The following is a 138,560-nucleotide window of genomic DNA, read 5'->3' as shown; positions in this document are numbered from 1 at the left end:
GCAATCAATGTTCATAAACTCTGCAGGACAGAGAAATAATTCTGAGCTGGGATCTCCTCTTGGAGATACCTAAGGGTCCAGTAATCTGGTTATTAAGGCACTTCCATTCAGGTGTTGGCAGACATGACTTCAGTCCCCACTTCCCAGTTAGTATCTTTAATGTTAATTTTCTCCCAAGGTCCATAAGAAAGACCTTGGCAGCAGGCTATAATATACCTTGTGTGTGAATCTTCTCTTGCTCACTGTTCCACTTTATATAATAAATTCTTCAGAACAGAGATGTGCATAAGAAGCAGTATGTGGGTTAGAAAATGGATCCCTCCTCCTAGTCAGGATCCTCTTAAGAGGGAAAACAGATCCCACTCTCCTCAGGAGAGAAACAACTATCTCTTGAGTTGTAAATTACACTTACCCCTGTTCTTGGCCAGACTGACTAGCAGGATTAATGCACTTGAGTGCATTGCTTAGATAACCTAGGTTTCCAATCAGGATCTGAAGCAATCAGATGCCTAAAAATCAAACACTTTTGCAAACTTCATTCAAACTAATTTGGTGAACTTTGAGGCTCAAATGTAGAAGAAATCAGACTGAGCATTTTTCTTCTGTGAGACATTTTAATAGCTCTTCTTACTTCATGATGGTCTAGGATGTCCAGTCTTTGGCCATAGTCTGGGTGTGACTTTCAGGGTATAGTTGGAGTTTAAATCTTACTTTTTTCTTCTGCTTAATGCAGGACAGGATTTTGCCAAAATTACTATTGCATAAAATACTGTTTTGTACTGTGAGTTTATTCTATCCAACCTTGTTTTCCCTAAAATCATATCAATTATATTTAGCTTACCTGTTTCCACTAGCTAAACATTCTTTGGTATTTCACGGGAATGAAAATTGTTCCAAAGTTCCATGAACTTTCCCTAAACTACAGTAATCTATTTGGTAGAAAGAACTGAAGATAAATCAAGCCTCCATATTGTTTTACAGAGGGTAACTTTTTTTCTTTCATTTCCTTCAATATTCCCATTCTAGTCCTCACTGTCCTGTACCTTCTTCTTCTGTTATTAGACAGGATGCTACAATCTCTTAGAATCTCTTCAAATCATAAAATCATGGGAAAAAAATTGGCTGGGAGGGGCTTCATCTGGTCTAACCCCCGACTCAAAGCAGAGCCAACTCTTGACCAACTTCAAAATGAAATCTGACTGCTCTTGCTGCAACCCCCAATCTTTCCATTATTCTGATATATACTGATTTCAACTCTATTGCTTCTATAAATGCCTATGGAGAAAGGAGACGTAATTGTTTTGGAATTAACCTAGACACAGTATAAGCACAGAGCTTGAGTGTTTCATTTTGTTCTTTGCATTAGTGTGTAGGTGGTAAGTTCTGCTGTGCGCCTATGAACAAAGAATCACGTACAACCACAGCACTGCAGGGCTCTGTAATTTCCAAACCCTAAATTACAATGTAGGTAAGTGCATCCAGAAGTAATGTAGGACAAAATACACTACAGAGATCTTGAAATTAATCCCCAATTCAAATATTACAAAACAAGAAAGTTCACAAAAAAGGTTACACTGAAAGGAAAATCAAACTATATCAAGATAGGGCAATGGAGCTCTGGCACTCGCTGGTGACACCAGGCAGAAATCAAGGGAGTGGCAGATAAAGACATTTTAGGGCTTGTGATCTCAGATTAAATTTCATGTAATAGCATGAAATGCTTCTGCTTGTCTGTTACATCACTCAAAGGAGAAGATAAAGAATGCAGACAGTTCTCAAAGAATAGCAGCAGTGCTGACCCATTGTGTTTTTTACTGGGATCAGATGCTTGTAATCGAATTAGACTAGTAGCTAGATCAGTATCTACTTTTTCCCCTTAGAAATGTCATTAAATGGAGCTGTGCATCCACCTGAAGATGCAGTGATGTGCTCCTCTTGTATTCCTCTTGCACGCAGAGGCCTTTTTCCATCCTGAGGCCTCATGCAGTCAGATAGGGTTGTCTGATCAAGGACTGACAGCACCCCACAGGAGGCGGAGCACAAAGAACCTTAAGCAAATTCCCAGCAGACTAAAATGCCCCAGAAGGAAGCAGATATTAGCCCAGGCTATGGTATATTATACACCACAGGATAAACTGGAAAAGACCTGTCTCTGATCAGCCAGCTAATTAATTTGAGTGCAGTGCCATGAGGATGCAATGATACTGCTTCCATTTCTGAGGTTAGTGCAGCCAGATGGGTTATGTGATATCTCAACAGTCTGGAATAGACACACATATAGTCAGTGTATAAGGGACATTAGCCTGATTATCTCCCTCAATAATTTTTTGGTTGCGGCAGTATTAAGTAATTAGGAGTTGTGCTCTGGACAATGTTGCATATTCTCTTAAAGGTGACTTAATCTAGAAAAATCAGATGACAGAGTTAGTTGCTTAGTCATAATGGAACTAAGGAACAGTGCTAGGCTTTCCTTGCTGATCAAACATGCTGCCTTCTGGACACACACATTTGTCTGATTAAGTCTTTCTCTGTCTAGACTGATGGGATCGCCTTTGCATGCACAAACATAGATGTAAGCTCTAGCTCTATCCTGATTCCACATCAAGGTGTGACTTGACTATACATCACCCCTTCTTTTTTCTTCTCTCATGCCTGGGTTTGCAGGAGAATAAGATTTTGAGTCTTGCATTAGCAAGACTCTGCAGCATTCTAAAGAAGGTTCGCTATCTATGTGGTCAGGGGACAAGGACTCTAAGGTCCACTGCAATGTGTATCTTCAATAGAATCACAGAATCATAGAACCACTGCACCAAGCCTGTCTGAATTTAAGAAGCGTTTGGACTGTGCTCTTAGTCACATGGTCTAAAATTTTGGGTAAACCTGTGCGGTGTCAAGAGTTGGACTAGATGATCCTTATGGGTCCCTTCCAACTCTGGATATTCTATGATTCTATAAGCTAAAAACATGCTTTTATTCTTTCCTCGCCTGTACCTATGGAATCATCCTCTCAGTGGTGTAATGTAACACAAAGGACTTTGAGTTTCTGTTACAAGGCTTCAGCTGTTTAAGGTTGAGAAAAAGTTCGATTTTAGTTCTAGTTTGGCTTTCACATGTCATATGCAACACACAGTTTCACCCATCATCTTTTTCTTCTACCTCTTTAATCTTCTTTTGGGGCAGCTCAGAGTTATTCTTTGCCCCAGCTATCGTGGTATTTCTTCATGAGTGTTCTTTGTTTCCCTCCAGTCAAAGATGCAATGGCTGTTTTATTTTAATCTTACTTTCAGGCAAGTCAATCCTGCTTATAATTTATGTCTGGGACCATGTTCTAATTCTTCAACAAATGTATTTTGTTCGGGGGTTCTGCAAGGACTTATCCTATATCAGGACATATATTTCACATGGACTGCTATGCTTGTTCTAGCTGCAATAACCCTTTTTGTTACTGCACTGGTGCACTAGTGGCTAGCTTTGTATCATGCAATTCTCAGTGTAGGCAAGGCTAACATACTTCATTTGTTCAGCCCTATACTTTAGTAGAGGTTCAGCCTCACTTTGAAAAATTTATGAGATTACCCAAATTACCAACCCACACACCTTCAATTACTGCACTTTTTGGAGGAATCTTGCCATGCTCATTAGTATCCTCTGTTGTTTCCTGAGCTGCTATCTTCAGTTTCTCCAGGATGTTACCTTATTAAAGATTTGTGTCTTTCTGTTTGAAATTCAGAGTTTCTCACATACATTCTTTTAATATGTGCCACAAACTGATTATAGCAAACATGCTCCTCTAGTTCTTCAGACACATTTACCATACCCTGGAGCATTGTCCAGAATACTGTTTATAGATCCACTTCATTTGCAGCTCCTGAACCATTTTTGCTGGTAGTTTCCTTGTGACAGGCAATATAGTGCTTCTGGGATTCAGGGTCTGTCTTTCTTATCCCCAGTTAGGATATTTCTACTGCCTAGACAGTGGTGGAACACTTGTTCTCAGTTACAATTGAAAGTTATCAAATCCCAGCTGAATTCTGAGGAGTTCATCTTTCAAGCAATAAAATATTCATGTGTTTCCATTGACACTTTAAAACATATTAAAGAAGCATTTATACTGACCTTCCCATTAGTTAAAGCTTATGTTTACAAAACTCACATTCGGATCATATTTAATCTGATATCTTCTTTTAATACCTTCAAAATGATGGCTTACTTGCATGAAATGAGTATGACAACAGAAAATACCATGTTTTGAAAACGATTATGATAATAATAATTTGATTTGAAAATACTTGAGCGTACGCTTCAGATGGCTGCTCATGTTAAATGAAGTACTTCTCCCTTGAAATAGAGGATATTATTCTTAGAGCGCCACACTCCAAGTAAATATTATATTCTTGGGTAGAACTAGTAGATTTTTGTAGAAATTTCTCATAAAACACAAAAAAGGTTCATCATTGCTGAGCAGAGTTCTTTAGAAGTAATATTTTTTAATAGCAATTCTTCCAAAAATGGCTCAAAACCACATTTGATCTAATTTTATTGTAAAATCCGTGAAGCTTTTCATTAGCAAAAGTTAGAAAAATGTTATGGGTCAATATATATTTTCTTGCTCATGGCTATCTGCTGAAATTGTCATAGCCCATGCTTGAGAGAAGTTAAAGCCAATGTGCTAGGTAAAGGAAGAAAATTTCTCCTTCACAGAGAAATTCCTTGTGTTGCCATGTACAACGGGACAAGACACATGTGCAACTTTGCGATGGAGTATCTTGAGGAGGACAATTGATAAAGGAAGCTCTGGACAATAAAGGAGCTTAGAAAGTTGTTGGAACTCATCATTTTCTTAGATATTCAAGTTGTTGCATGAAAAAGAGGTAGGTTTTTGGTTCACAGAATATTTTCTCTTTCTTAAAGTTGTTTGAATCCTCCTGTGATGGAAGAAATGACACAGTTAGGGAGGACTCACTTTTTTTTCTTTTCTTTTCTTTTTTTTTTTTTTTTTTTTTCCTGGCATATTTAAAATGTAAGAAAATAAGAGCACATTGACTAATTTTGCCAGGAGGAAAAAATTATCAAAACTGGTTCAGAAAGGATACTATATGCCATATCCAAAACCATGTTCCAGAGTCCAAACAGAGGAGAACAGAGAAAGCCAATTGAAAAATTGGAACTCCACTGAGTAAGATTTGCTTACTGCATGCCAGAACTTAGCACCGACCTTTCTAATACCTGGAAACCTATTTTCTTCTTAAGATCTAAGGGCATACTTTCATAACTCAAATGATGATTGCATGTGACATTTCGTTTCCCGCTGGAGACTGTCGAACAAAACAATTCTTGTTCACCTTAGCATTCAGGTTTTCTTTCAGAAGCAGTGCAAGTTTGATGATTTAGGGTGCAGCTAAATCAGCACTTTAACTCAAATCAGGCATGCACTTACAAAGCAAATCTCCTGATCCTATCCCATTACCATGCCTTTGTTCATACAGTGGAGCAACCTGAAACTAGAAATTTACTCTGGGAGACCTCCTAATGTGCCCCAACAACTAACTGGGTATTCAGTCCACAGCACTACAGTAAGTCTGGAGTAGCCCCCTACCAAGACACGTGTGTTAGTTTGCAAACATGGGTTTCATTGTGGGTAAGATCGATTTCCTTGTGGGTATCTATACAAAAAGGATGAAATATTTCTCCTAGGCATTAAGAAAAAAGAACTTAGGGAAACTCTTGTTACAAAAACAATGGCACATAAACAGGACTGTAAATTGTATTCTATTAACGCATCCATTCTGCACAGAAGTGGATAGTATGGACTGAGTGTAGCTCCAGTGAGACTCCAAATTCTAGATATGGGATGATTATGTAGGAGTTTTAAAATATCAGGTTGCTGTAATGTTTTAATGGATCTCTTTCCAATGATTTTGTACCACAGAAAAGCAGAACTGATCCAGTTGCTATGCAGATGGGCTGCACTTCACAAGCTTGAGATAAGACTGCTCGTTAAGAAGAGTGCATTTCATTCCAGAGGCCAGGACATACAAGTGTGTAAATGTTTATCCTTGCTATAGTATGATTGTTTCCTTGGCTCAATAAAATTCATAAGGAAATTAGGTTACTAGTTCAGTTTTACTGATAGTGAAATTAAGGCACAGCGAAGTGAATTGGCTTGCTAAAGGCTAAACAGCCTGCCAAGGTTAAGAATAAAATTTGGCTTCTTAAGTCCACAGTTGCTGTTCTTTCTAAGCCAAACTGCCTTCAACTCGTCCCAACATACAGGCAAAAAATATTGCAGCATTAGGTTTATCCAATAGTGTCAGCAAATATAGCCATGACTACTGAAAAGCTGAATACATAGAAAAGCTGGTGCTGAAAGTCCTACAACCTCGGAGAGAAGATGCATGTAGAAAAAAGAGCTATGCATTGTATACCTATGAATCTTTCCAGACACAGTGGGTGCTGTGCATTGTCTTGTGCCACATAGTTCCCTGCAGGTGTCAGAATGCTCCTGCTATTGAAATATGGTCTATATTTTCAGTCATATTTCTTCTGATGCACAACCAGGATCGTGAGGACATAGCTTGCTTTACAAAGTTTCTCTAACTTCTCCTGTATTTGGGGTTAGCACAGGGCCAGCATTAGCCCAGATTATATTGCAGGAGCTTTGTGAGCAAAATGGATGTATCTACAGTGATAGCTATGAACTTTATTTTTTTTAATTATACCTGCCCCTAAAATCATACAAGGCTAAGATTAATGTGAAACATAGTCATTTAACTGAATATTTTTGTCACAGTGAATTTATGTGTGCTGAGTGCACATCCAAGCATTTTAATACTATGACTTTAAATCAAAGGACTCTTCTGTGGACATGCTGCAGCATCTGAGTTAGTTCTGCTCTGTGTGTCCAAAACGCACTGCATGTCCTCCTGCACAGGACATCTATTCTTCTTTTGTTGGTTTTAGTCTGAAAGGTGATTCTTCCTGAAAGTATTTGCTTTCCTTCAGAAAATGGTGAGAGTGCTGTGCAATTTTTTGTCCAGAGAGGAAGGAAGTAGCTGGAATGTCAGTTTTCTTTAATTCATTTAGCTCTATCCCATGTATTATGGATAAGAAATCATATACAGCTACCTACATAAAGGTCTATATCAAATCACATCCATGAATGTGCCAGTCACAAGTGTACAAGGTGGATTGTTATTAATGACAAAACACAATACTAATAGCAATGAATGATTCCCTTTACTATGTACAGACAAATAGAAAATTGAATCCAATGAAATGGCCGCCTGAATATCTGTCTGAGTCATGCTAAATACTGAGCACTAACGTTATCTTTCTCCAGGAAATTATTAACCACTTTCTTAGTAGGGAGAAAAGAAATGCCTTCCCATTCACAAAGATGACTCAGAAAATGTCTCTGCATGTCATAACACATGTTCATACAACTCCTAACAGGGTTTATAGGTTTCTGCTCGTTCTTTCTCACTGTCTAAATCAACTTATTAGCCTAACAGCAGTTAACTGTAAGAAAATTTCCACTGTTATCATGAACCACACCGCCTTTACCTAGACAAATGTATGTATTTTGTACAATTTGATTTTGCACAACTAAGACAAGAAGAAGCAAGTGAACAACTCTATCATGAAATTTACACATTAATGCATTATGCCCTTAGATGGGCAGCCAAAGAGATGCAAAGAGTCTCTTTTTACTGTAATTTAAACATTTAAGTCATTAATTCACCTTTGTTCATCTGGTTTATAAGCTTTATACTTGCCTCAAACTTATGCTGTCTTTCCCATTTAGGGAAGTGGATTAGAGCTCTTCTGCTTTAAGATACGTTCTGACATACCAATTTTGATGCTGGGTGCAGATGCAGCTGTACACTATCCCTTAGTGTTGTTTTACTATCACCTCTACTATGTCTCTTTCTACTTGTTCCCTCTGCACACATTCTACGTGCTAGGTTAGAATTATGGGACTGACAGTTAACACTTTCATGTCTTGAAGTCTGTGCAATTCTCTACTGTAGCTAAAAGGACAGAGAGGACAGAAGGCATGAGGAGAAAGAAAACCGCGGGGTAAAACAGAAACCAACATTAGAGAAGCCATAATGTTGGGCAAGTTCCAGCCTGGGACACAAGTATAGCTAGGCCACTAGATACCATGGGATAATATTCTGAGGAATGTTTTAGAAACAAATCTGGGAAGCATCATGGTGAGAAAGCGGCATCAGCCAGCTTTCAGTCATACAAGTGTTTTTTGCCATCATAGCTATTCATGCACAGAAAACAATGGAAAGCATTTCTGAAAGATGATCGGTGAAATTATTATCATGGAGGATACAGCAACAGACTGATGTAATGCTAAAGACATTACTGGTAAAAATAGTCCAGTGTGTACCCCCCACAACTGTAGTTTAACCCGTCAGGCAGCTAAGCACCACACAGCCATTTGCTTACTCCCTGCCCCCCCACCCCAGCCCCTCCCAGGTGGGAAGGGGGTGAGAATCAGGAAAAAAAGGTAAAACTCAGGGATTGAGATAAAGATGATGTAGTAGGACAGAAAAGGAATGGAAAAAAAAAATATAATTATGATTAAAACAAACAAACAAAAAACATACAAAACAAATGATGGACAATGCAATTTTCACGACCTGCTGACCAATGCGCAGCCAGCCCCTGAGCAGCAGCATCGCCCTGGCCAATTTCCCCAGTTTTATTGCTCAGCATGGTGCCATATGGTTTGGGACATCTCTCTGAACAGCTGGGGTCAGCTGTCCTGGCTCTGTCCCCTCCTGGCTCCCTGTGCAGCCTCCTCATGGGCAGGGCAGCACCAGAAGCTGAAACGGCCTTGGCTCTGTGAGAGCTCTGCTCTGCAGCAGCTGAAACATCAGTGCATTATCAGCGTTATTCTCATCCTGAATCCAAATCACAGCACCATACCAGCTACTAGGAAGAAAAATAACTCTATCCCAGCTGTAACCAGGATACTCATTCTTGACGAAGTTTTCAAAAAAGTGATTCTTGGTTAATTAAACATGTAATCCTCCAAATAAAACTATGAAAGGTGGAAATACTCTAATAGATGTGTACCTTCCATTTGCACTTTCTTTTTGAACAAGACATTCAGTATAACAACTGCTCTTACATCAATTCACCACTGGAGCAAATATTAATATTCAAGCATGGACTATGAAATTCTATGTGCACCAATTTTCTGATGTGTTTGAATCCTGAAGGGTGAAAAAGAATTGTATATGTTGAGCTAAGGAGATGTCTGTCATGTTCATAAGAAGCATACACTTTTTAATGTACCACTAACTTAGTTTGGGACTTTTCTGGAAATGCTTTTGCCATGTTGGTATATTTAAATGATTTAGTATTTTAAATTATTGAAGGCAGAAAAACGTAGAGCAAGGCATTCTGTTTTAAAAGTTCTGTTTTAAAAGTGGCTAGTGGAGCAGATCCTAGAGAAATAAAATGAAGTTACTCCTTATAAAATATTTTACATGGAAAAAAAAAAAAAAACAACAATACTGGAACCACAGCGAGAGCTTACATATATTATTGAATAATCTTTCTGTATGGCTTTAATCACTAGCTGTGTCACACTAAAGCTAGAAAAGTGGTTGTTGAAGTCATCCCTGTCATGAAACAATACTTCATATGGAATTTTCTAGAATCTCTCATGTTGCAATCTCTAAGATTCAGTTTTCTTTTCTTTTCTAACTGGGATTAGCATGAACTAGAGTCTCAGTTGCTCTTTTTCACTGTATTCAGATGTTAAAGGTAAAAGTCACAGCAAATGCCAGTTTTAGACAGTTCAGAGCTCTGATCTTAGAGCTATCTGTTAATGAATATAAAACTTGTTTTCTTGTACTGATTATGTTATTATGTTATTAACTGTGAAAATACACATATTGTTTGTACTACACCTGCAACTTCCTGTATTTCACGTTGTGTGCAGAATCTTTCAGCCATTATTCTCTCAGAGTAGCTGTAATTTATTGCCAACAACATGATCTCTCATAAAAATTGTTTTGTTTTTAATACTTGTTACTTATTTTGAAATGAATCACGCTATTCTCAGAATTCTCTGAATTCCTAATATTCAGGATTGTCTCTTTACATGTGGGAACACTGACTGCCTGTCCTGGTTTCAGTTAGAACAGAATTAATTTTCTTCCTAGTAGCTGGTGGAATGCTGTGTTTTGGCTTAGGATGAGAAGAGTGCTGATAACACCCCAGTGCTTTAATTGTTGCAGAGCAGTGCTTATACTAAGCCAAGGACATCTCAGCCTTTTGCTCTGTCCTGCCAACGGGCAGGCTGGGGGTGCAGTAAGAGCTGGGAGGGGACAGACCCAGGACAGGTGACCCAAACTAGCCAAAGGGGTATTCCATACCGTCTGACGTCAAAAAAAGAAGTTGGCATCCTGAACTTCATTTTGAACAACTGGGTAATCTACCTTGAACTGGAATAGTTTGTATGAGAAGAGACTTCATCTCAAGTAAAGGAAGGGAAGGGATAAAGAATGGTATGTTGTAATAGATGTTATGCTAATGTGAGCCTATAAAGAAAGGGACAAGAGCAACCCTACATAGCTGTCATTACATGGGAGAAAGGTCATGAAAAAAAGGCATTTAGGATGAATGTTAAGTTACTACAAAAATTAGACAATGCTACTCACTTCCTAAGAGCAAACCTAAACTTCAGACTTGTCAGAAAGAGAGTGTTGGCCTCCTGAAACTTCCTTTGCATTCTTTTTGACCAAAATGTTCCTGTGTGCCACAGCTGCATGTGGCAGAACAAACAGGAAGCAAATGGTGGAATCAAGGAAGCTTCTTCTTGATGTACTATGCCTCAGTTAGAGATATCTGGGAAGGACCATGCAAGAGTAAGATGAGAGGCTTGGTGAAAATAAAAAAGAGCCCCCAAAAAGAATGTACATCCTTTACAAATGATGTAAAAGACTTCCTTCCTGATCAAAGACAACATTCATTGTCAGAATTTACTAAGACATATGAATTATCTCTATCTGCTGCCATAATATTTGCACCAGTGTGAAAGAGAATGCTGAGCAGAAATATGCTGGTACAGACCCACACAAACCACGCAGTCAACAGTGGAGTGCATTCTTGGAAGAAAGAATTGGCTTCACTCTAAAATGCCAAAGTGTGATCCCTGGGTCCTTGACTAGTTTGCAACTCTCAAAGATCACACTTGTACAGACAGGAGTGGTGGTAATTGTGAAGGTGCAATTCCAGCACAAGAGCACAGCTGCAGACGTAAGAGTGGCATGTGGATGTGCTGCACAGCTGTACAAGAACAGGTTGCCTGGAACTGCTGAGAGGATACACAGTTCTCCTACTTCCTCCTGAAAAATAGGGCTTCTCAACTGGAAGGCACTTGCTGTGCTCTTACACTATGCTTACTCTCCGATACGAAGCAGGTTCTAGTCATAATTCCTCCATAGAAAAGCTTCTAGGAAACACACTTATGCAAAGTGGAAAACAACAGCTGTGTTTTCTATTTAAAAGACTAAGTGTTAAATCACCTTCACGCAAACTTGCAGAACAATTTTCAAGGATTTGAGGAAAACAAATAGTCCTTTTGACTTGTTTTCCAGTTTGTAATGCTGAAATATTACCTGTCTGGAGCTGGTATTATTTAACCACAAATGTATTTTATTATTTTAATAATGTTCTTTACATGGTTTAAAGGTTTATAGAATTTGCACCTTTATATTGGAGAAGAGTATTACATGGTTTCAATGCTGATCTTCCTAGAATTAAAATTAGTTTACTCATACAATCTGGGTTATCAGTATCACATCAGTTGTCTAAAAAATATACATTTCAGTTATGAATTTGTTCAGAATGGAACATATGGTACAGTTGTATACATTCTAGCAAGTTATTTTCTTGCTTGTTTGAGAGGGTTTATGCTGATTTTGAGAGAATTATGAAAATTGTACTAATAATGCGAATGAAACTCTTTAATCTCCATGTCAGAGCACCATCTAGAGGCAAATAACACTCTGTATCATTGCACTCAAGATTCAATAAATGGACAATTTGTTTTTGAATTTAATTCAAGAATGCTTAAAAAAAAAAAAAAAAAAAAAAAAAAACACAAAAAAACTTCTGTGGATTAGGGATTATTTTTCTTCTACAGTTGTTATTGGTGTGATACAGAACAAACTGGTGTGAAATCTCCAGCAACTTTTGCAGAGAGTAGAATGGGAGAAATCAATGGTCAAAAATGTATAATAATTTCATGACACCCAGGGCTGAAGAATGATGCAGTCTTTCTGCTAGTCTTTGGAAGCATGGATACCATAGCTCTGTATGCTGAAAACATACGATATTTGCATGCCGTGGTCTGAGACATCTATTAACATTAAGATTTCTTCAAGCAACATCCCATATTGGAGTACACCAGCAATAGCATCCACTTGAGTGCATTTAAATACCATTTCACATGCAGTAAAAGCCATATGCTTCCAGTATGATCATTTGTGAGGCTATACTTTATGTGTTTAATATCTGATAGGGGATTATGGGAGTTGCTAGGTATTACATGTATTGACAGCTGTCTTGCATAGGCAAAGCAGTTGTAACACCACTGAAATTGTAGATTGCTTTCGGCTTAAAGTGAAATGAATTAGAAATAGTGCAAGTAACCTGTGTCCAGAACTTAGTATTTAGGAAGACTATGGATATGTTTATGACTCCATAGACGATTTTGATTTTTCACTGTAAGACATTTTGATTTCTCACTGTGAGGCATCTTAGCTAATCTGCATTTTGTGAAACACAAGATGCTACAATACATATAAGAGTGTGGAAAAATATGTCTATATACTTCTGTTTTATGTGATAGACAATGAGCCTCCTTTCTTCACAAATACCAGATGCATCCATAGGTTTCTGAAATAATTCCAAAGTATGTACTGTTGTCATGGATTTACTATGGGCTTTTAAATATCGTAAAGTATAACTATATCTCTGTCATGAAAAAAAAATTCACATTTGAATTCAGTTTTGCATCCTAGACCTGCTAGGGCTCTGTTTTCACAAAGGTATTCTAGCCTTGGTGGAAATGCATAAAGCTCAAGTATTAAAACACTTGAAAAAAATCCTCATAATAATCCTGATAATCCTCAAAATAGCTGTTAGTTAGTAATATATATATTAAGTATAAATATATACCAGTTTCTGGGGTAATTATTTTTTTCTTCAGAATCCTATTCTAGGTGCTTTCAGAGTTATGTTCAATATACTTCTAAGAAACACTCCCAAATTAACAAACACTTTTAAAAAAATCACATTGTTGTATGAGCATTTGCAATTAACCAATTAGTCTATGCCTATCCAGACCATTTAATCTGACAGGTTTATCCATACCCACTATATTATAAATAGCTCAAGCCTCACTACTATCAGCAAAAACATCTTCAGAGAGGTTGTTGTTTTGGGGCTTTGTTCACCCAGCCTTCACTATGGTCGCTATAATAAGTAGCTAGATTATAAGTAGCCTGAATGTGCCGATCCACACTGCATTTGCATCTTCACCTAGCTGAGCAGACATATCCTAGATAAAGATTTTACAGCATTTCAGTCTGCTTCATTAAATCTGCATAGTCCCATTGACATCTCAGTAATATTTGGTGGCTATGAAGGTTGCTCTGTGCTAGGGTGCTACAGTCCCCTGGCCCTGTAGCCCTTTCAAGATCCACTTCTTGCTCTTCCTGCAGCTCCATTCCCTTCCAGTTTTCTTCATGCTTTTTTTTTTTTTTTTTAACTTTTCCTAATTTGCTTAGGGGTAAATTACTGTAAGACACATAGACAAATTTAAAAGGGACCAGGAAAGGACTTTCTAAAAACTGTGATCATGCTTTTTTGTTTCCTCACATCAGCTAAAGGAAAAACAGAAGGCCTTTTTTCTCCAAGTGAATGTGTTCTTTTCTCCTCCTCCTCTGTCTCTCCCTCCCCTTGCTTAATTTTACCAACCTTGTCAGATCTTGCTCAACCTCCTCCTGGAGAAAGGTGTGTCCTCCTTTCTTGATCATGCATTGTACACCGGGACACAGAGATGACAAACCTCAAACAGCTACTACCTTCAGCTGGTTCACTAGTTGCAGAGGTTGAACAGGACATGAAACAACATTTTAATAAACATTCAGTGAAAAAAAAAAATCCATTCAGACTCCTACTCTCTTCTCTGGGATGTCACTATCTCCTTTCTGTCATCTGTCATCAAGTTTCCCAGGATAGATATAGTCTTAATTTTATTATTAATATACTTTTTACACACTTTACTTTCAGTGCTTCCTTAGTGTTTGCTAACAGGGAACAAAATTTGAATGGTCACGGACTACTTTTTGTTTTATGTTTATGTCTACAAAACATGTGACCTGCACACAGCACCTGCAATGGGTCAAATACATAGCTTATGTTCTGTGCAGCTTGACTGGATTTAGCTTCTTGTTAAATTACACGAGCCCTCTAAAAATGGAAAACACTTATCTGAACATCTTTTCCACAGAGATGTGACTTGTTTGCAATTTCACCTTCAAAGATGAGGCACTAGGAGTCAGCTTTTAAAGTATTGGCTTGCAATAGTCTTCCCTTCTTTGTCAGAGTGAGCACTTCAACTGTCACTGTCAGAGGTACAGAGCTAGGAACAAATGTCATTTGACAAAATGTCACAAAATGAAGTGTGGCCAGCCAACAAGTCTAACATTCCTTCCAAGTCTAACACAAGACAAAGCTTTGAAAGTTGAAGGAGAGAGAAAAATTTTCTGGGATTGGAGTTAAAGCATACTTGAAGGATAATTACACTTCTAATGATAAGACAACTGAAACCACAAATTTCCTAAGGACCAAATGATATACTTGAAGATATCTCCCTGGAGAAATCAACATAAAGGATATACAAGTGAACTTTTATTCTTGTTAAAAATTAGAAACTCTCAAGGAATTTTCTTTCTGTTTTCTGTTGTTGTTTTGTTTGTTTTTTGCACTGGAGGAACTAAGTAGTGAAATTATATTAACATAGGTCAATAGTTCTCAGTTCTTATATGTTGGATCCCCTGATACAGCCAAAGTCCTAAAAAAGTGAAAGGAAAGATATTTTCAAAAGATTCTTAATTACTTGTTTGAAAATATTTAAAGTTCCATTTCCATGAAAACCATCTCATAGCTAAGAATAAGGAACAGCTTAATACATACAGCTTTACAGACACAGTTTATTTTCATAAGAGGCAGATTAGGGTTAGGGTTAGGGTTAGAGATCTTTTGGAGATCACAGAATCACAGAATTTCTAGGTTGGAAGAGACCTCAAGATCATCGAGTCCAACCTCTGACCTAACGCTAACAGTCCCCACTAAACCATATCCCGAGGTTAAGATTGTTTTACTGCATTGGAATAGTGATATAAGTGCCATTGTGTGAATAAAATACTATGGGAATAACTATTACTACATCTATATGTTACCTATAGCTTCTTTATCTCAAATATCTACAATTTTTGTGCATATAGGCCTGACTTCTGTTGGTTTATTCTGGCTAGAAATCTGTCACTCTTTGCTCTGCAACTGATTAGAAATCTCATACGCCAAATTCATGAAGCTCAGTATTTGTAAAGGTGACATCTAGCTAGGAGAAAGAGTGAACAGACAAGCTGGTAACATCCTAAAGCATCCTTTCTAAATCTGTCAACATTCATCTGTCAACATTCATGGCGATCTTATATCGCCAGAAATCAGCTACACCGTAGTCCAGATTCCATCTTTGCACAGCCACAATTACATTAACTTCATCAGAACTACCCCAGGGTTAACTTGGCCCCTTTTCTCTTCGTTAATACAGAAGTGGCCATGGAAGGGTTCGGTCACACTCTGTATTATCTGCTTAGTAAAATTGTTCAGATATTTTTCTTAGGAGGAGACCTTTTGGCTATCTCTTCTTCTCATACACTGAAACACTTGGTTCTCAATAACATGAAAAAAAGCATCCCAATTTTTTTGTTTCAGTAGCAAGAGCAAACTCATTCATTCACTGTTCTCTTGCTGATAATTGGAAGGCCATACTGTTTCTCTACAGAAAACTTCCTCTTTTTCTCCACATGAGAGCAGTGTTGCTAATAGCATACATCATGCACTGTGGCTGCATTCGAATGCCTCAATAGATGTTGCTCCATGCAAAAATGATTTGTGGTCTTTCCCCCTAGGCTTACCAATTTTTAATTCCCCAGCAAGTAAACCCCTATACTTGCTCATAGCACATGGGACACTTGAATCTTTTATTGTGGATGTCATGAAAGCAAACAGTTGTAGAAGAGATGATCCCAAAGCCAAACATCAATTAAAACCTAAGATCCTGAACTTATCCCTATGGTAGGAGCTGGAGGGAGCCTCTTACAAGCCAATGTCCTCCCTAAAACATCACCAGCTCTTCAGGTGCACAATTTACCAATCTTTTTTAAAAATTACATGGGTTTTAGTAAAACCTTACGTACTTTCACTATATAAATAAATTGACATTAGATATCAGTATTTAATACAAAATTAATTTTGCTATGACAAGGACTTCATGCTGTGCATCCCTACCATTATAATGGTAAAAGAGCCACGTTTGTTAATGAATGCATGTTGCCTCTCAAAATGGAAATCTGGGAGCTAGGGAATTTCATTTGTAAGGCAAATTCTCCTTTTTAAGAACACAGACCGAAGTCTAGGGAGTTTAGGAAGTTTCCCCAGTGAGAGCAGTGCTCTCTGAGGAAACTCACATAACAGTGCTTGTGAAATTGTACAAATAAAAAAAGGGAAAGGAGGGAAGGGAAGGGAAGGGAAGGGAAGGGAAGGGAAGGGAAGGGAAGGGAAGGGAAGGGAAGGGAAGGGAAGGGAAGGGAAGGGAAGGGAAGGGAAGGGAAGGGAAGGGAAGGGAAGGGAAGGGAAGGGAAGGGAAGGGAAGGGAAGGGAAGGGAAGGGAAGGGAAGGGAAGGGAAGGGAAGGGAAGGGAAGGGAAGGGAAGGGAAGGGAAGGGAAGGGAAGGGAAGGGAAGGGAAGGGAAGGGAAGGGAAGGGAAGGGAAAAGGAAGATCCTTACAGTTCAGGTGCAAGGGCCACTTAAGAAAATTTGTTCTATTTAATCTACATTGAAGGAAGCCACTGTCACGAACGTCTTGAAAATGTTGTCAGAGCTCTTTTGAGTCAGAAAACATGGATATAGTCTATGTGCACATACTGAGTAAACAGAAAAGGAATTACAATGTACGTCTTCTACTTGTATATGTGATTTAGACAGTACAATAAGTTCAAACACTTCCTCCCTAGTAATATTTTGTACCTTTGGTTTGCTTTTTTCTGGTTCTAAGAAAGCTATCCCAAGAAATCAACTAGCTGCAGAGATGTAATGATAACATGAAACAAAGAAAATGCATGCTAGGCAAAGAATGCGCTTTGTGATACATCCATCTCAGCAGATCCACCCTTGATTACAGATATTCATGACTAATGGCATAGTTTTAATTATACTGGAGTACTTATTGTTGAGATGCAGCAAGTAGATCAGATTTTCAAAAGCTTTTGTATTTGAATGTTTTGCCAGTGCTTGCTGAAACCCCCTAAGAGGTAATAATTTCCTATGAAACTTGCCAAAGCAAACTTCTAGGCAAAGTATTGCATGATAAAGATCCCAAATGAAGTAAAAACACATGGATTAAAAAATAATAATAATTAAATGCACAAGTATTATTTCCTTTCACATAAATATTTTTATAGCATCTGGATATTTTTTTTCATGAGGGGACAAAAAATCATGCTCAAGCGGATGACAGCTCTTGACATGCAGTATTCTTAGGAATACAGGAATTACTGAATCAAGTCATACTCAAGGTCTACATGCATTTTGACTTCTTTATCTATTACTTTATTAACATATTTAAAGAATTCTAAGAAAAATGAGGCAAGACCTGTCAACATGTGCCTTTATACTGCAAATGCCAGTGACACCAACTTGGGGAGTACAGTCAAAAGCTCAAAGGCAGGCTTGCCATTCAGAAGGACCTAACATTCAGTTAGAAGAATGGGTTTACAGGAACCTCATGAAATTCAGCAAGGACAAATGCAAAGTCCTGCACCTGGGATGGACGAATTCCTTGCAATAGTAAAGGCTAAGGACTGACTGGCTAGAGAGCAACACTGCTGAAAAAAGCTCAGAGCTTGAGTGAACAGTGAGCTTAATGAATCAGCAGTAAGTAGGCTGTGGGAGCAACAAAGGCTAACTGCATACTGGGACATATCAACAGCACCTTAGGCAGCAGACTGGGAGAAGTGATTATACCTTATTACTCAGCACACACTGGACTGCATCTGGAATCCTGTGTCCACTTTGTGGGCTTATTGTACAAGAAAGATGACCAAGTTGAGCAAATCCAAAATCCAGTGGAGGACCACCATGATGTTCAGGGGCTTGGAATAGTTACTCTATAAGGAGAAGCTGAGGGAACTGGGCTTGTTCAACCTGGAAAGGCTTATGAGGGCCTTTTCATACCTAAGAGGGGTGCCCAAGACAAGAAAAACAGGCTGCATTGTGAGAGAATGAGACAAAATGGCCACAAAATGAAAAAGGTCAGATTCTGACTGGGTATAAGGCAAAGAAGTTTTCCCTTAAGGGTAATTAAACACTGAAGCAGGCTGCCTAGAGAGCTTCTGGGATCTTTGCTTCTGCAGATTTTCAAGAACCAAATGGATTAACCCTGAGCAACCTGGCCTGAATTCACTGTTGAACCTGCTTTGAGCAGGTGGTTAGACTACAAGGCTCCTAGGAATCAGAATGATTCTGTGAAACAGGAGATAGTCAAAAGCTTCCTTTAAAATTGTTACATTGACAATAGTCTCTTCAGAACATTGGGAAATTTGAAAAGCCCTTTGTGTTCGTTTGTAATCTGTACTCAAAAAAAATAGAAATGCAACTTATTTCCTATGCAATCCAAACTATTGATGTGATACCATCACCTGGTTAGTCTAATGTTATTTACTCTGCAGCCATGAAAGCTGAATGACACGTGTTTCATTGTCACAGCACCAGGGTGTAAGTAAATGCCTGTAACAAAGTACTTAAGATACTTGCGCAGTGAGATAATACAGAGGAGCGTCTTATTGCATAGAGGTGGGATTGACACTAGCAATAACAGCTGTCAGTGTGAGTCTTCCCAAAAATCCAAAAAATGACAATCATTCCATTCAATATTCATATTTTTGCAAAAAAGCTTTTACTTCATGCTTCAAGAGAACAGAGCTATAAATTAAGAAGAGCAATATGCATTCATATTTCTTCATAAACATGGCAGGCAGTGTGCCATATGACTGATCATAAATTAGGAACAAAAGCCCAGGAGAGAAACATAACACAAATGGATAAAACAGTGATGGTTGATGGAAATAAAATAAGGATGTGTAGGTAGTACATACCTAGAATGAAAATCTAATAACACCCAAGAAACTTTAAAAAAAAAACATCTGCAGATTTTGTGTAATACCTCTGTGAAGACGAATACAGGGAAGATGAGATTGCAGCTCCACTGAAGCAGGAAATATGTGCCTCTTGCAGGAGGTAGATCATTTGTGGCAGGGAGCTCGTAAACATTGCATAACAGTGCAGTAATAGACTCACAGCCCTGTACTCTGCATTGCCTTCTGGAATGCAGGACTCCACATACCAAATGAGCTCAGCTTTTGGTCTCTGCAACCATAATGTTATACAGTGTGGAACACTTAACAGAAAGTATCTCCACTTACATACAGTGATGCAGGGGCCTTTCACTGATATTTTCTATCATTCTAGGTAGATTTCAGCTTGGAGTTTTATAGACTTTTTCTTATTTCTTTTAGCTCCTCTGTAAAATAGATGTGCATGTAGTTAACTCCTCCCTCAAAGATAGTTTGAGGATTACAATAAGCAAGAGCACTGTTCTGGCATTAGTGATAAAATAACCATAGAACACTCTCTGCTGGAAGGATACTGTTCCTCTAGGTATATTCTTAATGTGATGAGGTCATATTTGAGCATCTGTGTCTTCAGATCTGCCCATTTCAACCCAATGTTCTTTTAAATTATTAGGCTGTTAGGCCACTGTAGCAATGAGCTCAGCTTGAGAAACTGCTCAGCTTGAGAAACCAGTAACTGGGCACAAAATTGCATGTATTGAGGTATGTGTGGTATTCGGTTTGCAAATCCTTTCAGGACACAAATGAATTGTAAAAGGCCCTTAGAATTGTAGATAGTCAATATTTGGTCCAAGAGCGACACTTCCACTTAAAATACACTAGGTCTCCAGATTTGTACACAATTCCTCCTTTAAATATAGATTTTGGAACTCCAGAATAAGATCTATTTAGTGTAAAGTGCTTCTTAAATACTATTGTTTTCCAGAGGAAGAAACATTTCTCTAGCTTCTGTTGTAATCTTAAGTCCAAGGACAATCTTGCAAGTGTGCATGATTCAGACTATTTCCCTTCCTCATATAACTCAGCCATGTGCACCCAGTCTGGTGTGTACAGAAGTAGGCCTTTTTAGCCCTTGCTGATTTAACTTCAAAATTTGCATTACTGTCTGACATTTCAGATCTGCTCTTCTTTTTAAATGCACTTTAACAAACCTCTGCAGCCAAAGGCCAAACTGTCCGATGCTGAAGATTAGCATTGCTCCTTTGAGTTAGTGTAACTGTGTCAACTGAATAACTGCTCCAGTGAGTATTAAATGTAAGCTAGAGGGATGCACTAATTTTACAGCAGTGCACAAAGAGCCCAGTTTGCAGAGTGAATGAGTATGTTTAGAGAACTGACTTATGTAATTCATCTATTTTGGGCACTAGCTATCCCTGAAGTTCTGAAAAAGGTAACTGGGTTGGGCTATTTATAAAGTCCGTTCCTATAGTTACAGCACAGATGCTAGCATGCAACAAAAACAGTTAGCTCAAGCCATCTCTTCTGTGCGCCTTAGTAAATCTATATTCTCACAAATGTTTATGGATCTCCCAGATACAAACAGATTTTTGTGTCCAGAATACTACTACTACCTTTACACATTAGTTTGTCCTATTTCCTTTCAGCTTCTGACTGTGCCTTTGTACTGTTTTTCAGGTCATTTGTATTAGAGATACCCAGAGACTCCTTTAAAAGGAGTTTCCCAGTATATGCAAGGGGAGACAGGGCATTAATCTTGAGAAAACTAATGAGTCATTGCTTAAATTCTTCTTCTGTCTTAAATATCACAAGGCTGCTAGGGATTATGGCTTAGGATGTGCATAAAAATTCATGTGAAAATGAAGCCCATAACCAACAAGTTCAGTCTTGAGATCATACAGAATTAGAAAAATTACTTTTTGTAAGGAATTGAAGTAATGGTTTGCACTAGTATCGTGTATGTTTGGGCTGCTTCTTACGAATTCTGCTTTTTTAATATATATTTTGCTATATATATTCATTGCTGTCTTTTATTAAGCACTGAAATACAGTCAAGAGAGAATTTTGCAGTGCGTAGTAAGAAGGGGGAAAAGAGTCAAAGGGAAGAAAGTTAACTGGCTAATGGAAGAAAGCCTGTTCCTAACATATGGGTTACCACTGAAAAAATCACATTAGGGACAGGACTGTATTGGGATGGCCATTTTAATATGGACTCTGAAGCATGGAAAAATGAAGTGACTTGCTCAGGCAGGTGATGAAGAGCCACAGATGGAAGTAGTTAATTTTCACCTTCACTTTACTATGCTAAGAAATAGGAAGATTACAATATAAAACAAAAGGTAGTAGAAAATGAGAGCAGAAATATAGAACTGGGTCCTTCACTACTCAGCCTGCTATATTGTTACTTATGCATAATGCGAGCTAAGCAAATTTTCATTTCTTAGTATCCTAGTTCAAAATGCGTAATTAAAATGACAATATGTTGTGCAACAAAGTGTGGATCTGTGCCTTTTACTAAAAGCCTAGAAAACTAGGATAAGGAATGTAAATTTCAGATGGAGGAAGAAAAGCAGCCTAGAAATATGTTTCAGCAGAGGCTAAGCAGAGAACTAAATGTTTTATCAGGAAAATCAAGATAAACTGTGTAGTTTGGTGATAGAGAATAAATATATATGCCAGCAAGCAAGATCCAAGAGACATACTGACTAGTATCATATAATTCATTGAAATTACCACTACATTATAGTAATAACATTCTTCTCTACTGAACATCATAATAGAAAAAGCCAGGCTGTTTATTTATTTATTTTTTTTTATTATCTGGGACAAGTTCTTTAACATACAACTTAAAACATTTTATTTGCCATAATTAGCATCTCAAATACTGAAACACTTTGTATACAATACAACACATTTTTGTCCTTAGTAACAGTTATTAGAAGGTGTTGAGGGATTTTTTGAAACAGCAAAAATCCCATGGCTTGCTGTAGCTGAGCAAACCAAGCTACCAGGGCAACTATGAGAAGTTCCCATGACAGTGTTCCCACATCGCCCAATTGAGGAATTCAGAAAAATATTGTTACCAGTAGCTGGCTTCAAGGACAAGGTCTATGTGACTGCTAATCACAAGGGGGTTGTTTTCTTGCAGGTGGGGTTGTTTTCTTGTAGTTGTTTGTCTGAGTGCTTTTGACCAATAATCTTGTGTGAAACACTGTCCACCCGTTAAGTTCACTATAAAAGTTAGGCTATTCGGGCAATAAAATGGAGCATGATCTGACTCTACTGGTGTCTGTTGTGCTTCCTGCAACAAGAAGGTCTGCATCTTCCTGCATGTTTGCATAGCACCTAACACAGTATTTTCTTTCATAATCCAAACAAAACAATGTTTTTTTGCCAGTTCTCTATTCTCCACGTTTTTAAGCTGTTTATGATGGATTTTTTTCAGAACATTCACTGGACTGAAGGAGAAGTCTGAAATGTTATTTTTCATTTGTAAATTGAATACATCATTCCCATGAGATTTCATCAAGCTCCAGATCACTTGCTTGGATACTATCTGCTCATCTGCAGTGACTGCAAAAAATATGGGAATATGAACTTGAAATGCCTTTTCAGTAGAAAGAATAGGAAAATATGTGGCTACCTGCATAAAAAATGCAGACCTTCATTGCTCCATCCTGGGTCATCCTGAGTTGTCAATGCTGTTTTATGCAGAGCTAGCATATTCAGTTACAACAGTCTTTTTAGGTCAAATCTCTTACTTGTAGGTATCTGCTGTTCCCTAGCTCCCACCTCTAGATTCCAGTGGATACTAGTATGTAATTACTCAGAACTGTTTTAGTAGATGTCTTAATGGATTTGAAAATGTTTTAGAATGTGTGTGTGATACATGTTCAAGAGAGGGTTCCTAAATCTTTAAGCCTTGAGTGAGGTTCTTAAGCCTGGAAAGGGAGGGGAGGGGATTTTAGATTCATCCCTGTCATCAATGCTAGATGCATTTTCTGCGCATTTTCAGGGATTACTTATATTCTCAAAACTCGCCTTGTGTCACTTGTCAGGGATGCCATGTCAATTTCAAGGATAACAAAAAAGAACACAAGGCCCCATTAGAGCAATACTACATTTCATGTCATTAAATGGGAACTCAAGCCTGAATCAAGTACTTACAGCTAGTAATAGGCCAATAAACACTGTGGCCTATATAGGAATGTGTATCTGCATATGCATATACATATACCATCCCATTTGGTATTGACCCCAGAAATCTGATGATCCAACAACACTTTTGAATTCTGTACCAGCTTCTTATCTACTGAAAAAGGTCATGAAGTACACTATGCTTCCTTATAGCAATGTATTCAGCAAGACATTGACAACATGCCTCATTGTCATCAGGGCTAATATTCCACTAAGTAATTACTGACTATAAAATAATTTATCAGAACTTTAACATGTGAAGTAATATCTATAGTTTCATATACAGTTCTATAAACATTTATACCTTTAGTCTACAATTCTCTAAAATTTATTTAGCAATGTGTCAGTACCTATGAGTTGAAATTTAAATAAAGCTTCAAGTTTCAATAAAGCTTCAAGTTAACATTCAAGTTATACAACTGTATTTTTGTTACTGACCATTGAAATGTCTCTGTAGGAAATAAGATGTACCTCATCGTCATGACTTTCCTTAACAGCCATTTTAGCATTCCTCCTGGATGTTCTGGGCTGTTTCTCCAAGTTTCAGATTCTTCTCATGAGAAAGAGATGAGGTAAGCACAGCTCTCCATTTAGGCTTCAAAACAGCCATGTAATGCTATATGAAATTCTATGCAGCCATGACATAGGGTGGCATGCAAAGAGCAAACACTCATACATTCATGATTATGTCATCAAAGCCTGACATGTCCATGATAGGTCAATAGTAATTCGCAATAAACTGGGTATCTCCATTATGTAACTTGGATAAGTTACATTGACAGCACAAATGGGTGTCCATTTAGACATTGCATGTTTCACTTAATCAGTGAAAATTCTAAAAATAATCTGGACACAATTACCATTACAGTGTCTAGATTAAGTCCCTAGGCAACCATGTGTAGTTAAAGTCAGGTGAATGGGACTAGACTCTACCAGCTTTTGTTTTCTTCCTAATCTTTTTCTCAGTGATCTTTGCATTTAATCTGTATTTGTTTCCATAAAACAGAAACAAAGAGCATCAATTTTTTACTTTCCTTACAAAGAAATCAGGGAGATTTGTTAACATTCTGATTTGCAGATGAAAAATGCTATGTAACTGGATAAAGATTATTTCCAAATTTGCATTTATCAGTAGCTGCAAAAAACACATTTTATGAACGTAGTAGACCACCTTTTGATTTTCACTTGTCTGCAGGTTTTTTCATCTAATTGGAAATAGGCATGTGGTTGAAGCTTCATCTAGCTGCAAGAACCCAAAAGGCACCTGAAGATACCCAACATTGCTTAAATAAATTACCAAACATGCTGCTGTGGTATTTGAAAAGCCACAAATCTTGTCAATCAAATGAAGTTCTAAAGAGTTTACTGACTGTCACTTTGGATCTTCATTGTGTCAAGGCAGAACATTCCTTGGACACATTTAGAAAGCTTGTCTCACCAGTTATCCAGTGGGCCACCAATTATCTGTTCCCTTGCTCAATGATCTACTAATATTCTCTTAGTCATAGTTGCAGTTAGAATACATTTTATCTGTCTACCGGAACAACCACAGTGGCAAAAAAATGATTTTGTAAATAACATGGAAAAAAAATAACTTTAACAGTTAAATCTTAAATCTAGGGGATTAGAATCCAGAATTCTTAAGGAATATTAACGCACCAGATTATATAATTGATTTGAGAAAATATTTCTTGGCCACTTAGTATATAATCCTAGAAAGTATTATATTCCACTAATGTACCTCAGGATGTGTTTAGTTTCAAGGTAAAATATTATACTTTTTCCTAACAAAAATGAATAGACTTTACAAAGTAGATTATTCAGTATTCAGTATTTTTGGAATACAGCCATTGTTTACCTAGCTGGCTGTAAAATCCGTCTAATTGCTTTCCACTTGTCTTCAACCTGAGTGTCTGATTACATGCAATGGTACCAATTCAAAGTAAGGTGTCATGCCTCCTGCAAACAAAGAAACACGGTGTTTTTTTTCATGTGCAGTTGATTAAAGTATCTGTACAATCTATAAGGGAAGGTTAAGGAAGGGTAGTTCTTTTATCAAGATACAGACTTGTCAGAGGAATAGGCTGTGGTCATCTTTTCCCTCCCACCCTGTCATTTCAGCCTCTTCAGGTTTTCATCTCTCTCTCTGATAATGCAACAACATACAATTCCTTGCAATCAATTGACAAATTGGTTGCCTTTCTCTGGTAGATACCTGAGATATCTAACAGTTCATAGTTTCTGGACTGCTCTATTCAGTTCTACCCGGTGTTATACATTGGCTCATTCATAGCCTGATAGCCTGCCATTTTCAGAACACGGAAACTCAGGATCCACTGTGGGTTTTCTTGTCATGTTCCAAGAGAAGCAAAAATTGTCTCTTGTCTCATTTGTGTGCTGTACAAATGTATTCTCACTAACATAAGGTAATTTCCTAAAAAAATTGTGATTTTTTTTTCCCACCCATTATTTATACGTACACTTATAAATTCAAAGGATGATGAAATACTTTTTCACAGCAGAGATTTTATTTCTGCATTTGTTCCTTAAGAGTTTATATACCTCTCTATACCACAGTGACTACAAATTCTGGTTTTAAGTCTCCCACGGAACAGCATTTCAGCAGGTGTTAGCCCCGATTTCTCCTCTTCCATTAAGTAGTGCCCAAAAGAGACCTGTTGTTTTTTTATTGTTGTTTTTTTTGTTTGTTTGTTTTGTTTGTTTCACAGGGTTGATTAAGAAAGAGAAAAAAAAAATAAATCAGAACATGAATCTTCATCTTTCTGAAACATTAAAAGAGCTCAACACCATTTTCAGCTGACAGTTACTCAGTGAATACACTGCGTTCAAAGGAAAATGTTCACAATTACAGTATTTTGTAAAAGAATTACATTCATTTGGTCCACTAACTGTCATTCACACATTTGATATGCCATGTTTAGTGAACACAGATGACATGAGATAAGTATTTTTAAATAACCTGATTTCTGGGTATTAGGGATAGTCCAAAACATATTTTTTTCAGTATATACAGATAAAGCAATATTTAACTGTAATGAAAAGTTTATATAGTAACTATCACAGGCTCTATTAGTTAACAAATGTATATATATATTTCAATTTTTAATTCTTTTTATTATTATTTTTGTATCTTCTCTCATTCAAGGAAAATGTTGCAGTTCTAATTTATCTTCTATATTTTTTTCACATGCAACTTCCTTTCAAATGATCAAGTTTAGCAATCTTTGCTTGAGATTTTGGGTACAACAAATTTAGTAACTTTGAATAAAAATGACATTGAATAAGCAATCCTATTTCAGAGTTGCTATAAAGACTACGTTTGCTTCAAATCAGCCAGCTAAAATCACATCTTAAGGGCATCTGCACTAACAGACTCTAAGCTGTCTGAAATCAATGAAGTATTTTCAACTGCAATATACTCTGGTGCTTTATCTGTCTCATTATTTTCAAGGCTCCAGCCTGGGGTCTCTTCCAGATTTACACGTGCATTGTAAAGTATGCAACTTCAATAGAAAGAGTAACATCTGCAGCTCAGGTTTGTTAATACTCATTTTGCAATTGTTCTTAATGGCTCATTGCCCATTTTCACTATCTGTTGCTACCAGTTTATACGAAAGCATGTGTTTTTTTAATGCCATGCCCATGCTATATGTTGAGTCGCTAAAGCCTTCAGGTTAGCATTGTTAGTTGCTGAAGTGGATATAAATCTCCTAAGAAAATATATCATCCTCATAAACCTCTGTATGCTTTCTTATTTGTGTAGGTAGAAGGATATTGACAACTGATTAATACTGGAAGCCGGCTCTATCCTGATCTCTTGAACATGTTTAAGTGGATTATTTCTTTACTTCTCAGATTACTGTTTACTGAGGGAACCATGAACGCTTTTTGGATTTTTTTTGGAGCTTCTGTGTTTCCTTCCTTTCCCCATGACAATACCATCTTCACAATTCAATAGTATAAAATATCTGTTCTGCCTTTTTGTGAAATACTACAGGTATATAGATAGCATAATCTAAATAGTATTCACTGTAAAAGCAATGATAGCTTCCGAATGGTGTGTTAAAGTGTGCAGATGTAAACATATATTTTTTTCCTGATTAAATAGGCTAGAAATCAGAAGAAGCATCTACTGCAGGAAAACTATCATGCAGCCAAAAATAGTTTTTATTCATACATATGGGATAGTATTATTTACACATTTTACTTCTTAGAATGTAGGCAGAGTTCTTTATTTCTTTGCCAATTTTTTTAAAGTACTAATTTATATCACAGCCTCTTCAAATGCCTCCACTTTATCTAACACATTTGAGTGATTCAGGTATATCCATAAGTGTAGATACAATGGGGTTCTAACACTAGATTTTAATGACTTTTCAGTACCATCAGTTTCTCATTAAAAACATGACCTATCATCTCAGGGCTTCTGCTCCTCTTTGGTATATTCTTTTACAAAGAAACCTGGAATCTGACCTAAAGTGTCAGTTACCTATTCTTATAGGTATAACTATTCTTATTTCTCACAACTATTACACTTATTAGCTTTTCAGTAATTTTTATCTTGTATTTGTAGATCACTAACCCACTGCCTGCATTTAACATCACAAAGCTTTCTCTGCAAATCCCTCCAACCAGCTTCAGAGATCACACTGTCTTGGGCACAGATCTATGAGTAAAAGGGGACTTGAATTTAAAAGTCAAACTTCTTCACAGCTACCAAGGATACTTTTTCGCTGAGACCTTTCTTTTCCCTGTAAATGCCAAATTAACAAAAGCATCTGAGGGTGGGTACAAGAGAGTCAGGAGGGTGTGTGTTGAGAGTGACATCAACTGAGACAATAAAAGGGCTTCTAAGTTACTTAGAAGCTCTATTTTAGAGTTACATTTAAGGGTCCACTAACCAATTCAGTAGTCTTTAAATACACTTGACATCAAGAGACAGTCATCTGCCGACATACCCAAACGAGAAATCTGTTTAAGATAGTATCTGGTAAGTATATGTTTTATTTCCAAGTTCTCTAGAAGACTTATCTATTTTATCATTGATTCATTATTCAGCTTTTACTTCAGCTTCTTTTCAAACTTAAAAATAGTATTTTACAGATAAAATGAATGTATGTAAGATCGAGCTGTTTTATTATCTGAACCGTATGTTTGAAATGCAGAAGTCCAACACAGTAAACTAGAAAATTTTAATATTGACTTAGATGAACTGCTAGGACCACATTCATTCTATCAAGTAAGATGCCATGTAGTAAATGCTTTTCTGACCTAGTGTGAAACTGCAGAAAATATTGCAAGAATGGCATTCTGGAGTTTTATATTTTTAATATTTATGTTACCGTCTATCAAATTTCTTAAGCTCTAGAAAAAAAAGAAAAAAAAAGTAAAAGGCTTTTCTGGCTGTCAATACTGAAAATCCAAACTGGAAACTGAAATTTTGTCTGTGTCATACCTGCTTGCTGTAGCATCATCAATAACAAATATTCTTCAAGTACAAACTAAGTGGAAATACTGATGATGATGTACAAAGCAGAGTGGAAATCATACTGGCAAGGCAGGATTTATAATGAAAAAATGTGGGGCTTAATTCTCATTTCTCTATTGTGAGATTATTGTGAGATTCTCTATTAAATGGAGAATGAAATAACTCAGTAGAGATATGACACTATGCAAAATTGTCAAGAAGAGTGTCAGCTTCTTCATTCTAAAGATAATGCAACTAGATGACACAAAAGAAATAGCTAAAAGAACAAAACTTTTTCACTGGCATAGCTATATATAAATATTTCAATAGACTTGGAGCGTATCGAGTATAAATGATAAATAACGGTACTAAAAGGACACAATGCTTTGCAGCCAGTTATTGAAAACATGGGTACCTAGATGAGGATGATGCAGAGCAGCTAAGGCTCACAGAATTTTTTAGACTTGCCTACAAAGTAAGTTGTTCACAAAACTTAGTATAGAACTAAATTCTTCTGTTGCATTCCTTACTCTAACCCATTTCATGAGAAGAATGCTTTTAAAGTCACTTCTCTGATGTCTTTCTTCAACCTTTCTTTTTTAGAACAGTAATTACCTGAAATACAGATTTATACATGTATTAATTACTATCTTTGCAGACAAAATGACTTCTATAATAAGTCTGGCCAAGACTGCAATGGTTTTATCTGCCATATGCTTTTTTACAAACTCTGATGGAAGACCAATGATGTAAGTACATTATTATACACTTCGAATTTTTGCAGGATAATGTTAGCTGTTCTTGAGAAGATGGTTTGTCTGTATATAAGTTTATGTGTATGTCAGGCTTTCTACCCCTGTTTTCGAACCCCTTGGCCCAGCCAGCCACACTGTCTTCTAGATACATCTTTAGAGATCTCATACACAGAGTTCTTAAACATTTTTTGAAAATAGTGGAGGAAGAAAAGTCATGTAAGTGTTTTCTTAGGAAGATCACTGGGGACGGTTAGACCAGATAACCTTGGAGGTCTTTCCCAACCTTAATGCTTCTGTGATTCTGATTACATGTTTGGGGGATCCTAAATAGAAAAACATCTTTCCTATTGTGCAAGAGTCTAGCTGGACCTCACCTGTGGGCACTAACATCAATCAGCATTGAGATACAAATCCACAGGAAACCATGCTTCCTTAACTCTAGTGTTCATAGAAGAGTAATCTGAACAAATCTGAACAAATCCCATAATTTTATTAATCAGTTAACTCTTGCCATGTTAAGCCCTAAGCTCAACTACAACAGATAAAATAAATGGTAAATATACAAACACTATTGTCAGAACCGGACTACTTCCCATTTTTGATGCCTTCTGACTAATATACCTATTGTCATTAACAAATTACTATCCACCTTCCTCCTCTTCTCCAGATGTAATTCTATCTCTGACAAATTAGAAAGGAAGGTTGTACAGCTCTGTATTGATGAACAGTACAAAAGTTTCCAAGCCTGGGTTTTGAGAGAAAATCACGAATTCAAAAAGACTCTGCATCTGTTCCTTTGCTTTCCTTTCTTTCAGGAAAAGATCAGTGAGTGAGATGCAATTAATGCATAACCTTGGAGAGCATCGACACACTGTGGAAAGACAGGACTGGCTTCAGATGAAACTGCAGGATGTGCACAGTGCCCTTGAGGATGCTAGGACCCAGGGGCCTCGAAACAAGGATGATATCGTCCTGGGGGAGATAAGAAGTCGGAGGCTGCTCCCTGAGAATTTGCGGGCACCAGGGCAGAAAAAAAACATCGATCTGGACAAAGCTTATATGGATGTACTCTTTAAAAGAAAGCCATAATGAAAAGACCAAGAGCATTATATCTGTCCAAGTAAGCATGTGTCTGTAGATCACTGATCAAGTAGGGCATTTTATTATTATTTATTCAAACTACAATAATGATTAAAGGCTCCTTTCAAGACTGTAGCCCCACAGAGTTAGGCATTTCACAGCCAAATAAAAAAATGTATTTACAGGCCATCCACGACCATTGCTGCTAATTTCTGGGTATCTTTTAAATAGCTAATATACCTTACAAATTTCCAGGGAAACTAAAAACAAACAAGCAACACCATAAGAAAGCTAAAAATCATTTAAGACCAGTTCTACCACTCTTATACAGAGAGCATTTGTCTGTAATCATTAGGTCTACTTGCCCTGTTAATCAACAGTGCATAAATGCATCTGGCCAAGGGTTAAACTTTAACTTTGTACTTATGAAAATATGTAAACTTAAATCCACATTTATTTTCAGAAGAAGGCCTAAAACCAGATGAAATTGAATTGCATAGCAAAAGCTGCATGATAATAATTTCAGATTAAAGACTGCAAATATGAAAAATAGAAGCAGGAAAGCAAAGCTTAAGTTTAAAGTAGAATGAAATAAAATTAAAACAAGTTCTGTATGAAATAGAAGAATGGAATTTTGCAAAACACAGAAACAAAGGGAAGGTTTGATTAACTTCCCCTTTTTCAAAGGATGACAATCCATAATTAATTGCAGAAACCGTGGGAACAGAGATGGTAGCACATATTTATTCATGTCCCTAACTATATAACTGGGAAGGATTCTACACCAGACAATCACAATTGAAACAAAGATGTTGTAATACTTACGTTTGTCCATCCTTCAGTCTATAAACTATCTATCTATGAATTTCTGCATATTGTGTTTAGGCCTCATGGGTAAATAATGTTTGTTTGTGAGACTACTGGCTCTCATAAGTTAAATTACTTATTTCACATGTACACTTTTATAAAATTGGGATTGCAGTTTGTTGAATCCCTGAAATGAAAATTAGCATGTAGAAATCAACATCTGGTACAAGAATCATTAGATATAATACATGAAAACTCTGAGCAGGATTCAAAAATAATTGGACATAAATACAGATGGGAAAAAAGAAATATTTTTTTAAAAGGCAGCAAATACAAAATTATTTTGAATGGTATATACAAATATGTGCTTAGGAGCTCAACCATTTCTGACTAACAAGAATGTTTTCTCAGCAGGAGTAATGGCAGTTTCCTCCAAACTTGCCATTGCCAGAATTCAAACCTCGATGAATTGCTGCTCTAAACTGCTGCCAAAACATCTGTGTATTCCCATATCACTTCTTTGTTTGATGCCTAGCACACCTTGGGGAGCCTAGTGAAAAACTCACAAATAATTACAAATATAAATGCAATCTGCTGGAGGCTAGAAAGGCACTCATAACTAGTGAACTGTAGTTCATAATCTAGGCTCTATCTTTACATTATGTAGTTCACAATCTAGGCTGTATCTTTAAAGGCCCTGGTGCTGCAAGCAAGCAAGCAGATGACATAGCAGTGCACATCAGTGTGCCCCACACACAGGGAATGACTCCATACCACTTGTCTCTTTGTAGAATTGCCTTAAAATGCACTTTCTATTTATTCTTTTATCTGACATCTGTGCTAATTTAAATAAAATTGCATTTTTGTACCTATGTCACACATATGTATTACAAAATAAAGTGGACCAAAAGCTCTTGGACATTACTTGAAAGCATAACTGACTGAGCTGTCACTATTTAGCATTTTGGGAATGATTATCAAACCATTTTATTTTATCACAGCAATATAAATGCAAAAAAAAAAAAAAAATCTTTCCTTTTATCTTTCCTGCATACAAAATCATCCTGATGGTTAAAAATAAAGGTGTTTACCTACAATGCACAAGTTCATCTTCACCTGGCCTTATGTGTGCAACTTTGGTTATCTCTGTTTCACAGATTAAGGGGACTAGGAAGAAATAGGACCACTAAAGCAGCTACATATGATTATAAATAGTAACAACAGCAGCCAGAATAGAAATAAAAAGAGGCATGATAAATATCTATGGAAGAATTAACAGTACAGAGAAACAAATGGTATTGACCACCTATCTTCCTGAAGGAACAGTAAACCAGAGGCAAAGGATTGAGCTTGCATATGGCCAAATACTAGCTGTTAGCTAGTATGAACCAAAATCGAATCTCCAGACAACATTGCTGGAGGAGACACTTCAGTCATGATTCTCCAGTGTATGCAAGCTCTTTTCCCTGCCTTAGATTTACACCGGGATTTCTATTTGCATCTAAGCACTGAAGCTCACTCGCATTTCACAACAGAATCAGACATGCATGTGACAACCAATGGAGACTTCCTGTGTCTCTTGTTACAGTGAGGTAAGGTTAGAAAAGTAGTAAATCCACATCCTTTCTCATCCATAGTGTGGGAATAGAAATGTTGTCTTTGCAGAGTTACATTGTTTAGAAGGAGGGAATGTGGTACTGAGATATGCTTACAGTGATGAGAAAGTTTAGCAGGCGACCTAGTAAAATGCAGGCAACCAGACTCCTTAGGACAATTAGGTGAAAATCACGGTGTCAAGTCAAGTCAGATAAGTGAAGAAACATTACCACTTCAAGCAGTAAAAATGTCAAAAGAAATTTGAAATTTAACAGGCCGGCAACTGAAGGCCATGCATTGTTTGTGAAGCATCAGATAGATTGTGAACCTGGATTACCCACTCAGTGGGGAAACAGGGGAGGGTCCTGCCATCAAAAGGTATATAAACTGTGTTTTGGAACTAGTAGATGCGCTCTCTCCTGCTTGTGGGGCGCCCGTCATTGCAATCGCGAATAAACTGCTACTTCACTGAGATCCTCGCCTGAGCCTAAGTTATTGGCTACGGAGTGTTTCTCACAATAGGATCAGCCTCCCAAAGATGAGGTCCTACAGTGTCTCTATAAGGCCTTATCCCTTCCTTGAAGAATGCAGTTTCTATGCATCCAAGGCAGAAAACCTTGTTTTCTGGTTTGACAAAGGCCTTTTGCTAAGACCTGTGCCCTCAAACACCTCAAACATCTGTGCAGACGGACATCTACTGTACACACCTCTTTTAGATAAAATTATCAGTAAAAAGAAATATAATTGTGATTCATCATGATTCATCACTGAAACATCAAGCATTAACATCAATATCCATTCTCAGGGGAAATAAAAACAGTGGCACATAAAAAAAAAAAAAGGCATGAAATATTAACAAAGCTAAAATCATGAAAACTCCAATTAAAATCTAGACAAATGGTTAAGATCTGTAGGCAAACCCTGCTGCTGGTGATTTGTTTTTCCCAGCTTCTTCTAACTAATGCTGCTGAAAATATTGCTGTTTTGTATTGCTCAGCTTACTGTTAAATAGTGTGTAACATCTGACTCCTCACCTAGCTAGCACATTCAAATGCTTTTGTGCAGCCTGCATTGGCTGTCATTGTTTTTACCCATGGATTTCTAGAACTGCATGGTTCGCCTCTGCGTAGCTACTGTAAAGAATGGAAAACAGAATTCATTTAATGGTTTCACATCTGCAGCAAAGCTTCTGTCTTTTATGGGGCATTTTTGGTATAGTAATGACAGAAATCCTGGGTCAAAGGGCATTGGCTATCAAGTTCCAGTCTTTGGAATCTGATAGCCAATTTGTCAACTTCTTTCGCTGGCTTGGTAATGTTGAAAAATAAACAACAGCAATACATCTTTAAGTCTGACAATACCCAAACTCAGATTGTCAGGCACATTTCTGCAACACTCCCACCTGAATCACAAATATTACTTTGGCTGGCGTCACTCTGGTAATGACTCACTGCACAATAGCTAAGATGTACATAACTGAGTCCAAAGGAATCTTTGTCACATGTATTTCTTCACATTCAGACATCTCTCATCCTCTTTTACCTTCCCTCTTAAGCTCTTATCTTCTTCTCTCCATTTCCATAACAATCAGCTAAAAATGGCTTAAGCTTTCAATGCCACTGCCCAAAAGCCAGCTAGTGCAATTTAAGCACTTAAATAGATGTGCAATCCATAATATTACTGTTTCCAGCATTTCTTGCATTGATTTCTTAACTAAGAACCCTGCTCAAGGTGAATAGATAGGATATAGATTGAAATTCCCTCTTACCTGTGTGATTTCCCTGGGAGGTCTGGCCCAACAGAGGCCTAGAACAGCATTTTATGAGGCTCTGAGATGCCCCCATGCACAATGGGGCTGCCCCAAAATAACCACTGTGCAACCAAACTGGCTTCCCACCATGCTCAAAGGGGAACAGACAGACATTCAAAACTTGCAGTACGGATTTGCTCTTCCTCGTTCCAGACCCTCCACTAGTTCTCATTTGCTTGAGCACTCTTATTACCTTAAGTTCTTCAGCTCTTCACCTGATAGTAAAGATGTGTGTGCTTAATAGTGGTGATAATAAAGGATATCCTAGAAAACAGACGGCTGCTGCTTTCAGACATGTGCACGGCTGGAGCGTGGTGCCTGATTTTCTCCCTGCGCGGGGAGCGCTCAGGGCTCGGTGTCCCCCCAGCAGCTGGGGCACACTGAGGATGCCGTAACACGGGACATGGCAGCCCCGCAGGGGAATCACGGAATGAGACACGGTCACCGAGTATATTCCTAACAGGACTGCAGATGGCGCAGCCCGAGGAGCCCGGAGGGCCGCACCAAGCCGAGACGCGTGTCTCGGGTCTCCCCGGCAGCGGCTCCCCACGGGCAGCGGGCGGCGCTCGCTCCCCAGCGCCGCCTCCGGGGAAGGCCCTCCCGTAGCAAGTGCGTCGCCGCGCGCCCTCAAAGTGTCGCGAGACCTCAGCGCCACCGTCTCCTCCCCTTGCGCGACGACGCGGCTCTCGCGAGAGGTGGTGGTCGCCGGGCCTGGGCGCAGCGGTGGGGGCTCGGCCGCGGCGCCGTGTGGGTGAGTGGCGGCGGGCGGGGGGCCGGGGCCGGGCGTGTTTGCGGCCCTGCGCCCGGGGAAGCGCACGGCGCCTTCAGGGGGGCGTCGCGGTAGCGCCGGGTGGGGCTCGGCACAGGCGGCGCGAGGGCGGCACGGAGGCAGAGCCGCCCCGCACGCTGCCCTGCCCTGCTCCCCGAGCAGAGCTGTGCCTGCCCCAGCATCGCCTGAACTAATCATCTTCTCTCTATATATATATCTTTTCCCCCACGTAACCACACCTTATTTGCAGAAAAATATTGAATCCCTCCGTGGTGAAGCTGTCACAGTGTCACTATGTGCTAGCTGCCCAGCGTTACGTCTTTCTTCTGCTTCTGCATCCTGTCCTTTGTATCCCCCATCTCACCCCGCCTGTCGCTCCAGAGCTCCTTCTGTTCAGAACTGGGGCCCGGCTCCGGCTCAGATCTTCCCCAGGTTTGTTCCTGTCACTTGTCTGGCTCCTCTGTCCGAAGCAGAGGATGTCTGTTGTATCTTTCTGTCCCTCGCTGTTGGCTGGCCTCTAAAAGTTCAACCACCTGCTCAAAACCTGGCTTTTCCAAAGTAGCCTTTGGACTGTCATCTTCTGTTTGACTTATTTTTTGTCTGCTTCTGTCTTAGTGAATCATCTTTGGTAACTTATTTAAGGAGTACTTACATGTTGCTTCACCTTCAATAATCCTTTTTCTGGAAGACCCTCTTTTTCTCTTTTCTATTTGCTATTAAACTAGATGGTCCAGAAATGCAGCTCAAATTATCAGCTTCACGCAGTTGACAGTTCTTGACTGAACACTTTGCAGTTGTTTTCTTTTATCTGATTTGAAAATATCCCTCTGCATCATCTTGCAGGGGTTAATTTGAACGCATATACCTTGAACACAGTCAAAAGGAGCTAGCTGATTTTTGACCATTTCTCTGTAGTTAAGGAAAACTCTTCCGCTGCATTAGTTTTGGCAATCTGTCATTGTGGATTCGTCTCTGACTAGGTTTCTTTCATGCAAAACATCACAGCTTTTTTTTTTTTCCTCTGTTAAGGTAGACAACTTCTCTTCCTAGGGACTTTCAATATTACATCTAGGTCCCATTTCTGTCTCCAAAAATTCATTAGAGTGAATGGCGTCCTGTCTGTGGTCATCATTGACATCTACTCATGATGCTGTTTCACAGAGTTCTTCAGACAAATTTTTCAGCACATTTATCCATTTTTTTAGTGTCAGGAAGACTGGGGGGTTAAGAAAGAAAACAGTTCAAAGCAGCTCTCATGTAACTCACTGTATTCATTCTTGGAGCCCAGTTTTCCTTTTTTATTCACAGTGGCACTTGAAAATGGTAAAATGGTTGATGAGTGGCTGATTTATTAATAACAAATGTCATCACTGTTGTTTTTTCCTGTCTCTTTGTTCCAATTTGTATTCTTTCTTAAATTATATGCTTGAGACTGGGGTTATCTCCTCCTCTATGTATACAGAAGAATTAAAATCTCATAATGAGCTAATATTTTTCAGCACTGCTTTCCTCAACAGTGTTGCTTAAGTCTTGGCATGGTGCTGTTTCTTATCAATGCATGTAGCTTTTAAAAATACATATACAACCAAGTGCTAGTTTAGAATTCATGCAAACTGTGAAAAATATTTGGGATTTCCTTGCTGCTGAGATTTATTTGTTACTGCTGGTGCGATGAGTGCTATAGACCTTGCTTGTTACTTTCTAGACAAAGAAGTCTACCTGATCCCCTGTTTTATGGTATTCATCTCCTTGTCGGTGAGGCGTGCTACAAAGTCCTATGTCTTTTCTTTGATTTATGTTGTGATGGCAGTGATAGAACCCAACTTTGTGCTGCTACTGCAGTGAGGATTCTGATTTTGTCTAGAAGTTGCTCAATCCATTGACTGTTTTTACATTATTATTTATTTTAGAGGTAAACCTAGTCTGATTTTACTCATTGAACCCTAATACAGAAGGGGGAAAAAATCACCTGCCTTCTGCTTTTTAGGTTTTCAATATCAGATAGCTGTTTTACGGTCATATTATAAAGTTAAAGCCTGCAGTATAGTCACTGGGTATCTGTTACTCATGGTGCTATAAAAATGGGGGAATATCAGCTTCATGTGACTGAAGCTTCTTTTAATGAGTAAGAAAAAAAAAAAATGGAAACAATCTTGACCTACTAGCTTCAGTGTTAGTACTGCATTGCAAAGGATGTTTCTTAGCTATGCTTTTATCATTGTGAGTTTGATAACATTTCAATGGTGAGGATTCATAAAGCTGCTGTGTGTGGCTAAGTTGCGGCTGCTGTCCGTGCTCGCTTGCAAGAAACTCACTTGGCAGGTATGGGTTTCCACGATACATGGTGTTTGCATTATTATCATGTGTACTTTGAACTGTATTCCTTAATTAGGATGTAATATCAAGCTGTTCTTGCATTCCCAGTAAATCTTATTTGTAAGTTTTTTTTGTTGTTTATGCTTTCGCGCTTTGCCTAGAGGCAGTGAGCAGTAGACAGTCTGTACAGTCTAAGTAACTGGGAGTTTTAAGATTGCCTGTCACAAATAATGCCAGGTTTTGTCCAAGCTGGTGACCCCTCTGATTAACCTGGTTCAGCTTTACAGGGCATTTCACTGATGAAGCTGGTTAGAGCAGATGAGCTGCTGAAACCTGCCCTACTTTAGGAAACCTTTCTGACCGATGCTTAAATCTGAGTAGCCGTAAGACTGCTGAGTAGTAATAGTTTTTCTTCATGTTGTATTCTGTACTGACAGCTGGAGCAATCAGTTCCTTGTTCCACCTGATTCTGGAATGACTTCCTAGGCTTCTGCCTCAAAAGTTGGGCTATTTTAATCTTAGTTAGCAGGGCTTCAGAGCTTTGCAGCCTTACATTTATGCCCAATAAATATGCGTCTGGCTAGAAATGTACAGAAAATTGTTTGAGGTTAGCTTTACTCCTTTCCTGAAGGATTCCTCAAGATTTTTTTTCCACCTGCAGAACCTTGAAGAATGCAAGCCCTGCATCTCACAAAAATGTGTGTTCTTCTGTCCACCATTGGATGTTTCCTAAATGTTGCTCAAACTGCTGTGTGCTCTTGTGTATTACCTTTTGTCATAGCACAGAAATGAATATGCTTGAAATATTATTGAACACAATCTGTTCTACTGCTATCACAAGTTAGTATATGATACGTTCTTTTATGAGCTCCTGAAGTAGTGGTGTAAACATGTTAATTACTAGTTTTTGGAGTGCATCCATTGGCTCTACTATGTGCATTGCTAGTTTCCTGAATCCGTTGTGTGTCTGTCTGCAATTTTACTGTGTCTCCATAGCCTAAAAAAATCAAATTAGTAACAATTTCAGTTTCAAGTTGATGTTAGCAAATCTATAGTGTTCTAGCTATGTTGAAAGGTTTGAAAATCTGTCTGCTTCCTGATTTGTAGCAGTACTGTTCTACAGAGTTTCTCCTTGTGCTAATTTTCAGTACATTAGCTGTCTGCAGAGGGGTCAGAAATCCTTATTTGCACCTAGAAAATTGCTTATTAGCTAATTAAATAGCAATCAGGTTAGCCAATATGCCAGTATTGTGTGTTTTACACAAGATCTTCAGATCCGATTTTTTTCTTTAATGTGTTTCTAGTACGTTTACCAACATTTTTCAGGTATTTTTTTTGATTTCATGGGAGGCACTGGGTGGTGTTTGGGACCACGTCCTCCTGCACTTATATTCTGTTTTACACCCAATGCCAGAGTGTTCTGCAAGGAGATTTGCTTTTGTGTAAATTACCTGTATTGCCCACAATGTCAAGCTATGCCAAACAAACAAAAAAAATCCCCCCCAAAAACTGTCATCATTTTAACCATGGTTGAAGCTTTTATTTCTTTTGCAGAAAAAAATTGGATTTGTAAAAGTGTTTAAAATGAATCAGCTGGACTAGTTAGACACTTTCAATTAGCATTGTGTTATTAGCAATAGCTGCATTGTGTAAAGTAACTATCTTCAATAGTTAGAAGAGATTCTTATTCATAAGAGATTCTTATTCATAAGAATAATCTTACGATGTTTTTCTGTTACTTATGGTTCTAGGGGTTTGTTAAAACTTGGAATAAAACTAAAAAATACATTTGTTTATAATCAGCTTGAAAGCACTCAACATTGGAGAAGAATTGGCTTTGCTATAGCAAGTTGTTTCTTAGAGGAGTGTTGTTTGTTAAGGTCCCCTTGAGTGGAGAACACAGGGGAGACATTGTTTGTAAGTCCTTAGCATGGTATGCTTGGGAATTTATATTAGAAGTTTCACAAGATGTGGCTTTGGACATTTCAGGTTGTTGATCTTGGTCTCAGAATTGTGCTCCCAAGTGTCAGCTGCATGTGGGTCTGGTACTCCTGCAGTCTGCATTGCTGAAACTCTCCTGTGGTTTTTCACATGCTTTGAGATGGGAAAAGGGAATAGGGGGCAGTCCTGTTTGCTCCTTTCTGTCCTTCTGTCATTTATTGTTTGTAATAGCTTAAACCTGGCACGGCACAGCAAAGCAGATTGAGGAAGTGATCCTACTTAAAAGTTTTGAGTGCATGTGGAACTATACCCTCATGTCAAGCCTGTCACTTTAATTAAATGAACAAGGTGAAGAAGGCAGAAAGCTTGACAAAACTTAGTGACCTTAAGCACCTTTGCAGCTGCAGTTCTTGTAATAACCGCTGTTTTTCCATGTCTGATGTCCTTATTTTAATGAAATAAATAAGACCTAGCTGCTAGCTGACAAACTGGGCCTGATCAGGCAGTGGTTTGGGTCCATGTGAGAGAATGAGGTATTTATAAGGCTTCAGATGGGAAGAGAGAATTTGTGGAAACAAACAGAAGCTTGGAAGGTGAGGTTGTGTGTATGGTGCTGCACAAGCCTATCACTGCCGTGCTTCAGCAAGAAGGGAGTCTCCCCAGGTACCTACCTTAGTCAACAGCTGGGAGATGGTGACCTGCCAGGTGGGAGTAATTGCCAAGGAGTAATTGTGTCATCCCAGGTGGAGAGTGCTCTGTGCTAAACTGCTGTTGCCACGAGTAGTAAAACTTGCTATGTATCTTGCTTGAGTGACTCGGTCTAATGAATGCAATTTGTTTTGATCCAGGATAAAAGTTGTCCTTATTTTTGTATTGCTTGCGCATTAAAATAGTGCGTCGTACAGTGCCTGTGTCTTGAATGACAGCTGCTGAAGGAACTCGGTTCTGCATTTGTAAACCAGGCTTCCTTCCACTTGTCTCCTTAACAAGGCTTTTTCCATTCTGAACTAGGTTTTAGGTTTTTTTTTTGTTTTTTTTTTTTAAGTATCTAAACACACTTGATATAAGAGCGTAGATCCTATAACCTTCTGAGTATGTACTATCATCATGCAGTGACTGTGCTTTGGTAACCTGAATTTCCAGGTATAATACACACTGAAATGCTTGTTGGGACTTTTTGCATGAGAAAGTTGAGCATTTGCTATAATTTTTGATGCATTAAACCTTTAATAAAATGTGTTTGTTTTTTTTTTCTTTCTACGACTTAGTATTTGACCTTATTAGTCTTCCAACCAAAGAGTATGGAATTATAGAAACTATAGCAGGAAAAGAAACAATCATTTGGTGGAGATTATAAAAGGCTGCAGCTTTAACGATGTGACTAAGCAGCTGCTCAGCAGTTCACATGTGAATGGTGCTGAAGACAAAAGGTTAAGAAAATATCTATATTTTGGTTATACAGGAACATAAGGGATTTGCAGGACAGACTGTAAATAATCTGTTTACTCATTTTAGCTGCAAAAAATATTTAATTCTGGGAAATAGATTTCATACTATTTTCTTTGTTAAAATGGAACGTGAAAGAAAAACTGGTATGCAACTAACATTTCTAAGGAGCTAGTTCTCTACTATTCCCCTGTAATAAAAATCTCAGGTCTAAATATAGCTGGGAGCTTTTCTCTTTTCCATGACAACAAGGTCTTTATTTGAGAAGCTACAGTGTTTTAAAGGAGAAGTCTCAGTTCCTTTGGGACTTGATTCCAAAAAGGATAAGTTGCATAGAATGTAATGGAAATATACTAATTATGGGGGTGTGAGGATATGATGTTTCTAAAATATTTAGCCTAAGATTTAAGAGAAATGTGGTAGGCTTGTCTATCTGTTACTGGGTTTTTCCAGATCATACAGTCATGTATGTTGGAAAAGACCTCAAAGGTCATTGAGTCCAACCACTGTAGGTGCTACAGAACCATCAGCTGGTCACTTGTGGCTGCTTCATTGCTTTTGTAACCAGGTCATTTTGATCTATAAAACTGTCTTGACAAAAGGGTTGTTTCTAGGCCTGACTTTAACACTAGTTGTTTTGGATTATTTTGAATTACAGTCACAAAGTTATTTTACCTGGGAGTGAGTTTTTAGTGGGTGTTCAACATAATATTGTACCTCAGTCAAACCAAGGGTAGGGTTATGATGACTTGTATTTTTCTATGAAATTTTGGTCTCTACTGCAAAATTCAGTCTACTGATTGGATTGAGTGTTTCTAAGTAGTGTTGTTTGTTCCCTTTTGGAGTAAGGACTCAGATAAAAACGTTAATCTTAATTCTGTTTACATTTTGGACAGCCACTCAAATTGTAAAACTAATCTTTTTACATTGGGATCTTTCTTTGAATTATGTTCATACATTTGAAAGAAAGTGATGTTTGCCTTGTGTTTTATAACCAGTGACTTTTCTATTTGGACACAGTGGAATTAATTGTGGCAAAAGCTGAAGTTATCTGCAAACACTTACAGAACTGGTACTTAAAACAAAATCTTTTTAGTGCAGGTATTAACCAAATGTGTAGAAGATTATTGTTGTGTGATTTAGAAGTCGTGCTTCAGAATACCCTATGTTCTGTAATTTTTAATTTAAACAATGAAAACTAACAACACTAAACTATGCATCTGTCTTTTTTCCTGTATGGCATTATTTAAAGGTAAACACTGCTCTCTTAATGTAGGTTGTGAGTGCTGCATGTGTGCTTTTGAGAGCAGTAGTGTGAGGAAGCTTACAGTGGAATGGCAGGACGGCCTCATCCTTATGACAGTAACTCCAGTGATCCAGAGAATTGGGATCGGAAATTGCATAATAGACCTCGTAAACTTTGTAAACATTCAAGGTAGGTGCTATGTACAATCTATTGCATCTCAGAACTACAATAAAAACCCATTCTAAAGGCTACTGTATCTGGTTGTGGCAAGTCCTGTCATAAATTTCATAGTTCTTTTGAAAAGGAATGCTACTTAATTCTTTTAAAACATATTATCTAACTGATTTGTCAGTTTCCCTAATTTATCTGTGCTTACGTTTGCTTTATGGTGAGTGAGATCTTTGTCTCTTTTTTTTTTTTCCTAAATGTCTTTTTGTGTATAACAAGACGCATCTAAATATCTGGGGCGCTGAATATGAATGAATTGCTTCCTGTTCATTGTTTTTTAGCCATTTGGTATTCCCTGTTAAGTAGCACATTTAAAATACTTGCAACTTGGTCATGATGATACCTGATGGTTGCTTACATGCAAGTATCATGCTTTATAGCACTTTCTTTGTAAAGCTGTGTGTCTGACCTTGCTTCCACCACCATGAGGATGTTTTCTAAGTGCTTCTAGAAGATATTTTGAAATTAACTAGTGTTTTTACAGCATATTGTTTTTAAAAAAAAAAAATTACTTAAGCCAATTAGTTACCTAGCAAATGTATGTGAAGGAACACGTTGCTGGAAATACATCCAATATAAGCATCCAAAAAAGCGTGCATCTTTCAAGTTCATTGGCCTTTTAGAAACACTAAATATAACATCTGTTAGCTAGCTTAAATTGTTAGTGATATAAGCTTTCCTACGTTTAAGATGACAGGAACAGAGTGAAGGAGCACGTTCAGTAACAGCAAGTTAATTCACATTTTTATTGTATAGATCCAGGTAAACTGGACTGCAGCATTGCCCAAAGCAGTTTGCAAGCAATTAATGTTGTTGGTTATTTTCCTGTCATTAAATCTTGGATAATTGAGAAATGTCCAAAACGGTAGGAAAAAAAAAGAAGGTAATTAAAAGGCTTACAGGGAGACACAGGTAATTATCGGCCTGTTTGTGACCTTACTTCTACAGCGAATAAAGGAATGGTTGCTGCAGAACTGAAGAGGGAGGATTCTGCTGCTGGTCACTATGGGTTTATGGAATATAGCTTTGTACAGCTGATCTCTTTGTTAAGATTAGTGTCTGGTAAGCAGTTGATCTGCCCTCCTTATTTAGGGTCAAGATGGGGCCCAGTATCACCAGATAAACAACATAGGTATTGTAGGGCATATGAGTGGAGGACTGTTCACTGTCAGGTGCCAGGCTGTAATAGCAAATGAATAATTTGTTGCTGAGTCTAGATCCCATGCGACCTCCTGACTGGTGATCTGGAATAAAACCTAGAGCAGATACTAATGCAGATGATGAATGATGGAGGAAGTATTAAATAATGAAAAGGACTCATTAACAGCGTGCAATCTGACTGGTTTGATAAAATGGAAGCAAATGAACTATGCGATTCTGGTATTGCTAAATGCCAAGTAAAACACTTAGGAGCAAGGAATGTTGGTCAGTTTTGTGGATTGAATAAACTCTGTCATTGGCAGTTCAGACATTGAGAAGCACTGTCTCAGTGGGTAGTTACTTGAACAGAAACCTCTAGTAACATCATACGATCAAAAGGGCTAATGCACCTCTTGGATATGTGGTAAAGTTACTGGGAGCCAGGTATCAGCAGTTCAGGGAAGCTTTTGATTAAAGTGGATTCTGAAGACAGAAGATTTAAGTATCTTGTGAGACAGGGAACAGTCAAAGGTTAAGTGATGGCAACTTGAGCAGTCTGCAGAGATCCTTGCAGAAACAGTAATACAATGGTGAGTCTTAGGAAGCAAATTCGTAATAAAATGTAGTAGCTGGAAGCTGAAGCTAGGTAAATCCAGAACACAGAAACAATATGCATCTTTCCATCTGTGGCCTGATGTGGATTATCTATATTTTGGGGACATGTTTAAATAAAAAAGCTGTGCAGCTTTCTGAAAAGATTATTTGATGCAGACAGGAGTTAATTAGAGGAAAGCTGTGACTTATGCCTTTCAGAAAAGCTGCTATTGATCACTTCATAAAATCTGAACTCAAGGTGTACCCATCAGAAATAACTGCAGTTAAGTTGAACACACTTCTGGCAAAACATAGTCCGTCTTTCCAGTAAAATGTTGAACAGCCAATGTGTTATGGAAGTTCTAGTATGGATGGTAGGGATAGAGTGTTTAAAGTAACACTTTCTCCAAAATGATTCTGCGTTATTTGTAACAAGCTTTGTGAATGAAATCCAGCTTATAGTTTGAGGTTGTTACGGAGTAAGGAATACATTAAGGAGAAATATTCTGTTACCTTTTTCATTTGAGCTACTTGATTTCTCCAGCAAATCAAGTTATTGGAAAATAGTGTACTTTATTCCAAAGCCTAAACCAAATGATTTGATTTGACGTGGCTGAATATTGACATATTATCATAATTTCTGACTTAATGGATGCTTTTTCTCAAGAGAAGTCCGCGCAGAATGCAGCATAAGGGAAAATGCTTTTGAAAACAAATTTAAAGGTAGAACTCGAACAGAGCTGCTTCATTAAAAGGTTTGAGTACTGCAGTCTTATTTGTCTTGCACTTTCAAAACAATTCTTATTATATTAAGGAAAAAATACTTCGGGTTTTAAAAATGAAAATGTGAAGTAAGAACTTTGTAACAAATCTCAACAAGGGAGTAATACTTCAGATGCTTAGCTTGTCACTTCTTGAAGCTTTGGAGTGTTCAATCCACCAGCCGTAACATTGTTAAAATAGCTTAAATAATTGTCTGGACTCACAGAAACCATCTAGGACTGTGAGCCATCCTTCTGCATGTGGGGCTTATGCAGCGGCAAGGAGAGCTGTTGACCCCTGCTACCTTCACAGTGCCATCTGCTTAAGGCAAAGGACTTGTGGCAAAGCTGTCAGGGGGATGCTCATATTAAACAGGTTAACATGTCTATTTTATTTTAGTTTATCAGCCCCAACTTTTGAAACCTCTGTCAAGCTGTAGCATTGTTTTCTCTCCTCCTTTTTCTTGTTCTGTGATGGGTGGTGAAGCAGAAGACAAGGACCAAAAATATAATGATGCAAGCGATCCCTGGAATAAATTGAAGGATCCCAACAGGGTGGAATTATATGGTGTTAAAACTGTCTGTAACTAGTAACAATACAGTCTTGTTTGTCCAAGCTATTATGGAAACCTTGGAGATACTTTTTATTCAAGTACCTGAATACGATGGAAGAAAACTTTTGGGAATCAAATATTGACGGAACAGTGGCTAAGGTTCAAGTAAATAGTCATTCATATTTTCATTGATAAGTATTGCTGCTCTGTGTTTAGTATTAATTGTGCATTGGTTGCTAGCTTGCCACATTGCTTATTAGCTTCCACACTGCTTTAGTTGTTGGAAGATTTTCATTTTAATTCTGTCACACTAAGTGCTTTGTCTAGAGTTGGGCTGGAAAATCTGTCTGAAACTTGCTTCTTTCATAATATTTGTTCTGGATTTCTCTCTGCTGCTCTTTTAGACTCATTTGACAGTCCCACATTTGTTTGCTCTGTTTAGATAGTATTAGATTTGAAGTCCCCTCTGGCCTACTACATTAATGAACAAAATGTGGCTGTGCCATGATTCTGTTTTCATGGCTTCTGAATCTTTAAAAATCATGAGGTTTGAAAAATTTTCCATAGATGACAAGTTATTGTGCAGATGCTGAATGCTGAGATTTTTTTCAGCTAATATTTTTGCATGCTGGGGAGGATGTATTCATGGGTTCTGAATGAAAATACCACTTGCCTCAGCATTTTGTAAGTACATGAAGAATTCCAAAAGGCTTCTTTTATCATTCTTGGAATTATATCAGAATGTATAATTTGTTTTCTGCTGCAGGACGAGTTTCTATTCTTGTAAATAGGGTTTCTGCCATTGAGCAATTTATAGGATGGGGCAGGCCTACACAATGCATGCCACTAAGACAATTGAGCCTGTGAATGAATCAGGCCTAAGTCATAGCCTATGAAAAAGTTACCCTGTGTCATCTACTTTGTTACCTGCAGGCATGCCTGCTTTTAATTGCACCCTGACATTGACAGATAAAGACCTTCATCTGGCATCTTGCTGGATATAAAGTCCTCAGAAGAACTGGGATAAACTGGGAAGAGATGCTCTTGAAATCTAGAAAAATGGATGGCACTTGATTATTTTCAAAAACCTATCAGATTATTAATGTTTTGTAAGGCCCCTAAGACAGTGGTCTTAAACAGCTTTTTTTTTCCTTCCCTTTTGAATTTCTTCACTTCTGAAAAGGCAGCTTGTAAACATTTTTGGAAAATTGACAACAACAAAAAGTGACAACCTTAGTGTCTTCTTTGCAAGACAGACCTTTCAGATTCCTTTTGAATCTCTCCAGCATACAAATGACCACCAAATATCATCTGATATTTTTTTTGTAGAGGACTTTAGGATCATGCAAATCTCCTCAGACCTTGACTTGTTATGAAGATACAAAGTAGTGTAGAGGTTAAACTGTTACGTTCATGTGCATTCCCAGAATTTTTAGGGGCAGCTCTCTTCTACATTGCACCTTTCATTGCTCCTTCTTCTGCTCCTTTCTGCTCTGAGAGTAGAAACTGTAATGGCTCTGTACATGTTCAGTAGGTGGTTGGACCCAATTCTTTTTGAATATAAACTTCTGAAGCTGATTTTTAATAGATGGATATGTGTCCTAGCCCCAAGGAAAAATATGCTTCTGATATTCTTAAACATAAGAAAAAATTTAAATATATGAAAAATTCCTATATAAAATATCGTATGTTCCTTTTTGAATATGGAGGAGGCATTGCTGTATAAATAGAAGCAACAAGTACTGTTGTATAGAGGTCATGTGTTGGGGTAGTTTGACAGAAGACATGAGGTGTGGTTGTACATTTATCTAAAGGTTAATTCCTTGCTGTTGAAAAATACCTTTGGCAACTGAACATGCATGAGGCTGTCTGTTTCCTTCCTGAAAAGGAACTGAATTACTAAGAAATATATTGCTCATGGTTGAGAGGGCCTGCTGAAAAGCATCTAAGAATTTTTGAGTAGGAAATGTGTTTGCAGAGCTGCTGTGTTGTGCTGAGGGAAGATCCTGGAGCACTCCCCTGTAGAAGCAGAGAGTTCTTTCTGTGGGCTGGCTGGTTGGAGACTGAGCCCTGGGTTAAGCACGGCTGCTGCTCCCTGCTTCTGTGTGTCTGCAAGGGTGGGAAATATCTGTGAGAGGACTTCCTTAGCATGCTTTCTGGATGGATGCTTGTAGCCATGTCTTTTGTGAATTATTTTGAAAGAAAGACATTACTTACAAGACTGGCCATTCTGCCTCTGGAGGGTGGTTGTGTAAACCCTCAGGAAATCCTAAAAGCAGGAGGAAATTCACTGGCTCAGATAATTGAAATTGCACAAGCAGAAATTCTGCCTGCTGGATCTAAAGAACTGACTCTTCAGGTGGGAGTGCCGATGCTGTCTTGCCCTTCTAGTCACAAGTCTCATTTTTCTTACTGACTTCCTCTTTCCAACATCAGTCTTATGGTGAAATCCCCCTTGTGCCTTCAACTTTCATATTTTTGTTTCCCTGCTACTGCAAATCCCATCTGGATTTTTATTTATTAGGAGACTTGCTTTTAAGCTATTCTGTCAGTGCATCGTGAGTCCTTAAATCAGCCTATAGCCATTTAACAAGACTCATTCTAAAATGCTCCAGCATAAGCTTTCTTCCCCAAAGAAAAAACCTCTAATATACATGTCAGGATAAAATCTTCTCATGTGCTTTGCTTCCTTCTGCGTTCAGTGGTCTCATTCTGTTGCCAGGCATTGGATGATCTATTGATGCAAAGATGTGCTGTATCAGGAGTGGATGCGCTGGTTTCAGATCAGCAAACACACTGATTGCTATAATTGTGTGCTAATATTTAGGTTGTCAAAACGCACAGTCATTTTTCTTACCATAAACTTTCTGTGAAAGACGTTTGCAGTTAAAAAAAAAAAAAAAAAAAATGAGAAGAAGAAAATGCAGCCTCCAGAAGCTATTGCTTTATCTGCTGATGAGCTCAGTGAAAGGTGAATTAATTTTAAGTGTTAACCCAGGCAGACTTTACAGGAACAAATTCAATGTCTCTGAAACTCACACGAATTTGTGTATTTTGAATGATCATGATCACAAATGGGATGTATACCAAGAGAAAGTTAGCAGTAACCTTTTCAGATGTGGTGTTTGTGTGCTGAAGCCCGACAAGCTGGCAGGACTAGAAATAGCTTCGCAGATGGTACTTGGCGTGGCACCGAGCAGCTCTCCTCTCGTGCGCTCCTCGCCCTGCCTGTCAGTCGCGTCACCCAATGGCTGCTTGGAGCAGGGGAATGGCAAGGCTGAATTCAGCTCACAGGAGGCTGCGAGGTCAGACGTCAGGACTGCACTACGCATGGCTGAGTCAGTGACTGGGAGGAATTGAAGTGGATTAATACCTAGAGGGGCTCACGGCTTTCAATGCCTAATGGACTGCCTATCTGCAACCTCTTGTCCTTGAGGGGAAGATGATGGAGGAAAAGTAAGGCTTGCTGGTGGTGTGATCAACTGCTGAAGAGACGATGGCAATATCAAATATGCTGAACTTAACAAGTAATGCCAAAGGATGCTGATCTGGCTTTCAAAGCTGCTTTTTTGGAAGGAACACAATTCCTTTGTGCTCTGACTTCAAAATTATTTCCATGCTTTTGTGTTTCCTCCCTGATAGATACCAGAGGAAGGTGCGTATCTGTTAACAGGAATAATTTGTGGGTAATATTCAGGACCGGAACGAGTAACAAGGAAAGCACTGTCCTTTGTGTGTACCGGGCAATTTACATATCTGCTGACAAAGAACAGACTTCAGGGGGAGGAAGAGGGGCATAAGCATTGTTGTTGTGTAAGTCATAGTTGTAGGAGCAGAACAGATTTTTTTTTTCTCGAAAACCTAATAGAAATATTGCTGGAAGTTGGTCTATATAAAGCTCTATATCCACGTTCTGCAAATGTTGATTATGTGAATCATCCTAGGAAAAGATCCTAAGTTTATATGTGAAGAGTTAGTTAATGTAAGTTCTAGAAGATAAAGGGAGGGAACAAAAGGCTGAAAATCTTAGTTAATATTCAATTGCTGCATCCTTTACGCTTATATATAGTTTTATGCTATTTTTTATGGTTGCTTTTTTATGGCTTTTATATCAGTTTGCCACCATAATTCTGTGGACAAGGTGTGTTTATTGTCAGTGTTCAGTGGGATGCACACAAACTTTTTATATTGGAATAAATGCTAATTGTTTTGGCAGTAGAATTAATCCAGTTTAATTACTTCTTTTAATCATTAGTAATATATTCAGAGCAATATGTTGTTATGTATAAAGACAAACTGAAGCTCTCTGTCCATAGATAACTCCAAAGCATCATTAAATCATAAATTGAAGAGCTTTCACATTTTTTTTTTTTAAAAAAAAAAAAGCTCTTCTCTTGCTGCACAAATAGAAAGCATACTAGTATGACAAATGTACCATTTTGATGGTACTCTCCTCCTTTACTTCATATTAAATAGGTTTATTTAAATAAACCTTTGGCTTATTTGGTTTTCTTTGTGAGATAGCTGCTTTTAAATAAAATGGCCCTTTCTTTTTACAAAGGCAGAGCTTCCTTTATCAGTGACTGAGGAGGGAAATAAATTCACTTACTGACCTGAGGTTCTTGAATGGTTGTAATGCTGCTCTCCCAGGGTTCCTTTGGAGCCAGGAAAAGTAATATGTTGAATTTGTGAAAGTTGTCTAAATGCATAGATATTCATACGGCTGGTTTCTTTCCAGTCGGAAGGCAATTGACAAAGGAAGTTAATCTTAACCTTTCCTTTATAAACTTCAGTGGACTAGGTAGTTTGCGTAATGATTTTTTTCCAGCTTAGTGAATGAGGAAATGAGGCTGTCGATTTACTTTTTTTTTTTTTTTCCTTGCTGTTTTAAATGAAATGCAATGTTGTTAAGCACCCAGGAGAAAATTTTTGTACCTCCATCCCTGCCTGCAGCTTCCACAGTGCAGTGCACAGCTGTTAGTCATGAGCTAGGAAATTAATTGAAAGATCCAAATTGCCAGTATTTATTCTTAGAGAGAAAGAGAGATCTGAGACTATAATGACTTTCTTAGAGGCTTGAAGTAATGTGCTGTGCCCTTGACTGTTGTAGGCTGAAATTACAGATTAGTAGTGTGACAGCCAGGTGCTGCATAAGACCAGGGGCTTCCTGGCACTTCTATTGGTGGTTCACTGGTGTTGTATCTAGTCTGTGTAGTGCAGCTATGAACCACGGTATTTAACTAACCATTAGCCTGGTCTTGTGAGTAGAGCTGCTCTGCTTTTGTTGGTGGCCCTCTCATCACCAAGGGGAGCTGCGCTGACACAACACAGCTCCCTTGTGAACACCCCTTTGGCTTGCCTGTACGCAACAGGTTTGTAGTGAAAGCCTGACTTTCAATGAAGGTTTGGACTTCTAGAAAATGCACAGGCAAGCCTTGGTTAACAGCTTCAGAAATCCATATTTTAAAACTATGGAGAGACAGCAAATTCTTTGGTCTAACTTAATGAATGAAATAACTCAGAACAAGTTTTGCATCACTGGAGTGATGCAAAGAGTTTGTTGGGGGCAAGTGGCTTTGCTGGGGGGATGGAGGGAGATGATATTGCTAAAATGCCCTTCTACTGGGGGGGGGGGAAATTGGTAGCTTTGGTGTCTTATTTTTTAAATGCTTGCAGCTTCTAAAGCCTCTTCATAGTAAAATATAAGTCACAGGTTGTCCTTCCTATGTATTGGGCAAAGACGTAGCTTCTTTTTCAGCCTGATACAATTGCTCAGTGACAGGGTCCTCCAAGTCCAAATATCATAGATTAAAGCCAGTAAGTGTCTCTTCTGCTATGCTAGGTCCCACACCTTCCTTTACATTCTCCTTGCTCAGATTTAAACTCAGTTTAGTTGCCTCATTTACTGTAGAGCAAAATTGTACTTCAGTGGTAGTATTTATCTGCCTGCAAGTAGAACTTCAAATTTTTGTCACATGTGTCTCCAGTGGATCAAAGAAATGCATTTAATTTAATTCTTCCTGTGTACTGTGATTCAACAGTGATGAGATTTAAGACTGACATTGAAAATGGCTGTTATTAAGATGAGTGGAGGGAGATTCATGGTTCAGTGATGTCTCGAACCAGACTGCTTGGATCTCGAAAGCCTTGCATTCTGCATGGCGTTCTCCTGGCTAGCGGGTAATGTGCTAGCTCACAGTCAGCACTAACCTGTACGTTAAAGGGAGACATGGGCAGCATGGAAGGCGTGTCCGGCTGCATCTCAAAAACTCTTCTTCAACAGTCTTTGCTACTCTGCCAGGCTCAGAAATGACTGGGTAGGTGAGAGGGTCCTGCCCTCCTGGCTCACAGCCTCTGCCACGGAGCTGGGGGCAGCAGCAGGTGCTGTGTCCAGGCTTGTGCCAGGCTTAGCACGGGGCTGTGGCTGACAGTGGCCACCAGCTTAGTCCCTTGCGCAACCATGGACGAGGAAGAAGCGTGAAGCCGACTGAGTCAGTGCCACTTCCTGCAGCACCTGTTCTTCGTAGCTCCTGCCAAGAGATTATTAACCTGGGCTTATCCCACTGTAACGTGCACTCTGAATCACCAATTTGAGGGGAATGTGTCTTCACATATTTTTCTGGATTAAGAAACACATTCCAATTGTCATCTCTGTTAAAGGGTGGTTCGTGGCAGCTCTGCCAAAATGCATGGTAGGCTTACCTGTCCTTACAGCGGTTTGGTTTCATTTTCTAGCATATGTCCCTTAAAGAAACTAGAGCACTTCAGCTGCAGAGAAACAGAGGCATGCACTTAGATGCTATAAAATCTGGCACCTGCAAAACTCAGGTTCCTCACAGCATGGTTAAAAATACTGGGACTAGGATCAAAATGCACTGTTACAAAAGGCTCTGTCAGGGTTTGCTGAGATACTCTCCGCAGTACTGCTGGGTACAAGTGTGGTAGCTGGTTTGTATCTGCGCATCGTGCTCTGACCCCATCGGTGTAGGTGAGATGGAATTTTCCTAAGTGTGTGACTATTTCTTTTGAAGTTTAGCTGTAGTGTAATTATTAATTAATCATATATAAACAGCATTCGGACTTTGGGTTCATGTTACATTTTAATTATAAGCTACAGTCCTTCATTTCTGATGCTTTGGAGTCATATTTCATACCTATTTAAATGGTTAGCTTCTGTATGCTTTAGTAAATATGAAAGAAAGGTGCAAAGATTTTCCTGAATTGTTGATGGTCCTTGAAAGGGAGGTTAGCAGATTTTACCCTTGCAAACTTCTGTACATTTTGTTTTCATAATACAGAATTTAAAGGAACAAAACAAGTAAGGAAATGGATTAGCTGTGCTGAAATACATCTTTATATACTCAAAATAGTGTTGTAGGTCCTGTGAAAAATACTATTTTAATTTGAAAATTAAACTTAATTTAATTAAAATTAAATTAAGATCCAAACATTTTCATGTTTGGATCTTAATTCTTAGACTGTAAAATCTGAACACTTCCAGCTATGAGCAAGTCTTGCAGTTGTTTTGCCTTATTCAATAGACCTTTGGCTGACTTTTCATCTTAGAGATGCATGTCTTAGTGCAACATATTTTAAGCTTGGCAGGAAACAGTATTGCAGTACATTCTGTCTGCACCAAATTTGCTTTATCAAGCTCTTTCCCTCAATTGGTGTGGGAGGAAGCTTGTGTTCCTCAGCTGAGAGGTATATTTCTTATTCATTGCATTGTGTTAATACTCATTTTGGGCCATTTTTAGCACCGGTGTAAAATGAAGATCTGTTACAGGTTTTTTGTTCTCATTTATGTTCTTCCTCTTATCAGTCACTGAAACACAAAGCTAAAATATGTTGAGTTCGATGCTTACTTTTTGGACTAGTCCTACTTCAAAGCGACTTTAGAAACAAAATTATTCTATTAAAAATAGAATATTCTGCTCAGCTTGCTTGTTCATACTGGTAAAAATTTCTTCTTAGCTAGGGCCTTATTCTTACCTCTTCATGTTCTTGAATGCTACAGCATTCCTAGCAATCATGTTTAAGGTCTTTTGGTAAATGGTGTGATTCACAGGCTGCAGGCAAGTGGAACATTGAGGATCCTGTGGGAAATGATGATTTGTCTTTGCCTGTCAAATCTTGTAGCTGCCTGCATTTCTCTCTCAGTTGCCCAGTACCGGAGGTTTTGGGAAAGTTTCTCTCAGTTAAGCATATGCCCCATAAATGAGGAACATTGTCACGTCTGTGCTTGAAAGGCAGATAGCGAAGGAAGTGATTTAGGAATTCTGGTGGGGTACAAAGACACAGATGTCTGTGCTCTGCTGATAGGAAATCATATTTAAGAGTACAAAGGAAAGGCATATATAAAATTCAGCAATAGCTTTTGCAAAATGCTATTAAATTTTTAGGTAGTTTCTGAGAGTAGTGAACCTTGAAACTGAGAGGTTTTATTGATAGGTTTAATTAATTACAAAATAGAATCAGTATCTTAATATAGGGAATGTAACATAACATTTTCACAGTCTCAAAACAAACAAAAACATCTTAAACCATTAAATTAAAATCTGCTAGTTTAAAAAAAATGTCCTGCTTGTTACTGACAGTGCTGTAGGTCTTAGCTTTAACAATATAATTTGTATGTTTGCTGTATTAGTTGTGATCACTTGTTACTGCTCCTTCAAAGAGTAACTGAAAATTCAAAAAAAGAATGCACAGAAACTCCTGGCTGGTAAACTTCTGGCTGGTGTGTCTTGACGTATTAACTAGTTAAAGGCTGGTCTACTTTAAAAAGGGCAAGTTGCAATGGGAGGAAAAAAGCTAACTCAATACTAAGAGCCTGTGCTCTGAGAAATGTTTTCCAAACCAGGTTTTATTGAAAAAACTGACCCCTAACTTTTGATTTCATTGTTTGATTAGAGCACTTAATTTTGGCTCTTATTGTTAAATAAAATATTCAGTTGTATTTGAGTAACCTCTTCTGGAAGGGATTTTTGTGATTGCAGGTTTGCAGGTAGTCTCATCTGATCAAGCAGCATCTCTCTTCGTAGGTCATGGAGCAATAACCAGCTAATTCTTGTTGTTGTCGTGATGTTCCAGACCATTGTTTACATTTGCAAATGTCAATATGAGTACAGCAAAGAAAGAAAATGGATGTGAATATTAATCTTCACAATTTACACTCTATGTACATGTTCTGGATGCCTTTAGAATTTAAATGTAAAATGGTTCTGAAACTTTGAAATGCTGAACATTTTTCTTCTGTTTTCAGCACCTCATCTCGTGTTGCTAAAGGAATAGACTGTACAAAAATGAGCCTCCATGGGGCAAGTGGTGGACATGAGAGATCAAGGGACAGACGCAGATCAAGTGACAGATCTCGTGACTCATCCCATGAAAGGACAGAATCTCAGCTCACTCCATGCATCAGGAATGTTACTTCACCAACAAGACAGTACCATTCTGGTGTGTTCATATGTATAATGTTTCAGGATTAATGTTTTTTACGCTTAATTACTGTTTTGTTAAAGAAATACAATAAAAAGCATTATTTTTGTTGATGCCACAACATTCAGATTTCTTAGATGTGCCGTGGGCTGGCAGTACCATTTTCTGCTAGAACATCATGTAGGAATACATAAAAGTTATGACTGTATTTAATTTGAATCTCAAGAATGATCTGATCTAGTTTTCCTAAGAAAAGAATAGACTAAATTTCTGGTTTATTTGGTAGGGTTTGACTACATAGAAGTAGAGAGGTTTTGTTTTTTTTTTTTAATGAAGTGACAAAACCTGATTTGTTTCTTTAACCTATAGCACTAAACAGAAACTGCAATGCATAGCTCCAATACTATGTTGATTTGCTTTTTCAATACTGGAATGCAAAAATTTTCTTGTCAAGAGTTTGGGGAGACAAGGTGGTTTGATGTGAACTTTGTGAGGTTCAGCAATGTCAACTGCAAGATCCTACCAGCTGGGTTGGGGCAATCGCTGATATCAGTACCGTATGGGTAATACATTGATTGAGAGCAGCCCTCCGGAGAAGTTCTTGGGAATACAGGTGGTAAAAAATTGGATGTGAGCTGGCAGTGTGTGCTCGCAGCTCAGAAAACTGATTGTATCCTGGGCTGCCTTAAGATAAGCATGGCTAGCAGGTCAAGGGGTTTCTCCCCTACTACTCCGCCCTTGTGAAGTCCCACCTGGAGTCCTGTATTCAGCTATGGGGCTGCAAGCACAAGAAACATGTGGAGCTGTTAGAGTGGGTTCAGCTGAGAGAGCTGGAATTGTCTAGCCTGGAGAAGAGAAGGTTCCAGGGAGACCGTATTTGCAGCATTTTAATACATAAAGGAAATTTAAAAGAAATACGGGGGGAGACATTTTACCAAGGCCCATAGTGACAGGACAAGATGGTAATGACTTGAAGTTGGAAGATTTAGATTGAATATAAGGAAGAATACACACACACACACACACACACACACACACATGAAAACACACTGAGGATGGTGAAGCAGTAAAATAAATTGCCCAGAGAAGTTTCAGATATCTCATTGTTGGAAGAGTTTGTGGTCAGGTTCCGTGGAGCTTTGGGCAACCTGATCAAGTGAAAGATGTCCCTGGCTGTGGCAGGAGGGCTGGACTTTAAATGATCTTCAAAGATCCCTTCCAACCCAAACCATTCTGTCATCACCAAGTAGTAGAAACTTTGTGTTCTCATATCTAGACAGTAGCAATTTTTGATGGCTTCTTTAACTAGAATAGCTTTAACTGAGTTTTTATCAGTTTGGCATGTTATGTCCCTGGAAAGATACAAACTGCTTAGTGCTTATGTGAAGTTATAATTCTTGGTTTTTGTTTTTCTCCACCCACCTTTTCCCCTCTTAAGATCGAGAAAAGGATCACAGTTCATCTCGACCAAGCAGCCCTCGTCCTCAAAAGACTTCACCTAATGGTTCCACTGTTAGCATGGCAAACAGCAGCAGAAACAGTAGCCAGTCAAGTTCAGATGGGAGCTGCAAGGCTGGTGGAGAAATGGTGTTTGTATATGAAAATGGAAAAGAAGGAGCTCGGAATGTAAGAACTTCTGAACGGGTAACACTGATAGTGGACAACACCAGATTTGTTGTGGATCCTTCTATTTTCACTGCACAGCCTAATACAATGTTGGGCAGGTTTGTATCTTTTTTTCCTCTCCTTAATGTCTAACTATAGGTGAGAGTCATTTTGTATGTGTGTTTTTTAAAGGTACTAAAACTAAATGGCAGTTGAACTCATTGCTTCAGCTGATCTTCTAACACTTGATACTATACATTTGTAAAGGTCTTTAAGTGAAAAAAGAGATGAAAGTTCTCTGCTTGGTGGGGATGTCAGTGGATGTATATTGCCTAGAGATATCATAAGTAAATTAACATTTCATATGAGAATGATACTCGTTTCCTTCTGTCTTTCCGGGTATCACTTCTGTATTGAGTCTGCCTCATGCTATCTGTTTTTAAACCTAGTTGTTTCATAAAACAAAGTCATGAACATATAACTTTTTTCAAAAGCAGCAAGGAGGAAAACTTGAAGTTTTTTTTTTTTTTTAATGGGCTTATCTGCACAGTATTCAAGCTCAACAGATTTATCTTCTGAAATGCTTTTAAGAAAGGGGAATATCAAATGAGTATTGTCGGTATAACACGTCAGAGTCTCTCAGCAAAGAGAACTAATGTTTAAAAAATCTATGATGAGCTACTTATTAACATGTTTACATGGGAGAAGATTCTATACTTTACTTGCTTGGATACTGACTGTTTTCACATTATCCAGATGTAGAGAGCAATGCTTACAAACTTGCAGCAAGAAAGACTTGTTTTGCCTGTGTTGCGTTAGATTTGGCTTTTTTATTAAAAAAAAAAAAAAAAGCAAGCATTTTGGATGTTTCTCAGTCCAAAAGGATATAATCATATTTTAATTATGTATATATGAAGCTACTTGTCAAGGCACAGGTAGTATATACAATGAACTAACTTCATGCTTTGTTTAAAACCCCTATGTGGGATAAATGGTACCTTGTTCCCTGTTTTGTGGAAAGTTGAGGGAAGAGTTATAGAGAGACAAAAAAGCTGTTCTGTATAAAAAAAATAAAGGGAAATAAGTTGAAGCAATCATTAAATAATTATGGAAGGCTTTTGCATACTTACAATGTGCCTGTGTGTATATACACACACACAAAAACTATACAGACTAACAAATTGGTGGTGTATCAGCATGTGTTGAAACAGTATCTCTTTTCATGTGCAGCCAAAGCTCTGTGTGTGTGTGAGGAAGTAGTGCTGGCTAATATAGTAGATTTTTCTGTGCATGTATTGCTGTTATTCTCCCTTGGGGACTGGTTCAAGGAACAAGCTTATTTTATCTTCTGCTAATTCACAAGTAGGTTAATAAAAATGTGGAAATAGTGTTCTAAAATGCAAGTTATTTATAAACCCACTCTTCCCCAGTGTCAGTTCACAGGATACTGAGCAGGAACTGCTTAACTAAAGTGCACTAGGAGGTAAAAGTAACTAAAATAGGAACATATTCTTTGCCTCAAGCCTGTATCCTGTTAGACTGCTGTTTTCCAAAATGTTTCTTGGCTTGAAAAGTGGTCAGAAAATGCATGTCAAATCATTAAGTGAAAAAAGTGAATTTGTTTTATCTATTTGTTCATCTTCTATCAGAATGTTATTTTTAATTTTGGAATTAACTAAATACCTTAAATTAAACTGTAGTGAGTTGCATGGGCTTGAACACTTGGTTCTATTTCTTAAGTTACTTCAGGTGTTTTTAAATAGAATTCCACAACAGAGTCTGGTCTACTGCAACACCTACCACAAATGGACAAAAAGGCTTTTTTGGGGTTTCTCCCACAGCCTCTGGAACTGTCAGGAAGTGGCTTGCTCTGACTACTCTTATGATCAAATGATATTGGCAAGTTAATGCTGAAGAAAGCTACTCCTTCCAGAATTCCACTGAGCTTTCTATTTTCTAGTAGTCTTGCTAATTACAAACCAAACTGTATGTACATAAATAGGCTGGTTTTATTCCTTGCTTTTTGAGTGCAGTTTCTGATGTTTAACTTCACAGATTCACAAAAAAAAAAAGCATAGCAAAGACATAGTAACATAACTAACTACTTATTTTTGATCAGGATGTTTGGATCAGGCAGAGAACATAACTTCACACGTCCTAATGAAAAAGGAGAGTATGAAGTTGCTGAAGGAATTGGGTCTACCGTGTTTCGTGCTATTCTGGTGAGTTTTTATGGAGTGAAAAAAGGCAGGTACTAAAAGTATTGTTAGCACAAGCACTGTAAGTATTAAGAAATTTCTTGATTTAGTCTTACTTACGTATCTGGACTTATTGGATGGAACAAACACTTTATGTATTGTTCTCAAGAGGGGGAAGTTGTTTGACATGAAAACACTCTTAGGTTTTTTTAGGTACATGCATGTGACAGCTAGGGTGAATACTTAAAACCGATTTTAAAAAAAAATACAGACTGTCAGAAATCTAATTACCTTCTATGCATCTAGTTCACCTAGTTCAGATGTATTCTATTCATTCCTTCTTGTGATAAAATTAGCTAAAATACAATACTGGAAGTTAACTTACTTCAGGCCACAGGAGAAAAGCAAACTTCAGTCTCAGAAGAAAATGTCCCCTTACATATTACATGTCTACGTAAAGAAATAGAGATGCTATACTGCTTCGTCAGTGGAAGTAGAACAGCAACAGCTGAGTGAAGTGTATATATATAAAAATCATCATACATGCACCAAAATGATTTCTATTAATAGTTTTTGCTTAAACAATTGCTTTAACCACAGCTTACTGCTCTGAAAGCAGCTATCTGAGTAACTTGATGAATTTGAGGACAATAATATTCATTAAGTTGTATGTTTCTTTTTACGGGGCTTTATTGTGGAGAAATAATTTGTTTTTTGAGGCTGAAATGTATTTGTCAGTAGATGTTTAAGTGATTTGTGCTTGCTTGTTTGCTGCATGACTTCAGGATTACTACAAGACTGGAGTGATACGCTGTCCTGATGGGATATCAATTCCTGAATTGAGAGAAGCATGTGACTATCTCTGTATCTCTTTTGAGTATAGTACCATTAAATGCAGAGATCTCAGTAAGTATGGAACTTAAAAAAAATAAAAATAAAAAAAATGACTTACATGTTTAGACTTAAGACTAAACATGGATTAATTCTGAATTGTATCCTTTAGTAAAGTAAGGAACATGTCTGATACTACATGAGCAAGATACAATCTCCTATTATCTCTCTTACATAATAGGGCTCTAAAGGTGATGGATGTGCAGCTTGTGAAGAATAACGGTTTAGATATTTGGATATCAGATATTGAAATATTTTTCTGTTATGGTGGGTGGTATGGAAGGTTAACAAGTTTAAACTTCTTTGATTCATTTGCAGTACAAATACAGTAATGTTAAATAGTATCCTTTTGCAGAAGAGAGGGTAAGTTAGTTACCTCCTTGCTTATGAGAATTAAGCTGTGTTGCTAGCTTAACTACAGCTTTGATGAAGATGTAAGGCTCATCTGAGCATGTAGCAACTGTCCAGCTTGTTTCTTCCTGAACACAGGCAAAGCTTTGGCCAATGTTTAAAATGAACTGGTGTGTCTTTGGTTCCTGGGATCTCGTGTTATTTGTGTAGTGCCCAGTGATAACATGCAACCTCACGGCGTGTTGGCTGCTGAGTCACATTCAGTGCACCTTGCCCTTAGAAGGATTTCACAGGCGATACTAGGAGGATTTTGAGAGGCTTTAGTTTTAAGCTAATTCTTATGAAAAGTGGGTTGCATGTGCTTCTCCTTAACAACTGGCTGAAATAGTGTTTCCTTTTATGAAGCCCAAGAGTCTTGCATATAATTATCAAATGTTTAGTGGTAGTGAAAACATTAAGGAGGTCTATGTGAAGTCATGCCAGTGTTTACCCAACAGAATGTTAATATCTGCAGGATAATCCAATCAGTTTGAACTTTTGGTAAAAATTTCAAAAAGTTCTGATCTTACACAAACTAATAAACTAACAGTGTCTTTACAGATGTCTGCAGTAAATAATACACAGTAAACAGAACTGCTGTGTTCCTTGCTCCTGCTTTCATTTCTTTACCGATCTTTAAAATGTCTGCTATTTAAAATTTTGTTCCAGGTGCTCTCATGCATGAATTGTCAAATGATGGTGCTCGCAAACAATTTGAGTTTTATCTAGAGGAAATGATTCTCCCATTAATGGTAGCCAGTGCCCAAAGTGGTGAGAGGGAGTGCCACATTGTTGTGCTGACAGATGATGATGTTGTTGACTGGGATGAAGAGTATCCTCCACAAATGGGAGAGGAGTATTCACAAAGTAAGCTTATTTTCACTGTTTCCACCAAGCCACCTCTATGGTAGTAGTAGTCAACGTGTTCATTCAACTTATTTACACATAAGCACTGTTAACAAAGTCTTTACAAAATCTTTAATGCTTCACAAAAGTTTTCTTACTTTTTTCCTTTGTTCAAGCATATGTTGCATGCTATGTTCAAGTCTAATTAAAAAGAGGAGATAACTTTTAATACCAGTCAATGAGGGGAGAAAGAAATACTTTTTCAGAAAGTTCTCAGAAAGATGGGTAGGAGTCATTGTGTGAGAGCAACTGGGGGGGGGAGGGGTGTCAATATTTTGAAGTGTAAGAATTACATCTATAGATCAGTTAAAGCACTGTGAACTGTGTTCTTACCTGGATGTATGGTGTCCTTGCTGCTAGAAATCTCTTTAATGTGAAAACTCAAAATTCAGTTTTGGGGGGAATGTAGGAGCTTGAAGTACCCTTAGTACTCGGATAGCTTAAGATCTTATTAGAAGTCTCTTTTAAACTGTATGGAGGATGCTAACCTACAGCCCCACCTAAAATGCGCGGCCCAACTAAAATATCTGCAGAAATTCCATCTGGAGGGGTTGGGGGAGAAGTCCTTTTCTGTGGAGGGGCCTGAGAGTATAGAGTATACAATGTGGTTGGTGAATTGTCTTACTATATTCCTAAATCCAGCAAAAAAAAAAAGTGTATGAAACAGGATAAATTAATAGGGGGAAAAAACATAAAACACAAAACCAACAAGTTTCACAGTGCCTTTGGCTACTTTTCTCTGATTTCTGTTTTGGATATTTTAAGGAGTTTTTAAGTCTCTCCCCTTCATTCTGAAATAGAATTACACGAGTAGAGCAGGGCAATGAGATCTTATTGTTTGTAGGATTAGAAATATAATCTTTTAATACAATTATTCCTAATTAAAATATATTTTTAGTTATTTACAGCACAAAGTTGTATCGATTCTTCAAATACATTGAAAATAGAGATGTGGCCAAATCTGTTTTGAAGGAAAGAGGACTCAAGAAGATCCGACTGGGCATTGAAGGTAAGAAAAGTATTGCTTACAAACTAACTCTTTGGGAAGCAGGTTTGTTGTATTTACCTGATGATCATCTGTATAGTTAAAGAAACAGTGATTCATCTTTCATATTGAGGCTAGATGATAAAATGGCTGGGGGAGTGGTACCTAATAAGCAACTGGTCCAGCTGGAAAACCTGATTGCAGATCAGTCATGAGCCTGTAATATTTATCTGCTAGACTGCTTACAGAGTAATTTAGGTGGTTTCTCCTGTCTTACAGCTGCATTTAATGTCTTTTCCCTTTATTTTTCATGCAGAATGTTCTCTGTTCTTACTGTACTTTGAGTCACGGTGCATTTTTACAGCTTTGTTCTGTTCTTGGCCTGGTGCTTTTTTCAGGGCTTGAAATGAAAAAAAATTAAGTTGTAGGTAGATGTTTTCAGGAAATACAAACCTATCAAACGGATCACTAAGGTGCAAAGAAATACTAATCTGAAATAAAAGTCCTGTAAATTCAGGATGCTGATCTGTAAAGTTTCAGCTTTGGCCTGGCAAAAAACAACTACAGTTAGTTGTCTTAGATTTTTATTGTGAATATAACAACTGGGTTGCTCTGTATTTCATTTTCTTCCTGATTGTTGGCCCAAATATTTAAAAATCTGGTGTTTGTAATTTGAAGGACTTTTTGCATTCACTTACCAAGTTGTCATGGTTACATTTGTAACTTGCCAACCAAAAGCAAATGCTTTAACAGCTTGCAATCTTTAAAAATAAGTTCAGCTGAACAGAGTGCAAGCCTTCAGACTGACATGCCATTAAACTAAACAAGAACTGTTTTTGTCTGTAACACTGGCTAACACCAGCTTATTTCTGCTGGCATTTTTTTTTTATTTTAGATGAAGAGCAACTATTTAACTAAATTGTAATGCTAGTACCCCACAGTAATATGCAACTTCCTAGTAATGAAAATTACTTAGGGCAGGGGGGGAGAGATGACATGAATGAACATAGCATAACCAGAATTGTTAATTGGTTTAAAACTATGTATTTTCTGAACTGCAGGAATTGGGCTGAATGTGAGATGAAAGTGCTAAGATTCTGCTTGCGAATTTAAACCACAGATGAGCAACACTGCTCTCTATGTTTGAGGTCTTGTTTCTTGCTTTCCAGATTAGTATATTAAAAACAGTCTGACACTTTTGGTCCAAAGAAAAAGCAACTGGCATTGCCTGTAAAATTTGGAGTTGTCTTATGACAACATCGACATTATCAATAGCGTTAATCTCTTTCGTTACAGTTTCTGTGGTATTTTAGCCTCTGTCTCTATGTTGTCCCTGCTTAGATAACATTAAGAACAACACAATTGAATGTTTCCATGCAGGATGCTGATAGTAACAACTGCTAACTTTCATTGTTTCCACATACTGCTTTTTGTGAGTGTGAAAGAAAACCCCGAACCAGACAGTACAGGAAATGTTAACTTACGCTGTACTCTGTATCGTAGGTTACCCTACATACAAAGAGAAAGTGAAAAAGCGACCAGGTGGAAGGCCAGAGGTGATTTACAACTATGTCCAAAGGCCATTTATACGGATGTCATGGGAGAAGGAGGAAGGAAAGAGTCGGCATGTTGACTTTCAGTGTGTGAAAAGCAAATCTATCACAAATTTAGCAGCAGCGGCAGCAGATATACCCCAGGACCAGCTTGTGGTAATGCATCCTACCCCCCAAGTAGATGAGTTGGATATTCTGCCTATTCATCCTCCACCTAGTAACAGTGAGATGGATACTGAAGGACAAAACCCCCTCCTCTGATCTAGACTGTTACGAAAACAAAAGCATGCTACTTTAAAGTGACTCTGTACTCAATTCATATTACACTGCAATTCCAGTTTTCTCCATTGTGTAACAGTGTTTAGGATATTGCAGTATGGACCTTTTAGAAGTCCAGGGGGAGTATCTGATTATTTTGAGAGAGTACAGATTAAAACATCCAGGAGTTACGGTTACATACATGTATTTGTTTACCAGTAGGTTTGTGACATTGGTTATTTGTACACTGGACTGTCCTCACTCTTAAGCCCATTGAAAACAATGGGATACTGGTGGCTAGTGTACTTCAGTATTGTTACACTGGGGTTAGCATGCAGAATTGGAATTGATAGTAGCACTTTACAAATGGTTGATAAATGGAATTTCAAGCCATTTTTATAAAAGTATTGCACAATACTAACGAAGTGCTTCTATCAAAAGTATTAATTGTAAATAGTTTTGCTCTGAACAGGTTGACCCTTTTAAAGTTATTGTATATGGCTGAGCACAAAACTACTTACCATTGGGTTTTTGGATTGAGGACATGATTCAATTACCCATGTAACATCTTGTTCTTCAGTGAATTTTTTTCACTTATTTGCAGTGTGAGCCATGTTCAAAAGCTGTGAACGAGGGATAGGGGCTTTATCTTAAATTTTGCCTTACCTTAATATGTTCACAAATATTTATTTACTAAATTTTTCGTAAGTGTCATGAAATAGGAAAATGCAAATGGTTCATTCTTCATTTATTGATGATTGTAAACAAGTTTTTCATGCAAATAAAATTTCCATTATTTTAATGGGTTTGAATTATCTGTGAATGAGATTATGTATACAGTGAGTTTTGAAAGTGCTTTTTTTCCCTCAGGGTGGTTGGAGATCACTTAATATTAACCACCTTAGTGAAAAACAGGTATTACCTAAAATTAAAAAGAAATCTGTTGCACTATCAGACTGTCTTAATTCACCTTATTCTTTTAAGTTTTTCTCTTGGTTGAAATAGTAATTGACAAGTAATAGCTTCTCTGTAAAATTTATCATAGTGACAAAATGCTGTAAGTGCATGTAAGGCATTGTTTTTCTTACCTTTTTCCTCCAAAGCTAAAGAATTGATAAATAGGCAACTGCTGCTAGCATCCATCTTCAGCAGGGTTCTATCAAATTTATTTATCAAAGTAAATGCTCCATCTTAGAACAAGGGAAACATTTATTTTAAAAATATTGAACTGTCTAGTACGTTACACTTCAACAATATTTATAGTAAAGGATTCTTACAAGAAAGAATAAACAGCTTTATGGTACAATTAGTATAAGAAATATCCACATGGGGACTGTTTTGCAGTGTAAAAACACACCATACATCTGAAATGGTCATTTGCATATAAAAGCTACCACTCATCCCAGTGAGTTGCACAGTGATTTAAAAAAAAAATCAAACAACATAATCCAAAATATACAGGTATTGCAAGCTATACACAGCTAACCAAATCAACACAACACTGTAGCGGGTTATTCCACTTTGTCTGAAGTTACATGTGGTAGAATGAATTGCATTCTGATATGGCTTTTATGAAATTCATACATAAAAGCTTCTCAATCCAACAAGCTTCACAGACTGTAGAACTCCACCAATAAATGCACTTTGATATTTGGATGTTGAAGCAAGGTGCACCACTTACAAGGGCCATGGCAAATCACTAAAATCCACAGGGCCACCAAGACCTGCATCTGCTTCAAGAAGGCTCATGATTACTGCCATTGCTGCTTCATCATTGCTAGGGCTGCTTGATCCTTGATCGTTGTCAATCATGTCAATGCCTATATGCGAGTTCTCCCCTGTAAATATAAAGGCAGTAAGTTGTCAAAAGTTGTTTTTTTGTGTGCGCTTGCTACAGTCACTTGCCATATGACTTGAAGTATGATACCTGACCAGGCTCAACTATGTGGGGAGTATTAACATGTTTGATAAGCAGAGTTTCAGGGATACAACTGACACCCGCATGCCAGAGCACTTCTCAGGTCCGTAAGCCTTCCTTCTCATCTCTAGTTATGTAAAAGTACTCACAAAAAGCAGGTCAGGCATTCAGCTAATTCATACCAGGTCAGCAAGAAAAGAAAGGTATCCAACTGCTGCTTCAAAAATGGTAATACAAAGTAAGCTAGCAAAGCACAGTGCCAGGATACTCCTTGTAGCTACCCCCTTAAGGTGAACAAAGTGGTAGGGTATGTACCGCAGCTGGTAAGAAACAGGCCATCTCTAACAGCCATCATGTTGTTACAGTTGTCTGTGTAGTTAGCTGATACTTGGGTGCATTTGTGTATGACTTCACTTACCAAGAATAGAGGAGTTGTCAGAATATGGGTAACCAGAGCTGTCTTGGATTTGCCCAGATAGTAACCCAGCTGAAGAAATGTCTGGAGTGCCACCATTCAGGATCTGAGAAAACAGAAACCATGAAACAGCATGAAATGTTGCATTAAGTCCCAACTGTTTTGGATTAGGATTTTTAATATAGGAAGGATGGATTTCCTGAAAGAAAAAAGAAAACAACTAGCACCTAAAGGCTAATCAGACTAATTGTAAACTAGGAACTACCTTCCTCTGCCTTGTCTACAAACTTATCAGACAGTAGATCTGTTTCTTTCTGGTGGGGGGAAGTCAGCACTACATGCTAAACTTCTGAAAAATTGCCAGAAAAAGTCCTGAAAGGATTTCTGGGCATTATCATTGTAAATATTCCATCTACAAGTAAGAGTAATCACAGCTAACTACAGAATGTTTTTGAATTTACAAATACAGTGCATGTAAAGTATTGCCAATTAAGATTCTCAGTTTTAAGAGTACAATCCTCCTAGGTAGAGGGAGACTGCATGAGCTGAATATTGCTCCCAGATTTTAAGTCTTAATTTTTTTTGGTACAGAGCAGCACAGCACTACCGCGTACACCAGAGCTCACACCAGGCGGAAATGCCTTCTCTGGGCTTTTTAAATAAATAGTAAAGGAATACTTGAACTGTAGTTTTGAACTGCCTGGATAGGCACACACTAGAAAGGGTGTAGTTTTGAGCTTCCTTCTGAGGGCAGAATCATCTGGAATGTGTGTTCTTTATAGCAAACTAAGTATTGTAAGGCAAAATATTGAGGGAGTATACTATAAGAAATACCATATATCTACGTGTATTTTCCATTATTCCATTACGTTGCAGTAGCCTGCTATACGTGATGGTGACTTATTCTTGGGCAGAAGGAGCATGAATGATTGTTCCTAGAACTACAACTCAGTTTGTTCCAACTTCAAGTTTTATTTTCAAGTACAAGGCCAGAAATGGAAATATTTAGTGTTGATTATATGCTCCAGTCAAGCAATTCTTATGTATAGTCATCACAATTTCTGGGAAAAAAAAAAGTTAAATCTGAAGCAGTGTGTGAATGCACAGAATAAAGCTTTTGATAAGTGCTCTTCCAGCTTTGAATATGGCATCTATAAGTAGCAATTTACTAGATGACTTAAATGCAGACAGTATAAGTGCTTTGGAGGTTAAGTGTTAGCAATGGTATTTGAACGCTACTTAAGTGATCTTAGAAGGCAGCACGATACATAGAATTGATTTAAAAATAAAATGTCAGTACACAGTGAAGTATCTAATTGTCATATTTTGTGCTACAGCAGTACAGTATAACTTGAAATTCATTTGAGCATCATCAGTGCTCAAATGATAGCAATTCCAGTGTTCACCGGTACGTGGTGTGAAAGAGTGGAGGATCAAGAGACATGAAGAGAGCTGTTTCCCTACAGCTGTGTTGTTTTTTTTGTTCGTTTGGTTTTTGTTTGTTTTTTTTAAAAAGTAAAGAGCATGTGGATTTCCAAAGCTGTCAGTGCTTAAGAACTGTTGGTCTCTGCACTTTACAGACTACTGTAACAGGATTTTCCTCCCACCCTCTCCAAGAATACTTTGACCTGCTGTCAAACTTTTTCAGCCAAGCAGTTAAAAGTTCAACACCATAATTCTATAACACGATTTGTGTGTCACTACTGCTACAAGACTGTACAGATTGTTCTTACCTTCTTGTTTCCTGGGGAGGATGTATCAGGTGGTGGTGTGCTCGTAATGTTCAGTGGACTTGAACCACAGCTAGACGGTGATGATCCTCTTATCCTATTGTATGGGTAACACGGAATGAATCTACCAGGGGCTTTGAGACTTAGGTTCCAGAGACTCAGAGTTTCAAACGCCAATCTTAATATCAGGCATACAGTGTTTAAAAGCATGCACTTCATTTTTAGTTTCCTCAATTTTCAACATTATTCAAATCAGCAGCAGTAAATTTTTATTTGCAGCTAGATAAAACCTGTGGATAAGTGGCCCAGCTTGCTCAGTCTACAAACTTAAGCTGTTTCTCATGCTACCTTCCTTCTCCCTTACTTGTTCCTGTACAGCCTTCACAGAGATGGAACAAGAGAAAGGTGTTGGATACTGAGGAAAACCTAATTTTTTTGTGTTACACTTCAGTTTCTATCAGTTAAGAATGTGAGCTCAGTTCCACTGCCCTAGACTCGTTAAATAGGCTACTGCTACAGAAGTATGCTGGACATGTAAAATAGTTAATATATGTATATATATTTTTATTAATAAATAATGTATTCATTATAGAACCGACAAATTCCCAGACTAAATGAAGGTGGGATAATTACAAAGAAAAGCAATTAGACTTGGGAATTTTATCCTTGGCAGAGTTCCCCTGGGAAAGCTGAACAGAATGCAGCTTTGAAAATAGTTAACAGCTGCCAAAGGACTAGAAATAACCAGGTGTCTTGAAATAAAATGAAAACAGCCTCAGATATTCTGTATAGGTAGCTGTAGATGTCTACTTATACAATGCAATTGTATCATTATTTATTTAGTTTGAAGAAAAACCTCCTTACTTCCTTTTAAAGAACAATGCTGATTTTCTTCTTTCTTCATACCATTTTCTCTCACCTGTGAATCTCCATGATCTCTTCAGCAATCATCCTCCCTATTTTTCCTGCCCCAGCTCTTGTTCCACCTGGAATGCCAGGGACAGTAGGATGGGTCCTTTTTGGGCCACCTGAAACAAGTAGGTTTCTGAAGTGAGATAAAAGTTTGCACCTGTATTCCAAATAGCATTGGTATTTAGGCATGCAAAGGTCCCACAGCTTGTCAGAACTACCTAAGCTTTATTTACTTTCAATTCCAATAACTATTGAGTATCCTTAAATATATGGAAAGCTCTGACTTTGAGCTATGCTGTCTATCTTAGACATCTAGGTACACCTATACAAATCTGGCTGTTTCAAGCACCTGGTAGTACCTCTAGTCCAGACATAGTAAAGAATAGCTCATCACAGCTGCTTTATTCTGTAGCTGAATAGGCTCATCTCCAGCCATGTTTATTTTTTGCTTTGTGTTAAGAACTTGCCACCACAGACAATACAGAATAGATCTGAGTCACCTGATGAACATAAATTAAGCCTCTGCAGGTAACTGCAAGTATCTAAGAAGGGGGGAAAAAGTGAGGTCTGAACAGTTAGAAGTTCATTGTTTCTTTACGCTTGCACAATACTTAAGAGGTAGATAGGAAGGAGCCTGATCTATTCCAAGGCACAGTAAAGAAAAGATGCCATTCTGAAAGGGGAAGAAAGCCACATAGTATTGTTTACGCATAACAGATAATTGTCATCTTTTAGAAATTTATACTTAACAACAGCAACCTTCAGTATCTTTTTAAAGCTCTGACCCATCAGGAGGCAAGAAGGTTCACCTAAAAGCTCATCAAATCCTTAGCAGAACCAGAACCACTTGAAATTAAGCTTTACTCAATCAACTTTATTTTTCTGGGGACAAGAACTGTCAGTATAACAATACTCTATGTCTGGTTTCATCTCAAAGTCAGTATTGTGGCAAGAATTAAGTTTAGAATGGTTTATTTTATATTTTTTCCATTCTCGAAAGGCCTGTACACTAGTATTACTGCCATAATTCTAAATTTGATAACTAGCCCTCATACCAACATAGCAGCCTCTCTTCCTACCACACTGCTAACTGCTCCGTGCTTTGCTACCATTCCTCCTCCATAGTTCACTTACTGAACCTCATTTTTCAGAAGAGAGATAACTAAAAAAAACAAGTCTGCTGAAGTTTTGCACTGTTTTGCTAAGCATTTGTATACAACTTAAGAAGTAATTCCAGACAAGCACAATATCCTTGTTCTATGGCTGTAAGTGCATAGCTGATAAAAGTAGTATCTAGTAAGCAAGGTCTCTAAAAGCAATGGTTCCCAGTTCTGGAAAGTGTAAGTACTATCATCATCTTTCCTCCCCAGTCCTTCATTCATGGGCTGCAATTGCATCCTCCTACTCTTCCTGAATTCAATCCTGCTCCAGTAACACTTGGTTATTAAATCAAGCTCCCTTCCACATTATGTCGCACACCACCTGTTATAAAAGATATTTTAGTCATCTTCAGCAATGGTAGAAATGACATGACAATTACTAGATGTCAGTCTTCATGTCTTGACAAAAAGTCAAACAAAGGTAACAGAGGTTATAAGCTGAACAGCTAACCTATGTTTATGATCCAGCAACACTGAGTGGTCATAGGCACTGACCACAGAACTGGAAGGCAAACATTTTTCCTTTAAATCACCCGTTCAACCCTAGACTTATTTCTTTTATCTGGCTCATCCACCTCTCTTTGATCAGCTATAGACAAAGTTGGTATTTAAGTTCAACAGGACAAGAACTGCATTAGCACTTCTTTTTCCCTAAGCCATATTATTCTTTAGGATATTAGTAAAATTCTAAGTGTAAGACTTCAACAAATCTGTGCTGCTAACTATGCATGACTACTGGACTGCAAGGAAATGATTGGCAATTACCTTCTCCAGCCTGAAGCATACTGTCCATGCTATGTGGAGAAGCTGCAAGCTGTGGAAAGGCCGCGTCTCCACTATCAAGAACGCTGGTGCTGTGGATTTCAAGAATTAGAATAATCAGTGCTAAAAAGCCCTGTGGAACAGTCACTCTGCCAGTGTGTCACAATGGAATGCTTCAGGGTTTAAGTAGCTCGTGAGTCACTATCACCTCTATGAAAGAAGCACTATGACTGACACCAAGGCTAGATAAACAACAGAAATAAAACACTATGTTAAAATTCAGAAGTATGCAATGCAGAACCCAAACAGCATCTTTAAGACAATTTTCTCTGCAAGTTAATTCCACTGTGAAGGCACAGCAGCTGTACAAAATCTTCAAACGGGGAAAAAAAAGTGGAGGGGAATTCCTTCCAAAGCAAAGAAATGCATCTCCCTTAAGTCCCTACAAAGATGAAACCCCTGGTTTTCCCAGTGAAAGAAAATACTTTTATTTCTTCCAGCTTTAATAAACACTATTTAGCCCATCTTGCAATTATTAAACTAATTTCCCTCCCCTCACATATGCAGCTCTTCTTTTTTTCTCCAGGGTGTTACTTGGAGAAGACACCTATTGCCACACAGAACACATGCATATATATATGTGAAATATTACCTGAAAACAGTGCAAAACAATCAGTATTTACATAAATCTACTTAGTGAGAAATACTTACGAAACAACTGTATTTGTTGAGACGATGTATTCCACTTCTTTGGTCCAAGGGTTCATGAAACTGAACCAGCGACTCCTCAATGTAATAAAAGACCCATCTTTTATTTTAAACTTATAGCAGTTAGTTGTAATTTTTTCTCTTGTCTGCAAAACTAAAACCAGACAGAAAGTAACTTTGTGTGGAAGAGGCAGCACGATTATATGAGCAATGTCACAGAAAACTCAATTCACTTAATTCCTCCCTCTCATCCCTGGAGAAAAATGTAGTCAACCCCCTTACCCAATGTGAGCCTTAAATATTCACAAATAAATCCGTGGAAGTCTAAGACATTTGGCACATACAGAACAATGATCTCAACTAAAGCATTTACAAAGATACCCAAATCTTTTACAGTTTGCATAGTTCTCTTAAATCAAAACTATTCACATTATTTATACAAAATTTCTTTACTGAATTATTCATAATTGTACCTTGTCTATGACATTCTGCAAGATGTCCTATATCATCTTGATGAAAATATTCATAACATGAAGTACCTAGAAGTTCCTGGGGTAAGTAAGCCAGGATGGCTGTTGCCCTTGGGAACGACAAGGGAAAGGAGGTAGGGGAGGGAAGGAAGGTAAAGAAAGAAAAAAAAGGAAAAAAAATATATGTATATATTTTCAAGTTGAAGTATTAATGATAGCTTACTGAAACACATTCTGAAGATGGGAAAAGTACAAGTTATTATTTTAGTGTAACAAGTGTTTCAGAAGCATTTTCTCCCCTAGTTACAACCCTTAAGAGTTGGACAAAAAACAAACAAAAGAAGCAAACAACAAACCATCAACCAGGCCCATATGAAAAGGTTAACAATTTTCCTAAAGAAGCATTAAGAAACCTACTATACATCTGGTTTAAATCAAACAGAAGCATGAAGCAAATACAACTATTTTTTTGTTTCATCAAAAGCAGACACAAAGCCAACTTATTTTCTTCCTCATCAGAAAATTGTACAACTAAACACACCTGCAGTACAGGAAAGTCAGGGACTCTTGATCAGACTCTCTGGTAGCATTCCAGGAGCTGCTGGCATGGACGGAGAACAAGAAACTACTGAGCCCTAGTAATTTCAGAACCTGACTTCAGGAAAGATGCAGTTGAAGCAGGCACTCCAGAGGCCAGCAACAAGAACATCCAGAAACTACCACCTGAGGAAAGATTGAACTTAACTCCCTTCCTACCCTCACAAGAAAGACATTTCATTACGCTTGTGACTCCCATCTCAAAGGAACATTAGAACAGCAAAAAAACCAGATATAATCTGTTCACCTAGTTATAATGGACTTAAAGTACAACAAAAAGGATTCAGATTTAGCATTCAGATGGAAAACAAACAAGAGTATACACGTTTGAATCCAAGTCGTCAACGTTTTCTGAATCATTATTTTGGAAAGACTTCAATATCCATCAGGATAACATGTTTGATCTTTCAAAAACAGAGTTCATAAACTACCATACCTTGGCATGACAGCTTGGCACACTTTGTGAACAACAGAAAGGCTATGAGTATTTTCAAAGCTCCCACAGTGACCACCAGCTGTAAGTACTGCTGCAGAAGAGCTAGTATTTCAAAAAGCTTGCTACCAAATTAAAAACAAATGAGAAAAAAAAAACAAACACCCCAACCAGACAGACACCATTAACAAAGGTTCTACTTACTGTACTTTTTCCTCAAGACAATCAGCTCTACTTCCTCTCAAAGTCCACTAAAAATCAGCAGACACCAGACACACCCCAGACACAAATTCCAGCAGGCAGATTCTGGCAGAGTTTGGAGCCTGGTCTTTTTTTACATTTTAAGTAATTGGGCCTAAGCCACAGACTCAGTGAAACAGTCTCCGCTTGGCAGTCTCAACCCATCTTTGCAAGGAAGTGAAACAAAAACACTCCCCCCAAACAACCCGTCCCCTCCCCATTACCATCCTTCAACCACCCCTTTTCCCTTTTCCCAGTTATTTTGAAGGAAGGTTCAGGTCATGTCTCTTTAGTAGGTAAGAAAATTCAAGCAATTTCTTTTTCAAATATAAAAATTAGCCTTAATAAATAAATAGATAATAAAACTGATGTTTGAAAGAAGATACCACATCGGTCTGAGTTCTCAAATCTTTTCCAAAAGTAAAGCTTATGGAAAGCTTTCTTTCTTAAAAATACATAAGATCATATACAGAAGTATTAATTCAGCAGAGTATGTCCAAGTAGATAAATGTATATACTACCAAAGCTTAATGCAGCCTGTGTGATAACTTACCCATGTAGCATTTGCAAAAGATTGCAAACAACAAAATGTTGTAATTACAAAGCCCAGTTAAAAAATAGGATAGCATATTCTTCTGAAGATTACATATATACACATATTCCTAATGAACAGTCAGAAATGATACTTGGATTATTCTGTCTAGTAAAAAATAGTTTTGGAGCTTTTGTTATTTAATCAGTAAAACCTAATAAATACATAGTAGTAGCTTTGAGCTGGATCTCAAAAGCCAAAATAATTTGCAGTTGGGTTTTAGAAAAAAGCTGAAAAGAACTTTTTTTCCAATAGTAGTTACACTTCTCTAAATATCACACTATCAGCAAATCAGTATTAGAATGATGTATTGTGGAAATTACAAGTATTCTTACCTCTGATCTACAAAAACAAACTTTCCATCTATCGCATGTCGAGAAACATATTCTGTAGGTTTCACCCTGATCTCACCGTTGACCGGCTGTGGTACTACATGAGGATGCAGCCGTCCAATTGCAACAAGACAGCTTAAATTACAACCCTCATTATCTGGTTCATTATCTTCATCTAGTCCCACTTTTGTTGGTGGCCAGCTTTTTAAATAACCTGTACTATGGATAGTGCAAAAGCTTTTGCGGTCCACTGTAAAAAGAAAAAAAAAAAAAAAACAACAAAACAGTTAGGCCATAGATGCTGCTTTTGGAAAACTCATCTCTCAGTTCTGCTAAAACACATGTACAGTTCCTCTCTTACCCAGGATATTTGTGACACTGCTCACTAAGGGCTTTTTCAGCACTCCTGTTTCAATGCAGCTTATTTGAGCTACATCCATGTACAAGTTCTCTCTACAAAATCATTGTTTATACTGAAACATCACATCGTTCAGACTAACATCTCTTGATCATCTTTAAGTAGAAATTGCATCACATCTTATTTCAGCAAAGGATGCTAATGTAATGTTAATAAAAGGTTGTTTGAAAATATATTATGTTAATAAAGGATTGTTTGAAGAAATTGATATATTAATAAATATGACACCTTCATCAACTTAACATGAATCTCCTACAAAAAAAAATTGGCTGGCAGAAAATGCACTGCTTGGGTGTACAGAGGATAAGCTGTGCATGGAGAAGACTAAGATTCACAATGACAAATAATACAGCCCATATCTGAAAGACCTGATACTCCTCAGCACTGAGCAGGCCTTTTAACTGCAAGAAAGGAGACTTTCACAGAAGAAATCCTTGTGCCTAACTGCATAAAGTGATTTACTCAGGGATGAGCACTGAAGTATGATACAAGTTTAACTAATAAAAAATGCTTCTCTGAAGTACTCAAAAGAAGAAACTTTCAAACGTGGTCAAAATATATACTCCAATATATCTGGAAGAATACACTGCAGAGGAAAAAATATCCAAACCTTAGATAACATTATGACCGAATACTTCTGGTGTAGAAATACTATGTTTCCGCTACTCAGAATGTACTAAACCCAGAAATTAACTCATAATAAATTCATTTTATAAGTTGGATATCCATCCAGATATTACTTGTCAAATATGGAGCAGAAAAACAGCTTCTCTTTACTGGAGACATGGGCTAGAACATTAAGCATGAATGTAATGTTTGGCTTCTGAAGATGCATTAACCACACCAGAACCATCAGCACAAACTGCCAGCAACAATTTCAAGAGAGCAGAGGGGAGAATTTGGCTCTATATGCTAATCCAATATGTTAAACAGGAAAAAATGGAAACAGTATCAAGAGAGAAAAGTAACAGACCAATACTTAGTTCACATAACATCTTATGAAGAAACATTGATGCTGCTCAATATGTATAAAAACCTTAACCACCGCAAGGGAACAGTTATATACAAAAAAGCCTGACTGCCACTATACTTGATAATAAAATTCGTAATTGTTACCTTTCTTCTTTGAACAGGTTGAAGGAAAATCCTTGTCTTCTACTTTCACTGAAGGTCTATTGCACTTCATCCTACAAAAGAAGGACCGTCTTGCTCCAGAACATAGTCTTGATGGCCCAGGCGTTACATCAGTTTTAACTGGGAGTCCAGCTGTAGCAAACAGAGGAAGTGAGGAAGCCTTCTTTGGTGGGTAAAAAGTTAACTGAACAAATGATTACATCATACAATTAAACTGCATGATGTTTTAACTTTCTGAGGACTTGCACAAGGTCCCAATCATTATATCCTCATTCAGAAGCTGAAGTGCAATTTTGGAGATTTTCATTTACATGAACATGCACAGGATAGCTCAACCCACCACACAGAATTTCTGATTACATTTTCTACCATGAAAGCATTGACACAAGCTTGAGAACACAGGCTTCTAAATGTGAAGATTAGAAATAGATGGTAAAAGTCCATACAAGTTTTGCAATAAACATGATTTCTTCGAACATTAATAAACAGATTAAAATTAGGGAAAGACTATTTACCCATAACTAGAGCAGTACTTCATACATATAGTTACTAGATAAGCCTGTGACCCTTCAGACTGGAAGACTTATTTTTAATCACAAAACACACCCAAAGAGCCTATATGCACGTACAAAGCGGAACAGACTAAGTGACATTCCAGGACCCTCTCAACTGCAGTGTCTCTAGACATTTTTACATTGTTCTGACAATGAAGCATAGCCAGAAGGTCTATGGAGGTGATTCTCCCCCTCTGCTCTGCTCTTAGGAGACCCCATTTGGAGTGCTGTTTCAGCTCAGGAGGCCCCAGCACAAGGACATGGAGCTGTTGGAGTGGTCCAGAGGAGGGCCACAAGGATGAACAGAGGGCTCGAGCACCTCCCGTAAGAAAACAGTCCGAGAGACATGGAATTGTTTAGCCTGAAGAAGAAAAGACTCCAGGGATGCTTTATAGAGGCCTACCAGTACTTAAAGAGGGCCTACAAGAAAGCTGGAGAGACTTTTTACAAAGTCACGTAGTGATAGGATGAGCAGGAATGGTTTTAAGCTAAAAGAAGGGAGATTTAGATGAGATGTTAAGAAGAAATTCTTCACTCAGAGGGCTGAGGCACTGGAACACGCTGCCCAAAGGAGCTGTAGATGTCCCATCCCTGGAAGCGTTCAAGACCAGGTTGGATGGGGCTTTGAATAACAAGTTCTGGTGGGAGGTGTTCCTGCCCATGGCAGGGGGTTGGAACTGGATGGCTTTCAAGGTTCCTTCTGACCCAAACCCTTCTATGATTCTATGATAGAAGGGGGAAAAGGTAGCAGCGACATACACAGGGACTGCAAATCCCCAAGACCTCTGATTATGTATAAGAAATTTTTCTGTCCTCAAAGAAAGTTCATATGAATATGCCTTAACAATAAGCCCTGACCTTTATCATATACTTGCAGGAGATTCTCACATTCTTTTCTATGGAAAAGAACCGTAGAAACATGGTACAAAAAATGCATGTCAAATCTGGAAGCCATCAACAGAGTGCTGGTACAACCAGAGTGGTAGGAAGATGCTTGGCATGCATCAGAAGCATGGGATATCAGCAAAGCCACTGATGCAGCTAGAGCTCCAGGGGAGAGTTCTCTGGGATATGGTGAAGGATTTAAATCACATAGCAACTTTTTTCACAGCTTGCTAGCTACTTCAACTACTTCTGCATAGGGATGTATATAAATGAGCAGCTATAAATGTACAAAACCTTCTAGGACCCTGTAGACATTTAACATAAGGAGGAAAACGGTGATGCCAATGTTTTAATGTTGAGTGCCTGTTAAAATTAGAATTGCAGGAGGTCACCTCAAGGAGGTGCTGCAGACTGACCTTCACCATATACACTCTAAACTGCCATTCAGTGGACAAAGTACAAGTTGTGCCCAAGTCACTTATGCCAACTTAAAAAATAAAAAAATACTAGTACTCTTAAGAATATTTGTTCTTGAAATATGTGGTATTTATTTTTGCCCTAACTTTTTCAGAGGCATGCAAAAAAGGAGATAGAACTGGATGAGCATGTTTCATGACCAGACAAAACCATGAGCTAGAAAAACTTCAGCTGATTCAGATGCCTCAAGGCTCACTGTCCTGGAATGACCTTTCTTGGCTCCAGTTTCTGAAGTTGTTCTGGTGGCTTCTTTGCAAGAGTCCTACCAACTTCTGACTTGACAAGCATGAGACTTAAAAACCTGGAAATTTGTAGTTGTAAGATACCACTTTCTACTTAAGCAACAGACTCCTGTTATGAGTGTGGATTGAACTCACACTCATCTCAAAACAGCACAGATACAGAACTACTTCAAAATACCATAATGGTCTAGAACTAAAGGTGTACAGTAGGAAATGATTCTAATGACTGGATTAAAAACTTTGTAAAAAAAAAAAAAAAAGTTAAATCATTGCTGGAAGTGGCAAAACAAAAGAAAACAAGAAGTCCTGTCATGACTGACAGTTATGGATAGCCAAAATAATACTGTGTGTATCCTCACCACTGACTGAAGGATTAGAACAAATACTTCATGTGTCAGTGGGAAAAATTAAACCTTTGATGCCTGGAAATGAAATAATACCTCATGTGAAGCCAGTTAAATTAATGCATCTATACTGCAGGGCATGCAAAAACTACAAGCTTCTACATTCAAGTATCTGTTTCATATTTTGTCTTCTGTCTCTTCCTTGGCATCCCCAACACACTTTGCATGTTAGTCAAATATTCAGAAGTATTTTTCAAAAAGAATACTCACTTTTTGCATCTATAAGCCTTTCTCGTGGTGCAGTGTCAGAAGAGGAGAGCTGCTCCTTCACTTTGGCAATGTCTTTAGGATGAAGGTAATCAAATAAACTTTGACCAATCAAATCATTCTGTAGGGATTGAACATTTGATCAAAACTTAAAATAAATGTACAGTGTATATTCACAATTTTAGTACCAATTACAAAGAATCCTTCTACATGTAAGTCTAACCAATGAACATCAAAAATCTCAGATCAAAGATTAATTGGAAGATATCAGGATGTTTTGAAGTTACAGAATTTTCAGTAAGAGGTTTACAGAATTAGTATGCTCAATCAACCAACAGGTATTGCTGTTTCTCTTAGTTTCATTTTGTATGCTACACGTTTTAAGTAAAAATCATAGTTGCAAATGTTCTTTTTCAATATTTACTTGATTGGTAGGTATTTGGTACATATCTAGCTAAAGGCTGGGTGATGAAAGCTTTTGAAGCTAATACAATGTTTAAAGTTGGAAAAGAGGGCAGATGTATAAATAACGATCTTCATTATTTCTGTCAATATACATTGCAAGTTACATTTCATTTTAAGACTATATTTAAAAACCTGGCTTTGGTATTATTGATTCCCAGTTTCCTTAAGTAATTATGCTAGCAGAAATAGAAAGATAACTAAGTTGAAAAAATCATGTAAAGCTATTGGAGAAACCTCAAACTGATTTTTCTATAGTTATTTACAAGTCAAATTAGTTAACACTTCACAAGTCCCATGTTAAAACCTAACCTGAATGTGTCACAAACAGTGAAATAAAGTTGGTACCTTTTTACCTCCTTCCTTTGAATGGGAGCCAGCAGCAGTCTTCTTCAGCAGCATGACAGAGAAAAACTTTCTTTGCAACAAATCGCAGCTTTCAAGGCAGACTATTCACACAAATATCCCTCCCATACCAATGCATAATAATAAAACAACTTTCAAATCTTTTAAGGCCTAACATTACTTAAAATGGAAAAGAATACCTGACTGTAGTTGAGGATCTTGAAGACAGATTCTGAAACAAACAGTATCTTCCCTCTGTCACAGCCCACAACAAAAAGAAATCCATCTGCTGCCTAATTATGAAATGAAAAAAAGTAAATTTCTAAGTTATACATCTTCATTGCATCATCATAACCTTTAAAAACACTTTGTAGACAGCAGGATTTCTACACTAGGAGAACTCTTTTAACATTTAGAGATAACTGAGTCAACAGACACTATTTGAAATTACAATGAAGTTTTTTTTGCATCTGCAAACATTTCTGGCATCATTCTGGGCAGAATTTACAATCACTTATGTAGGAAGAAAGCATCCATATTTTGTCCAGTAATATTACAATGATGTTTAATAATGCCTGTTTTAAAATTATTATTTTAACTGCACTTATTCCATAGTTCATATTTCAGAAACCACATGTAACCTGTGTATTCATCTATCTGTCTGTAGGCAAGTTTTGAAAGTACTATTTTTTGACCACATAAAAGCATGCAGGATTAGCCCCTAGCTTTATAGCTCAAGGTCACAATGCTGCAGAAATTCAGTTCTGAATATGCTGCAATTGGCCACGGCAGTTCTTCACAAATTACACAAGCTACTAAAAGTGTTTAATTATTGGCACAAGCCATATATACTCTCCATGCTATAAGTATACACAGGAAGCAGCCAAACACACTAAGTCACATTACATCAGTGACCTCTAAACAAGGTGCTTGTTATATCATTGGATGGTAATAATCATGTTAAGGTAATCCATTGCAGAAAGTCTGTAAGAAAATTGTTTTTGTTCATTTCATTAAGTAACTGAAGATTCAGATGGTTACCATCAAAACAGCAGTTTCCTCAGATCTCCCCTTAAAATCATACCGCTTAATTTTAGAGATGTTTTTATCTTTAAAACCCGGATACTTTATGCAATAGTCTTACAGATTGATAGATTAATTTCTATAATCAAAACATCCTTGAGTTGTGAAGCAACTTACAAGGCAGAAAAATACTGGTGTTTCACTTTGGGAGAATTATATTCACAGACATTAATATAATTAAAAGCTGAAACATACCCTGAGAATAAGATGTTTTAATTCATCATCTGATAGAAAAGCAGGCTTATAGTTGGCTTCTGTATATGGGTTTGTAGCACCTGAAGAAAACAATCCCCATATCACAAACTTAATTTGTGACACAAAGAAAAAAATACACACTTAAATAACTTTTATTTGGCTCTTTTTTAGACTGTTATTCATTTCACCTGTTCTTTAAAATGAAAGGTGTTTTTTGGTTTCATTTTACTATCATGACGAATTCTGTTGGTACTAACTCAGAAAAGAATGAAGCTTTTTAGCTAAAAACACAATATTGCATTATGTAGCAACATAAATGCCTTCTGAGATGGAAGTTTTTTTGGACATTTTTTTTTTTTTTTTTTTTTTTTTACTCAAATGCTGTGCTTGATTCATGGTCTATACTCAGAATCAGAAACTAAAAGTAAGAGATAAAATAAAAATCTTAAAACTGTTTCTTCTCCCTAGATCCTAGTAAAACATGACAAGGTGATGTAAACAGATTGTCAGGTAGGATCTTGCAAATCAGTACTCTCATGCCATGACATGCCAAAGACAAAAAACATTCCACTGACCTTACCTAACAATGCAAAAAAAGCCAAAAATGAGCAACCAATGAGGCATCATCTTATTAAAGAGTGATTCTTTTTATCTTATTCTCTTCATAAAAACAAGAGAGTCAAATTAGTAACCACTGAACGGCTATAAAGTATCAACATGACAGTGGCAGAAAAAGCTGCACCTTACAAAACTGCTAGGTTAAGTATGACTGGAAGATGTCTTGTGTCCTAAAAACTAGAATAGTGACCATTTCCGTAAATTACCAGCATCATTATTCTTTCTCAAAGGTGTACTTCTTGAAGGCATAAGCTTTCGCTATCATCACAGATTGTATCCAACAATTGATTCTTACTTGGAGTTTTAGGATGCACAGAACTTTGCAACAACCCCAACTCTTCAAATCCCACATATTCCCCTTCAGGTACATGCAACAGAAGCTCAGTAAAAAGACTAAAACTGAGTTCTCAAAGGATTCTTCATTCTTTCACAGAAAGCTAAAGCTATGAACATAAACATCATGAATCCTGTAGGAATATTATGCACACCTAAAATTTAACCTCTCTATCCAAACAAGTCCTGTGCACGGCCTGTTTAAAAGCACAGATCAGTGCTACAAAAGGTTCAGCAGTAGACTACAACTTAAGCCCTTTGCTTCCATGCCCCACATACTGGTGATACTTGTTTCGCCAGGGGAGTTTTAGGTTAGATTTTAGGTTAGATGTTAGGAAGAATTTCTTTACTGAAAGGGTTGTGAGGCATTGGAACGGGCTGCCCAGGGAGGTGGTGGAGTCACCATCCCTGGAAGTCTTCAAAAGACGTTTAGATGTAGAGCTTAGGGATATGGTTTAGTGGGGACTGTTAGTTTTAGGTCAGAGGTTGGACTCGATGATCTTGAGGTCTCTTCCAACCTAGAAAATTCTGTGATTCTGTGATTCTGTGATAATCATAGAATGGCCTGGGTTGAAAAGGACCTTAAAGATCATCTAGTTTCAAACCCCCCTGCTCTGGGCAGGGTTGCCAACCACTAGAGCAGGCTGCTCAGAGCTGCATCCAGCCTGGCCTTGAATGCCTCCAGGGAGGCATCCACAGCCTCCCTGGGCAACCTGTTCCAGTGCCTCACCACCCTCTGAGTAAAAAACTTTCTCCTAATTTCTAACCTAAATTTCCCATCTTAGTTTAAAACCATCCTCCCTTGTCCTATCACTACCAACACGTGTAAACAGACATTCCCTCTCCTGTTTAGACGCTCCCTTCAAGTACTAGAAGGCCACAATGAGGTTTCCCCAGAGCCTTCTCTTCTCCAAGCTAAATAAGCCCAGTTCCCTCAACCTTTCTTCATAATAATTCATGGGGTTAGCTAATGGAAAATTATTATTTTCTCACCTACAAATTTCCCTGCTGGATCAGGGTATCAGACCATGAACCAAGCCATCCTGTAGTTGCTCAGCTGCAAGGAAGAGGGGAAAGGGAGGCCACATCCCTTACATGGTATCTTGATGTTAAAACAAATCAGCCACAGCTCCAGATAGAAAGTACAATTGGCAGCATTTGCTTTCTCATGACTTCCTTCTCAAACTCTGGTAGCCCCCACAAACTCCTTTATTTGTTCTAGGATGTGATGTTTTTGTATTCTTACAGCTTCCATAGGAAAAGAAAGTACTAAAGATGACAACTGTAAAGTCAAAGGAGTTTCTAAGGAAAGGGAAACTGAACGTAAACATGAAATGTATCCTTATTATATTTTCCTTTTGTAAACAGCTCTACAAAAATAGGTAAGAGAAAAGGCAAAAATGTTCATGGCTGCATCTGATGAAGGGCCTGTAGCACTACCAAATGAGAGTGTTAGGTGAAGAGTTCTGAAGAGAATTTCATCTCGAACCAGCACAGCACAGAACCAACAAAGCTCAGGGCTCCAGCAGAATACATAGCTCCAGGGAAAGAATAGCATTCTTACATCAGTTTCATTCACGCAGGAAAAAAGCTAACAACAGCTACAGCAGAAGATCTTTCAAATGTCTTCTTTTTTTTTTTTCTTTAAATAAAGCTCCAGAAATTAAACTCCGCTTTGCTAGAAGACTACACATTGCTCTCTTCATACTTGAGAGCATGTCAGTTTTTAAAGTAGCTCTGGTGAATTTGACAGGCACTAGTCCTTTCAGTTCCCCAAATATAACTACACCTGACAAGACTAGTGCTTTAAACTGCTTTGGTGCTCATAGCTCATGAAAAAAAATGCAACCTATGGACCTACAGGAGATTACAGTAAGCTATAAATGAATGTGCAACATCACATGCTAAGTAAAGGGGAGAAGTCCTCCCAAGAGGTGTTAACTTACTTCTCTTTGACAAAGGGGCAAGAAAAGGGTAGTAAAAGCATGACTTTGAAGAAACCCCATTGTGTTCTCCTCCAGTCCTGCTCACCCCCCCCCCCACACACACACATTGCCCTCAATCAACTTACCACGTAACGTTTTCATATGCTGGACAGCCATTCTCAATACAGTGAGCTTATCCAGCTTTCGAGACATCGCGTTGCACGTTGGTACCAAAGATGCCAGTTCATCTATAAAGCTGTTCATTTTATCTCTACGTCTTTTTTCAATTTGACTATGAGCCTCCCTAAACAAGTGAGGTGGTGAGGAAAACAGAAAAAACATTAAACCATATTAAAAAAATAATAATCCCCAAATCCTGTGTAACAACAACACAAAATAATCTCCCCTTGATAATTTAATCACCCTAAAAAAGTACATACAGACTTTTTCAGACATTATATGATCATTACTTGGAACAGTAACATTTACAAGCAATAGGGAAGGTTGCAGCACTTGGCTCTAGTTTACAAACTATAGATATTGTTGGCCATATAGTACATTGAATCCTCAGTTCTAAACAATCCATGAAACAGCAAAAAATTGTCTGGAGATTTCTCCTGCTGAACAACACCTTTGTTGTTGTTGTTCCTAGCACTGAAATATATCAGGAAATCAGAGAGGTTACAGATAAAGAAGTATATAAATTGTATATACAAATGGATAAAGCATTCAGTTGTGTACGTGTATGTAATCAGCGTACTGTATGAATGTACTAGTATTTAACACTACCTTTTGCTGTGGCAATATAAAGCTTCTAATCATCCTATAGTTTTCAAGTATTTGAGATACCTCTGAACTAAACTCTTCCTACCCAGGAAAACTGATGATAAACACTAAATGATTTTTGGTTTTGTATTTTCACATATTACAGTCACTATTAACACTTTTACAACCCACTATTGAGCTTGAAAGAAATGAGATTAGGAATATAAGATTATAAGAAACATGTGCAGGCTTCAATTTCCATGTTAACACTAACAAGAAGTGACTAAAACAAAAGTTACCTACTGAATCAGCATTTTCACAAAACTATAACATGCAGTTTATACATGAAAAAAATGATAACGTAAAGATAAAGAGAAACGAGAAAAGGTCAAAGTTAGAAAAAACAACTTTCAAGGTAAAGCACGGCCACATATTTCATATATGGCAAAAGGCAAGATATCCATTCTTTTCAGCATACTTGTTTAGAGTACTACCTTGCATTTTTTATTCTGCCTTGTTGGTCTGTATACTCCAATCTGTTAAGAAATGATATCACAAAATTACAGTACTGAAAACAATTTTTAATGAATCATATATCTACTGATATTAATTAAAATAATTTTTAAAATAGAAACTGCTTGAGACATTTGACCAAACTGACACTGAAAGAGATCATACGTCAGTACTGTGGAACTAACGTTTTAGCGACTGTATCTAATAGTACCTGCCATGTTGGTCATCTTTATCTGTATCCATACCTTCCCTGCAGAAAGAGAATAAAGCAATATATCACAAATTAAGCAATGTATCACAAATTAGGCAATACCACAAAATCAGAATAAAGTGTTCCTGTCACCTTTAAATCTTGAAAACAAAAAGAAGAGTTTAAAAGTAAGAAACTGGAAGAACTAAAGAAGTTCTTCATTTTCCATGATATTAAAACATTTTCTTAAAATCAGTTGCATTTCCTTTGAAGCAAACAAAACGGCATGGTTTGATAGGTTTGACAGTAAAACATGCTGCAGTTCAAGTCATCATCTGCTACAAAAATATTTTTCAGTTAACTAGAGGGGAAAAAAAAACACCAAAGGAAATATCGAAGCAGATATTTTTCATGCCTTCATCAGAAGTATGGCTACTAACTTGCATTTAGTACAGTTAAAAAGTTCAAACATTGGCAGTTATCAAAGCACCTACCACAGAATTCACAAATTGCCCTGAATTAATTTGTGACTGTACATTCTACACCTCAGTGTGCCTTACAGTAGTTGATTTTGAGATAGGATATGGTAATAATCTGGACAACATAACGCACAAGAACATTGGAAATGGACAAATGCACAGAGTGGATGGGAGACTGTATAAAACTAAGCAGACGTACTTTAAATGAGTACAACTTGCAGTGTATGTGACTGAATTTGTCTCAACATCAGAAAAAAAAAGGAAAAGGAAAAGGATCCTCCTTGTTACATTTTAATATTGTTAACACAATACGGAAATAAGTAGGAGAGGAAAGTGTAAGTCTTCACAGCAGTATCTGGGAATAAAATGGAGAATGCCTAAGTCTACAGGACTGTTAGACAAAAGAATTAGGAAAAGAATGTTTTGATACAGATAAATCCGTACAACTGTGCTTTAAGCTTGTGCTCTTAAGCCTGCCTTAGTCTGGTTTAATTTTTACCTGAAAATCTTAGGTAAAGTGGAGGGAAGGCAAGGAGAAGCATCAAGCATCTTTTTCAAGTGAAACCAATTACTGAAATATTTATACTTACTCAAAAGGAAAGCCATCAAGTCTGAAAAGAAAGAGAAATTAAATACACCATATATAGGAAATAATAATGTCTTTCATTTTCTACTGAAATGCTCAAGCTAACTTATATTCTATTTGAAATGAAAAAGCACAATGAAAACAAAGACAGTAGTAGTGACTGTATTTTAAGGAGACAAGTTTGTTCAAATTCATCTGTTTTCTCAGAGAATAATTCTGCTTCTTAAGAAAAGCTAACGTAGTCCATTGTGCTTAATGTGAAAAATTAGTAAAGCAACTAACTTAAATTACGTCTATTATGCAAATCATTGAGATACTGTTTCATGACCAAAAACAAAAGATATGTGCTTTATGCACGATGTCCTTGCAGTTAGATAAATGGAGTTTCAGAGGACTCCAAGGTTGGGAATAAAAATATCAGTATGTATCCCAAGTTACTCAGATTTTAATTCTGCCCAACAAAACAGATGAACATTTTATTTTGGTCAGTACCAAAGTCATAATTCTGAACTTTACACAAACTTTATTGTATGAAAAGGAAAACGAATTTCTACATGCAAGTTAACTGCTGGCATCACTTCAAGACTGCAGAGTCTTCTGAAATCCACTGAGCTTTAACATGGGAGGCTACATTCTATAAAAGCCTTATGAAAAATCTTCTCATGTTAGCCATTGATACAGCACTTACTCCCATTCAATATTGGACATTGGTATTCTTTAAAATAAAGATGTTATTTTTTCATGTATTATTCACTGAACCTCTTAATTAGTCATCTTTGTGATTAGTTTTTAAAGAAGTTTGAATAATGCTTAAGGTTTTATTCATCTCTCAACATTTGAGTTACTGATTTTGTCAATGGCTCTGAGCACTTCTGATGCTCACAAAGAAATAGCATGTGGGTGTAGAATAGGACTTAGAAACAAGGCATCAGTTATCCACTCATGATGCCACTTTTAGCTACAGGATGCTTGTGACAAAATCCTTTTTAGTCTTGTAGAAACACAGAAAATAAAACGTAAAAGAGGTATTTCCACCAGGTAAAGGGTAATTTACAACGTCAGGATAATTTAATTTCTTATAAAATATTATTTCAATGTTTAACACTACTGCCAAGAAAAGAAACTGTTTATAGACCTGTGCATGAAGTCTTGGATTCCAGCAAGTGACTAGAACACTCTGTAGTGGAAAACAGCTAACCTTTGCTGAAGTGACAGCAATAGGTTGGGCAAGAATTTCCCTAGAGCAGCAGAAAGCACTGAAAAGAAGTTGCTAGAAAGCTGAAAGAACAGCTGACCAACAATCTTTTTCCTACTTGAGAGGCGAATGAAGAACCACACTAAGACAGTCAGGTTCTTCCTTATGCCCATCATTCTCTGGCAAGTGAAGCATAAAACTGGACACACACCATTTATAACTCACTAACAGGCAGCAAAAGCTGAACACTGATTTCACAGAATGACAGAATTTCTAGGTTGGAAGAGACCTCAAGATTATCGAGTCCAACCTCACAGCTAACAGTCCCCACTAAACCATATCCCTAAGGTCTACATCTAAACGTCTTTTAAAGACTTCCAGGGATGGTGACTCCACCACTTCCCTGGGCAGCCTGTTCCAATGCCTAACAACCCTTTCGGTAAAGAAGTTCTTCCTAACATCCAACCTAAAACTCCCCTGGCACAACTTTAGCCCATTCCCCCTCGTCCTGTCACCAGGCACATGGGAGAACAGACCAACCCCCACCTCACTACAGCCTCTTTAAGGTATCTGTAAAGAGCAATAAGGTCACCCCTGAGCCTCCTCTTCTCCAGGCTGAACAAGCCCAGCTCCCTCAGCCGCTCCTCGTAGGACTTGTTCTCCAGGCCCCTCACCAGCTTCGTCGCCCTTGTCTGGACCCGCTCAAGCACCTCGATGTCCTTCTTGTAGTGAGGGGCCCAAAACTGAACACAGTACTCGAGGTGCGGCCTCACTAGAGCCGAGTACAGGGGGACGATCACCTCCCTAGCCCTGCTGGTCACACTGTTTCTGATACAAGCCAGGATGCCGTTGGCCTTCTTGGCCACCTGAGCACACTGCTGGCTCATATTCAGCCGACTGTCCACCATCACTCCCAGGTCCTTCTCTGCCTGGCAGCTCTCCAACCACTCATCCCCCAGCCTGTAGCTCTGCTTGGGGTTATTGCGCCCCAGGTGCAGGACCCGGCACTTGGCCTTGTTGAACTTCATGCAGTTGGCCTCAGCCCATCGGTGCAGCCTATCCAGATCCTCCTGCAGAGCTTTCCTACCCTCAAGCAGATCGACACACACGCATAGCTTGGTGTCATCTGCAAACTTACTGAGGGTGCACTCAATGCCCTCGTCCACATCATCGATGAAGATATTAAAGAGGACCGGCCCAGCACTGAGCCCTGGGGAATGCCACTAGTGACCGGCCTCCAACTGGACTTGACTCCATTCACCACGACTCTTTGGGCCCGGCTATCCAGCCAGTTTCTAACCCAACGAAGCGTGCGCCAGTCCAAGTCAAGAGCAGCCAGTTTCTTGAGGAGAATGCTGTGGGAAACGGTGTCAAAAGCCTTGTCAAGGTAGACCACATCCACAGCCTTTCCCTCATCCACCCAGCGTGTCACTTTGTCATAGAAGGAGATCAGGTTCGTCAAGCAGGACCTGCCTTTCATAAACCCATGCTGACTGGGCCTGATCGCCTGCTTGCCCTGCAAGTGCTGCATTATGACTCCCAAGAGGATCTGCTCCATGAGCGTCCCTGGTACTGAGGTCAAACTGACAGGCCTGTAGTTTCCCAGGTCTGCCCTCCGGCCCTTCTTGTAGATGGGCGTCACGTTTGCTAGCCGCCAGTCAACTGGGACCTCCCCCGATAGCCAGGACTGCTGATAAATCATGGTAAGTGGCTTGGCCAGCTCCTCCGCCAGTTCTCTCAGTACCCTTGGGTGGATCCCATCCGGCCCCATCGACTTGTGCACATCCAAGTGCCGTAGCAGGTCACCAACCAGTTCTTCGTGGATAGTGAGGGCCACATCCTGCTCCCCATCCCATTCCACCAGCTCAGGGTACTGGGTATCCAGAGAACAACTGGTATTGCCGCTAAAGACTGAGGCAAAGAAGGCATTGAGCACCTCCGCCTTTTCCTCATCTCTTGTAACTAAGTTTCCTCCCGCATCCAGTAAAGGATGGAGATTCTCCTTAGTCCTCCTTTTTGTGTTGATGTATTTATAAAAAAGTTCTTTGTTATCTTTAACGGCAGTAGCCAGATTGAGCTCCAGATGAGCTTTGGCCTTTCTAATTTTGTCCCTGCACAGCCTCGCTACATCCTTATAGTCCTCCCTAGTGGCCTGCCCACTTTTCCAAAGATTATAAACCCTCTTTTTTCTCCTAAGCTCAAGCCACAATTCTCTGTTGAGCCAGGCTGGTCTTCTTCCACGCCAGCTCGCCTTTGGGCATGAGGGGACAGACTGTTCCTGCGCCATTAAGATTTCCCTCTTGAAGAGCGCCCAGCCTTCCTGGACCCCTCTGCCCTTCAGAACCACCTCCCAAGGGACTCCACCAACTAGTGTCCTGAGCAGCTCAAAGTCAGCCCTCCAAAAGTCCAATACAGCAGTTTTACTGGTCCCCTTCCTGGCCTCGCCAAGAATAGTGAACTCCACCATTTCGTGGTCACTCTGCCCAAGACAGCTCCCGACAATCACATCCTCCACCAGTCCTTCTCTGTTTGTGAAGAGAAGGTCTAGCGGGGCACCACCCCTGGTAGGTTCACTAACCAGCTGTGTATTTCTGAACAATACACATAGAAAGAGGGAATTCTACCTTATGTTCTACTTAAAAATAGGAATATTTACTACCATTTCCTCTGCAACACAACATTAACTGCAGTACGATGACAGCTGTTGTAAACTGATTTTACTTAGGACTCGAGGAAATGGTATTTCACGTATTTAGTAAAATGCACACACAACCTAAAGGGCAGAATTATAACTTACAAGAGCAAGCTGTCTTTTGGAAAAGAAGACTTGAGCAATGCTTCCTACCCAGAAGAACAAAGATGGAGAAATTCTTTCTAGAGAAGAGGAAGTTGGTATGATTGAGGTTGTTCACTGAATTTTGTAGTAGTCAATTCAACTAAAGGGAATCACGTACTCTTCAGGAAGGTTAAATGCATATTTACAGAAGAGACGTATGCAGTATGTTTGCGGTCTCTAAACAGTAATTAAAGTTTTGCACATAAATTCTCCTAAAAGGAACTCTATTCACAGAGCATCTAATTCTTAACTGTCTTCCACAGCATGGATCAAAAATTCTACCTCTCCCTGTAGAAGGAATTGCCAAGTATCAGAAGGCCCACAATGAAAAATGTGTGTCAAGAAAAAAAAAAAAGGACTCCATAGAAGGACTCCCTAACTGTGTTAATAATGGATATGACCCATTCACAAGTTACGCTGCAGCTAGAATCTGTAACGTTACAATACATACGAAAGTTGCACAGTGACTTAGAGTAAGGATGTTGGTCTTGGTGTACCTACCATGGAAGACATTACACAGTTGGAAATTTGGCATACACCACTACAACCTTCACTATTCTAAAGCACAGGTGGTATGATTTCTTTGTGTTTCAAATACCTGCCCTAAGACAGAAAGTATTACTTGGATGATACGTCTAAACAAGAATAAGAGAAGCAGCTTTCTTGAAACGAAACCATATTCTACCACTGATTCAGGAGAAAACATTTTTTTTTATTTTTCCAGGAATAATAGTTTGCAATCAGAGAACAACGTAAGATTAAATCAGTTGATTAAGGAAAAGGCTGATCTACTGCATCAAACCAGAGACTACCCAGATTCATATTCAACTGGGAAACCAAAATAGCTTCATCAAGCAAAGACTGGCAGCACACTGATAGGAAGCAACAAACAGGCAAAAAATAGGTGAAGAGAAGGAACTATTCCTAGTTTTGCTTCTGCTTCTTAATTATTAGCATCCTTCCTGTTAGTGAGACTTTCTATTTGCTACATAAATGATCTACATCATCAACCTTCATGTTGTCCACTTCGTCAGTATTAATTTTTTTCCCCTCATTTAAGCCAAGGTTTCTTTCTTCAGCCATACCTCATTTGATAGCCCTCAATTTTAGCTGCACTAATGTGAAGGCATTATTTTTATTACTAAGTAATGAACATTCCTCTTAGTCCATAATAGCTTTTTTCTTCTTTACAGCCTTTACAACAGGTTGTTAGGAAAAGGTTATTAAAAAAAAAAAAAATGTCATAAATATCTCTATTGTCACCCCCACTGTATTGTTCTGTTGCAACCTCTTTTCAAAAGGGTTAAATCAAGAGAAATCCAACTTACTGATAATCAGTAGAGCTTCCCTTCCTTTTCCTATTACAATCCACTCCTGAAGTGCTAAGGGAACTGGAGATCAAGTCAGCAGGGTCCGGTGACATAAAATCACTAATGGTAGAAGAAATGTCCATCCTTTGGTCTGCCATTGGATTGTCTAATGTTATCAAAAAGATAAATGCCGCCACATAATAGAACCAGAAACATACGTATTTTTCATACACAGAACAAATCTCAAGTTTAGTATAAGCTTAAAAATTAGCTTACAATAGCAAAAATTACAATCCCATTATTTGCTTTTGTCATAAAACAGACATAGGCTATTTCTCTTTTTTTAATCTACTTGTATATTACATACAAGCCATGACCATTCTCAAAACACATTATTTTACAGAACTGTCAAAATGACTTAACTAAACCAGGTTTACTCATATCTTAACTGGAGGCCAACTGCTGCTACCTAACATAAGCAAAGGCTAAGTTCTGTCTGTCTTTTGCTTAGTGGGAATGCTGATTTTACCATGTCTCTCTTTCATTTGAAGATGGTATTCTCAAAGTTCATAAGGTTTGACAGGTCTACCTCCCTTGGATTTTATGGAACAGAATTCAAAAGCTTTCCACAGAAAATAAACAAATTAAATGAATAACTCCATCAAAGCAGAATCCATAAATGAAAAAAAACTAATAATCCAGTGATGGTCTAAGATGACTAGTTAAAGGTACAAAAGAATTCAATTAGCTTTTTTCCTCTAAGAGATACACATTTTAATCCTCTAGACTGCAAATCTAATACTGTTGGAAGAAACACTGTAAAGCTTATCCATTACTAAATGCCATCAATTGTAAAACAAAAGAGATTTTACCTGAAAGCTTGTCTTGGAAGCCTAGATCCACCTGAGGGAAGAAGATGATGCTCAGCCTGAAGCAGTTGACCACCTCAAAATATTTTCATGCCTCATAGTCTGTTTAGTCAAGTACTTTCAAAAACCTGAATGGGAAGAAAAGCAGCAAGCACTGTTTTAGACACTGTTGACAGCAGCAAATGTTTTAAATGAGAAAAAAAAAAATTAGCAACACAACGGTTGAATTTTAATTTCCTTATAATATATAGAAGCTCCATCTATCATCAAAAGGGTTAAATGTTGGGATGTGCAGACCAAGTACTGCAAGAGAAGGATCCTCCTCAGCATCGCTTGCCTTTGGGCTCTCTTTATCACTCTTTGGTTCCTGCAGCTAACTACATAAAACCCCTCCATTCACAATGAGCAGATTTGAACTTATTTGATGTCACATGCTAGTAGAACGAGGCAAACTGCTGTTGCAGTACACAGAAAAACCTCCTGGTTGCCTTACTTTTAAGGTGGCCATAGCAATAAGATTGGGCTGGGCTTTCTATTTTATTTTTCCTTGCAATAGCACTTGCCATTTTCAAATAAAAGAACGGTTAAACTTATTGTTATATTCTGCATGTTTCAAGTTTTATTTAAAATTCATACCCCATACTGGGAACTCAAGTCATAACTGTGTCTCCTAACTACACTGTATACCTAGTAGATGGCATGCAGATTAATGTTCTTCCTTCCGTAGAAACTTATTTTTCAGCAAAACTTCTATGTGAGACTTGAAAACCATCTCAGGACTGCCTCTTGCAAGATCTTTAAAAGTCTTCTGGATATGCTCTTTTCTGGTTAACGTATCTGTGATCATTGTGTCTGCCTTTCCAAGCTGTGATGCCAGCAGAACTTCCCAAGCTCACAGATCAGCAAGCTCCCACGACACTTTCAGAAGTTCTCAAGTCTAAAATGCTAGTATTCTCTCCACGTGGCCACATTATAACCAAATCTACTGAATCCCACATACAGATATGCTAGGAGTTAGAAGATAAAGAAACACCACAAAATTCAAAGTCAATAGTATAATTTTCTTCAGCTCTGCCAGAATAGCAAATTCAGAACTTATTTCAGTAAGTTTAATGTATTGGACTCACTGGTCCTATTACAGTAATGACAGTGCTAAAGGTGCTAAATCCAAGGTCAGGCGAGTCATCGCCTTAATACCACCAATGTGTGAACAACAGAATCATTGCTGCTCTACAAGCAGACCTTCCAAACTGCTTTTGAGGGCTCACCATGCACCTCACCAGACAGCTTCTCTGTGGTCCTTTCTCAAAAATGAAAAAGAGTCAGGTGTTTATGAGTGTGTGGACATCCTGGTCCCGGCAAGTTGGGAGCACCAGAAAGTCATGGACAAAAGCTAAAGCAACACAAATGTTAATCAAATTGTGAGTTGCCATTGACTCCATAGCCACAATTGACTTTACAAGAAAGCCTTTTTAGCACACTAATACGGCTACTTGTAGACCAGGCCTTACTTTCACCTATCTGTCCTTTCCTAGTTGTCTACTTTATCTCTGCTACTCAAGCAGCCCAACAAAGTACAAACTTGATTATGTTACTGTGGTTTATGAGATTACTGCAGATTAATTTACAACCCTCCAGTTAAGCCACAGTCACTGCCCATTTCTCTGCTCTTGATTCAGATACAAAAACATTATCTTTGACCTCAGCTGATGTGCAGAAGTTAGTTGCAGCTATACTTCATATGGCCTGTGGCTAAGGGAAACAAAGCGATAAAAGTACTATGACACCAAACTACCTCTTATGCTGTCCAATTACTGTACATCCATGATTCAGTCTCGGAACCTAATCTAAAACCCTGGGCACTGTGTAATGCATCTACTAGAAACTTCTGACCACCTTCATATGCGAGCATACTTGTTGAACTCACATTTTACCGCATAATGTAATTTCATTGATCACTTAGGAAGACCTCAGACCTCAGGGTGGGATGTGCTGGAATTAAGAATAGTGGAAAAATAGATTTAACACAGTTCTTTCCTTCTACAAAATGCCTGCAACAGCCAGAGTTTCAGATTCAAAATGAGAACACTGTACAAGTCGTCGGTGTGCTGTAATGCAAACAAACTTTGCTTTGTTCTTCACCTCAAAACATAAATTTCAAAGCAGTTTAAAAAAAAAAAAAAAGTATCCATTCAACTCTGCTGCTCTTTTAAATCATCTAAACAATTGCCTATATTTGACAGTTTCAAAGCAGCTACTTAAAGTGTCTTGACCATTTAAGCAGTGCAAAACTACAGGAAAAGAAATTGAGAATTCTGCTTTTTAAAGTCAGCCCTTTTTCTGCCATTTCCCAAATGCTCATCCCTGTTCTAACAACCACAGTTCTACATTTCAGCAATATGGGAATTAAGAATCATGCATGTCTCTTGAAATGAGGTTTAAAGTTAAAAAGTGTCAACACAATGATCAGAGCAAAAATTGGTATGCCCTGCTGTAATAAACAGTGAACAGTTCAGATAAATATGCTATTGCAAGGGTTTCTTAACATTCTCAAAAAGGGAATATTTTAGTAGCTTTTCAGTCTCAAGCTGCTCGTTGTTCAATGGCTCAAAAAATCCCCTATGAAAAGCAACACAGTAATTACCCATACATACAAACAAAGACCAAATCTTCCATTTACAAACCTTACCCTCTTGCCAAAGTACTCCAAGGACCTACTTGAAAATATGCCATGTAGGCCACTTCCTGATTAAATTCCCCCGAAGATGAGAATCAAATGATATTTTGTCATTGAATTGCATGACAACGTCTCTTTGCAGCCTATTTTGGACTGCTTCCTTCAGGGTTCCCTTCCCTTGCATCCAATCTCGTTCTCTAACCCCCTATAACAAGGCTAATGAGTCAATAGAAACAAATCTTCCTCTTCATCCCTTTAAAAAGAAAAAAAAAAGTTAGCTGTCACATGACTAGCTTAATGATGCAGGAAAGCTGATCACGAGTACATAAACACCTCTGAGCAAATCAAGGTCAGAACTGAAGTAGGTCAACCAAGTCTGCCAAGCACCTACTCAGGAGTCAAGACCTCTTTATGTAAGCACCACCAGTTTCGATTACTCCCAGGGAAGAGTCAGCTATTTCCAGCATAAAATACAGACTTATTTTAAAAGAAATGTAATTCATAACTTTATGAATCAGAAGTGTGTCATTTCTTAAAGCACATTTTTGCAACGATAGAGGAGAACTGTGGTGTGGTTTCCTTAGGAAATAATTAAAAATATGCTCATCATCCCTGTGCATAATGACTCGAACCAAAAACAAATAGCTACAGAAAGGATTTTTTTTTTCTTCCCTTCACTGCAAACTCCACCTCAGAAGTAACTGTCACAGCATGAACGAGTAAGAAATAGAACAGGATCATTTACCGCCGCTATCTGTATTTCTCCAAGACATGCTGTGGGTGTACGTGTACTCCAGATGTGCACACACTGACTAACCATGGAAGATTTCTGCTCAGCAGCACAAGGACTGCAAGTGCCCCGTGATGCAAGATGCATACAGGCACACAGGGGCATGGCTACTGCAAGTGACAAGCAGTTCCTACATCTAACAATCTTTATTAGGAAACGGTGTTAATCAAACGAAGGTCTTTGAACTAAACCAGTGGTATTTTCCTTTTCCTTCAGTAGTTAAGGAGCAGAAGCAAGAATATCTCATATTTGTCCAACATACTGATGCTGTTTTGTTTTAGTGACACATTTGTGTTCCTTGAACTCCCTAATGTTATTTGCAGGAACATTCTGTACTCCCAGATGATAAAATGCCCCATGGCATTATCTTGTGTGCAGATATATCTCGCAGCACTCTCTGGAGCAAAGAAGTGATTTTACTGTTTTGCTTGTTGAGGTCATCTTTTTTCCACTCTCTCACTCAATACTGTGTTTACCAACCTTTGGCAGCCTACAAGCCACATCTGAATTTTGGTGCTCTTCCTTACCCAAGCTCTTTGCAAACACCAGAAGCTCATGTTTCCACCCCATCCGTAACCATGCTCGCAAAGCAGCAGTGATCAAGCAGCCTCCTGCACCTCTCACATTAGCAGCTGCCACTACCCAGCCCTGCACAAGATGGGCTGCATGAGCAGCCTTCAGCTGCTCAAGTGACTTACTGTTCAAACAGATGCTCCCTGTCTTCCCCAAGGAAAAAGCAGCAGGCTGGAGGGAGGCATCCCATGAAATTAAACCAGCTACAAGATGAATCATTCTGACCTAAGGAAAAAAGTCTGCACAGAAGAAAAAGTCTACAGGCAGGAACACTATCTTTCAGCTTTAGGAGGTGAATTGAAAGGCAGTTTAAACAGATCTCAATAGATCAATACAGTGTCCACATGCACTCCCAACCAAATCCAGGTTTGTTCATCGCTAGTATCTATGAGAAAAGACAGTCACACCATCACATCACCGCAGGAGTTTTCTAGACTGACATAGTGGTAACAGAGCCATAGGACAATATTCTGAATTTTATCTTCATAGAAGCACCTGGACTTTCAGCTCAAGAGAGGCCTCATATCCCTATCTCTCCTTGTTTAAAAGGGGAAGAACTTAAAGCTTTTACTTCCAGCTATTTTGTCAAAAGACTTCTCTGTTGTTCCAAAACCTAGAAGTTGTAACTAAAACAATTTTCTCTTATGCTGGAAGTTTAGAACTGGACCCAGGGCCACAGCAGTGTCTCACCAGTACTGAGTAAGGTGGCGGGATCACTACCCTCAGCCTGCTGCTAACAGAGCCCAGGAGGGCTGTCTTTCTAACACAGCCCAGGAGTCTAGTAGCCTTTTTCATAACTTTCCGTGACTGCTGGCTTAACTGGGTGCCCCCCAGGACCTCCAAGATCTTTTCTGGCAAGCTGTGTTCTAGCTGGCCAGCCCTTAGTCTGCACCGATGCACGGGGTTTTTCCTCTCCAGATACAGGACTTGGCACCTCCCTTTGCTGAACTTCATAAAGTTCACGTCAACCCATTTCTCCAGCTTGCCAAGTTCCCTGTGATTGGCAGCACTCCCATGGGGCTTATCAGTCACTCCTTCCTTTTTTGTACTGTCTGCACCTGTAGGTATGAAGCTTCAGACAGCACGGGAAAAAAAAGGAAAACAGAACGGTTCTCCAAAGAGAACCAAATATATATATTAAAAAAAAAAAAAAAATCTAGTTCATGTTCTCCAAGTGAAACAGACAAGTGCCTGCTTTTAGGCTGATGAAGTCCCAGTGGAAAGCCTTTCTGTTGGAAATCACGGAATCACAGAATTTAAGGGGTTGGAAGGGACCTTGAGAGATCATCGGGTCTAAACCCCCAGCAAAGCAGGTTCCATAGAGCAGGCTGCTCAGGTAGACATCCAGACAGGCCTTGAATATCTCCAGAGAAGGAGACTCCACAACCTCCCTGGGCAGCCTGTCCCAGTTATCACCAAAAGTTTCATCTAGTGTAAGCCTTCAGATGCCTTGTTACAACAGGTCCTGCTCATCAAAACATCCAGTGTGACTTCACTGGACATGGACACAGCTACAAAAAGCAGTTATTCGGAGAACAGCTGCTTGCAGGAAAATGGCTGAGCTTGATATCAAGCATTTTGATATATTTTTTTAAGCAACAAAAAAAAAAATTACTTTAAGACAATACCATAGACATTTTGTTCAGCATATCACCCCAAAATTTCTGTAGTGTAAGTTACAGAATAAAATAGCTATATTTTATCTTTAAAAACAGGGCCTACCAGTGTTAAACGCTGATAAAATAAACTCACAAAAATCTGTATTAAGATGTAGTATTTAATCTTAATTTATTCCAGTCCTTCAGAAGACTTTGTGCCTGTGTGGGAAGCAACACAGTACTATATTTTCAACATTACAGGGGGGGAAAATGAAAAAAAAATACTAAAATGAAAAGACAACAGAAGCTTTAAGTCCTCTGGGCTAGCTATCTATTTATTTAATGTCCAAATTTATTACTCTACTAGTAGTGATACACCCTTACACAGTTAAAATATAAAAATTGATCCCCTCAATTACCCAAATATAAACTTTGCTGAATTGTCAGTGTTACCATGCTAGATACTCACTCCAGTGAATGTAATCCTCATTTTTAACAACCCTAAGCCACCCAAGGGATTTTGAGTGGCTGAAAGACAGCGAGAAATCCATCCTACCCAGTAGGTTAATCAATTATCCAGAATAAACATGGTTTAAGTAACAACCTCATCAAAGCAGTTGGTGACCTCTGTAGTAGTTAATGTACTTCCAGTGTGTTTTGATTGGAACCCTTGGGGGAAGGGGGAACTAAAAACGCACCAAACAATCTCAACTGAAGAGGCAGTGGCTCTGTGAAGTCTACCAAATTGTACACATTGCTTCTGAACTGTCAACAAAATGTCTTATCTTGTGCTGCAGTGTGCAGTCAACTTCAAAGAAGAAATTAAAAAAAAAAATCTTCCTTAGGAGGACTGCACACAACCAGGACTGACATTTCCAGAGCAGGAGAAGCATATAAGAAAAGTAGGTAAGCTACTTAACTCACTCCTTATGTTCCCACAACTTAAAAATCAGCGCATCGTTAATGCACAACTGGCAATGCCTACTTTGCACTTGCACTCCATAAGATACAGCCTTCTGTTTCCAGATTTCACCTTACTCCTACAGATGAGAACCGGCTTATTGCAGAGATGCTTCAGGTACAAGTTTTAAGGATATCTGCACCCTCCAGTTATCCAAACTGAATAAGCTAAGTTTCGCACAGTTAAATACAAGTCTAATTTAGAGTTTAATAATGTCACAAAGCCTGATTGCTCATTTTAACTATTTTGATGACCATGATATGCTCTGGGTGAGCTTAAGATTTCCTTGCTGTGTCTCAGTGAAGCTCCTGTATCCTCACATTTTGGCAAGTATTCTGCCAGCAGTTCATCATCATTAAAGTTGTCTTTCAATGGCAATAAAACAAAAGCCTCACACAAAGTTCTATGAAATGTGTTTTCTAAAGTGTTCTATGAAATGTGTTTTCTAATGCTCCATATGAAGCATCAGTCTTCTAAAACACTTTCTCATTTACTTAAAGGGCAGAAACTGTATGTATATCAAACACCTAATACTGACACCCAGTCTGATCTGTGGTATAGCACACCACAAAACCCATTCTAGGATTTCTTCCTCAAGCTTTGGTGTGTGCTTTAATATACCTTGCAATAGGATGCCTTGATTTAAAGACTGAAGTGAGAACAAACTTCTGCTCAATCCACTACTCTTTTTTTCCACTGGCAACGCACTATTTTAGTACTGTTAGCTACCCCAGCTTCCGATCTCAGAATCTGTCTGTGTGCTTTCATCAAGTTTTTATTTTCTTGTCCCCTCCTCATACTGAAGAACTGTAGGCAAAAAAACTTGACAATACATTCAAGCTCTGTTGTGTCTAATACTACCTATGTAATATCTCCTCACCTGACTCTAAGTTTTTGCATTCAGGGATGTTAGCTATTTGTCAGTTTAACAGGCTGAGCTACACACTGCTTCTAGTCCCTCAGGTACATTAAGTAAGGTGACAAACCTAGTTTCCTGGATCTTCCTTTTTTTCAGATTACCTGTTCCAAACATTGTCAGACATACTGCATACAGTTGATTCTGTTTTCCAGTCACATTATTACTACAACAAACCTAAACACATTTGGCATGCATGAGACCTTTCATTCAGAGACCTATTGCCAAGCAAATCATAACTAATAGAAAACAGGTCAAAAACAGAGTTTGTATCTTCAGAGAACAAAGTACAGAAACAAAAGGGCAAAAATATCACTAAAAGGAGTGTAGGCATGGGTTATATTTATACCTTACACTTTCATTTCCAGGTTTTCACAGTCCCTTTGGTCCTGTTAAATTCCATCTCCGGCTGGAAGAAGCAGTCCCTGCTATCAGCACTCTGCCAGCCTGACAAAGAAAAGTTGACAGGCTGTCAGTTTCCCTTTGGTCCCAAAGAAAGCCTTGGGAAAAGCAAGATATTTTCAGCCTGCCTGGAACCAAGCTAAGGGTATTCCCCACCCAACTGTTTCCTCCAGCATGCATATCTCTGTGAGGTTTATTTTTCCCCACTGGTTTATCAAAAGTTCTTTTTAACTTAACTTTACGCAAAATGAGCTATCAAACACATATGCACCAGACCCATATGAATACCAGTAGTTCTTCCTTCTGACTACTTCAGTACTATATTAAAGGCTCAGCTTCATTTTTATTCTCCCACTATTTTTTGGGCAGAAAGACATCACAGCTTTTTTGTTAAGTATATGAGTAGGTAGTCTCCAACGGAAAAAAAAAAAAAAAAAAAAACTGCAGGAGAACATACAAGACAGCTTACCAAGTGTTAAGTTAACAAGGTTTGTGTGTGGAAATAGAGAAATTTACAACTTATAATTATTTACAAACTCCAAGGTTTAAGAAAACAACCCTCTCCATGCACACACACACTCATGCAAGTAGCCCCAGCTACTTGCTACTTGTCCATGTATCTTGATTCCCCTTATGTGGAGCAACAATAAGCTTATCATTTATATTAGTGTTTAACAATTTTATTTCCTGTACTCGTGCAATTTACCACTAAAATCCATACCCAAATAGTAAAAACTGAGACACTGCAACAATTCAGCACCTGAATGTAACACACAAGCATCAAGAAAGAAAAGATACACAGACCATTTTCAGACTTATTCAATGTTTCAAAAACAGCCTCTCCCATTTAAAAAATGGGATTTTCGCAATGAGTGATCTGTCTCTAACGCTTAGAAAGGCAGCACTTCAAAGTTATGACAGCTCATACTGAGGCATTATCTGATACTCTGCTCTTCAGAGAGATTCACAAAAAGTAGTGGCAAAGTGCAACACCAGTGAACGCTGAGAAGTAGGGCAATTTCCCAGCACTTCCCTAGGGTCTGCACTGATACTGATGCAGAGCATTACAAGGAGAATTGCTGTGCCTGAAGATAAACCAACCAGTTGCCCAGCCAACAGTAGTACTGCCACAGGATAGTGCAAGCACAACTTCAGGACTCCTCCTTTAGGCCCTATACTTCCACAGGATTCAACTGACTATGAAACCAAAATGACTATTAAGAGAAGTCCTTTAACAGGACATAAAAAATAAAGTTAGATGTGTCATCATGTCAAATACTGAATGCAATAGGTGATACATTCTTGGCTTCTTCTACCTCTCTACAACACCAGCTTTTTACATTCCCTTCTCTCTTACTGGGATAAACTGGAACCTCTGTGCAATGGGATGCATCTCCAAAGTGAGCCCCAGGTACCCCACAATGCACATTTCACTAAAGCCAACACCCAGAAAAGTCTGGCTTCTCAGGTTTCATAAATCACAGTATTCAATGAAAGACTCAGAGGAGCAAAACAAGTGATGGTTTAGGGAGAAACCAAGCAGAATATTTCTTGTCTTACACAATGATGTCCAGAATGGTACGTACCTCACCCAAACCTGCATGGAAAGTTGTATTTGTTTAGCTCAGAATAAGCATCACATACCAAAAACTTCACAGCACCTTTACAGAATAGTTGCTGTAACATCTTACTGCCACAGGAGTGGCTTTGCTCCCTTTTTGTTCTCTTCCCTGTCTCCCTTCCCCCAGATTTCCCTCCAGTACTCTAGCACAGACTGCACAGTCCCCAGAGCCTGTCTGCATAATGTGTCCAATCAATCTGCTCATCTGGCTGAGTAACAACTTGACAGAAAGCAGTCTTCTGCGAGGTTAGCAAGCTGGACCATCCTACGGAAAGGTCAGATGATACCCAGAAGTACCACAAAGAAGGGGGTGAGGCATGCCAGGAGATGGGAAGGAGCAGAACAGTCCCTTTCAACTGCAGTGAATTACAATATCCCTGTTACATCCTTCAACTGCTCTTGCAGCTTACTCACAGCAGGATTTGTTTTCACATGCAAATCCCCACATGGTTTAAGTAAGGCAAGGTGTGCTGATCTCTTCTACTAATCCACACCTGCACTGTGACGTCTTCTCTACTTCAGGAGCTTGTTCTATTGTGAATGACAACTTATGAATATATAGGCTTGCTAGAGGAGGCTTCCTATCCACTCTGTTCACTGCTTCAGTGTGAGCATGAATTTTATTTTTCTGTGAAAGGCATAAAGCAATAGGAAAGCCCTTGACAGAAAATGCTGATGAACCACGTTCCTTTTTTTGTGTGTCTATACATTAATGCTGATGTTGAGAAGAAGCAAGTTTCCAAAGCAGTGACATTCACTTGTCAGAGATACATCTAAGACTTGAAATTTTCCAGGCAGGTAAGACTATAGTTTCTATTTGAAATTAACAGTCAAGTTTGAATGTGTCCTTTTACATTACATGCAGAACTGAAAAAGCATGTTAAAATTGCTGTTATATTTAGAACAAAGTCTCTCACCACCAAACCAAGACAGCCCTAAATAAAGACAGAGTAACAAACACCAGGAACTCAGAATTCACTTAATAGGGCCCTTAAACTATACAGACATCTTGACTGTTTAAAAAAAATAAAATAAGGCAAGTGGGGAAGAACAGTATGTCATGCACATTAAAAAAAATAAAATCAAAAAGATCAAAAATCCTGCCAACAACAAGCATGGGTAGAAGAGAAAGAAAACTCATTCAGAAAACAAAACAAAATACAAAAGCACTCTTGGTAAAAACTGAAGATTGTTGGTTTGTTTGCTTGTGTTTTGCTTGCTGTTGCTTGGGTCAAACACCTACCCACCCAATGCAGGGAGCAGCAGCTCCTTCCCCCCAGATGAAGAGGAGATACAAGACAGAGCAGACATCCAACTGACAGTTGCAAGCAGAAGCTTTTCCCGCCCATTGTTGTATTCCAGAATAGCACTCCACAGCCCAATCCCACAGGACCTTGTAAGGATCACCAGACAGTTCACATTCCTCCACAGAAAGTTTAAGTTGGGTTAGATGATCCTATTCCACAAGCAGATCTGTACCAAATATTAATAATGGTTCAGATTGGTTACCACTTACAAATGCTCATAATTATTTACAGTTCCTGAACAGTACGGAGGACAACTTGGATACCATCCAAAAAATCCAACTTATTAGAAAATGGAAAACTTTCCAGCTTCACTCAGTAGAACAAGATAGGCAATGATTTCTATATAAGGAACAATCAATCAATTAAGCTAGTACTCTTCAGCTTAGAAAATAGGCAAGACCAATGTCTACAAAATGATCAAGTCACAGGGACAAACACAGCTTGGTTGAAAGGTTAAAAACAACACAGCCCTTCACACATGAGGTGGAAGACTGTGGAAACTCCCAGGCAAATAACCTGAAGGCTAAATGTTCACCTGGCTGCCAGAGAGGTGAGACCAGCTCACAGAAAGGCACGGTGCTGAGGGATCCCAAGCCTGGCTCAGGAAGTCTGAAGGTAACTGGGGGCCTACACTTGTCCTAATCCTCCTCTTTGCTGGGCCACTTACAGCCACTGCTTGAGGTAGGACTTTACAGTAATCAAGTCTGGGTTACAGCATGCAACTCTTACCTTCTTCTCGTACTAGTGAAGATATATTATTACTGTTATCTCAAATTTCTAAGTATTCAAGGAAAACTTCTACTTTCAAGGATGACGTAACATGCTTTCATAAATATCCACAGCAAAAATGTAAATTATTCTCACAACATTCCCCAAAAACTGTTTGAGGTAATCTCAGGTTTATATCAGCTAACCTGCAGTCAGCAGCAGAACATCACTTAACGCCAGGTGAAAGATTTAAATTCAGCACTTGGTAAACAGAATTTAGCAAGGCAAAGGTAAAAGCTTACTTTATCAGAAATAATACTCTAATATAGAAAATAAGATTTATACATTGGGTGTTTGTTTTCATAAGTGGAATTTAAAACCCAGTTCAGACAACTAAATTTGGATACAGTGCCTAAAAGGAATAGTACGTAAAATACCACATAAAAGGCATTAGGCACAAACTACCCAAACCAAACATGCAGGACGGCTGTCCCATTCTTCACTAGCCTAAGCACTTGAGTTACTACACAGCTCTCCACTCTATGGAAGTCTAGCTTACAGTATTAAATGAAATTTAAAATCATTGACTACAGCTCACAATTCTCTTTTAAAAAGGCCAAAGGAGCCAGCAAAATAGGGAAACTGTTACTGATAACACAAGGGGGGGGGGGGGAGGGCGGAGACAAAAAGGCTTAGAATAGATAAGAATCCCATCTTTCAGGGGATCATATATTAATCACTATAAACAAGTATTTCTTTTTTCAGGGTCCTATTTTCCTGCAATGTTCACTTCAGCACTTGATCTAGAGTTTTGTGCATTAGCTTGCCTACACTTACTAGAGAAATACATACTTTTTTGCATGTATGTTTCCTCAGTAGCTAATCTGGTGCTCCACTGAAGTGTTTTTAAGGGTATCTGCTAAAGCCCATTCAGGTATCTTCAAAGGGTTCTGTCAAAGAAAGGTTTGCCTTGTTTTCTAGTACTGCTGAACAAAAACCTCTAAGATACTCCACTTTACCCATGCTTTTCTGAATACCAGTATGAATATCCCAGTAACATTTTTAGCCTTCTAACTTTTAAGTTGTTTTGTAGAACGGTTATAAGAGTCGTTGCAGATGTTCCCCTTCTCTGCTGCAAGTCTTCCTAGCCCTCCCTTCATTCACAGTCTGGTTAAAGCTGTGTCCCCCTCAGCTTCCTTCTGCTCAAGAACAACGCAACTCAGAGAAAAGCATACAATTTTTATCTTAATACTGATACAAGATTTGGTTAGATTTATTCCCCTTTATGATCATGTATTCTGATCTCCCCTGCTATAGGCAGCAAACAACCTCATTTGCTGCTTTATACAACAAACTGATAAGCTGTAATTCAGGCCAAAGTTTATTTTAGAAAGATATTGCAGATCAACTGATAGGTTGCAAGAATCTATTACCCTCCTCCCATCTTTTCTGTTTCAAAGCTTAGTTCCTCTTGTTCAAAACTGTCAGCCTTTCTAGTCTGTATTTGAGTAGGTTAGCCATCAGCTACTGAGCCTCATTTCACTTTCTGCTGCCAGGTACCTCTGTCACGTCATCAGCTAAAGGATGAATTCAATTAATTGCTTTTTCTTCCCGTAACTAAACTGTCATGTTTCTTTGATCTCCCACTGTAAGGTTGTATTTGCAAAACACAGCTTCTCTCTTGAATCCTTTTCAGTTTTCTATAAACTTTCTGAAGTACAGGAAAGTTTTAAAGTTAGGACAAATTTAATATCAGGATTAATTAATAAAGAGATTAAGCTACCTTAGTCCAGCTTGATATCCTTCTTTACTAACTCAAAAATGTATTTGTCCAGCTCTCTGTAACATGGCACTGGGAACAGCCGGTCAATAAAATCCTCCCAGTCACTTCAAACAAAATAAGCTTTCCGAGACTGTTGTCATCTCTTTAGTTTAATATATAGACACATGACCGCTTGACAACTAGTTAGAAATGGTACACGTATTTCTTAAGTAAGATCTTATCAAGCAACACAGGCTATTGGAGTGATAATTAAACAGACCAACCTGCTCCACTCGGCTCTCCCAACAGTACCTTCCACCATTATGTGATTAATAAGGATCCTGAATAGAGTAACATCAAGGACAAACACAGGTGGAAATTACCAGAAACCACACTACTGACTAATCCCTGCTTAGATCAGAGAGTAATCACGTGAATCAGTTAACTAGTTTATTTAATACATGGACTTTTAACAGTACAAACCTCTCTTTGTAGGATTCATGTGACAACTTGCATATTTTTTATTAGATGAGAAGTTGCAAATCTAAATGTTTACACCTTTGTTATTGACAGCGTGTCTGCAAGATGTGTTAATCCCCAGCTTCATCTTTCAGCTGTGTTCTCCCATGTAGTACTGTCACTTACCCAACCTCACACTGACCTCTTCAGAGATGCAAAATAGAGTCAAACTATCCCTGCCAACAACAGCAAAATCCAGAACTTTGCATACATCACAGTGTGGAGATTTGGGGAATCAGACCAGCATTCTACAAAGGAGAGGGAGAGACAACGAGCTCACCAGTACAGGGCTATGTAACTTACTATGGTAAACCAACAAGAGGACACATGGGTTAATTTCTATAGGGACATTCAAACAAGAATAAGCCCAGAAGACCTCCAATATAATAGAAGTATTAAAGAGTCTGAAAAGTGGTATTCATTTGGTTTGTGAACTGCTGTTTTGCGTTAGTTTACTCTTTTTATAGAAGACTTTTTTTTTTTTAAATCAACACGTGTGTTAAAGCAAATCAGTCTCTATTACATCAGAGCAGAGTCATGAATGAGCTCGTATAAACACTATTCAATATTGAGGTACATTTGGTTTAGATCTTGTTCTGCATTAGAATGACACATAAAAACATCAAAATAATTCTACTGAGATAGCTGATGTTTATAAACTAAAAAGCAGGAATGTGGAAACTATAAAGATAAACTGAAATGAAGCAGAAAACACGGGAAGCCAGCAGAAATTGACCACACCTTTTAAGGGTGGAAGACAATGATTAGATCAGATGTGGAAATTATTCCGATGAGTACATTATTGGAAAGATGTGTGGAAAATACGGAATGATTTAAGAGAAACTTTCATGTTATTGCCAAAGAAAAAAAAAAGACTCATCCAAATTACATCACTGGGAGGAGTTAAAGAAGATACGCTCTGTTGTCTTTGAAGGTGGAAAACTATGGTACTTTGCTACAATAGCCAATTGAAATGAAAATTAAAGTTAACTGCATTTATCCCTAAAGTTTCTTCTTTAAGTAGAAACCTCTTAGTCCATCAAGGTTATTTCAGGTGTTGAAGGACCAGGAAAGCTCCCTCTTCTGCTTCCTGCACTTCTCCAAAACCCATTTGCCAGCAGCTCCTACAGACACCCGTGAAAACTTGTACCAGTGTTATTTTCTGCCAACACATCATTATTCCAAAACATCACCACAAAACATACATTAAAAAAAGCAAACAAAGCACTTCAGCATTTACAGAGCTGAGAGAAAAGAGCAAGAAGAAACCATACACAGGCACCTTCCATATATACGCGTATGTTTAAATAAAAATCTGAGACCAGTTAAGAGACCAGTTACCAGGCTTTCTGAAGATACCAAAGAGGTCACCAGAAAAATGGTTTACTCACAATCTGAAGATACCAAAGAGGTCACCAGAAAAATGGTTTACACTCACAAATAACAGAAAATGAGACACCAATAGGCACTTTTCCCTTGCTTTCTTTTTGAACAGAGGATTGTTTTGGTCCTGCTTCTTTCTGGTATAGTCAACTATTTGGTCCTTACTGGTGTTCATATATACTGCAAAAATAAGTAGTCATTAATTAATTTTAAGTAGCAGGTACAGATTCTCCCATAGCCTGCTGACTTAAAGTTTTTCTTATTTTCCATTAAGTACAAAAAAATAGCTTTTTTTTTTTTTTAAAGCATACATCACAGCCCTACAGAAAACAGATTTTCATGTCATTGAACAAAATGACAGTTCTCCTAAAGAGCTATTTCATAATTACATCATGCACAATCTCTCTCTAAACGGAAGCCTGGCTACGTAGGTTTTAGAGAGCGTTGCTTTCAGGGAACAGAGCATGCACACAAACTTACAGCACAATGAGATCTTTGCCAAGACAGAGAATCATTCCTAAACAGCAACCCAATGTTTTTTTTGTAAAGGCAGACAGCTCCCCATCCCCAAAAGGAGCAGAGGTGTATGCAATTAGCTTACTGAAGTCCAAACCACGTATCATACTGGTGGAAAAGAAGATCATCTTCTTTTTAGTCTTCTTCCTATATTTCATTTCCTCCAGGTTTCCTGGCAAGCCTAACTGGAGACATGGCTGGGTCTCTGCCATTTTTAAATAAATTATCAGTTTGACAACATATGAGTACTCGGCACTGTTACAGTCAAGCAATCATAGTAAATGAGCTCCTGGGAGATATGCGTATCTGAAACACTTCTGTATTTGCATCTAGACACCCTGAAGCACAAGAACCAGTAAGGGGAAAGCGAAGACAGTCAGAGGTCTAGCCAAGTTATTCTTTTTCACTATAAAGATAATTTTTAAAAATGGCTGAATAAATAGTGGAAAGCTCCACTGTCTAGCTCCAGAGATAAAAGTACGAAGTTGTTTATTTTTTTCTGGCTCCTAGCTATCAGTATCAAAAACAGATTTTATTTTTTTAATGTATTCCACGTCATGGAATAAATTAACCAACACAGCTTAATGCAATAATATTCTGCCGGAGATCCCCTTCTTCCACAACCACGTCACACTGTAACATACTTAAAACAGCACTCTGCACACTCGCTGCCTCGACCACATCTCCTCCAGGTCTACCCATTTTGTGAGCCATGCTGTTTCTTGACCTACAAAACCACAAATGTTTCTGAAGCCACAAGGTGTATGGTATCAGTGAACTGAGTGAACTCCTCACCTCAAGATTGATTTGAGATACCTTTGAGCCAAATCACATTCCCCCACTCAGTATGCTTGCTGGGCACCTAAAGCAGAGAGATGTTTCTGGCTATGGGTTTTCAGTTTTTGTCCCATCCTAGTACTTGAGCACAGCCCTAGCGATACCGCCCCAAATAGCGACATTTCCCACACTGGTCCTTCAAAGATCCCCAGAAGTCCTTTGGCAGACTCGAATTCCGGGGGGGAACATATATATATATATATATATAAGGGACGCAGTTGGAAAGCTTGCATTCTGGCTACAGCCACATACAGCTGCTAAATTCTGCTCTGAGCTGGTAAGGTGATAACCTCTACCAGGAACAGGAATGCTGAACATCAGTTCCTACTTCATTCATCGTTTGGAATCTCTTACATGCCCCAGATTGCTTTTGATGGATTTTATGTCCAGAAATAACTTCCTAAAAGATTCTAACTTGCAGTGCAATTAATCAGAAGAAGCTGATGAAGCTGTTTTACATGTTGAGCATGTCAACTAAATCAAGACTTCCGCCTGAGCAACGTGACTTTGCCCATGTGAATCAGAGCAGGCCGAGCGCTGGTAGATTGCAACAGCCAACTGTTGTAAAGGTCTCCTCTACTTTTTTCTCACCTTGTGATGCTGGATGAAGTCAAAAGTGTTAGAGCAAAATGAATAAAGAGCTACTTCAAGTAGGGAAGTAAAGCAGGCATTTGCCATAGAAGCGTCTCGGAGTAAAGTCAGATAAATTAGGATGGGAATTATTTCATTCAATAAAAAATGCCAAATTAAGTAATTAAGAACCCTTTATTAATAGTGAGGATATCTATATCAGACTGAAGTAGATTTTTAGATGTTGTAATAGTGAAATACTCATCTTTCTTCAGACTGTTCGATGGCCAGACAAGCTGACCAAGCTGCACATCCCAGATGGGAAAAATAAATAAATAAATGTACACAAGCCCCAGGATTTCCACTCCAGATGAAACTGAAAATTCCAGCATAAACTCAGACCAGCCTGAATTCATCTCTCCTACTTCTCTCCTCCTGTTATAAACAGGAATATTCTGTTGCTGGCCTTATATTTCTAATATACAAGTAACTTTCAGAATTTGGACTCAAACTACCAGGCAAGCATTATACAGTGCCTACCGAACAGATTATTCTTTAAATGGCTATTAGAAGAGCAGTTCCAGCACGTCGAATGGTTTTATGGGAGAAGTACCTCTAGAAAATCACTGAACTCACCTGACAAGTTTCTATAAACAAACTGCAATATTCAGTGGCTAGTTTGGTCGTTGCTTCAAAATAATGTTTTCAAGTAAGAGAAACAGAAGAAATTTTTAAAAATAGGAGAAACAACACTATTTGTAATAAAAGTCTTCCAATCTAACGTGCTACTCCTACACACACACGTCTCCTCATATGTGATTTTTCACTAAAAATGGCACTGTGAGAATGAAGTGTTGTAATACAACTCATTTAAGATTTCCTAATTTTGCATATCACTAGAAATTACATACTGTTCAAAAACTATTAATAAGAGTTCTGCAATTGCAAATTTTTGACAGCATCTAACATCACAGAACTTAGTTTTTAAAATTTAAGGTGATGGAGACTGTTCAAAACTTACAAAGTCATAAGAACCTGGGTGTAGATTAAAACTACAGTATAAAATACATTACTCCAGGTCAGCAGGTTCCCTAAAGCTCCAAGGCTTTAAAAGAGTATTAAGGAAAAAAAAAAAATATACTGTAGATAGCAGAGCTTTCTAAGGTCAAACTTAGAGTAATTTTCTTAACTGGAGAACTATAAGTACCACTCAAAGATGTTCTTAAATATGTTGAGAGTACAGTGTTGATATTGACTTTAAAAAAAACAACTCACTGAATTCATTTCATCTATAACAAGCGAATTCATAAACCCAAATGCAAGGACTACATGAAATGGCTTGGCAACAAGACACATTAGGAAAGGCAACAGAAGAATAGAAAGGCTTCCTGTTTCTCAGTCAACAATTCTAAAACAGCAACGTGAAAAAAACAACAATGGCAAGTCAAGATCAGAAAACATTCTAAAATAAACCTCAAAGACTAGCATCTCTTGGCTTTTTATTTTTTGCAATACACTTTGGACCCCCCGATTTTACTCCTGGAAGACGGTTAAACCATTCAAGCCTATAAGCTAGCTTAATAGGACTTTAAAAGGTTATACGAAAACTAATATATACCAACAGCCAAACTGCAACATAAAGCCTAGATCTCATTTAAAGGATTTAAAATACTTCTCAGAGGTGCTTGAATAAAGGACAAAAATAAACGTAGAACTTGAGCCAAAGCCATTCTGCTTCACTCTCAAGACAACCACATTGCACAGATGCAACCTCAAGAATAAACATTTTTAATACATATTTTAATACTTTTTAATACATATTTTTTGCTTCAGATTGGAAGAGAAGTCCTGACTTTCCTAAGGCTCCATTAGAAGTCCATATATAAGAAAAACAAATCCATTCATAGCGATCCAAGAACAAACTAGTTCAAGGAAACAACAAAATAATCAGTTCTGAAAACAGAAAAAAAAATCTTCAAAAGTCATTAAAATCAAAGTATGTTAGGTTTATTTTCTCCCTTTTCTTTTCCTATGATGTAACTTTTCCTCTTCGCTTCATCCTTTAACGTTCTGCAGTACAGCATTATTTACCAATTTCTACCAAATTCCCTCTGATCTTGTTGTTCTTAAGTTAGACAAACTTGAAAAGGCAAAGCCACCTAGGTGGAAGTTTCCAAGCCAAAGAATGCTTTAGATCAAGAATAATACTTATTTCTGAGTTCTCTGATAGCTTTATTTCATTCTCCCCCAAAACCTACACCCTAAATGGGTAAAATTATCTGCAGAGTTTTCTGGGTACTCTTGAACTGGGACCACATGCAGTCTTTAAAATACATGGATTCCATGAACATATTTTCAGCTGGCACAAAAATTAGGCCAAACAGCTGCAACTGCATAAGCATATATGACTTACTATAAAATGCCTTCCTATTAAAGTGATTTGAGAGACATGATGGCAATACACACAGCTAAGGAACCACCAAACATGTCCTCCCTAGTGTTACAGCAACTGCTCACTGGGAGATATATTTCCATCACAGACACCCCAAGTCAGGACCGTTAAGAATTTAGCAATACGTTTGTTCATTCCTTTATACAAGGTGCCACTAAATCGCCTTGGATCTGTGGAAAATAATAGCCTACTAACATTTGTAACAAAATACTGTCAAAACAAACATGAAAACTACAGTCATCTTCCTCAACTGCTTCCATTTATATGAATGGGCTGCTTTTTCAGTTCGTACAGAATATCGGCATCTCGCACCACATGAAATGTGGCATGCTATTTCACCACTCCAAATCCTGCCAGTGATATTTCTTGCTCTATAAGTAGCCCACTGGCACCATTCCTGCAGAAGACCAACCTACAAAACCACAGCATGGCTTCAGCTCAGGGTCACAAGTTGTTCTGACACCAGCAGCCGGCCAAGAAGTGTGTCTGACATCAGAGGCATTGAATAACTGCTTCTCAAATGGCAGGAGGCTGAAAAGGTTACAAATTCTGCACACCTTGGCTAAGAAATATCTTTTTGCAGCTGCAAGGGAGAAAAGATAATCTGAACATAAAGAAGAAATGTGAATCCTTGCAGGCACAGAACAGGTAGGGAATATGGACTGCACACACATAGACAATATTATCAGCCATTCTTGAATTAAATTACACAAACATTACAGGAATTCTAGTTAACAGCTAAAGTAAGTTAGAAACAATACTGAATGCAACAGAAACCATTGATCTTCTTTGGGACAAAGACCAAGATGTCAGACTATTTTTTTAGTTAATAAATATTCCAGACTATCAAAGCAAGAAAATGCTGTTTTGATCTGCATTCTTCTGCAGAACAGATTAGAAAAGAAAGTACATTTCTCAACATCTGGTGAAAGATCAGGTTTCCAAGGAGATGAAGTCTGGGCCTTGGTTAAGTAGCCTTACTGCAGTTTTCCAATGAATTGAGGTAAAAAACACACATGCAATGTGCACTTCATGCTAGCGAGCTATCCGCCTTGACATCCACCTCATTCAGTATGAAATTCACTTAAACATACACCACAGGTAACGTACACCTCTCTTGAAAGAACCATGAAATGCCTTCTTTGCTTCTTCAAGCACCTCTAAAACACAGACCCTAACATCTACAGTATGATCAGAGTTTTCAATAACTAACTGAAAAAGTCACTGCTGAGTTCACTCATCATCATCTCACTTATTACATTTATCTAAACCAATTATTTTGGTCCCAAGCTTTCTAAGTATGACAACAGTCAAAGTGAGTTTCAAACCACATTTGAGATATTAAAAAAGAGAACTCTTGAGTATTCTTTGCATTCTATAGACTTACTGAGAACAAGGAAGCTTAAAAATATGTATTTATTTTGGGCCTCTCTTTGCAATCATTTACATATGCAAACATTTACATTTTACACATTTTCTGTTGAAGAAAATTAACTTTTCAGAGAACTTTAAACTTTCTAGTACTTGGAGATATAGCTAGCTGCTTTTTACTGCATTTCTGTCCTCTTTCCAAAGTTTGTTGAAGTGCATAACATCAGTTTGTCTATGGGCAAACTGATGATAAAAGTGAAAAGCGTGCACATTACAGAACTAGGAGAAAAAAAGGCACTATGGAATCCATCAAATTAAATTCACCTTGCTTGACCTAACAACTACGTAACCTTTCAGGTTTTCCTGAACCTCCTGTAAAAGCATTAGTGCACAGACAACTGCCTCTGTATTGAAAACAAGATTGAAGTTGAGCATTAATACAATGCTTTTGTGTTCATCAATACATAGAAACCTACATGTTTCTATGTATTTCCAGTGTGCTTGATAGCAATTTGCTTTTTAAAAACATTCATATTCATCTGCAGCACACAGGTGGCAGCTATCACATTAGGTCCCAGCTTTGTCATCATAGTCTTGGATAGCGTTAAGGAACTGTGTGTAACTAAGCGCTGCCAATGAAATCCGATGAATGTTCATTTGTTCCTATTGCCGGTTTCCCCAAAGAATCTTTGAGAGCAGGTATTTGGAAGGAAAAATAACATCTCCAGTAAGGGCCCCCTACGAACACCACCTTCCTGATACATATACCCTTAGCAACGGTCCCCAAGCACAGCAGGTTTCCTGGAAGTTGATGGTGGCAGTGACTTGGCAGAGGGACTATTTTCATCTCTGGCTTTGCAGAATCTCAGCTACAGCTAAGGTAGTTTACAGACACTCCTGCGCCATCCTGAGGGGCCTTGTAGGGAAGCTCAAACCAAAGCAGTTATCCCCAGTTTCCAATGGTACTTCTGTCTCACCTAGGCGGTCTTCAGATGGAAATGGCAATGGAAATGCACAGCATAAGAAGAGAACACAGGATGAAACAGTGTGTTAATCTCTAACCACAGTATTTTGTTGCTATTTTACAGTCTGTTTTCACACGTAGACATAAAATCATGAATGGTCATGAGAAGTACAAACCCACAAAGCCTAGAAGTAGTAAAGGTTTTCCCCTCAATACGTAAATATGGTTTAAAATATTTGGACGGAGGCCTACAGTTGCTAATGGCTCCAATAACTGTTTACATCTGCTTATTCCTAGAGCACACAAAATGTGCATTCTTTTGGGGGCAGAGTTTAACTTGATCCTTCTGTCAGACCACGCACTGAGACATTCAGCTAGTACTAACAGTTACACAAACAAACAGCCTTCCTTTTCCCCTTACAAACCTGGCTGCAGCCTGTGTGTTATCAGTTGCTCCCACTTCAGAAGCCCTTTCGATAAAAGAGGACCGGGCAGTCCAGGGCAGGTCCTTTATCTAGCCCACTGAAAAGAAATTAATATGACATTTCACTCTGAACGTTCAAAGGCCAAGGTTTTGGAAAAGTTTCTACTTAGACTCAAGTTTATAAAGAGATTAAAAATAATTTTAAAAGATGATGGTTATCTGCAGCTGACCCCTTCTACCTCCAACACCACGCAAACGCTTAGAAATCCCTTCGAGCCTATTTGCTTCAGGAGCAAGTACACACACACACACTTGTTCCCTCGCTGCTATTTTTGAGTACTAAACCTTTCCAGAGCTGTCACAACCGAGGCACTGGAGTAACAGAAACTTCGGCCATTAAGAAGGCAAATGGATTCTCCGGGAAATTAAAGAAACCAACCAGACCAAAAAAAAAAAAAAAAAAAAAAAAAAACAAGCACGCAAAATCCTGGTCCCGGGAAGCCACCGTCGCGTTCCCCCCGCCCACCGGGGATGCCCCCCGGGGCCGAGAACCGCCAGCGGCCGCGCCTCGCTCCCCCCCCGCCACCTCCGGCTCCGACTCTGGCCCCGGCCCCCCGGCCGCAGCCCCCGCGCCCAGCCCACCCCGCTGGGCAGGGGGCGGGGCGGGGCGGGGCGGGGGCAGCGGGCGGCTGCCCGGGCGGCCTCCGCTCGCCCTCCGGGGGGCGCCGTCTCCTGGGCCGGGGGACCTCCCGCCGCCGCTCCCCGCCCGCCCGCCCGCCGGGGCTCACCGCCGGCCCCGCGCCCCGCCCGGGCCGGGGGTGCCGCCGTCGGTCGGCGAGGCTCGGCTCGGCGCTCGGCGCAGCGGTCCCGTCCGTGACCTACTTTCCGCCTGGCTCGCCACCCAGCGGCGCACCACTAACCTACTTTCCAGCCAATGGCAGCCTCCGCCGGCCCCGCACCGGACGCGCCCGACCGCCAACGGGCGAGCGGCTCCCCGGCGGCTCCGTCCAATCGGCTACCTGCCGGGCCCTCCCGGAGCGCCAGCCAATCGGCGAGGCGCCTGTGCGCGCTGATCCCGCCCCTCCCCGGGCGGAGGCGCGAGGGCCCGGATGAGGCGGCGTGGCCGTCGGTACCGTTGGCCGCGGGGAGCCGGCGGGGCGGCGGGAGTGGCTCGCGCTCGTCCCCGGCGCCGCCATTTTCTCCCCTCCTCTCCTCTCCCCTGCCTTGCCGTCCTGCGCTGTGAGCGGCGGGCGGACAAGGACGGCTAAACACAGGCACGCAGGGGCTGGAGCCCCATGCTGAACGCGTACCTCCTGCCCCCGTCAGGATAGCCCTGCTCGGTGAACCGCCGTCCAGCAGGACAGTGTAAATGAAATACGTTAGCCAGATGAAAATGTTTACCATGAAAGCAAAAGAAGAAAACGCATCTTGTTTCAGCAACCATTTTTTCTGCTTTGATTTGCTTTAGCGCACAGAAGTTAGGGAGGTGGAGAAATCTCCTTGACGACTTCTTTCTCACAAGTCTTTGTATTTCCATTGTTGTTTCCACTCACCTGCAGAAATAATCTTCCTTATTCATTCAGCCACATATGGACTGCTTTAATGAGCCCAGTCACTGTTGTAGGGAATGATGCCAAGAGTAATGATCTCTAGTTATTTCTGTAGGAAAGCAACGTGGCAGGCCATATGTCATATTTCCCAGTAAATGATTGTTTTGAACTGTTTTTATACTGTAGTTTCTATTCGTGAGATATTGAAGGAAATAAGAGCATCTGGTTAATCAGATTCTGGTTTTCAGCATATGATGATTTATACCAATAGTGCAGGGAATTTATATCTATAAGTCAATAAGGCATTTTATAGAGAGCTGTTACACCTTTAACATTTTAAGGGTGCAGAGTTTATCACTGAAGAGCTAAGAAATCACAATTTGAAGCTTAATGAGATCTAAGTTCCACTACTATCACCAGGAAAGAGTTTGCATCACCCTTATACCACATGTTTATAAACACAAAAAGCAGATAGAAGGGGTAAAACTTGAGCACAGGGAGGGTATTTTTTACTTAAAGGGTAATTCTTGAAGAGGCACTTGAAACAGATGATACTGCAAATTGTGGAACCTGCTAGGGAGACCAGCTCTGTTGTGTGCACACGTGCTTCTGTTTCAATAGCAGAAGCATTTCCTCATCCAGTCAATCCTGACCTAATCTTCAGAATTTGTTCAGGTTTTAGAGAAGGTAGTAAATTACTCTTTAATCAGAAATGTAGCAGCCTCCTTAGCTATGTAAGCGTGAATGGCTACACCATACTTACACATCAATAATTTGGACTCATACCTGGCTTCATTTTATGATGTAGAAACAGGAGGAACATCTGTTATGTGGTGATTTTACTGAAAATTGTGATTATCAATAGGAACGACTAGCCTGTGTTCCAACCTATTGCTTTTCTGTACTCCATTCATGGTTGAATAGTAAGTACAGTAGCCACTTTCCTACACTTAGATTTATGACTTTGTATCAAGAGTAGGGGGTATGTTCTTCATCAAATACAGCCTACCTAAGGTGTAATGAGGCTATGTATCAGGTGGTTCACTTTAGAATCTGCAATTTTTCATTCATTTTGTTCTAGATATCCACTTACATGCTCAGAAAGGAGTCTGCTTTGCTTTGGTAGTAACCAGCCAAATTATTTCTTTGATGTTTTAGTTGTCTTTTCTCTGAAGCATGGTTTGTGGCCCCAGTTAAGAGATACAGGGAGACACATCTCTGAGTCTTCGGAGCATGGGTGTTTTTAATATAGTTTGTTGATATTATTTTACATGTTTATTTTTTAATGTCTTCCAAAATATTTCCAAGATCAGCTCTGTGTGTTAGCAACAAACTGTGAATCCAGCTGCTGTACATTTTAAACACCTGCTTTTTGTTTATAGATTTTCTGATATGCAATATTAACTTCCCTGTATTACCCTTCTGTCAAATCTCTTCCTCAATATGAATCTTGGAAATTTACTGTGATATACAAGTTATAATCTTACCTGCAGTAGGAGTATCTATAGCTTATAGAAAGTTTGCAAGACTAGAATATCTGAACTTCTTGTTCTGTCTCTATGTTACAAAACCCAGAAAGACTCATATTTGTCACCGTGTTGCACAAAAGCTCGTGACATGCTTCAACCCACTTATAAGCTTGGTGCTGTTTGCATACTGGTGCAAAAAAAAAAAAGTCACAGTGATGTTCTATTTATTATAGTCTGTCACAGTTCATGTGTGGTTGGCTCAAACATACGTAAAACAAAAGTTTTGTCTCAGTGTGCTATTGTTTATTCATTCCTTTCATGGTTCTTCAAATTCTTGAGAAATTACAACACACGAGCTAGGCAAATATTATTTTTTATGCTTTTGTTTGTGGAAACACTTACCAATTTGAAGAGTGTATACTTTCTCCTACCACAATATTTCCACACTTAAGCATTAAAAATCATAAAACTAAATATAATGCAATAAATGTTGACATTTCCATGTGTCTACTTCCTTTTGTACTTTGAAAAACCATTCTTCATCCTTACAATCATTTCAGAAGGTAGAAACTTATTTTAGGAAAAAAAGAAAAAGTTCTGATAAAATCCATAGATTTCAGCCCCAGGGTTTCTAAGAACACCAATTAATATTCTGAGACTCAATAGGAACTCACAAGAGTTGGCAATTCAATATCTGGCAGCATAACAGGAACAGGAAGAAGGATTTAATAAGGAAAATTAGGTTAAGGCCAGAGTGTTAAGAAATTCTGAATACTTCTCTGCAATACTTGTTCAGTCTTTATGGATGGCTCAGGAAGAATAATTTGTGTCTTTATTTGGATTCAAACTTAATGGTGATCAAAACACTTTCAGAGCTTTTACTTCATTAAAAATATACAGAATTTAATTAGTATTTCAGAGGATGGGAATGTCAGAAGTGAAAGAGAGAGAGCAAATTTTAAATATGTTTAAAACATTTTAGTGAATTAAATATTCTAAATTAAAGATCTTAAAGGCTATAGAAAGACAGCCTTTTCAAATAACATTTGTTTTCTTTTCCATCAAGGACTTTTCTTCCTAGTTTTTCTTTCCTTTTTTTTTTTTTTTTTTTTTTTTTTTTTTCCTGAAATGTTATTTAAATATTTACTAAAGTTTTATTTACCGTTTTTGTTGATAAATAAAATAATCATTCCTGTAGTAGTTTTAATTCAATACCATATTCCTTTCTCTCTTTTACAAATTGTGCAAAAATCTAGAGGTAGCTTGTGTAAGATTCTTACAAAATAAAAAATAAATAAATAAATCTAGCAGCAGCTATTTTGTTGATAGAGAATTAAACCAAAGACACTCTTGAAATTTCTGGCAGCATTTCATCATGCATTGAATGCATTAAGACTCAGGATGGCATTTTACTTTCTTTTCATGGGAGAGGATGTTACAGTTGTTTTATGGTCCCTTGGCAGCTGCATCTTTGAATAAAACTAATCTGTTTATTTCATACTCCTAAGGAAAGCTATAACTTTTATGGCTTTTTTTTTTTTTCTTCATACTTCATTCTTGCATCCTTACAAGAGTGGTGTCAGCTTTGCTTGAACAGTGGTATGAGAAAGATAATCTTTGTCTTGGAATACTGGAAAAAATGTTAGGCATTAGTTGCTGCATTTCAGACAGTAGCAGCACTCCACTGTGGTAGAGTAAACCTTCATTTGTACTTGGAATAAAGTTTTGTTCAAGAATAGCAGATTCGTTGAATCTGTAAGCTAAATTTCACAGAGTAGAGACAGCAAGGCAGTACATACACAGCTTTGACTTGAAATGAGGATAAGAATTAATGAGAAAAAAAGCAACAAGAAATCTTCCTGATGATCATAGGAAACTTAAATGAACCTTGACTTGATGGTTTTAAAGGATAAATAAGCAAAACCAGTTGAAGAGAATGGGATAGCTAGAATTGTAAATGTCATTAAAATATTTGAAGTCTTCCTTTTTTTTTTTTAACTAATTAATAGTCACGGACTGTATTAGTTAAGTGTATATAATAACCCCCCTTTTACTGATAGGGTAAACAGACCTAGGCATTGAATGAGTCGGCCGGGGTTACACCCATACACTAAGTCAGATGCAAAGCCACAATTATAAGTGGAGTGCCTCACTGACAGCCTTCTAAAGAGTTTGGTAATCCACTCAGCAACTCTGCTTATTTTCTCATATCGCTTACACAAAAGGTTTTAGCTATTTTCCAGATTCAAGGAAAACTTGTAACACCTATTCTAAAAAGAAGCAGTGAAATACTTAAAGACTAGGGGCTTGGTTCTATTTTCACTTAGTGCTTAGAAAGCCAATAAAAGCAGAGCACATAACAATCCATGGTTTTATTAGAAGATGGTGGAATTTGACTCCATTCCTTTAGGATTTCCATATTGACAGGTTGTAAGGTGACAATGAGAGAGTGATTATTCTTAGCCTTTGATCTTGTACATGTACTGGACTTTATTCTGACATTCTTAATTCTTAAGTCAGAACTCACCGTTGATTTCACAGATTCCATTAGGCACTTGGAGTAAGGCCTCTGAGGTTAAGCATGTCACAGGTTGTTACTTCCCCTCAGCATTACAAGTGTTTGTATTCCTGACTGTGTTTTAAGGTAATGTGCTTTCAGAGAGAGTAGTGATAAGTTATAGCCTAGGAACTGTCTTTTAAAGCAAAAAACAATGCAGCCTTTACGTTCACTGTGATCTTTGATCCCTCCATTATCTACAGATTATGTTAATTAAGTAGTCTATTAATATTACATTGCTACATAACAATGTTAGAGAAACAACTTTTTTGTTGCCACAGAAGATATATGCTATTTTAAAACCAGAACAAGGCACTTTCTGAGTCTTACTGGTATTTCAGCCGTAGGTGTGCCTGGTGTGCTGTAAATTGGAAAGCTGGGAGGACTCCATCTTGTTATTAGTTTATGTAGAAAGACAGGAAGTACTTTGGGAAGGTTTCTCTCTTGTTCTGATTTCCAGGAGTTACTAAGCCAAACACATGAATCACAAAGCAGACTGGGAGGGAGTTTCTGAGTGTGGCATGAAAACAACAACTGCATTTTAAAGGCTGAAAAATCAAACAATTTGTTACCTCTGTTCTGCTTCAGATTTTTCATGGAGAATAGAAACCCTGGTAATATATGACAACGCAAAGTCTTAGTGCATGAAATGTGAAGTTTATATAAGAGATACTACCTTACTCATCAGCTGCTCTGTTTTAAGCCTTGCTCGACATAGGGACTTTCATTTTGTGATCTATTTGGACAGCAGCTGGCACATTAGAATTGCACAGTAGCTGGCATCTTTATAATCTAAAGGATACTCAACAGAATCTTGTAACATCTATTCTCACAGTTGTGTTCAGTCACTCATATTCCATCTTGGTGTGTTGTCTTTTCTCACATATATTTCCTCTCCATTTGATGTTAAAATAAAGGTCAGCGTATCATCAGCATTAACATTAGTCCTTAGTAATATTTTGCTATGATGTGATCTATATATCTATATACACAACATATGCCATAAAATTGATGTGACATTTCATTGCCTGAAAAAGGCAACAAAAATGAATCCATAGTAACGTATGTTGGGGCTAAATTCCAGTGACTAGCACAAATAACAGAGAACACTGTATATGTTAATTATATACAAAAACAATTTACATAGATCATTTTGATCTACTTAGAAATATTTACATTGCATAAATACGAAATGGATGCCAGACTGTAACCTAATTCCAGAATCTAGCAATTGCAGAAGTAGCTTGCAAATTCCCATAAAATTCTAGAACTTCATCTATCCATTCATATAGATGGAAGTAAGTCTTTCTGTATGTTAAATTCCAATCATCTCTAAAAAAATGGCAAGCAGTGATGACAGAGGCTGAAGATACCTGTTCCCAAAGATGCTTCGGAAAAAGATTGATGAGAAGAATAAAATACGGGTACTGCCTGGGTATGGCACGCTTTGGACCCTTGTACAAAATTTGAAACTAATGAAATTTGGGGTACTCTGCATATTCATTTATGACTTTTATTACTTCCATTTCTTTGCTTCAATGTGTGGGAAGATGTCTATATGTATTTTATAGGTTTGCATCATTTTCAGGTATCCTACAGACTGGTGCTTGGACCAGAGATTAAGAAGTAACGCATGAGATTACAGGGGACTCTAACAACTTAATGACAGGCCAACTTGCAACACCCAACAAAAAAAAATCCTATATGGAGATTTCTTCACATGCATGTACTCCTACTGCAGGTCATCTGGGTCAGAGAGCTGAACCAAGATGAGCCTGCCTCTGTGTCAAAGTTGGTAAGGTACATAGAATTCTTCCTCTTAAGAAGAGAAATTCTGTCCTAAAAGTATTCTCTCACTTTTCTTTTTGGAGAATAATTATTTTAGGTATTTGCTTTTGTACTGTTATTTTCAACTTGATCTTTTAATTAATTGAAACTTCAAGTTGCAAGTTGTAGATTAGGGAAGCCAATTATTTTGAATTTCCTTGGGTTTGCTCCCATAATACTTACGTTGTGTCACACTTAATTATGTTGATGGTATAAAGTAGCATACAGTTTTTCCTACATAACTCTTTTAATTTTGTCTTGGAAAATGCTACGCCTGTCATAAATACGACCTACAACATCCATAGTATAATTTTATTTAAATACAGTATAACTGCTCTAAGTAAAGTTTCAGCAGGCTCTTTTTACTTCAGTTTTAGTGACTATTCCCTAAAATATTGTTTATGCTTTAATATCAGCAGTTGGTTACATAACTTCAGAATCTTTCTGAAAAAAATAACGGAGTATATACTGCATCTATAAATGCCAAGCATGAAATGATTAGTAAGGGTGGATAAATATACTCATGACAGCATACACTTTGCCAAAATCATGAATTGAATATCTGCTTTTTACAGATCTGATCTACATTTCATTAAGTCATTTGATAGACTCTCTTAAGTGATCTTTGGATCAGGTATTTGAATGAAAAAAGAAAACGTTCTTCTGTGTTTGTTTTTATTTTCCAGGTTTATATGTGTGAACTGGATGCAAAGCTATTTTTCACAGTACCTGTAAGTACGCAGATCAAGTTATTAGTGAATAATGAAATGCAGTCCACAAAAGGGCTTAAATATTGCCAGTGTTCCTAGCTTGTCAATGCACTCCTTTTATGATTTAGTAGTACATTCCTATTTACTGAGAAAATATTCATTATCCATGCTAAAAGTTACAGAACAATCTCACAGAAGGAGAGTATAAGAGATCTACCACAGACTCATGAAATTACTTCAGACTAAATCCTTATTTTTTTTAAAGTGAATTATTTACTTAAGCATTTCTAGATCTGGGTCTTTGACCTTTTGTTTATTTTTAATTAAATGTGGATAATATTATTTTACTTTGGGTATTGATTCAAAGCATCTTTTAAAATATTTTTAGTCTCTTTAGGTTCTCCACTAAAATACAGGATAAAAATACAAATCATTGTCATGCCTTTTTTTTTTTCTTCTTTTTTTTTTTTTTTGCCATGGTTCTTTTGTGGTACGCCTAATTCTTTTTTCATGCTATTGTTTTTTCCTTGTGGTATTAGATGTCAGTTTGAAGTTCAGAGGATAAAAGGCTAAAGTGCCACAAATAAACATTTAAGATAATCAATAATTATATTAATTAGCTGATGTAAAATTTCTGCCACTAATGAAAAAAACGGACTTCTATATTTTAGTGTCTCTGCAAACATTTCTGCATATTGCACTTGGTATTTCTCATGAATATTGAATTAGTGAGCTCCCAAATACTACTCAAAATACCTTTCATCACACACAAAATGGAAATATGAACTGCAGCCAATATTCACTTGGAATACTAGAAATGCATTCTGCTATAAATTATGTCTTATGAAACCCTGTGGAGTTCATTTGGATTTTGTAATAAACCATATTTTTGTGTAATATTTCTGAGATATTACTAGTATTACAGTAATTAGTATAGTGCAGTAGTAACTCTCATTAGGAGTGGGTTCTAGTACGCCAGACACCAGCAAAATAGACAGAGTCAGTATTTTTGAAAATGTTTAAACAGCATAGAAACCTTTCCAATTTCAAAAATAATTTAGGCACTTAGAAAACACTATTTTATTGAAAGCCTGTAGTGCATAGGATTTTATTTGTAGAACTCATTTGAAGAATGTAACAATGGGATTTTTTCAGATTTTATCCTGGTTCCTCATTAAAATGTAACAGTTTATGTATAGACTTTGGAGATTTCAATAGACATAATAATGAAATTCAAAATAGTTAATGTAGTTTAAATGTACCCTTAACTAAACGTTTGCTCCAAAACTGAAGATTTAACCAAGATGAACGAGAAGTTGCTAGAAAGCATTGTCCAAGCAGTATCTTCATTTTCATTCCTAAATTTAAAATGATGGTAAATGGGGAAAACAGATGGTTGTATGCTGAAGCAGCAGGTCATTCCCTGTTTCTCAGGAAAAGTGTATTTCATTAATTCAGGTAACACCATCCATCTCTTTGGTTTTGGCACACAGTTGGTCCCAATCATAACATGTTTTGTCTGGGACTCCCAGCCTCTTGTCTAAAGCACTTTTTTTTTTTTTTTCCAAGTAGAATTGTATTGAAATGATATTTCAACTATTTACAGCCCAGGTCATTATAGTCATGCCAACAGAAATCTGCAATATATTCATTGACCTAAAGGTCTATGTGTTTATTCTGTAGAAAACAGAAAGGCAAATGGACAAAGAAGACATGAAAATAATGTTTATCATAAAAGCCTGCGAAATCAGTCAATCATTCTTTTCTTGTCCCTGAGAAAGTAAAGATGACATATCTTACATCTTATAAAGAATCCTAAGGACCTACAGAAAATTAAGGGAAAAAAAGGTTTTCCTTAAGGCTGTTAAGCCTTGTGGATCCACATGCCTCCACTGCATGATTTTAAAGCCTATATACAAGTTTCTGCTGAGCCAACTTTAAGAAATGTGGTATTGCCATTTGGATCATCTAGGCATGAAATTTACTGTGCTTCAGGAGAAATATTTCTGCTTTGGAAGTGATTTTGGCCTTCCTGAAGCCAGGAGGAGAACTGTTGGGAATTGGCATACAGGACGTGGACATAAGCAACCAGGGGTAGGCCTTAGAAATCTCAGGGCCTGCTGTAGCTGAGCAAACCAAGCTGCCAGAGTAACTGTGAGAAGCTCCCATGGCAATGACTCCCACATCACCCAATTAAGGAACTCAGAAAATATTGTTATCAGCAGCTGGCCTCAAGGACTAGGTCTACGTGACCGTTAAGCACAAAGGGGGTTGTTTTCCTAACTTCTAATCAAAAGGGGGGTTCTTTTCTTGCAGGTGGAGTTATTTTCTTAACGGTTTGTCTGAGTGCTTTTGACCAATAACCTTGTGTGAAACACTGTCCACCCCTGTAAAGTTCACTATAAAAGTTGGGCTATTCGGGCAATAAAATGGTGAAGCATGATCTGACTCTGCTGGTGTCTGTCGTGCTTTCGGCCGTGCTTTGCAACAGAGAACTGAAAGAGAGTTCTAATAGTTAAAAGTGAAGAAGAAAAGCAAGGAAGGAGGGGTTTGTATCAGTTTGTCTAATGGTGTTAAGGTTTTGAGAGTGAGAGAGTATCTGTTTGGTCACTTTGGGTAAGGTTAGTACTGATCATGCAGACACGTTTTGGCTTTTTTGAACCACAGCATTTAACCAAACGTATTACTGGGGAAAAAAAAAAATCTACTGCTGTTGGGCATAGTTTCCTTATTACAGCAAAGAAGATATATTTTCCTTTTTTCCAAGGTGTCTCTTTTAAAGGATGTCTGTGTTTAAGGACTGTAATTGTGGCTGCATAAACAATGTTTTGTGGGTTTGGCCATTGGCCTGTCACTGAGAAAGCAGTTAAATACACGCATGCCTTATCATTACAAGGCAAATAGTTTGGCCAATAAATAATCATTGATTGTTTGTCTTAAATATTTCTGTGTCTGTTTAAGCTGGGGGCTTTCTCCAGATGACAAGAAAACATTCTCGATGATGCTAATGCAAGATAAGTCAGATGTCACATCAGTTGCATAATCTCCATAACTATAATCATATTCTAAGTCTAATTTTCTGTCTCTCAACACCTCTGTTAGTTTGATGTTGGTCTCTAACTAGCTCTATATTTCCATGGTTACTAGTAGTCAGTCACAATGGTTCTGTTAACCCCCAAAGGCAGAGCGATTATATCTTTTTTGCTGTAAGAAGCACAGAATTATCAAATTAAACTATATATAAATTAAACTATTGTTTTTAACACTACAATATAGACTTCAAAAGTTAATTTTCAGTAACTCAGAAAGCACTTAAGTCTTTTGCAACCATTACAACTATGTCATATTTTTTGTAATGATGAGTTTCTGTTCAAGAACCCAGAGGGTCTTTTTTCTTTCCTTTTTAATATTGATTTAAATTTGCAATAGATTTGGAAGGCAGTGTATTTAAACCAAACAGTTCAGGTTTAGACCTATCCTGTAATCAAGTAGTCACAAGCAAGCATTACTTATTAGTATGTATACTATTGTTCATTTATAAAGATATGAAAAATGGAAATAAGTAGCATGCCTACTTGCCAAAGAATACCAATGTAGACACATCAAAATCAGACTAGAAATTTCAGATCTCAAAATGCTGTATGTCTTTCTTACAAAAGACTGACTGGAAGTCCTTTTCTGACTTTCACATCTCATCTCTGGTCAAAACCTGGATTCTTCCCAATAAATTAAGTGCAGAGAATTGCATCTTCTGTGAGTGAATCAGAGGTGTTATATACCCTTAATAGGAGAGCACAGCTGGAAGGAGCAGTGTTTTTCTGGGAAGTTTTCTTCAGGTAAGACTAAAACAGTTGTGTTTTTTTTTTTTTTTTTTTTTTTTTTTTTTGTGTGTGTGTGTGTGTGTATGTGTTTGTTGTTTTTTTTTTTTTTTGTTTTTGTTTTTTTTTTTTAATTAAAAATAAAATAAAATACTTATGTAGCCATCAATTATATTATCTAGTGATGAAGAACTCTGTATCAAGGAGAGGTTTCTGGATCTTCTCCGGACAGAGCAGTTAGTGAGTAGCTGAGGGCAGAGAAGCAAGATGAAATGACAAAAGAAAACCAGATAAATGTTTAGTAGGAAGAAAACATCTTGTGTGCTAAAAAGGTTTTGTACAGTGTGTGGTGGGTCTGTCTGAGCTGGAGTCACCTTTTCCCTGCAGCAGCCCACACAGTGCTGTGCTCTGCACTCGTAGCTGGAACAGCACTGATATCACTCAAGTGTTGTGTCTATTGCTGCATAGTGCTGGCACAGCATCAGGACTCCTTACAAGCCCCCAAGAGCCAGCAGGCTGAGGCTGGGCAAGTGATGGGGAGGGGACATCGCCAGGACAGCTGACCTAAACCAACCAAAGGGATATTCCATAACACCTGATGTCACACTCAGCAATAAAAAGGGGGCTCTTGTGGGCTAGGGGGCTGTTCCTCCTGAACAACCACTATGCATTTTGAGGCCCTGCTTCCCAGGATGTGGCCAAACATTGCTCGTTGATGGGAAGTAGAGAATAATTATTTTTTTTTTCCCTCTCTCTGTGCTTCCACGCAGACTTATTGTTTCTTTTGTTTCTTTTTCTCCCCATTCCCTTTCCCTTTAATTAAACCTTTCTCATCTCAAACCTCGAGTTCTCTGTATTGTAGTTTCTCCCCCTTCCTCTTTGAGGGGAGTGAGAGAGCGATTGTGATGGAGCTCAGCTCTCCACCTGAGTAAAATCACCACACAGTGAAGCACTGACTGGAATTGCCGAAGGTGACCCTGTTAAGTAGTGGAGCAAACCTCTGTTAGGGAAAAAGAGTGACACTTTATTGTCAAATATACAGAGTTATTTCAACAAAACATGCAGCAAAGGCAGTAGAATCATCCTAACTGAGGAGGGGAAGACTTCCCCTTCCATTTCTTTTGGGAGCTTTTGTTTTAGCTGCAGATATTAAAATTGCTGAATCACCAAATCAATAGAGGCACAAGCTGCTTCTGTGGTCATCATATCAAAGCATAAAACAATTAGTTGTTTCAATAAGAAAGCTGTAGGAGAAGGGAATATATTGATGGGTGAAATGGACCAAAAAGGAAGTATCATAGGGTAATCTATCCATTTAAAAATTAGGCAATAACAATGACACAACATTCTTTACTTCAAAGTATATTTGAATGTCAATGGAGTTCAGTGTTCATAGTATCACAGTGGGATGTGTGGGGACACTAGTAAGATTCAAATATGGTGTATGAAAAGTGATATTTGTATAGTTATATAATGTATCTAAACAATTCTGAGCAGAAACATTGTCCAAGTACACATATGAAGAATTACTGAAAAATGGAACAACAAAACTCATCATAACAGATTAAATTAAACTTCAAATTTTTAACCTACCTAAGTAGCAGATATCTGAACATGTAGTTGTCTCCCAAAACTGTTTCTCATGACCTAAGAATTTATAGAAGTTACACAGAGATCTGAATAGATCTTAGATCTGAATAAGTGATAAAAGTATATATTTAGGAAATATAAAATAAAGCATTAATGCTTATCTTTCTGCAAATAAAGTAATAGCAAAAATAGAATTGCAGCATACTTTTGTTGCACAATGATATGATTGTTTCTCTTGTGTTTAGAAAGATCCTTTTCTACCCATAAATACTTAATGAGTGACAGGTCAGAATCCAGACAAGTTATTGCAGGACAGTTCAGTGTCCTGCAACATCCATCGAACCGGTCTATGCTGAATCTGGCTATTTTGTTGTTGCTGTGCTGAGATACTCTGTAATCTCATGCATATGCTGAATCGAACAGGAGGGGGCAGAACTGCATCAGTGTAGTCACTTGCATGTAATTTACAGGCATCTATATTGTGTGGTTAATGAAAATAAGTGTAAAACTGATGTCTGCAAAAGATTTGGTGATAATAATAGTTTAACGTTCACCTAAAATCAATTACTCAAATATTCAGAAACTACTGGGCCTGTTCAGCCTGGAAAAGAGGAGGCTGAGGGGGCACCTCATTGTGGTCTACAACTTCCTCGCGAGGGGGAGTGGAGAGGCAGGTGACCTATTCTCTGTAAACACCAGTGGTAGGACCCACGGGAATGGTGTCAAGCTGAGGCAGGGGAAGTTTAGGCTGGACATCAGGAAGAGGTTCTTCACCGAAGGGGTGGTCACACACTGGAACAGGCTCCCCAGGGACGTAGTCACTGCACCAAGCCTGTCTGGATTTAAAAAGTGATTGGACTGTGCCCTTAGTCCCATGGTCTAAACTATTGGGCAGACCTGTGTGGTGACAGGTGCTGGACTTGATGATCCTTATGGATCCCTTCCAACTCGGGATATTCTATGATTCTATGATTCTGTGATTCTACTCATGTATTTTCTGCATGGATCTTGCATTGCTGCTATGCAATTAATGAACACTTTGGAAGGAAATGCTTTCTGAGTTTTAACAGCACAGGTAGATGAACTCAAGCATTTAACTAGATTATTCAGTGTATGCTTGAAATACAGTTGTCATTTTCACTGCTGAAGTTTACTTTGTGTCTAGTTTATTAATTTATTAATTACTTCTAAATGTGGCCTGCTTCTCTTCAGTTTCTAAGGCATTTAGTTTGGTAGTTGTTTTTTGGTTTGGTTTGGTTTTGCCTTCTCAGGTTTAAAATAAAATGTTTTAAACTGAAGCACAAATTTTTATCAATTTAGTAAAATATTAGCTATATTAGCTATAAAACAGATTCAAATCACTATTTGTCTTGACAACTTTATTGGAATGGAATGCCACAGTTTTTATTTCCTGCGTGGATTCTGATTTAAAGGCCATTCACTGAGAGTGATTTCATTCAGTCATTGTATTTTGGGTAAGCTGGGCTGTTGTGGTGAGGTTTTTTTCAGAGCAAACGCTGAGCTTCTTCCCAAAGAGTTTGCAGCTTGAGTAAAGAGAAGGACCAACAATCACAGAGCAGGCCTGGGGAGCAGGGGAATGTGTGGGTGAAGGACAAACAGAGGAGACTGAGATTCACTGTTCGCTTTGATACTTTATTATTGCTTCTTTCTTTATTATTGTAGGCTCTTCTTAGCAATGGGGTCTAATGTTTTCATTGATATTGTTGATATTTGATTATTTTCCCAGTAATTTAATTAAAACGTATAATCAAAGAATGCGAATATTTATGCTCCAGTAAAAAATATTCATGTTAACGGTAAGCAGCTTCTGATGTAATAAACCTTATTTTATAAAAAATCTGTAACTATTGTTTTTAAGTCTTTTGGAAACTTAAAAAAAATGGTAGGAGTGTGCTTAGGTAAGATCTTGAGGTCTGTAGAGTAACATAGTTGGCTTAATTTATCATCAAACTGAAATAACTGAAACTGTCATCTTATTCACAGTCCGGAGGTGGGGTAGGCAGGAGGATTCTAGATATTTAAACAACTAACATTAAAAGCAAAATGACCTTTTGGAGACTAATAATATTCTGCTGTGTTGCAGAAGTGATATTTTAGGCAATATAGGTAGTCAATATTGACCTCTGTCTACACTAAGAGAATTGTTTATTTTTTGTTTGAAATTGTATGTCAGGAATGCAATCTTTGATGTGGAACTTGCTTTGCAGGTCATATAAGGTCTGTCTGAACCTAACAGCTGCCTCTTCAACAAGTTGGAAGAAAGTTTGTTCAATCAGAATTTCTGTTCTAAAAACATTGTCAGTGCAGATCCTTGTGTCTCACATTTTTGAACCAGTTTATGTCAAATATATGGGCAATATTGACTGCTCTGCTGTTTTACTAGACAAAATTTACTAAGTTAGAATGGTATGACTGCCATAATTCCTTCCAGTTATTATGTTTTCCAATAGAAATAAAAATATTGCTAACATTGTGACATATATCCTTCTAATAGCAAATTACTTTTTAGGGACTCTGTGTTAATCTCTGCTCTTGAAATTCATACAATAAGGATGGCTGACAAAGTCCAAGCACTAAGGGTATTTTTTTCTGAAACTAAAAAAATAATAATGGATGAATTGGTTAAATGCAAGCCTTGATTACAAAGAATGAAATAAAAGAACCTTCACAAATTGTGGCACAGAATTCAAAACTCATGCAGTTATGCAGTGTTTTGATACCAGTCCCATTACAATACATATGCATCTGTGAGATGCAAACCCAGCCCCTGTATGATGTGAAACAAATAAGATCCTTAATATACTGCAGGCACAGAACCAAATTTTCCTATAGAACTGTGCAACAAGATCCAGCTGATCACTTCAACAGTGTTATTATGTGGGAAGACAAATCTTGAAAACTGTGTAAACTGATGGAATTTGTTTTCCTGCAAGTGCAAGCCAAACATTTTGAAAGGGCATATTCTTTTGGTCCGCAAGATATGATGTTTGTGACTCAAACCTGAGAATTCTTATGCAAACGTTGATTTTTACTTCACATCATGTTAGCAAAAGCATCCAGCTAAAGTTTAAAAACACTTCTAATATCAACTCTGTTCTTTGGCAAATTGACCTGTCAAAACTTCCAGCTTCCTGTTTTACAACGGGGAGTTGCATTCTGAAGGCCAAAATAGCACTGTACTAAAACCTGTATACATGGATCCAAATAAATATAGCATCTTGAGCTAATTTATAGTTTTAAATGCTAATAAACACAAGGTTTATTCGTCAGTGTAAACTTGCTGCATAATTCAGATGAACAGATAAAGCTGGAGCTGTAATTCTCTGAAAACAATTTTGAGAATTGAATCTGATACATTTTCAAAATCCTTTTCTTTTACAGACTTAATACAGTAATTGTTTATTTGTTGTGTATTCACTGCAAAGGTCTTCAAAGGTTTAGATACAAAGTGTACTATTAAAGCTTTTGGAGTAAAAAAACTTGCTAATACTAATGCTAACAAAGGCCAAAAGCTTAGGCATATGGTTTAGTCACATTCATTCAATGCTCTTGATACTAGTGTAACATTGGTTCCTTTTTCTGTAATGTGTGGTTGCATGGAAGAAAGTAGAACATACCATAACTGGCAATTATGAAGGTTTGCATTTTCCCCTTCAATTAAAATAGTTTATTTTGCAAGTCATTTATATAGTGAAAAAGTACATACTTAGATTTACAAAAATGGTGGTTTCCTATCAGGAATTCTGTATTGAATAATTAGAGAATAACGATTTCTGCTCAGTTTTCTCTGCTTCCAGAATCTTAGTCTGCTTACTTATTAGGTGCCAGAAGTTTCTTAAGTGACTATACAGTTATTACTCAATATTTTCTTATGATAGATGTGATTGATATTATCAGAATGATAGTAAGAAGGTGAGTTGAGCAAATCTTTAACAAGCTGGAGGAATTGGATGGCTCCTTAAGAACTGGGGATTTTTTAGAGGAATAAGATCATTCTTGCCCTCACTGGACTTCATGTAGCCTCAGAATGATGAAAGTACCTTTTCCATTACTAGCTTTCTTACCTATCTTCTTAATCTTAGAAATTCTGTGACAGTAACAAGTACTCATTATCTCAGACAAGACGGTCATTATTCCTATCCTGTTTCAGCAAAAGCAGATTTTCTTTCTTCAGAGAAAATTACAAGTCATGCTCTTTACTGTTTAGCTTTCCTCCTCCAGCCTGACTATAATGTTAGTTGCATAGTAAGTAAAGATATCCCTATGTATTTTTTTTTCTTTTTGGTTTCTGACTTATAGTTCAAAATGTTTTAATATAAATTGTAAATGAATGAATAATGTTTGAAGCCATGAATAATTATGGTTGATCTATTCAACTTACTTTTGCCTCTAATCTGGCATACTTTTATTACCTGTATGGAATTTCAAACCATATGAATTGCCTCAAGCATTTCCTCTCATGTTCTCTTTCTCTGTCAGATAGATTGCCATATAACCTAATGAACTTTATAGCAATTAGCTTGCTGAGACCCTGTTTCTTTTACAATTCCCAAGATTTGTACTACAATGACTTATATAATTCATTGGTCTCTCCACCAGAGCAAAAACTTCATTACTAGCAACAACTGATGGCCCAGCCAATTTTAAGTCACTTCTTCAAATTAACTTATCCTGGAAATGCTTCTTAAATAAATTGAAATTGCAGGGTTTATTCGTGAATACAGCAATTTCACTTTGTACTGCATTAAGCCAAATATAAGCTATACTACAGTGGATTTTTCTTGAATTTATATCAGCGATTTCTCAAGTGTTGATTTAAAGACATGATAGAATATGGGTTAGTCTTTAGTCATAGGAAAATGTCAATTATTCTTGTGAAAGTTGCAAATATTTCTATAATAGGACTCTCTGTACATGCATGTTGAAATCTAGTAATGTCCCTGCTAATAAAATTGCATCTCCTTGTTCTAGAGCTTCTCACATTTTCAAGAAAGATCAGTAACTTGTCTACATATTTCTGCTATTTCTGAAGGCAATAATTTGTTCCCTTGAGGGTATAAAACATATTAGTTTTATTCTGTATCTAGACAAAGAATATAAATCTACTATACCTAAAGAAGTTTTATCTAAGTGCTTTTTTTTCTGGCTGGCAAGCTGGCTTTTGCTTGAGTTAAACATTTGAAGCTGTCCAATCCATGTAATTTCATACTTTACTTCAAGTCTTATATATCTTCTTTCTTTTTGACATAACATGGGAATTAATTTTCATCTTACTTGTGCAATACACATACTATTCAGATGCCAAACTCTTGTTTTCATAAGTGTCCCTTTGAATGCATTGAATTCAGCAGTTTTTACAAGTTTCATTGAGGTTTATTTATAATTCCATCAGAAGAATATCATTTTCTCTATAAAACTACATCACCTAGTGTTCATTATATTTATCCTCTTGGATTCTTTGTTGGTAGACTCCAACCCTCAGTAGAACATGGCAAGCAGATGTGTTCTCGGGCTGTATAGGGTACTGCTGACTTCTTGTGGTCACCACTCAGTCTTGCCTTTTAAAAGGCAAGGTGCAAGATGCCCTGTTCAGCTTCTTACTTTCTAAGGGTTTAAATGAACTGGAAAATCCTTAGGTTCTTGGAATATCACCTTCAGTTATCCTTTGTGCATGACTATCTGTAATTTTTGCTCCTGAAGTATCTTCTCACACAATTTTTACTCAGCCACACCTTCTGTCAGTTTAAGAATATGTTTATTCTTTAAATAGTGGTAAGTGGAATTTTCATTTTTGCTTCCCAATTTGGCATCGCTTTCAGCTTGTGACAGAATTCTTGGTGTCCATTTTTGAGCGGTAAGTTGCTTAGAGATTTGTTGTTTTACAGAAGTCTCCATTTCATGTATGTTCATGAACAAATACAATGTTTTTGTAGAGAAATACTGTGATATTGGATACTATGATTTTTGTTTTTTGAAATAAAGGCAAACAATTATGTCCAACTGGCAATTCTTTACCAGCTGACAAATAAATAAATAAATAAATAAAATAAAATGTGTGTGTTCTCTCCTCTGTTTCGTAGTACTTTCACATTTCTGGGCAAGTCCATCAGTTTCTGCTGTACCATAGTTTATGAATAGGATGAGCTGTCAATCTAAAATGGACCAATTCTGTTAAGATGCACTCTCTACAATTGGTGGAATAAAAGGTGAAGTTCATGTTGGTCAATTCTACTTTGACATTCTTTCTTCTGCTGTTGCTTCAGCATCTTAGGGATATTGCATGGAACGAGACAATAAAATAGCTAATGACAAAGTGAACTTTGCGTGAGATAAATGAAAGTTAATATGAAGAATGTTGCCTTAAGTTCCTGTGTTAGGGAAAAGGATTGGCAACTTGAATAATCCTGTTGTTTATTCACTGAAGGAGTAACTTTTAAAACTTTTAAAACTTTTTGGGTTTAGTCTGGTTATTTCTGTGATTAGTATTTATGCTATCTGTTTACTAGCAGTATGTCTTATTTTGGCCTCTGTCTATCTGAATACTGGCTAGTTATTTTGGCTTTCAAAGGTGCATCAATGCTAAAATCTATCTGCAATTGGTGCTATAGCATTGTATATTAATCTGCCTTGTGGTGAATCATTTTTTCTCTCTTCATTTCCTTTTGGTCTTCTAATTTCTGTACTTTTAAATTACAGTGATTAACTTTTTCAATTTCCTTTCTTTGTGATTGAAACTACCCATTGATGTCTGCATGTGGTGCATGTATTTGTATATGAACACACTGCATTTAGTGGGGAAAAAAATTATAGTATTAGAAACTGTGAATCATACAGTTAATATTTACTCTAAAATCTGAGTATACTATTGAAGGCACTGAAGAATAGAAAAGCTGGAACTCAGTTATATATACTATACAATATATAACCCATTTATCCTATAAATAGGAAATATGTTTTATCAATTAAATGTTTTGATAAAAATAAGTAATTTCATTAATTTTATGAATAAATTTTTGTCTGGGTAGCCTAACATTATTATTCCAACTGATGCCTATTTTTAAGAAAGCCAAATATGAGCATTTTATGACTTTCCTGTTGTATGGATGCAGGGTTCCAAACCACTGAAGATGTTTCCATGTCTCCAATTTTATGTATTCACACATGGATTGAAAATGAACAGCCTGATGTGCCTTTTGATATTTTTTATTAAACGAAAAACAAAAAGAAAAAAAGATAAAAAGATTATTATTATTTCCATAGTAACTTTTATATATGATCTTGAAATACTTTTTTTTCTGCCTGTGACAGTCAGAATAACATGAATTATTTTTAACCATTTGGGATTGGCCAAGTCTTTTATTCTGAGGTTTAGAGGGAAACCTTTGTTTGCTTTTAATAGTTTCTGAATGTGACTTATGTGAAACTTTGTCATGCTGAAGTACCTGTTTGCATTTACAATTTTAAAATATTTTATCTATATAAATATTTAACATATATATTATATATAAAAATATTTTATCTATTTATATTTAATGAATAGAAGCTTATGCTTTGCATTTGTGAAAGCAGAAGATTTCTAGTCGGCTTGTATATGTGACTCTACCATCAGATGTATTCTTTTTAAAGGCAGAAAATTTGCCAAGTCTAGAAATATATATTTCATCCTGTGATACCACTACCACATATATATTGATTACTGCCACAAAACAAACAAACAAACAAACAAAGTTAGATTTTCACTATTGGAACACACGTTTGAGATTTATTATAGTTACTGAAAAAATATTGACTTGAAATTGTTTTAAAGAATTTCTATAGAAATGTATTATTCCAGATATTTTTTACAGAAAGTTAAAAATAAGAATCGTAATAAATCATCTAGGCTTTGCCACCATAATTATATTTGTATATAGTTTTATATATATTTATATTTTTTTAATATATTTTGAAATACATTTTACCACATTCTCAGGTTATATGTGCATGCAAGCCTGGAATTAAAAAGCACATCTTGACTTGTGCTTCAGTTCCAAATATACTTATTACAATCATGGGGCCCTTTTTCCTTTTTCTGTTTCTGAGCACTAGGACTTTCCAGGTACCAGGCATGGCTCAGCTGCAGCATATCATTATGGAAATTTAAGGCTTAGAACGATCTTGATAAATGATTTGTTATGTACATTTATATAGTTTACAGTTCTGTTTCCTATTTTATTTTTAAGAGGTAACTCCCTCGTGAGCATCCCAGAAATGGCATGTGTCGTGTGGCTTCCTCATACTTTCAAGGAACACTTTTTTTTTCAGACAATTATATCCTTAATTTAATGGCTAGTGATAATAAACTATTTTGAAATCTGTTTCACAATGGGTAGAAAAACATTGTGTTTTTCAAGTGCTAGGCTATCTGCTGTGCCAAGAAATTGCCTGGCAAACAATTAATTGTGTCCACAGATAGAGTCTGACAAAAAATGTGCTTCAAGCCACAAGTCAGAGGCTTAACCATTGTTTGTGTCAAGTTACTTCATGGCTTGTGATTTTGGTTAGTTGGGTGGGAATGTGGCTGTGAAGCAGTCTTCTTTGTTTGAGATACAGGCACCCGCTTTAGACAGCTTATAGAGCTGTATGTAAAATGGCCTCTTTGCTTTCACTTAACAGGATGTCGTTCACCTTTCTGCTCTGCTGAGCACCATTGCATGACTTCACAGCCCAGGAATTAAACTCAACGCACAAAGCAGCTTTACCAGTAATTGTCTGCAGATTAAATTAAATGCCTGTTCTCATGCAGTGTTTCTGAATTGTACCAGACCCACTTCTCAGTTTACACACTTGTTTCTGTCATTAAGAGGCAGCTACTGAAAAATACTGCAGTCCTTGGGAGCCTGTCTCTCTCGCGGATTGGATGAAATGGGATTGGGGATTTTGTGTATTCAATATGATGTTAATTCTATTGTGTTTCATAATGAAACAAATAGCTTATAGTGTATTTTATTGATGTAGCTACTGTCAGTTGCTCTGCTTTACAATGTAACTTTTAAATTCCCACTGTCACAACATTTGGCAGTGTGAAATTTTGGTTTCGTTTTTGTGTAGTTTGGAGGAATGGGTATAATTCGGGTAGTCTTTTTTAATTGGCATAAAATAATCTTGACTAGTTTAAGTAAGTCATGCCTTTTTCTTTTAAATTTTGTGCATTGGATTTTCATATGTGGAGAGTATAAAGCTGTTAATTTTATGAAGAAAGCTTTTAAACATAATGAAATTAAAGAGCCAGACAGTTTCTGTTGAGGTGGATTGATGTATGCATTTCCTTTATTTTCATTTTCTCATGATTGTTTACTGTACCACTGGATTGCATAACTTTTCCAGAAAATCTTGATGTGCTGCAGCCTGCTTTTTGCTTGAAAAGTATATCTCATCACTGACTGTCCAGCTGGTGTAGCTTATGAATAAGAGTTTGGGGCTTGTCATATTTTTTTAAATTTCACAACCTCAAATTTCTCATTAACCGTATGCCCCATGGTTGCTAAACTTTTCCCACCAATCTTTCAATGATCTTGAAGACCAGCTTATTATCATGTTACTCAACATGATCTTTGCATAATTCCTATAATCAGGTTAGATGTGAAAGTCATCTCAAAACTTGAGTTTGGTGCAGTATTCTGTACAGAAGCAAATAGAATATGGAATTATCTTCACATTTCTTAATGCAGGGAAGTCAGGTTAAAATCTGACATGAATTCATTCAGCCTCAGACAGATTTTACAAATATCCCTGAATTGCGATGGTTTTATTTATGAAAAACACTAAATATCACTCCGTTTTGAAGAATAGTGTAGTTTTCAATGACAAGGCAGCCTTTAGAGTTGTTTGTTTGTTTGTTTGTTTTAACAATAAGGTTTTAATTCCTCCAACTTCTAACATGTTCTTATGAAACAGTTAAATCCATGGG

At 37.9% G+C, this 138,560-nt stretch overlaps 3 protein-coding genes and 1 long non-coding RNA gene across 20 annotated transcripts; 3 read left to right on the top strand and 1 right to left on the bottom strand.

The window, feature by feature from the left end:
• Positions 1–29,811: 29,811 nt before the first annotated feature.
• On the top strand, positions 29,812–31,070 carry PTH (parathyroid hormone). Its single transcript, XM_068682183.1, has 2 exons — positions 29,812–29,906; positions 30,728–31,070. Exons 1-2 carry the CDS (start codon positions 29,821–29,823, stop codon positions 30,999–31,001), a joined length of 360 nt encoding a protein of 119 aa, XP_068538284.1. The 5' UTR covers positions 29,812–29,820; the 3' UTR covers positions 31,002–31,070.
• A 4,743-nt stretch (positions 31,071–35,813) lies between these two features.
• Positions 35,814–65,226, top strand: BTBD10 (BTB domain containing 10). Of its 3 annotated transcripts, XM_068685419.1 has the most exons (9): positions 35,814–35,956; positions 42,954–43,112; positions 55,463–55,656; positions 57,077–57,362; positions 59,363–59,465; positions 60,227–60,347; positions 61,392–61,589; positions 62,527–62,637; positions 64,117–65,226. In XM_068685419.1, the coding sequence occupies exons 2-9, from the start codon at positions 43,012–43,014 to the stop codon at positions 64,425–64,427; spliced, it is 1,425 nt and encodes a 474-aa protein (XP_068541520.1). In that variant the 5' UTR covers positions 35,814–35,956; positions 42,954–43,011; the 3' UTR covers positions 64,428–65,226. The 3 variants fall into 3 exon arrangements, with proteins under 3 accessions (XP_068541520.1, XP_068541521.1, XP_068541519.1); XM_068685420.1 differs by lacking the exon at positions 42,954–43,112 and having other exon boundaries at positions 35,815–35,956; XM_068685418.1 differs by lacking the exons at positions 35,814–35,956; positions 42,954–43,112 and adding an exon at positions 49,542–49,855.
• A 336-nt stretch (positions 65,227–65,562) lies between these two features.
• BMAL1 (basic helix-loop-helix ARNT like 1) lies at positions 65,563–116,011 on the bottom strand. 15 transcript variants are annotated; one of them, XM_068685403.1, is made up of 21 exons: positions 115,858–115,991; positions 115,071–115,167; positions 100,583–100,680; positions 92,722–92,846; positions 91,868–92,015; positions 86,513–86,533; positions 85,465–85,503; positions 85,235–85,276; positions 84,122–84,279; positions 81,100–81,179; positions 80,022–80,114; positions 79,018–79,135; positions 76,228–76,377; positions 74,697–74,943; positions 72,503–72,609; positions 72,033–72,183; positions 71,325–71,413; positions 69,407–69,515; positions 68,491–68,584; positions 66,761–66,863; positions 65,563–66,262 (listed from the first exon to the last, which is right to left on the bottom strand). In XM_068685403.1, the coding sequence occupies exons 5-21, from the start codon at positions 92,005–92,007 to the stop codon at positions 66,102–66,104; spliced, it is 1,902 nt and encodes a 633-aa protein (XP_068541504.1). In that variant the 5' UTR covers positions 92,008–92,015; positions 92,722–92,846; positions 100,583–100,680; positions 115,071–115,167; positions 115,858–115,991; the 3' UTR covers positions 65,563–66,101. The 15 variants fall into 15 exon arrangements, with proteins under 15 accessions (XP_068541504.1, XP_068541510.1, XP_068541505.1 ...); XM_068685409.1 differs by having other exon boundaries at positions 100,588–100,680; XM_068685404.1 differs by having other exon boundaries at positions 115,782–115,899.
• Positions 116,012–116,337: 326 nt separating this feature from the next.
• LOC137858031 (uncharacterized) lies at positions 116,338–125,630 on the top strand. The gene is made up of 3 exons (XR_011097491.1): positions 116,338–122,445; positions 123,159–123,203; positions 124,866–125,630. It is a non-coding gene; the product is annotated as an uncharacterized lncRNA (long non-coding RNA).
• The last annotated feature ends 12,930 nt before the right edge of the window (positions 125,631–138,560 follow it).

Source organism: Anas acuta, chromosome 5 (genome assembly GCF_963932015.1).
Source record: "Anas acuta chromosome 5, bAnaAcu1.1, whole genome shotgun sequence".
NCBI classification, from domain to species: Eukaryota; Metazoa; Chordata; class Aves; order Anseriformes; family Anatidae; genus Anas; species Anas acuta.
The sequence above is the reverse complement of the archived record's forward strand: the minus strand, read 5'-3'. Positions and strand labels throughout refer to the sequence as shown.

Coding starts and splice junctions, on each gene's coding strand:
- BMAL1 (XM_068685416.1), bottom strand. CDS start 92,007: ATGGCAGACCAAAGGATGGACATTTCTTCTACCATTAGTGATTTTATG. Junction 80,115..81,099: donor TAAAACATCTTATTCTCAGG/GTATGTTTCAGC, acceptor TTTCATAATTAG/GCAGCAGATGGATTTCTTTT. Junction 72,184..72,502: donor TGCAGAATGTCATAGACAAG/GTACAATTATGA, acceptor GTCTGGTTTTAG/TTTTGCAGACAAGAGAAAAA.
- BTBD10 (XM_068685418.1), top strand. CDS start 49,731: ATGCCAAAGGATGCTGATCTGGCTTTCAAAGCTGCTTTTTTGGAAGGA. Junction 49,856..55,462: donor CTGATAGATACCAGAGGAAG/GTGCGTATCTGT, acceptor TTCTGTTTTCAG/CACCTCATCTCGTGTTGCTA. Junction 62,638..64,116: donor GATCCGACTGGGCATTGAAG/GTAAGAAAAGTA, acceptor TCTGTATCGTAG/GTTACCCTACATACAAAGAG.
- PTH (XM_068682183.1), top strand. CDS start 29,821: ATGACTTCTATAATAAGTCTGGCCAAGACTGCAATGGTTTTATCTGCC. Junction 29,907..30,727: donor TCTGATGGAAGACCAATGAT/GTAAGTACATTA, acceptor CCTTTCTTTCAG/GAAAAGATCAGTGAGTGAGA.